This window comes from Nelumbo lutea, chromosome 2 (genome assembly GCF_056320005.1).
Source record: "Nelumbo lutea isolate HS-2025 chromosome 2, American lotus-T2T, whole genome shotgun sequence".
NCBI classification, from domain to species: domain Eukaryota; kingdom Viridiplantae; phylum Streptophyta; class Magnoliopsida; order Proteales; family Nelumbonaceae; genus Nelumbo; species Nelumbo lutea.
In genome coordinates this window covers 73,321,552-73,465,730 of record NC_142685.1, presented here as the reverse complement: position 1 = coordinate 73,465,730, position 144,179 = coordinate 73,321,552, and the positions used below count along the sequence as shown (strand labels likewise).

The 144,179-nt window shown below is 38.7% G+C and overlaps 3 protein-coding genes, 2 long non-coding RNA genes and 1 pseudogene across 11 annotated transcripts in view; 2 read left to right on the top strand and 4 right to left on the bottom strand.

Moving 5' to 3' along the window:
* Positions 1–1,293, top strand: part of LOC148871513 (uncharacterized) — an 8,116-nt gene extending 6,823 nt beyond the window's left edge. Inside the window, exon 2 of the long non-coding RNA XR_016106584.1 lies at positions 660–1,293. This is a non-coding gene — a long non-coding RNA (uncharacterized LOC148871513). The remainder of the gene's footprint in view (positions 1–659) is intronic.
* LOC148871512 (transcription repressor MYB5-like) lies at positions 496–1,956 on the bottom strand. Its single transcript, XM_088967613.1, has 2 exons — positions 1,549–1,956; positions 496–1,236 (listed from the first exon to the last, which is right to left on the bottom strand). The coding sequence occupies exons 1-2, from the start codon at positions 1,812–1,814 to the stop codon at positions 786–788; spliced, it is 717 nt and encodes a 238-aa protein (XP_088823739.1). The 5' UTR covers positions 1,815–1,956; the 3' UTR covers positions 496–785.
* A 19,717-nt stretch (positions 1,957–21,673) lies between these two features.
* On the bottom strand, positions 21,674–25,952 carry LOC148871511 (SAGA-associated factor 11-like). 6 transcript variants are annotated; one of them, XM_088968919.1, is made up of 5 exons: positions 25,769–25,922; positions 24,519–24,683; positions 23,992–24,034; positions 23,283–23,594; positions 21,674–22,178 (listed from the first exon to the last, which is right to left on the bottom strand). In XM_088968919.1, the coding sequence occupies exons 2-5, from the start codon at positions 24,545–24,547 to the stop codon at positions 21,996–21,998; spliced, it is 567 nt and encodes a 188-aa protein (XP_088825045.1). In that variant the 5' UTR covers positions 24,548–24,683; positions 25,769–25,922; the 3' UTR covers positions 21,674–21,995. The 6 variants fall into 6 exon arrangements, with proteins under 6 accessions (XP_088825045.1, XP_088825046.1, XP_088825047.1 ...); XM_088968920.1 differs by having other exon boundaries at positions 24,519–24,592; positions 25,769–25,910; XM_088968921.1 differs by having other exon boundaries at positions 24,519–24,634; positions 25,769–25,904.
* Positions 25,953–48,005: 22,053 nt separating this feature from the next.
* NOL (NYC1-like protein) lies at positions 48,006–120,434 on the top strand. 2 transcript variants are annotated; one of them, XM_088968917.1, is made up of 13 exons: positions 48,006–48,379; positions 62,417–62,485; positions 68,406–68,467; positions 68,566–68,652; positions 79,009–79,076; positions 79,152–79,200; positions 79,276–79,361; positions 88,483–88,540; positions 89,082–89,132; positions 103,348–103,398; positions 103,481–103,522; positions 119,847–119,957; positions 120,077–120,434. In XM_088968917.1, exons 1-13 carry the CDS (start codon positions 48,082–48,084, stop codon positions 120,122–120,124), a joined length of 1,080 nt encoding a protein of 359 aa, XP_088825043.1. In that variant the 5' UTR covers positions 48,006–48,081; the 3' UTR covers positions 120,125–120,434. The 2 variants fall into 2 exon arrangements, with proteins under 2 accessions (XP_088825043.1, XP_088825044.1); XM_088968918.1 differs by lacking the exons at positions 119,847–119,957; positions 120,077–120,434 and adding an exon at positions 110,906–111,165.
* LOC148871510 (cellulose synthase A catalytic subunit 4 [UDP-forming] pseudogene) lies at positions 74,490–76,855 on the bottom strand (annotated as a pseudogene).
* On the bottom strand, positions 101,712–107,945 carry LOC148871509 (uncharacterized). The gene is made up of 2 exons (XR_016107072.1): positions 107,568–107,945; positions 101,712–102,001 (listed from the first exon to the last, which is right to left on the bottom strand). It is a non-coding gene; the product is annotated as an uncharacterized LOC148871509 (long non-coding RNA).
* Positions 120,435–144,179: the final 23,745 nt, after the last annotated feature.

The following is a 144,179-nucleotide window of genomic DNA, read 5'->3' as shown; positions in this document are numbered from 1 at the left end:
TTTTATTCTATCTTTTGATATATTAAAATTGTGCTTCTTTAACTGTCAATATGGAGTAAACCTTAATTCTGTGTAATTGGTAAATGTAGATTCCAGCATCAAAAGTAGTCTTTTTTGTTAACTGTTGAAGGCTCATGCAATCTGGTTTATTTCACACTTGATGATATGCACCCTAGAATCATAGCTGTAAGGATAGCTATTAATTGCTCATTTAACACTGGTGATAGGAAAATGAAGTTATGGAGTAGTAAGTAGATCGAAGTAGCACTTGGGGTCACAGTCAAAACAGTAATATCAACCATTGATGCTGCAAATTCCATGGGGAACTAGGCGAGATCAATTAATCATTTCACGAGATCAATCAATGAACCGGGCGATGTATTTGGATCATAATTTGATGAAGTTGAATACAAATAAATAGCTGTTCAACTTCTTCTTTTAGCTTTATATTTATGGTAACCAAATCTCTGCAACAGAGAATAAATTGTAGTCATCTGTTTCCAAACAAGTAGATTCATGCGTTCATTAAAGCAGTTGTTCAATCTATACAGCTTCTTACAAACAACAATCAAAACAACTGATATAGCAAGAATACATATAAGATAGATGAAATTACAGTCCTCAAACAGTTTGATTTCAACTTTCTATTCCTTGAGCAGGTTCGTCGTGTGAGCACAGGCAACTGATTCGGATTGCACCAAGCCAAAAGCCTGTGCAGAAGAAACCAGAAGATCAGGATATGCAATCAGATGACCAGATTAATTGCAGCTTCTGAAGCTGCTATGTTATTGTTGATTCCCAAGCATGTCCTCGTTTATTAAAGAATTTAAGAAGGAAGAGAAGACTTCATCAGTGGAGCAATCAATATTGTCTTCTTCGTTGTTGTTCCCGTGTCTGCTGCCGATCATGAAGCCATCAGAGTTCGTCCGGTTCTCTTCGCCTTTTCCCACTTTCCGACTTTGGTCCTGATCCAGATTCATCTCTGTGAAATGCATCCTACCCTTGTAAGTCGTAGGTGCACCACCGCAGACTCGTGGTTCTGGATTGGGGTGAGGTCTTGATGCAGGAGGAGGAGGGTTGATATTCTCCTCCGAGGAATTAGGGTTAGGGTTCAGTGGCTTGTGGGTTCTGGGATCTATTCCTTGGCTGATCAACTTCTTACTAAGATGTGTATTCCAGTAGTTCTTGATCTCGTTGTCTGTACGTCCTGGGATCCTCCCAGCAATTAAAGACCATCTGAGAGAAACTCCCAGAAAATTAAAACAGATAGAACGTTAGAAGAATTACTAACTATATGGCATACCTTCACATGAGCCAAAGGAATAAGGTGGAACCGTGGAAGAACATACAAGCCAAAATTGAAAACCCTAGCTAAAACCTAAAAGCTGTAATATCTGCAAAAGCATTGTAATTGAACTGAAGGGGATGCGATGCGATCTAAAAGGATGCATGATGCAAAGTGAAATTCAAACTAAACGCGCAGAGAGAGAGAGAGAGAGAGAGAGAGAGAGAGAGAGAGGTCAGGGTGAGTGGTAAGTCGTCGTAGACCTGTTGCCGAGGAGACGGTGCAGACGAAGAATGAGATCCTCCTCGTCAGGCGCGATCTGGCCTCGCTTAATGGAGGGTCGGAGATAATTCATCCACCGGAGGCGGCAGCTTTTTCCACAACGAAGCAGACCCGCCCTCTTCGGCAGCGTCCGCCACCGTCCCTCCCCTTCTCGCTTTATGTAACTGGACAAAAGCTCGTCCTCCTCCTGCGTCCAGGGCCCTCTCTTCAGACCCGCCGCCGATGACGAAGAATTTCGGTTCCTCATCTCTTGTCTCTGTATTCCTTTCTTTCTCTATGCCTATCTGTTTGTACGGCTGTTACTACTTGCGAGTGGCGATCTGTCTATGGACGTAAATGAGAGTATGAGACGTCGGAGCGGCGGAAGGCGGGAGGAGGAGGAGAAAAACCACAAATCTGGGACCCACCAGGTTGTCAATTCATTGTAACATATGAGTTGGAATATCCTCCCAACAGCATACGTTCCCACACTCTACCAACGTAATCTGACACACCACACTTTGCCAATCCCACACTCTAAAAACTTTTGGGTAGGATTTTAAAAGTTCCCCTTGAAGTTAATGCCAAGGCATACACCTAGGGGGCCCCATTATTAATGGGAAAGTTAAAAAAGAAAAACACCTTGAATCCGAATGAGAAAATTGTAAGCAAACTTGTGGGACCCGATCTTGACCCTCCTCAATTCTAAAACCAATATGATACCCCGATTCATGATGAGATCTTTCAAAAGAAATTGATAAATGTGAAACTTTCTATGGTCCAACTCAGAGGGGAAGAGGCCGATTCATCTCATGAATTGGCAGCGAGTTTGTACTCCAAAAAATAGAGGAGGGATGGGGCTGAAAAACCTCCATTTGATAAATGAAGCCAGCCTAACTAAATTGGGGTGGAAATTTCTCATTGAAGAAGAAAATCTTTGGGTAAAGGTGATCAGGAACAAATACCTCCAAAAGGATTATGATTCTTGGAAAGCCAAAATCAACAAGGGAATTTCATGACCTTAGAGAGGGATTTTAACGGCAAGAGAATTACTTAGCAAAGGAGGAATTGAATGGGAAATTGGAAATGGTAGAAATATTAATTTTTGGAATGATAGATGGGCTAGTGATACCCCGGCCGATTTCTGATGATATGGTGGTTCCCCATGAAACAATTGTTAATGAGGATATTTTGGTGAATGAAATTTTGGATCAAGAGAAAGATTGGAGGGAAGATAAAGTTTGTAATTTAGTTCCAAGCCACCTTTGGATGAAAATTAAGGGAATTTATATACCCACAAACATAAGTACTGATAAAATGATATGGAGGTTAAATCCCTCTAATGGATTCAATGGGGTTAACAAAGTTTGGAACCTGAAATGCCCCCCAAAGTTGTTGAGAGTATTCATGTTCCTCCTCCTCAATAATAAACTTCAAAATCCCATCTTAGGAGAAAGGGTGTAAGTATTGATGGTGGCTGTTGTGTTTGTGGGGAAGAAGATGATTTGAACCACATAAAAAATAAACTTGGTTGACAGTAAATTCTGAAATTAGGGGGCTGTTGTGTTTGTTCTTGTTGATCTTTGTAAGTTTCCTTGGCCTTTAGCTTTTATTTGTTCTAGTGATTTGTGGGGACTTGCTACCCCCTGTCTTGTGTATCCCCACCTGGATTTATCAAAAATAAATAAATAAATAAATAAAGTAGGGCCCCATGCAATGCATAGGAAAATCAGATAATTTGAAAGATATCATGGACTTTTGTTTTTGGCAAAGGTTAAAATATAGGGAACGCTTAAAAATTGTTTCTTCATGGGACTATACAACTGGTGGAATCATCCCAAACCGATAAAGCCTCCCAACCCTAGCACAAGTTTGATTCAATCGTAAGTCTCTACTACAACCAATTGGAGACCTTACCAACCAACCAATTGACACTTTGGCGTAGGATATTAAAACTAAATTAATAAAAATATCTATTTATAAATTATTGTTGTTTGCACAATAGAAAATAAAAAATAAAAAGAAAATTCTGAATAACTTAAAAATCCTTAATACAAATATTGATATAAATAAATTACTTCTCAAAAAGTAATGAATAAATTACTGAATTGATGTGAATAATTTTTTCAAAATTTATTGATATGAATAAATTAATTTTCAAAATATTTTGAATTTATGAACAATTAATTACTAAAATATAAAAAATTTAGCAAATTAGATTTTTTAAATTAACTTTCACTTAATTAAATGACCAAATACATGAAAATTAGTTTATGGAAATCACTAAAGTAAGAATTCCCAATAAATACCAAAAAAAATGCAAATTACTATGATTATAGAAATTATTAATAATTACAAAATATAAATGATCCGTATTAAAATTCCCCAATAATTTTTCAATATAATAATTCCAAAATCCAATGTAAATTACTAATAATTAATTATAGAAATTATTAAAATATTCCAATTTAATAATTTTCAAAAAATATTAAATTTTATAAATAGTTGTGGAAATTATAAATAGAGTTAAAATTTCCCAATAATTTTCCAATTTAATATTTTACAATTTCCAAAAACCAATGTAAATGAAAATAAACAATTCTTATTACCATAATTAAATTTCAAAATCAATATTTTTCTGAAATTACCCGAAAATTTCTGAAAATTAATTTTTTTTGAAATTTTAAAATTTAATAATTATCTTTAAATTACTGAAATTTTCATGTAGTAATTATCAATTTCAGATAATACTAAAATATAATTAGTTTCATATAATAATAATAATTAATATTTAAATATTAAAATTTGATTGTTCAATAATTATTGATATGAAGAACTAATTTTCAAACATTTATGTATTTTATGAATAATTAACTACTAAAATATCAAAATAAATTGATATTTTCACTATTTTAATTATCTTATATGTTTAATGTTTGGGAAGTTTCCAACTTTGTTGCAACATTGAAATGAGAGGCAAGGTGACATGGCTAGAGGCTAAGAGTCGGATGATGTGGCAAAATGAGGGGTCTTGGTAGGGTGAAGGTAAACCTATATTGAACTCGGCTTGTTGTGTTTGTTTTCATTAATAGAGTTTAAATTAATAATTTTTACTTTTTAATTTATTTAGTAAATTGTTATTGATGTGTAATTTAAGTTATGATATTATTCTATGTTTATTACTATTTAAACTTTGTAATCTTGTTAGAATTTTTTATTATAAATTAAGTATAATATTATTGTGATTAATTTGAATGTTTGTTATTGTTAAAATAAAAAAAATAGTAATTTATTTTGAAATTTCTATTATGTTAATCATTTTAAATTAAAATTATTATAATTTTCAATGATGATATGAAAAATATTATGTATAATTATAATAAGTTTTTCATTATTAAATTTTATTACTTTTATTATTTCTCTCGTTGTATTATTTATTTTATTCTTATTATTCTTTTCATTAATTTTTAATCATCTTATTAGTATTTTAGATAGATAAAAAGAGATAGGGAATTGGGAAAGAGGTGTTGGAATTAGGTTGTTAATTGTGATAGGTTAGGAGATGTTTTAGGAGGAAGTTTTAGGTGGGGGAGATAATTAATTAGGAGAACTTTAGGAGAGGAGATAATGATGATGATGATGTGTGTGTGTAAGAAAGAGAGAGAGAGAGAGAGAGAGAGAGAGAGAGAGAGAGAGAGAGAGAGAGAGAGAGAGAGAGAGATTTTAGGAATAAGATAAGGGGATTATTGGTTATGTTGTTTTTCTTATTGGTTTAATGGGCAATTAGGTGGAATTAAAAAAAATTAAATATATAAAAAAACAAGAAATTAGGAAGGGGTTTAGAGCAAGGGAGGCTCTATGTGGACCACCTTGCTTTATATATAGAGTAGATTCGAGTCTAATGAAAAATTATTATTTTATGTATACATGTAGCATAATTATGTATATATAGATATAGAGTTATAGAGATATTTAGATATATAGATATAGATATTTTGTATAATTATACAAAGTTTATAATTGATAAACTTAATCAAGGTTTAAAGTATCGATATGATACTCTAGATACGAGGTGTATCATATATCTATCCACAAACATAGTTATGGTATACAGCACAACTAGGATCTAGGAATATATCCCATGAATTGTGCCTATCGACACAATATGCCACCAAATTGGACCATATCGCGTTGTATTGGTGGATATAGTCCAATATGATACGGAAGTTTATCAGTGCCTAGTTGACAAAATTGTATATTGACTGCTTTTGGATTGTTTTTAATTTTAACAAAAACAATTGAAAATTATAATTAGAAAAACCGAAGTACAACTATAAACAAAAATACATAATTTAACATTTAATTACTCCAAAACATAATAATAACTGAATATTACAATAATAATTTATGTTATCTACCTTAAATATATTTTATTTTATACATAAATTATATGTAAAACTGAAGATATATTTATTATTTGAAAAATACAGTTATTATTTACATAAAATATTAGATAAATAAACTTCCCAAACAAAATAAATAAAAATTGAACATTTTAAAAAATCTTTTAAGATTTAATTTTCCCAAAATTTTAATAAAATAAAAATTAAAAAATAATTTATTTTATCTATCTTAAATGATTTATATGTTTTAGTTATACTTATATGTAAAATAAAACAATTATATGTTAAAAATGAAAACATATTTATTATTTGAAAATTAGAATTATTATTTACTAATATACTAAATAGATAAAATTTTCCAAAATTTTAATATAAATTGAAAATTATAATTATAAAATTTGAAATAGGAAGATAATTATTGTATCATGTATACATGTTTTAGAGTTCTAGTATTATTAATTTTTATGTTTCTTTTCATATAACCTATTAGAATGTGTATTTCTCATGTGTTTATACCTCTAATTCATTGATAATTCAGCTTTATATTTAGTTTTATTAATGTATTTATGTGATTTGTAGATATTTTCCTAGCATATCCAACTATACAAGTGTTTTCATATCTTTCGTCTATATCCATACATTTCTAGGTGTATCCATATCCATATTTGTATGTGAGTTGTTCAATATGACACATGATACTGATACTTTGTTCCTTGAATATAATATTTTATATTTATATACATTTATTATACATACATAAGTTAAAAATAATTTTTCTAAACTTTTTTTTTTAATTTTTTGGTCATTTTAAACACAATAAGATGGTTGTGGATTAAACCCCAATCCAATCTAAAATTCAGCATGTTAATCAAATGTAGATGTGGATCTAGAGGTTTTTTAATTAGATGCAGATGTGGATGTGGATGCAACTAGATCAAATCCATTTTCAGCCCTAAGCCCGAGTTGTCCAACCTGTAAGTACATGTCATTCACCACGATTGCAGTTGCAATGAAGTTACTAAATTGAAACCACAGAAACGCCCATGGTGACACGCAAGCCGACATAAATCCGCAACAAGTCCATAACTTGTCATGAACCTGCGATGAGCTCAAGAACATCGCAGACCTGCAATACACGTCAAGAACAACAAGCCAAAGACTATTCACGATAAAACAACCAACCGATGATAGAGAAAGTAGGACAACATGTTCGACTAAGTCCGACGTCACCCATGCCATGTCAACAGAGGGAAACCACGAAAGGAAATAGCACACATACACTAGGAGAATCCTTGGACGAAAGGAAATTTCATCCTAGAAAGATCTCGTGTGATACGTGGTGAACCCTCACCAATGCCCTCCTGTTAGACGATATTGAATCGAGGATCCCCCTTATAAAAAGAGCATAGACCATAACAAACACATGAGTCAACAGAAGATCCTAGCCTACCTTTATTACCCGAGACTCCTAGCCTTTCTTCGTCCTTTAAGGAGTCCACCATGCTTAGCCTTACTACCTCACTTACATTAGAATCTCTGGTTCCGCCCTTGATTATGGAGAATGGATGCTCAAAGAATCAACATTTCCCTTGTCTTAGAAGAACAGCCCAACAACCTCGAGAACACTAACCTGGAAGTCGAGGACCAAATTAGCCAAGAAACTGCAGACCAGATTGATATTGAAATTTTGGTCAACATGGTATACGACTTCAAAACTCGTTTCGACCATCTGAAGTAGATGCAAGCTGAAATGAGAAATACCATACAACTACTCCTATAGAAAACAACAACGATTGAATACTCCCCATTCACTCCTACTGGCCCTTCTGCACCTGTCTCTACTAGCCATCCTAGAACGACTGAGCACCCTTCCAAAGCCAACCTTACACCCGTGCCAAATGTAGTACATAGGACCTGCTTCTCCACCGTTGAACAACCTCGCATAGCCCCACAGGGGAATGCAACGATGGAGGCACCCATCAGTCGAATCGAGATAAGAGAATATGTCCAAGGCCTAGTGGAAGAAAGCTAGAATAGAACGTAGCCCACACTCATGCTCCAGAAACCTTACTCCAATTGCATCTTATACAAGCCATACCCCTTTGGCTACATTCCCCTGCAGTAATGGCCACAATATGACGAGTAGAGAGGATGCCCGCAAGACCACACCAACAAATTTGAAGATGCACTAGGAGTGTTTTCCTTGTATGGAGACTTGAAGGTTCGGGAGTTCTCTAAATCCTTGACCAGACTAGAATATTCATGGTTTGTTAACTTGACGGCGGGGAATATTGATTCATGGGCAGAGCTAGCAAAGAAGTTCATATCCAAGTGGTTCACTCTCGAGTAGTAGTTGACAATGGTGGACCTACACAACACTGAACAACATGTTGGAGAAGACCTTCTAACATACGTCATGCGATTCCAAAAGTTAACATACTCAGTCTTCAAAGCTCACGTGACAGAAAAAGGATTCATGGAGCAGTGCATCTAGGAGATGCACCCAACATATAGAATTGGGATCAAGAATGTCGAAGTTGAAACCTTCAACCAGCTCTAGAAGTGTGCCGAGAGAACAGTGCGGACTTTTACCACCCTAGCATCGTAGCCAAAGCCAATGAAATGGCCCGCTACTGCCACCCCCTCCTCCTTTCCTCTACAATAAGAGTGAAGTAACCATGATCATGAATAAACTCGTGGAAGACCGTGTAATCAACCTCCCACCACCACCCGCTAGGGTTGACCCCAAGAAAGAAAGACATGGCGGGAGGTGGTGTAACTATCATCAGTCACAAACCATGACTTGATGGACTACTTCACCCTTCGGTGGCTCTTCGTACAGAAGGTGAAGTTAGACGATTTTGTTCAAAGAAAGCCAACGCATGTAGAAACCAACCCCCTCCCCGCGTACTGGCAAGGAGGCAATAAAAACATGGTCAAGTCGTCAGGAGGTGACCATATAGACATGTTGATACAACGGTTTGAGCAAAACCCAGACCTGCAACAATTTCTCAGCAAACAGGGGCCAACACCACAGTGCAATGACTCACTATCAGGGGACTAGAGGAAGCTTTTAGAAGACCACTCAAACCTCATCGTATAGATAGGTCCCATGTGGAGTTCACCCCAGATGGCATGTTGGCTACGGACCCCCATGACAACTGGCCCATGTACATCACAACCAAAATAGGGAGTACGAGATGTGGCATTTTCCAATTGATTAAGGAAGCTCCATGAACCTGATCTCCCTCCACACCCTGAAACTCATGAACATACAAAAATAAACTAGTAGAGGGTTTCCCATGGAGGTTACTAATTTTAATGGGAACACGTTTGTTACGAAGGGGTCGATCGAATTTCCAATAGCCATCGGACACTTCCTCATCAACTAGGAATTCTAGGTGATTTTTGGAAAAACGACATACCATGCCATGTTGGGGCGCCCACTGATACATGGTCTGGCTCTAGTCCCTTCCACCTATCATCAGTTCATAAAGGCCAAGCACAAGGGTCGCATCATCAGGATCACAACGATTCGCGTCCCATTTGACATATCCAAGGCCCACTTGTAGGATGACATATACTACATGGAGCTCGCTGAAGAAAGGGAAACTTAGGAGGAAAAGTAGAAGTTGTGCGATTGCCGGACCTAGCGAACGAGCCTCCGATGACTTCAAAGAGGAGGAAGCAATCCAGGTGTGTGCGAGTGACAGATGAAAACAGAAGGAGTTATTACACCATTGTTCCAAAGGTATGATTTGTCTTACCATATCTTGATTTATTTCCAGAAAGAATTTGTTAATCATTATAATGACCTGCTTTTACAATAAAAAAAAATGAACATACATATGCATTATGGATCTTGTCTCGGTCAGAACTACTATGCTAAAGGCACAACCATGAAATCACCATGCAATGACATCACGATGCTCCCATCGCAAGCAGAACTTGAACATGCACAACAAAACACCACAGTACTGAGCAAGAAAAACCTGAACAAGCACAACAAAACACCATAGTACTGAAAGTACACGAATTAATATCCTCAAGCTTCCATTAATGATAAGAGAAATATTGAGACAATACTAATAACAGTCGCAGATCTCTTAGTCTTCACCTAATCTTTTATGGCAGTAGCACTAATTCCTCTGCGGGAGCCAGAGTTACATTAACTTCACCTACCGGATAGACTTTAGCCTACTCCTTCAAGTTGCAATTCCCCTACTCACACAATATCACAAAATATGAAGCATTGTTGCTAGGTTTAATAGTAGCAAGGGATTCTGGGGAAAATAAGGTAAAGGTCGTAGGGGATTCTAAGCTAGTGATTGGACAAATGGGAGGTAGCACGATGGTGAAAGAATTAACAATCTTGTCGTACAGAGAATTAATCCAAAACTTGATCAAAGACTTGGAAGTAACCTATGAATATCAAAATAGGGACAAAAACAGGTGTGTTGATGCTCTAGCCACCCTGGGATCTAAGATACAACTGAGCAACGAACCAATTACCATAACAATTCAAATATAGTGTGAGTCATCAACAAAGAGATTGGAGCATTGGGTTAAGACGAAGGATGATGTTAAGGAAGGTGACTGGAGGTATGCCATGATAGAAAAATTGAATAATCCAAAAGTGGCGATGCAGGATGACAAAATGCTTATATGATTCCAACTGGTGAAGGTGCCTAGGACCTGTAGAAGCAACAATAGTGTTAAAAGAAACTCATGAGGCTTATTGCGAGGACATAACAACATTGTATTGGAGGTTGCAGAGGTGGAAATATGAAGGAAAATTCAACCAAGGTACAGAATGACTATGAAAAGTGCATGTCGAAGGCTGATAAGAAAGAATGTTTCATGGTGAGTGACGTTGATTAGAGAGACATGTATATAGATTACATAAAAAATGGTATTACACCAGTCGACCCCACATTACGAAGGAAACTCCAGACCAAAGTTAAGAGATTTTACTTACAAGATGGGGTGCTTTATAGGAAATTCTACAGGGTAAACCTCTATTCTTCCTAACCGAAAACAAAATGGAAGAAGCGCTGGACAGAGCCCATAGCTTCCAACCAGTCTCACACCAAGGACAAATGGCCTTACATAACCATATTTTGAACTTAGGCTTCTACTAGCCAACTGTGCTAGAAGATACTCAAAAACACGTACACAGGTGTCACACATGCCATATACATGGTCAACGAATACACTAGCCAGCCAATGACCTCCACCCCATTATGACACCATGGCCTTTCCATGCTTCGGGGGTAAACCTAATAGGTAAAATATATACACCCTCTATGGGATATTGTTTCATCATTGTATCCACGGAATATTTCACGAAATGGGTGGAGGCCATACCACTGAGGAGGATCTGCGCAGAAAATATAACAAATTTCTTAGGGCAGCCCATAGTCCACTGGTTTGGGGTCCCGATAAGGATACTTATGGACAATAGATTATCCATCAAGAATCAAGAAGTACAAGATTTATTGGGCAGTACAGAGCACGATTAGGGACATCGACGACTTACTACCCGTAAGGGAATGGGAAGGTCAAGGCGATTAACAAAACTTTGTTGAAGATGTAAGCAAGATGGTGGTCGAGAATCAAAGGGACTGGGTTGAGAAGATATTTGAGACACTCTGGACCTATCTCATGACGATTATAAAGAGTACACAAGCAACTCCATATTCCTTAGTCTATGACCAAGACGTAGTCTTACCAACAAAAATAAAAACAGTGTCCATTAGAGTAGCTTACACGATGGGAAAGCATTTCCAGATAGAGGACATGAACCAGCTACCTACTGACAAATTAGAATGTATAGAAGAAGCCGGGGAGAAATCATTGCAAAAATAAATAAAATACAAACAACTCATGGCCTCTAACTTCAATAAACTGGTAAAGCCTTGCAAATTTAAAGAAGGGGACAAGGTACAAAAGACAACGCTACATGTGCGACAAGGGAAATTAGTTGGCAAATTCGCTCCTAACTGGGTCGGACTGTACATTATTAAAGAAGAACACCCGACCAGATATTCTGTGTTATGGGATACAAACACAAATGAACAAGATGAGACAATGAATGGGCATTGGATGAAATTGTACAACGAATATTTTTTGTATTTGATATGTATATGTTAATAAGATCTCCTTTTAGTTTCAAACCCATGTGTCTATTATGTTTCCTTTAGCAACTATATAATTCTTGTCTACTACTCGTGTGATTTCACTATGAATTATTATGATTTACTAGTCGTGCTTTGCGATTGAACAAATAGTGTGATTACATATTTCCTGGAAACCCCAAGAAGGCCCTAGCAACCCTATGAAGGCCCTGATAACCCTTGGGACGATTTCATATTCCCTAGATACCCCAGCCACGATCACATATTCCCTGGCAACCCCAAGATGGCTCTAGCAACCCCAACCACGATTACATATAACCTGACAACCCCAGGTGCAATTACATATTCCCTAGCAACCCCTGGCATGATCACATATTTCTTGGAAATCCTAGGAAGGCCCTAGCAACTCTAGGCGTGATCTCATATTCTCTGACAACCCCAAACACGACTACATATTCCCTAGCAACCCCAAGAAGGCCCTGGCAACCTCAGGCGTTATCACATATTCCCTGACAACCCCATGAAGGCCATAGCAACCCCATGCACGATTTCAGATTCCCTAGAAACCATAGAAAGTCCTTGGTAACCCCAACTATAATATCATTTTCCCTAGCAAACTCAAGAAGGCCTTAGCAACCCCAAGCGCAACCTCTTATATTCCTTGGCAACCCTAAGTGGCCTTGGCAACCCCAACTATAATATCATTTTCCCTAGCAAATTCAAGAAGGCCTTAGCAACCCCAAGCACAACCTCTTATATTCCTTGGCAACCCTAAATGCAATCTCATGTTCCTTGGCAACCCCAAGAAAGGCTTGACAACTCCAAGCATGACCTTTCATATTCCCCGGCAACCCCCAAGTGCAATCTCATGTTTACTGGCAACCCCATGAAGGGCTTGGCGATCCCAAGCATGACCTCTCATATCCCCTGGCAATTCTAGGAAGGCCTTGGCAATTCCAAGTGCAACCCCTTACTACCCCGGTAACTCTATAAGTGATCTCCTGAAACCCCCAGCAGCCCTAAGCATGGTGCCCTACTTACGAAGCCTATGTAATTAGTTCTAGACACTAGTAAGCTACCCCTTCTATGTCATGAACAGGTAATCAAATGAAAGCAATGATAGCAAACATGTCACAACCTGACCAATGGGGGGCTAAGTCATAGTCCGAGATTGAGACCACTCTTTCACTCATTAAACATCACCCAAATGTATTGATATCACCCCAGGGTCATAACAAAGTAAACCTGGTCAATGGGATAGCGAAATATACACGACACAAAATGACAAAAACGGAATGTAGTGTACATAAATTCCTATTCACTAAACCACTCGTTGCGCATTTCAGTTATCTTTAAACTTGCCCTTTGTTCCTGAATGGTGACAATTTCTTGGCGCTCTTCTCGCAACTGTGATAGCACCTTCTATTGGCGAGTGGCTTCGTCGAGAAGAGTCACTATCTTCTCTTCTAACTTCAAAATACAAGCATTTACAACTTTCAATTGCCTGCGAAGTTCATCCAGGTCCTTGGAAGAAATTGGGTTTGATTCCTTATAATCGGTCTTCTAGAACATGTAAGCCATACGAATCACTCACTCTTTCATTTGCTCCATCTTAAAGCCCATTGCAACAAACAAGACGCACATCTTCAACCAGCAGGCAAACAGAGACCATGATAGTTCGTCCACTGACTGTGACATAATGGAATTCATCAAACCGGCCACCGTGTTTAAGGAGGTACTCATAACCACAAGTGGAAATTCAATAGAAGACAACCACCCCTTCTGAATTACCAATGACACCCTGTCAGCAACGCTGCGGGATATGACAAATTGCTCCTGTCTACAAACTCCTTGAACCATGATGAGATTAGACACCGCGAACCAAATAGGCATCATATCTTCCCTCTTGTAACAATCTTTCAACTCTTGGCGCACTATCTTAAGTTCAGTAGAAGGTCCAAGTCACCAGCTTGCAAGTCCAGCTCATCGATTTCTACTTGTGTTGGCTCAGGTATAACTTTGGGATGATCAGGGCACTTTACTTGAACATCCAATGATGAAAATTGAACCCCTGAGATATCCTCGTTGATGGTTGCTGTCACAAGTCCAGCGGAGAATGCTCCCGCTCATACTTGAGTCACCTACAATAGGCGCATCCGCGCTATTCACCTGCCACAAGGCCCATGGAGGACTACCCTGACGTTGTGACAGGAGCCTCAGCGATTACATCAACATTGGTAGGCACACAATCCCCATCATGAGCATTATTCCCTTGATGACCATCCGAACCAACGATCGAAATGCCCACACCACTGGCCGCCTCCATTGGCGATTCTTCCTTTCCGACCATTGGGCAAAGAGACTTTAAATCTTCCATCAAACACTTGATGATAGGCGTCACAGGCACACTAGGCACTCCCTATGGCAGCAAATAAATGAGCATAGCATCACGAACACAAACAAAGTAATAGTATAAGAAAATATCGACCACTCGATACAACTATACATACCTCTTCATTCACAACTTTTCAGTCGATTCTCGCGAAGTGGCAAGCTCAGGCTGACCTCTTACCCCTACCTATTTCAAAACAAACGACTGAAAATATACATTTAGTCCCGACAAAAAAGAAAATGAAATTCGAATAATAAACCAGGTCAATTGATAGTACGCTTACTGATGTAGATGACCTCGTCCCCTTTTCACAAACACGAGGGGCTATCTTCTTCACACGGTCACCCGTGACTAGGACTGCTACACCTACAACAGGTGGCAAAGAATCCCCTATTGACTGACCAGACCCCACTTCAGCTTTGGGCAGAACGTCATCCTTGCAAGGTGCGTCAACCGGAGCTTGGACCGAAACACTCCCAATGCTGGCTACACGAACAGGGCCATGTTCCCCAAGTCGAGGGACCGCCACTGGAACATTCATATCTGTCACCCCTAGTAGCAAAGTAGGACAGGTCTACCTAACTGAACAAGGCTTCTTGATGATGGGAGGCTGGCTACTCTCCCCTTCCTCAACCATGACCCACTTCCTTTTGTGCAATCGCATTTCCATGTCAAACAGGGCAACTAGAGAAGGTGTACCCTACACACCAGACAAACCCACCCCAACCTGTTCCATAGCATGACCAAATGGGGTATCCATTACATGCCTCAGACGAGGCTCCACCACCATGAATAGTTGGAAGCCACCGAGCAATGCGCAAAGATATCTGCAGAGGAGTGAGGTACAAACTTTAGTGCCCTTATACTTGGCCAGTGGAAAACAAGAAACAAGGTCATTGTACCACTGCCAAAATACGTCCTCGCTCCCGTAAATGAGGAATTGCAAACCCAAACTGTCATAACCAAATTGTTGCAGAAGGTGGGTCGGGCGGTAAACACTGGTCTAGGCCTTCCCTGAATTTTCCAAATAATAGAGGACCCCAGGCCATAGCACTAGATGAGTGGCCCTAACTACAAGATTATTAGCACCGATGACACACTGTTGATCACCCCCTTCGGCAATGTCCATTCCCACATAGAATGGCATGGAATGGGGTGAGCTACGAAGTCGGGCTTCTATCCTGTTAACACCAAAACCCCTGCTCTTCGCATTCAACCACCGCTTCCCTCGATAGACGTTAAAGAAAACCTGCCAGGACTCTTCTTCATCTAGTGTGACCACATGCACATGGAAGGGAGATAGCTCACAAGGCACGACGTCCAAACCAAAGCGCTCGCAGGGGACATGAACAAGAACAGGCAAAACAGATAAGAAGACCGGCGTGGACATCCAGAATCCATAATCTAATGGACCGTGTTGTCCATCTGCTCATGCAAATAGCCAAGAAACATCGATTCCAACGGCAGTTGGTGTCCCTGGCAACCAAAATGACCAATGTCACGAGCCAAGTGCGTAGCCCATAGTCAGGAGTATCGGGGAAGAGGAACCTAACAGCCACATAAAGAACGAAAGTAGCCAAGTGACACTGATTGTTCATCTTCCGCACCATGAAGTTACAACCACCATGATACTCGAACCAATACTTCATCCACCCGTCAAGCATTATCTTGCCTTGAGCAGAAGTAGAGTCCATCTTCAACTTAAATTGATCTATCTCGGCCACCAATTCTTCGTGCTGGAGATGATGCGTTGATATAGTACCGACCAATGGCAATGATAGTAAAGCCACGACATCCTCTACCGTAACACCAAATTCTCTGGATGCACCAACAAAGGTGTGGGTATGGCAACACCAATGTGCCACCAACAGTTCCATGAAATTTACACTGTCACCCCCTCGAAGACCAATGAAGCATTCCACAAACATCAGCAAACTTGCATCATGTAGTAGCTTGCAATACATAGGGTTCTCCAAGATAAACAATGCCCATGAAGTATAATTGCTGGAGCCTTCAGAGCCCACAATCCTAGGCTCTGTGTAGCGATAGACAACTTTGCACACCTGTCTCCCATACAAACAAAGAAGCTCTTTACCTTCAACAATGTCGAAGGTGTTGCCCTTACCCATCGCCACAGGCACCGGAGGCTAAAACCCCTTCCCTGAGTCAGCCACCCTTGTAGACTCATAGTTAAAGAGCAACTCCATTGTATCTACGTCCTGGCTGAAGTCCAGGAACGAACAAATTTCCTTAGCCACTTCTTCTCATGCACGGGACTTCCCACCTTTGCAAGAACCCTTAGACTTCTTGCTTGGTGCCATCGAATACCAGAAAAAAAAAAAAAAAAAAAAAAAAGCAACAACCCCAAAGAAAAAACACAAGAAGAAGAAGAGGAATGGAGTGACAAAGCAGTCGCAACAATGAAGACCATCCCTCATCCCGCTTTTAAAGATGATTTGGAAACTATCTGGCAATTGAAACGGCATCGTAGAAAAGTGATGGCTGCCCGGATCACCCGTCACCTTTCCATTGGGAGACGTACTGTCATGTCAACATCCCAAATAAAATGGAAGCGACTTAAAATCGCTCTGATTCAAATGTAACTACCGAACGTTCGTACCCATAGCTTAAACGATGACTAGACACTACATCATCCAACGCACCCTACCAGCCAATCAGCGTTTTATTATCAGAACTCAGTCTAACAGTAGAATTCAACACCAAACACAACAAAATACTTACATACATACACAATGTAAACAAAACATGGGAGATACCTTACACTATGCAGAACTCCACTAAGAATAATATTGACATAGACATCCCACTACCAAAACATTAGGGGGCTATCGCGTCGCCAAAGAAAAATGTATCACCACAATGTACCATCTTTAAAACTGAAAGACTCCCGCAGCACAGAAGTAAATACGTGTTTCTTGCTAGGCAGTCCTTTGTCCAAAGTCATGGGGTGCTGCAAAACAAGAAGTAACGACAGTTATAACTTTCGACAAAAGACTTTCGGCCAAGAAACAGGGGGGCTAATAATGAAAGAGCCGAGTCAGACCTCAAAGCGAAAACAAACCAATCGTATCAATGCTAAAAAACAATTGCATTATACCAAAACCCCCTTCATGAAGCCAATAATGGTCCCACCAATAGATGAGTCACAGAATCTATTCACTCCCTCAGGTTTGATTAGATGGCTCAAATCGGGTTCAACTTGTGGTGAGAGTCGAGCTACAGTGCCGAGCTATGAGGCCAAGCTGGGGGTCTGAGCTGATAGCTGAAAAGGAAGAGAGGTTAGAGTGCTTGGGTATATTTTTATCCTGGGGACACTCTGATGCTTAAGTAAGTGAATGATCCTTTGTGAGAGAGGATATGAGAGAGTGAGAGTTTATGTGCGCATACCTTTTGGAGTGGTCCTAAGGTCTTTTCATAGCTACCCGAGGTTCAGGTACTGTCTGGTAATGTCTCTGAGCCTTGTACTGAGCTGTTTCCGAAATACTGTGGTGTACTAGTCAGTTGTTTGCTATATCCATGCGGCGGTTATAAGTCGCCTGCTGGTCTAGGGGCGGTCAATTCGATGGACCATTTTTTGTGCTATGGTTATAGTGCTTGCATGGGCGTTGTTTGCGGGGCTGTTTCAGGCAAGCCAGGGGCTAACGGAGGTTCGAGCTTTCCCTAACTTGGTTGCATATCTGATGCTGATTGCCATGTATTACTCTAGCAAGCTGTTTTGCTATGTCGGACATTGTGGGCCGAGCTTGCTCTAACTCGGCTTCATACCTGATATTGACTGCTACATGTCGAGTCGGTGAGCTGTCTTGCTGAGTGGAACGTTGAATCACAGGCAACGTCCACGTGTCCATCATCAAGTGAATTGACCAAAATGCCTATCATCACCCCTAAATTCAACTTGTGGTGTGAGTCAAGCTACAGTGTCGAGCTATGACGCCAAGTTGGGGGTCCGAGCGAGATTTGAAAAGAAAGAGAGGTTAGAGTGCTTGGGTATATTTTTACCTAGGGGGACACTCCGATGCTTAAGTTAGTGAATGATCCTTTGTAAGAGAGGATATGAGAGAGTGAGAGTTTATATGCGCATACCTTTTGGAGTGGTCCTAAGGTCTTTTTATAGCTACCCAAGGTTCAGGTGTTGTCTGGTAATGTCTTTAAGCCTTGTACTGAGCTGTTTTCGAAATCTTAGGGTGTATTGGTCAGTTGTTTGCTAGATCCATGCAACGGTTATAGGTCGCCTGCTGGTCTAGGGGCAGTAAACTCGATGGATCTTTTTCTGTGCTGCAGTTATAGCGCTTGCATGGGCGTTGTTTGCAGGGTTGTTTTGAGCGAGTTGGGGGCTGACGGAGGATTGAGATCTCCCTAACTCGGCTGCATATCTGATGTTGATTGCCACATGTTACTCTAGCAAGTTGTTTTGTTGTGTCAGACGTTGTGGGTCGAACTTGCTCTAGCTCGGCTTCGTACCTAATATTGACTGCTAAATGTCGAGCCGGCGAGCTGTCTTGTTGATGCTGCGTCACAGACAGCGTCCACGTGCCCATTATCAAGTGGGTTAACCAAAATGCCCCTCATCACCCCTAAATTCAAAACAAATTTCTCACTCCATTGTTGCCTTTTAAAATGCATCAACGACACAAATGCTTATTGATAAGCTTACACAATAAGCAAGGGGGCTAATTGTAAGTACATGTTGTTCACTACAACTACAATTGCAATAAAGGTACCAAATTGGAACCACAGAAAGCACACATCGTGACACGCAAGCCAACACCGATCCTCAATGAGTCTATAACTCGTCACGGACCTGCGATGAGCTCAAGAACATCATGGACCTATGATACACTTAAGAATCGATGTGCATTTACAACAAGCCAAAGACTATTCACAATAGAACAACCAACTAATGACAGAGCAAGCAGGCCAACATGTTAGACTAAGTCTGATGTCATCCATGCCACATCAATAGAGGGGACTCGCGGAAGGAAGTAGCACACACGCACTAGGAGAATCCTTGGACAAAAGGAAATTTTGTCCTGGAAAGATCTCATGTGACATGTGGCAAACCCCCAACAACACCCTCCTATCGAATGATATTGAATCGAGGATCCCCTTTCCAAATGGGATTCAAATCCCTTTTGGCTCATTCCCTTCAAGGCCTTGGGATCTCCCCTTATAAAAGGGAACATAGACCATAACAAACACACGATTCTGTCAACAGAAGATCCTGGCCTACCCTTATTACTCGAGACTCCTAGCCTTTCTTCATCCTTCAAGGAAACTACCACGCTTAGCCTTACCAACTCACTTACACTACCCACATGACACTATAATCGTACATTGAGAACATCTCCCCATGAATGGTAACATGAAAATATTGGAGATTCTCTCAATGTACAGCTATAGTGAAACATGGGTGGGTGTAGGTAGGGTTCTTATGGGTAGGAGATCCGAACTAATAGAACCCTAATGGAAGATACCTTTAGGGTAACATGAAAATTAATTAATTAAATTAATTAAGAGAGGGGCGGGGAACTTGTCTAATGGAAGATACCTTCTTTCAATATTTTTAAGAGTTAATTTTAGAGCCATGACCAATTAATAAATTATTAATTATTTCATATTAACAAAAATAATTTAATTAAAGTTAATTGATAACTAAATGAAAAGAAGTAATTAATAAAAAGATTAATCAATTAAGAATAACTTAATTAATTATTAATTATTAATAAAATATAGATTTTTATTGATTCATAAGTATTAATAAAATGTAAACTAATAAAAATTAAAAATTATATTGTCATTAATTTAATTAAAAATAAATAAACAATGTGTTAACTAATTAGTAATACAAAATAAAAATATTTTATTATTGAAATAATTAATAATACAAAATAAAAAGTATTAATTAATCCATAATAAATATTAAATAATGAATTAGAACATTAAATAATAAATATTAACAATTAATAATTAACAATAAACTATAAAATAATAAAAATATTAGTAATTACTTAATTAATTAATAATTGTACATATATGGTTGCATTTGTACATGTGGTCTTACCCTATTACTTAGAGCAGCACACTAATCCCATACATCTTTCCTGGAAGAGAATTTCCTACCAGTTACAGAACCAATTTGGTTCAATGCCAAGATAAAGAGCAAAAGCCAGGGAAAAGATGATTCACCAATTCCTTATCAAAAAGATTCATCTCTTTTCTTTTCTTTCTTTTCCTCCGTTTGTTCTTTTTTCTGAGATGTAGGTAACAAGAAAATAAAGTAATAAGTAAAGCTTCAAAAAATACTACAGAGACTAGAAATGAATATCCACTCGCTTAAAAGTAAAAAGTAAATTTATAGACTTTATTTTTTACGAGGAAGAGGGACCATTCTCCCTACTGCATTACATCTTGAGAGAGAGAGAGAGAGAGAGAGAGAGAGAGAGAGAGGAGTGGGGCGGGGGGACGAAATCATTTATTCACATTCTACATTTCTAGAATCTCTCTTAAAAACCAGGTAGCTATTAAGGCCAAACTCATAAATTTTAAGAAAAAAAATATATAAAGTCATGCAAGGATGATTGGAAGAAAGAGACTTCCCCTTCCATAGGTCTTTCTGCTTGGTGCAATAGTAAAATCTCAGCTGACATGGATTAGAAAAGGAACCAACATTGGGTAATGACCCTCTGCGAGAGAGAAAATTATCCAATATTCATTAGAAAGTATGAAAATAAGTGCAAAAAGGCCCCATGTACAAACAGGAGAATCAAGCTGAAGGATTTTATTTGGGTCATATTGTAAAACAATAGAATGGCCTAAGCTTTTTAATCAAAACTTGATTCAAAAAAGCAAAAACATAAATTAAAAGAATTAAGCTCAAAAGGCCAGGATGGCTTGGTGCTACTAAGAGAGAAAGAATGAAAAACCCTACAAGCTTACAGATTATATAATCCTCTAAACAATTGTCTAAGACTCAATTAAACTGAACCGAGTGAACAACTAATGGATGGTAGAAATTATCACCATGTGGTTATCCACTTAAGCTGATAGAAAAGGCACCTGTGATGTCTGGTTTAAATTAGGTCTTGACGTGTTACTCATATTACAAAACACTCAATCAATTAATCTATATAGCAAATAAACAAAAACATATCTTCTTGAAATGTAAGATGAAAGGTTGCATCAACTACCATAATATGCCCATAATTGATTCCATGAATTAGGAAAGTATTATTCATCACATTTCAATGCTAAGGTTGATGGAAGGGATGTCGTGCTATTTATCAGGTTGAGAATATTATCGGGGGAATAGATTATGGATCTCCAATACTTAGATATGAAGTCAAGAACACACTGATCTAGTTACTTCTCCATTTCCCACAAGTGCACAGCATAAGTCATCATAAAAATGTAGTCGGTGACTCGGTGTTCCCTCACGACTAAGCAATTCTGTTGACCATTTTTCATGGAAGCCCAGAGAAGACCAATTGCTTAGGATGTCACTTCTCTTCTAAGGTGCCATCAGCATACTCTTCACCTGTAGGACCGGATGTTCCATTTGCAATCCGATACATATTAGTGGAATTGGAGTAGGAAGAGTAGGTAGAAATTGGGCTGCCCCGTGAACACCGGTTCTGTGCAGCTTTGCTACTTCTTGTTGACTTGAGGCGAGCCTTTCGACCCTGGAAAACAAATATGACCAACATAGTAATCAACTGGCTTCAAAACACCTAGAAAATGAAAGAAATCATGTCTTGTACAATCAATCATGCTTGGTTCATTCATTCTGTGAACACTTGAACATACTAGAACCATATTGATTAGAATCAGTGTTTTAAAAGGCCTGGAGCCGCATGCCTCATGCACCTCATGCAGAACTTATATAAAAAGACCAAAAAAAAAAAGAAAAAAAATAAAAAATGAATGGAAAGGAAAGGAAAGGAAAAGAAAAGAAATGGAAGGGGAAGAAAAAGAAAGAGAAGAAAAAAAAAAGAGAAAAGGAAAGAAAAGAAAAGGAAAGGGAAGGGAAGGGAAGAAAAGATAAGGAGAAAAAAAGTGGCTTACCCCCCTTTCAACTAATGTTTTTATTCTTCTTAAAAGATTTTTATTAAAAATAAAGGAAAAATGAGATCCCCCCCTTCCCCCTAACCCCTCCTCCTCTTAAGGAGGCTTACACCTCCTTGTGTTCGGGAGGCTTACGCCTCTTGCATCCTGAATTACGCCTCATGCCTCTAGTTAGTGGAACGCCTCGCATCACACCTCCACGTTTTAAAACATTGACCAGAATAGATACGTAACAGAGAGCTCCAGCTTCTTAGAAAAGAATGTTTGTAAATGCTAAGCATTTCATTGTTTTCTTGTGAAACTGTGAACACGTTCTTCATAGGATGGAAACCTCATTTATCGTTCCACACAAGAATATGGCACATCCCATTTGCATAAAAGAGATCCTCAATTACCATTTTGTGCTTATGATGTGTATATGTGGTTTAATCTGGAACATCAAATTTATGTCTTACATCTAGAATCATGTCTGAAGAGATCACAACGGTTAAAGATCCCAGCCATCTTATAAATAGCTGATTTTCTAATTATCAGTAAAGCCACAGAAAGGAAAAGGAAAAAAAAAAACAAAAGAAAAGCTTATTTATTGAATTCACATTGGATCTGATGCAAGTGGTTTTCAACAACTTGATTAGTTTGACGTATTATTGAACAGTCCATCATATTTAACATGGTGATCAATACAACAATATCAGCAAGGAATAAGATATCTAAAAACCAACCTTCCCCATGCACTTCTCCAAATGTGGAGCAAATCTTCCAGCCATGATTGACCGCCCACAGTTCATGCATTCAAATATTTCATTGGCAATAGCAGGGTGAGTTTGTCCAAATATGTCAACCACATGCTTATTGTTTGCTTCACCACTATTACTAGGATCAGATACTGTCACCCTAGCCTGTGCTGACAGCCTGAGTTCTTCCTCCTCTTCTTCCAAATTACGATCAAGGCCTAGTCTAGCTATTCGGTGGCATTCAGATGCAACATCTACAATTATGGAGTCAAGAAGGCCCGCAAAAAAATGAGATGACAACTGCATACACAGACAAGAACAAAAAAAAAAAAAAAAAAACATGAAGATGTGAACTTAGTAATACCATCTTCTGTAAGCTTTAAGACTATGCATCCAGGTGTATCTTACAAAGAGTGAGCAATGGTTCAGGAAGGAACTAAGTAGTTAGTCATATATCAATAAGGCTCAAACTATCCATGTACAAAACATTATAAGAAAGAATGACAAAATAAGTAGATATATGCACATATAGGTCATAATTTCTTTTTTTTTTTTATAAGTATAAGACATAATAATTAAACCGTATACAATTTCACATTTAGATCTACTGAATGAAGAAGAATTTAAACAGGAAAAAAATATTAAATTAAGAATGAAAAGATTGAAAAGATTGAAAAGATTGAAGCAATCCATCCACCCTGTTAGTAGAATCCTCATGAAATGTCACGTGAACTGGAAACCTGCAATGCAATTTCATGGGTTAGCTACAGCTTAGGAGATCTATTCAACCATCCAACTCATTATCATAGGTGTCCAGGAAGTGAAGATGGAGTGAGATCCAGAAAGAGGGGTGGGGAAAACAATCTAAAGAATGGATTCTTATAATATATATGAGTAGAAGTTTCTCTCCTTCCATCTTCTCTTTCTTTATTGTGTTTCAAAAAAGATCTCCTCGGTGTAACTTAGAGAACGGTGGCTCTTCATCTGCATGTTTTCCATGTGTATAGCCAGCCACTGAGCAGAGTTTCACTCCTGACCTATTGTTCTAAACTAGGTATCATCAAACTAAAACCAGGATTTGGGAGGCTATCACCCTAAATTCCCAATTCTCATGCAAAATCTATCCCAAAAAAAAAAGAAAAAAAAAAAAAACATAAAACTCAGAAAAATGTCAGCTTATCTTGAATGAGATTTGTATTCTCAAGTAGAAGAAAGAAAAGTTACCTGAGAATGAGCAGATGCATTATCATCATTTGGTGCTGACATGGGTGTGAAAGTTCAGCTCACAACTCACAAGCCTACCATAAATCATATACCATATATTGCCTACTCATCAGAAGCTTCAGATGGAAACTGCCTTAGTATGTTTGCAGTACAATATTATCACACCTAAACCACAATTCAATCATAGCAAAGAGACCACCAAATTTAATTAAGACCAAGAAACCATAGAAGGAACTTAAGAAAAAAGAATCAATAATTAGAGTGGAAAAACTGGTTTAGTAGGGGTTTCTTTCCCTCTTCTATTTTTTACTGCTTCCTCATTGCTTTACTACTTGTTTTCTACTCATCCTTTCTATTTGTTATCCCTCCCATAAAATAATCACTCCATTCAATTCTAAACAAATCATTCATTATAAAAAGAAGAAATAACCAAGAAACCATAGAAGGAACTTAAGAAAAAAGAATCAATAATTAGAGTGGAAAAACTGGTTTAGTAGGGGTTTCTTTCCCTCTTCTATTTTTTACTGCTTCCCCATTGCTTTACTACTTGTTTTCTACTCATCCTTTCTATTTGTTATCCCTCCCATAAAATAATCACTCCATTCAATTCTAAACAAATCATTCATTATAAAAAGAAGAAATAAAAAGAAACCCAAAATTCATTGATTTAAAAAGGAAGTACTACAATAATATGATCACCAAATGATCTACGACTTTACGCATTCTTTTATGGGTCAAAACCAAAGCCAAAACCTAGTCCATCAAAACCCTATGCCAAATTTCCCAAACCCAATCGCTTAAAACCCAGAAAAACGACATGAATGTTATTCCAGATAAAGAAGGCAAGCCTAACCCACAACCTTTCTGCGTGAAATGCTCTAAACTCTGAAAGGTGAAAATCCACCGACAAATATCAGGCCAAAACCACCCATAAATAACGATAGGTTCAAAACAAACCCACAAAAAAATCTGAATTCATAACAGACCTTCCTACTAGTTCAATATGAATCCACCTAAAAGAACACCAAGAAAAGCAGATCAACTATGAAACAAATAAGCACAGGCATTCAGAAAATCAAAATAAAACCAAAGAATTATGGACTGCATGCTTTGCTATGCTACATAATTTGGGCAACTCAAATCTCTGTTTCAAAAAGTGCTACAACAGGATCCTTCGCAACTCAAGTAATTCAAATCTCATATACCATTCAAAGTCTTAAAACTAGAGGGTGGAGAAAATAGATTCTTACTTGAACGTGCTTTCAACTGCTGTAACGCGTAAAACAGAGACCAGAGCCCCAGAGAACATTAACAATTAACCAACTGGGAACATATCGATCAGAGAGTTCGTGAGCGAGTGGATCCACGGTTAGCGGAGAGAGAGAGAGAGAGAGAGAGAGAGAGAGAGAGAGAGAGAGAGAGAGAATACGCTATATTGGGTTTGGGCTTGGGCTAGGCCCATTTAGATTTAGATTCGAACAAAAAAAAGCCTAGCCCAATCTTTCGGTCCATGTCAGAAGCCAAACCATTTGGGGAATACTTGGGGTGTTCTCCAACCTGCAGATGGATTTGGATCCAATGTGTAAATGAAAATAAAAGGTAATAAAAATTAAAAAAAAAATGAGCTAGTCTACATCTAAGGCTCAAAACAACTAGAAGAATTTCAACTATATAAGGCATGGTTTTCAAAATCGGATCAGACGGGATGGGCAGACCAAAATCGGACCGGACCGGATGGCAAGAATGAGAAGAAATCTAACATTGAAAAGCATGGAGATTTTGGTAATATTATGTTGCTATACTGAGTGATGCATAGAACAGAGCAAGATCCTTCTATTGTTTGTTAGATCCGCCTTAGACCAAACAACCATCAATGAGAGAAACAAGGTAAGTCAAAGCCACATGCCACTAGCCAGTAAAAGACCTATGGAATTGTTGCTGGTATAGGTGTTTTATATGGTTGGTTTTTTTGTTGCATAAAGAAAGTCATTGGTTAAAAAACAAAAGTAGAACATCAAGGGGTGTACATTGCAACAATGATGGGACCCATGGGTCCCCCATATATTCAGAGAAGATCCTGTTTCAATCCCTTTAAGCTATGTTTGGTTTGAAGGAAAAAGTAGGGAAAGGAAAGAAAAGTAAGGAAAAGCTTCACAAATCTTATATACGCTTCCCTACCTTTTCCTTCAAACCAAACATAGCCTTACAGAACCCCATCAAAAAAACATATCAAATGTTGCAGATACACTTCCATAGCCAACAATCATTACTCTTGGGAATAGCACCCCAAAAGGATTCATGAGAGAACTGTTTGGATTTCAAAATAGACACTCAAAATGAGTTTTTGCTAGTCAAGAGATGCCAGCCCACCTTTGCTAAAAGTGCATCATTGAACAAAGTATAGCACGTCCAAGAAGAGAGCCACTCTTTGATACATTGAATGACATTGTTAACTACTAGTTGTTGTCTTGGATTTAACAATGAAAAGGGTGCCCCCAAATATTTTTCATGCTAAGGTAACAATTTAACCTTCATAAATTTGAGTATGATGGTGCACATTGCTACTAACATAGATGCATGATTTGTGAAATCTAACTAATTGTTGCCTGAGTTAGCACCAAATAACTCAAGAGTGTTTTTCACAGTAGCCAATTCATTGATTGAAGCCTTCCCAAATATTACAAGATCATCTATAAACATAATGTGAGAAGTATTAAGGCAACCCCTTGCAATTTTAATGCCAGATAATTTACCATCTGTTACTAACTTATTTGGTAGCAAAGAGAGGACATTCATACAAAGAATGGATAAATACGGAGATAGGGGATCGCCTTGTCTTAAACCCCTACTAGGTAAGAAGGTATCAGTATTATCCCGATTCACAAGAATAGTAAACATAAGAGAACTAACACACTTCATTACAAGGGTGGTCCATTACCCATTAAAACCCAAAGAAAGAATATTTTTTTAAGGAAACACCACTCCATCTTGTTATATGCTTTTCTCCACATCCATTTTAAGAGTAAAGAAGTCTTTGGGTCTCTTTTTTTTTTATAAAACCAAAAAGCTCATGGGCTAACCCTACATTATCAAGAAACTGTCTACTTGGGACAAATGCAGCTTGCCATGGGGAGATGATTTTTTGTAAAAGAGGCTCTAGTCTATTAGCAAATATTTTGTAAACCACATTGCAAAGACTAATGGGCCTAAAATGAGTGGCAAATTGTGAATGAACTACTTTAGGTATTAAAACAATATTGGTTTTGCATATATCGACATTGATATTTTCACCCACAAAAAGTCACTGTATCCATGTGGTAATATCATCACAAATAATTGGCCAAATATGTGCTGCTAAAAAACAACTGACATACCATCCAGCTCAAGGCTTTATATGGGCTCAACAGTCCAACTATTTCACAATAGCTTGCAAAGTGCATTGTTGTCATCCATCGTGGCTGCTAGGTTAATTAAGTGAAATAACTCCTCTAAAACAACATGACTTGAACATTGAAACAAATCTTTTCAATACTCTACAAACATAGATTGAATCTCATTAACATCCATTGTCCATGAACCATCTTCTTTCCTTAGTCCATCAATGGCTTTTCTGTGGTAGTGTTGAATAGTAGATAGATGGAAAAATCTATTGGATGACCCTCACATAGCCATACCTCTCCCTTGATCTCTACAACCAAAATAACTCTTAATGTGCCTATATCTCCTTCAATTTTAAGTGAAGAGTTTTCTCTTGTAAGTAATCAATCTTTGTGAGAAATTGTTGCATCTGTTGGAAAATGTTCTCATAGACCTCCCTATTCCATTTTCTAAGTTGTCTTCATACATTCTCAACCTTTAAACCTACCCTTCCCTCTACCTCCTCCCAAAATCCATACATCTCGTACCAGAGTTTTACACCCACTATGGCATAGCCACATAGCCTCAAAGTTGGAGTGGGACCAACATGGTCTAATATCACCATGAGTATCTAGTAATAATGGACAATAATCCAATTCAATGGCTGGAAGATGTTGTAACGAGGAAGTGAGGAAGTAATTCATGCCAATGAGTAGTGACCAAGGCATAGTCTTGCCTTTCCCTTACATTAGCTCCACCAACTCTACCATATATTGGACCAAGTGTATGGATTACCAACAAAACCAATATCAATAAGTCCACAATTCTAAGCAAGTTGCTTCATGGATCAAAGTGGGGTTGTTTTTGGGACAAACCCTGAAGCCCTTTTAGAAACACCAATAGGACTTAGTGGCACTATAGGCCCATCTAAATCCATACCAACATAATGCACTGCTTTTCTTTTCTTTGAAGACTTTTTCAAATGGGCCAGACTAGAAGGCTATGTATAAACATATGTTGAGCCCTTGTTATTGTTAGAACTAGCATCCATTCCCCCACACCGCATAGATTTAGTTACACAAGTTATGATGGACCCAGTTTGACTTGGACCACTATCTAGTTCCCATCACACTAACACCAAGTTTGCTACCTAAACTTCAAACTCTGCATCTCGAGAAACCTAGAAAGATCAAGGACTAGGTTTATTAGCATCAACATGAAGCTATGACCCAAGAGGATACCTTGAATCACCACCCTCATCCACACTACTTGTATTATCGCTTTGAAATTTCACAACACAAATCTTCTCATCATGACCAGTGTGGCCACAAAAGTAGCAAAGGATGGGCAGCCTTTTGTACTTCAAATTAACCCACATAGCACTTTGATCCCGTCTATTCATAGGCACCCTTTGCACCAATGGATTGGTAAGATCAATCTCAACCCATACAAGGAGATGATTCATCTAACACTTCTGAAGTTCTAATGATATATTATTAGATTTTAGAGAAGGCTTGAAAGAATGCATTGATTAACTATGAAGATTATATGAAATTTATAGACTGAGAATTCTATCTCAATTGAAACTCTACTTAATCTTTAATTTCTCTCTTATATTTATCTTAACATAACAACCCAAAATTATCTCAATTCCCTTACACACCCCCTCAAACACACGGGGATCAAAGATCTACATGCGTTTAATGATGATGATGCCTCCTCAATCACATTGACCTATCTTCAAAACTTTCTTTTAGACCCCAAAATTTACTCCTCGTGGAGGGGTGGCCATCGAAATTTTATTAATTGAGAAGAAAAAAGCCTATGAGGGGGGATGTAAATACCTTATCCCTCTGAAAAGCTATATACAAAATAGGCCCAACTCATAAAACCTACAAAATTAACCTGTCCTGGACCTGTACTCATTAGAATACTAAGAAAAACAAATATAAAGGAAGACAAATATTATCAACATTCAAGATAGGAGGAATGTGATTGAGTAAATTATTCATTGTATCAAAAAAGGATGCACGTAAGGAGTGACATGCAAAATTTTGCAAAGCATCAGTAGGTTGATTACCTTCTATGTAATTATGAAAGAATCCAACATCTGTATAGTGTAAAAAGTCGGAAATGTTGATTTGCCAGTACCAAAGATAATGAGGAGGTTCCAATTCACCTTTTAAGATCCTGATGAGGGATTGAGAATTTGAATAGGTGTGAAGCTTTGTTATATTCAAAGAGCGAGCCAAGGCAAGACCATGTTTATGAGTCACTGCCTCAGCTTACAGATTGCTCATCTCACCAAAGAAGGCAGAAAAGCTAGCAACAAATTTACCACTATCATCTTTGATGACACTGTCTCCTCCACTAAAACTCGGATTTCCATGGGAAGCTCCACCCACATTCAGCTTAAAATAGTCACAAGAATGATGCAAAAAATAGACAAGGTGAGACTTCCTAGATCTGATGTCCCAAATTTGAATACCTAAGCAATTCAAGAACATATGTTGAGCATTAGTATTATTTTTTTTTTCAAAATCTTTCGGGCTTGGAATCTCACTTAACCATTGTTGAACTCTACCTATAACAAATTGCGAGCAAACAAATTTTGAATCCCATCTCTGTCTATTTTGTTCTTTTTAGCTTTTCTAAACAATGAGAAGATGGTAGATAGCAAGAACAAAAAAGTAATGATTCTTACCACCTTATTTGGAACTTGGTATTGATAGTGTCATAATAAAAAAATTTTTTACTCAAAATAGCAAAAAATGATTCCAAACCTTTCTAGCAAGGGTACCACAAACAAACAAGTGATAAATGGACTCCATAAGTGGATACTTATAACAACTACATTTGGAGCAAAAAACAATTCCAATCCTTTGAATTTTGGTATCCACTAGAACCCTTCTCAATAATTTCCAATCAAAAATGCTTATTTTTGTAGGAAAGGTGTTCCACCATAATTTTTTGAAAATCGGAATGGAATTTCCCAAATGCCTCACAACTTCCCAAGCTGATTTCATGGTAAAGTAGCTAACTGCAATAGGGAGTCATACCAGTTTATCCTCTCTATTTGACAACCAAATCCCAGAGGCAGTAATCTCATTAACCGCTTCAATAGGGAGCAGATCCAAGACTTCAAACAAGTCCCAAGTACCACCCGTAGATAAAACTTCCTTTAGTTTTAGATATGGGTTAATGTGAGCATCATCATCAATCTGACTAATCAAGGGACCCACTTCTAACCAATTATCAAACCAGAAAAGTACCCCACCTATACCAATTTTCCATTTGGACAATTCTAATAAAGAATTTAACATCTGAATACTAGCAACCAAAGACAAGCTACTTTGCATCGAAATTGAAGCGGAAAGGACGACACCACTACCCATAAATTTATCTCTGAAGAACCTAGCCCATAAACACTGACCTGAAATGCACCTCATAAGCCTTTAAACCTAAAGGCTTTCGAGAGATCCTTCAAACCCCAAATGTTAAGACCTCCCTCTACAATGGGACCAAAAATATCCTTCCAACTCACTTAGTGATGATTACCTTCTTGATTAGGTCCGAACCATAAAAAAATTAGCTGAAATGGATTCAATCCGGTGGATCACCCCTTTTGGAACCTTCATAGCTGATAAAATATGAAAAGGAATATTGGAAAGGATGTGTCATATTAGAATAGGTTTTCCCCCACTTGAAAGAATTTTGCTCTTCCAACCAATGATCATAGAGTTTAATTTATCGATAATTCCAATGAAGTCATGAATTTTCACTCTACCCTTATTGGGGCTCCTCTGCTTCATACTCTCTAATCACCTTTATAACTACTTGGAGAAACTTCTTGTTTCCCCTAGTGAAGATGATGGCATCATCAACATATAGCAAGTGAGTAATAAGAGGGCAGCCTCTTCTGCTAGAATAAAAGTCACACTCCATCATCCTCAAATTTCTATTGAACACCTCTTCAGTAAGAATAAACAAATAAGGAGCTAGAGGGTCACCCTATCGGAGACCATGAATAAATTGAAAAAAAAAAACTACAAATAATCCCATTCACAAGAGCAGAAAACCAACAGTTGGTCATCATCTTTTTAATTAAGGAAATCCAGTTAGAATCAAAGCCACATTTAAGAAGCACATTCTTAATGAAATTCCATTCCATACGATCATAGGCCCTATCCATGTCCAAATTTAGAATAACATTACCTCCTGAGACTTTTTTATCAATATCAAGTGCTAGTTCCTGAACCAAAGCTATGTTATTCATAATGCTTCTTCCTTGAATAAAGGCACCTTGTTCCTTTGAAACCAATAAAGGGAGAAAGCTAGCCATACATCTAAACACATTTCTGCAATAATTTTATAATAGAAATTACCCAGACTAATCGACTGAAAGTCAAAGAACCTTTCGAAAGAGTTACATTTCGAAATTAAGGTAATAAAAAAGGCAATGAAGCTTATGGGAAGATTACCCCACTGAAAGAAGTGATGAACTACATTGCAACATCAACCTTAATGGTATCCCAACAACTACAATAAAAGTGACCTATAAAACCATATGGGCTAGGAGCACTATCTTTATCCATTCGCCAAACAATGTTGTGAATCTCTTGATCATTGGGTATTCTGAGAAGGTGAGCATTCATTTCTATGTCAACCAAGAAAAGAATACAATCCAGAATTCCATCATTAAATGAAGTGGGTTTGGGAAGATAAAACTTGTTTGAAGTAATTAACTACTTCAGACTTGATCTAATATGGATCCCCTAACCAATCTCCATTCTCTGTTGGAATTCTCTTAAAAAAACACTGAGATCTTTTGACATCCACAAATAGATGGAAAAAAATGTTTCTATCACCATCGGTAAGCCACTTCACTCTTGATTTTTGTCTCCAAAAAATTTCCTTGCGCCTATAGAATTCACACAAAATTTCCTTACAATTCTGTAAGTTTTGATGAGAGTTTGGAGAATTTTCTTGGATGTGACGAGCTTAAACTTAGAGAATAAGATCTTCAGCTTGCTTTACATTCTGGTGGACATTTCCAAAGATATTAGCATTCCAATTTTTCAAATCTGATCTAAGCCTCTAGAGTTTCAAAAATAAGAACCAAAGAGGAGAAGCAACAATTGGCTGATCCCAAGAATTTGTAATAAAACTGATAAATCTCTCATGCCGAGTCCACATCTGTTGAAATCTGAAAGGCCTAACCCCTTGTAAATTATTCTTAATAAAAGAGAAAATAAGAGGAGCATGATCAGAGCAAGTCATATTTAAATGCCGAGTCCACTTCACTCTTGATTTTTGTTTCCAAAAAATTTCCTTGCGCCTATAGAATTCACACAAAATTTCCTTACAATTCTGTAAGTTTTGATGAGAGTTTGGAGAATTTTCTTGGATGTGACGAGCTTAAACTTGGAGAATAAGATCTTCAGCTTGCTTTACATTCTGGTGGACATTTCCAAAGATATTAGCATTCCAATTTTTCAAATCTGATCTAAGCCTCTAGAGTTTCAAAAATAAGAACCAAAGAGGAGAAGCAACAATTGGCTGATCCCAAGAATTTTTAATAAAACTGATAAATCTCTCATGCCGAGTCCACATCTGTTGAAATCTGAAAGGCCTAACCCCTTGTAAATTATTCTTAATAAAAGAGAAAATAAGAGGAGCATGATCAGAGCAAGTCATATTTAAATGCCGAGTCCACTTCACTCTTGATTTTTGTCTCCAAAAAATTTCCTTGCGCCTATAGAATTCACACAAAATTTCCTTACAATTCTGTAAGTTTTGATGAGTTTGGAGAATTTTCTTGGATGTGACGAGCTTAAACTTGGAGAATAAGATCTTCAGCTTGCTTTACATTCTGGTGGACATTTCCAAAGATATTAGCATTCCAATTTTTCAAATCTGATCTAAGCCTCTAGAGTTTCAAAAATAAGAACCAAAGAGGAGAAGCAACAATTGGCTGATCCCAAGAATTTTTAATAAAACTGATAAATCTCTCATGCCGAGTCCACATCTGTTGAAATCTGAAAGGCCTAACCCCTTGTAAATTATTCTTAATAAAAGAGAAAATAAGAGCAGCATGATCAGAGCAAGTCATATTTAAATGTTGAACCCCTTTGACTGAGAAGGAATGCATCCAAAGAGAATTAACCAAGATTTGATCCAAACGAGCTCAAACACAATCGACACCTTCCTTGTTGTTACTCCAAGTGAATCTACTACTACAAAAAAAGATCCAACATCAAACAAAGCCAAACTGCTAACATCGTTAAAATCAAACATGGATAATAAGTCTGGATCTTTACCACCCACGAGGCATTAATTGATTAAGAAAGAAAATATAATTCTTGCCAACGAGCCCTTCTTTCTACCATATCACATTTTGCATTACAAAAGAAAGCACAAATCTAATCCCCATAATTAAGAGAAACCATCGCTGTCAACATTTACTTAGTTTCACCAAAGCAAGTCACTGAGAAATCCACCCTCCAGTAAATAGCAATTCTACTATTAAAATTTTTGTTGCTGATCCAACCCTGGGCTTGAATCTTTTGGCCAAAAAAGTTTAAAGATTCAATAGCCATAGGTTCAACGAATGCCAAAACCTCTATCAAATGTAAATGAATTAATAGTGGGGTAATTACATACCTTGTCGTGATTGCAATATAGTAATCATTCGATGGGTAGCTTCCATGTTTTGTGTTTTCGCCTTTCTTCTTTCGAATCACAGGTTGAAAACCATCATTCTCTTCAGCAACTGAGTGATCTTCACTTTTCGATAATTCACATGAAGGGAGCATGTTCTGATCATTAGTAGTTACCATGGGGATTTCTTTTATATGTTCCCTATTTGAAAATAGTTTATCAAGCTTTTCTTTTTTCCTTTAATAATTCATCCACAATTATCATTTTCTCATAATTTTTTTTTGCTTTCCTCTCTGAACCACCCAAACCATGACCAACGTTTTTCGAAAGGACAAAGTTACAATCATCTTTAAAACCAGCCTTAATAACCATTGTTTCCTGCTCCAAGGGACCAAGTATGGTTGTGTCATTCAATTCTAGAACCAAACTGTCATATGACAATTCTAGCCCTGTACTTTGATCATTACTATCGTTGGAATTCTCATTTGAACGATTGATAGGCACTAAGGCAAAGTCGAGCTCAATCTGATTTCTAATTTTCCTAAACTCGGATTGAACAATTTTGGTAGGTTTCACAAGAGTTTTCTCCTTCGCACTCTTTGGATGTAAATGTTTTCTTCTTCAATCGACAAACCTCCTCGTCATGCCCTTGTTTGTAATGGAAGTTGCAATATTTTGGAAGTTCTTTGTAAACGATCTTCTACTGGAAACCCTCCTTACCAAGACCTACTCATACACAAGCGGGAAATTCTTTCAACAGATTGATCTTAACTAGAACCCTGCGAATCAAACGTTTGGTTTCATAACCTATCTTCAAAACATGGTCTGTTACTTGGGTGATGGATCTGAGATAGTTCTCACTATAGAGATTAATAGGGAGAAGAGGGAAGTTCACCCAAACAGGAACGATTGAAGGCTCCCAGTCGAGTTCCATGCTTGGGGTCCATTTGAAAATTTTGAAGAGATAGTCCTTGATCTAGAAATTCTCTTTCAATCAAACTTTAAGGAAGTCCTCCTATGAACCAAATTTGATCAACATTTGACCACAACATTTGCTTGTATTTTAAAAGATCGAATAAGAAACTATCTAATATCTACCATGGATGGCCTCCTATAGACACACTTCCCAACAAGATCAAATTGAAGAGGGGAGAGAGACTTTCGATTTCCTCATCTATAAAAATAACTATCAGTTCTCCTTGTTTCAAAGAAGGAGATTTGATAGCGATATCAATAGTAGGGGGATTAAGGGAAGAAGAAGAAGAAGAAGAAGAAGAAGAAGAAGAAGCCATGGTCGAAGCATAGGAAGGTTTTCCTCCAAGAGGATCTCCTGGGTTTTCCACCATTGAGCTCATCTATTAATACACTAGGATCTAACACCTCAGAGAGACTATTCAAAGCTCAAAACCTAGTCTTCAAAACTTGCTATAATGTTGATGTTGCAAGTAGATGATCTTGTTGCTTTTTCAAGAATAAGCCTCCAGGGACTCAAAACTGCAACTTGATGACGTCTCAAAATCCTTCAATCCAGTTGTCATGATGATGTTGCAAGTAAGTGATGAAATGGTAATCTTGATGGTCTTACTTATTCAAGTAGAGAGAAAGAAAGCCTTTATGGGCTGATTACAAAGGCTATTAATGGACTCACACAATAGGCCAACGATAGGCTTCAATGACAATAGACCTCAGTGGGTCAATAAAAAATGCCACAATGGGATAGATTCTTAAGTCAATGGACAAAAATATGCCAATATCAAAATGAGCCAAGAAGGGCCAATAAACACCTTAATAGCTCAACAAATATTGCCATAATAGCCTAGGCATTTATGAGCCAAAAATGCTCAATTGTTTTTATTTTTATTTTTCTTTGTTCCTTGTTTTTTTTTTTTATTTTGCTAAAGTGGGCCTTAACAAGCCGAAACCATGCCTTGAATGGAAACCACGATCACAATGGGCTAAAGATATAAATAGAATAAGCCTTAGTGGGCCGAATAGAGGAGAGTAGCAGATCTTTGTGAATAGTAGGGAACTAATCAGTACAAACAGGGCTTACTAGTCTGAACCAGCTTTCCTGGGTTGAAGCAACCAATCTAAACAAAAACGGTATAAGCTGGTGCAATAAATTTGGACACTTGTCAACAATAAATACAGGTATACAACTAAGGCTAGTGGACACAAGATGGTGTTTGGGAAGGAGTGGGTGTTGTGGCGAGTTTGGTTGGAGACGATGTTGTTGGACCACATAATGAAAAACTCTAATAATCAAAGTTGCTTTCATGAACGCTGCAAACTCGTAAATCAGCAACAATGGTAAACGATATATGCCAATACCCAAGATACAGAAATATGCTGAAGCAAAACAAATGATGGTGGGTTCTTGCTTGGTGGTGGTGAAGAGTTGGTAGGGGGCTTCCGAATAGAGATGCAATGTGATGAGGGCAGATTTGGCCCTCCAGTAAAATTGTGACACCTGGCACCTCGTGACAACTAGGAAAACATCCAGTCAACAAATTTACGAAGTTGGTGACCCACCCAGGCACCAGTCTGGCCGGCCTGGCGTGACCCGCGCGCGGCCTAACGCGTGCCTGCGTGGCTTGAAGCGCGCCTGCGCGCGGCCTGCACGAACTGCGCACGGCGCATGCAAACTACGCGGCGCGCGCGGCCTGCACGAACTGTGCATGGCCTGCGTGACCTGGATGACCTGGACCAGCCTAGCGCATGATCCGGCCAAGGCGCCAGCTTGACGACCTGATCTAGACACTGACCCACCGACTGAGACAGGTGCTAGCTTGATGACTTGATCTAGACACTGACCCGCCGACTGGCACAGGCGCCGACCTGATGACCTGGCCTAGACACTGACCCGCCGACTGACGTAGGCACCCCTCTGACAACCCGGCCCAGGCGCCGACCTGGCCGCCTGACACAAGCGCCAGCCTAACGACCTCGAGGAGTTCACCACCGTACCCCGGTTCTGACAGGATGCGATGAGTCTTACCGTTTGGAGGCTTTTCACCCACCTAACCCGTGAGGACTCCTGTATATAAAGACCTCACCCCCCAAAGGGGAAGGGGATGGAAAAGAAAGGGAAGTAACCCTGCTCTCTAGATCTCTCATATTATCTTCAAAGCTCTCTACAATAAGAGTGCTAACTTAAGCATCGGAGAGCCCCCCATCGGGAAAATACCCCCGGGACCTCTGATTCAGTTCTCGCAGGTCCTTCAGCTCCCACCGTCTATGAAGAGGAGGAAAAGATGTAGTTCTCGAAAGTCCCTCAGCTCCCGCCACCTACAAAGAGGAGGAAAAGATGGAGTTCTCGCAGGCTCTCAGCTCCCGCCACCTACAAAGAGGAGGAAAAGATGAAGTTCTCGCAGGTCCCTCATCTCCCACAACCTACAAAGGAAAGAAGACCACCTCATGCTGAAGGCATTCGGATTGCGCCGCACCAGGGAGCTCCAACATTCTCTAAGGCAGTTTGCCACCAGGGAGTTCGCCACCAGGCAGTTCGCCAACAAGGCAGTTCGCCAACAAGGCAGTTCGCCCCAGGCAGTTCGCCACCAGGGAGTTCGCCACCAGGTAGTTCGCCACCAGGCAGTTTTCCACTAGGCAGTTTGCCCCTAGTCAGTTCGTCACCAAGGCAGTTTGCTACCAGGGAGTTCGCCACCAGGCAGTTCACCACCAGGGAGTTCGCCACCAGGCAGTTCGCCCCCAGGCAGTTCGTCACCAAGGCAGTTCGCCACCAGGAAGTTCGCCACCAGGGAGTTCACCACCAGGCAGTTCGCCCCCAGGCAGTTTGCCACCAAGGCAGTTTGCCCCAGGCAGTTCACCACCAGGGAGTTCGCCCTTAGGCGGTTCGCCACCAAGGCAGTTCGCCCCCAGGCAGTTCGTCACCAGGCAGTTCGCCCCCAGGCAGTTCACCCCCAGGCAGTTCGCCACCAAGGCAATTCACCACCAAGACTGTTCGCCCACAGGCAGTTCGCCACCAAGTAGCTCGTCACTAAGGCACGCCACCACCGGGTCGAATAACGAGGTACTTTGCCAAAAAAATTTTACATCACAAAACATTGGTACGTGGCCGAAAACGGTTACATCAATTGGCGCTGTCTGTGGGAACCCGCTACAAAAAGCTAAGTTCTCATCCTACCAAAGCTAAGTTCTCATCTTGCCAAAACTAAGTCCTCACTTTTTAGAAATTGGAGCTATCGCTTTATAGTTTACGTTTTTTATGAACTTAGAGACTATGCAGGGAGCTAACGGACTAAGTAGCTCTACCAACCTTACTTTCAATTCAGATAATGCCACATCAGTCATTTCCGCAAGGTCCCCCCTACAAAGATGAGCTCTTCGTGGCTTCCGCGGTAGTTGGCGGCCAACTGACTACATAGGCGCCCTTACTGGTCGAGCCTTCCAAGGCTCCCGTGTGAGCTGGCAACCTAAAGTTAGTGGTGTTGCCCCCGAAGGTCGAGCCCCTAATAGCTTCTTGTAGGAGTAGGTGACCGACATTACGAAGCTGATGCAGGCCAAGCCTACGGGCCACCTCACTGCTTAAGACCCGGCCGCCTCTCCGGCACGGGCAAAAGTCAAAAAAGAGTAGACTACGAGTCGCTCCCAAAAGCCTATGGGCCACATTACTGCTTAAGACCCGGTCGCCTCTCCGGCACGGGCAAAAGTAAAAAAAGAGTAGACTACGAGTTGCTCTCAAAAGCCTACGGGCCACATTACTACTTAAGACCCGATCGCCTCTCCGGCACGGGCAAAAGTCAAAAAAGAGTAGACTACGAGTCACTCCCAAAAGCCTACGGGCCACATTACTGCTTAAGACCCGATCGCCTCTCTGGCACGGGAAAAAGTCAAAAAAGAGTAGACTACGAGTCACTCCCAAAATCCTATGGGCCACATTACTGCTTAAGACCCGGTCGCCTCTCCGGCACGGCAAAAGTCAAAAAAAAAGAGTAGACTACGAGTCACTCCCAAAAGCCTACGGGCCACATTACTGCTTAAGACCCGGTCGCCTCTCCGGCACGGGCAAAAGTAAAAAAAGAGTAGACTATGAGTCACTCCCAAAAGCCTACGGGCCACATTATTGCTTAAGACCCGGTCGCCTCTCCGGCACGGGCAAAAGTCAAAAAAAGAGTAGACTATGAGTCGCTCCCAAAAGCCTACGGGCCACATTACTGCTCAAGACCCGATCGCCTCTCTGGCACGGGCAAAGTCAAAAAAGAATAGACTATGAGTCGCTCCCAAAGCCTACGGGCCATACTAGTAATTGGATCAGCACTTACTAGCTCATCGACTTACGGGCCAAAAGAAATCTACTCCCTTCGCTGAGTTACTATTAGCTCGGGAGTGGGGGCTATTGATGAGGGCAGATTTGGCACTCTAGTAAAATTGTGACACGTGGCACCTCGTGACAACTAGGAAAACACCCAGCCAACAAACTTACGAAGTTGGTGACCCACCCGGGCACTAGTCTGGTCGGCCTGGCGCGACCTGCGCGCGGCCTGAAGCGCGCCTGCGCGACCTGCGCGCGGCACATGCAACCTGCGTGAACTGCGCAAGGCGCGCGCGCGGCCTGCGTGAACTACGTGCGGCCTAGCGCGCAGCCTGCGTGAACTGCGCACGGCCTGCACAACCTGGCCGACCTGGACCAGCCTAGCGCATGATCCGACCAAGGCGCCAGCTTGATGACCTGATCTAGACACTGACCCGCCGACTGACATAGGCACCAGCTTGACGACCTGATCTAGATACTGACCCGCTGGCTGACACAGGCGCCAGCTTGACGACCTGATCTAGACACTGACCCGCCGGTTGACACAGGCGTTGACTTGACGACCTGGCCTAGACACTGACCCGCCGACTGACGCAAGCACCCCTTTGACAACCCGGCCCAGGCGCCGACCTGGCCGCCTGACACAAGCGCCAGCCTGACGACCTCGAGGAGTTCACCACCGTACCCCGGTTCTGAGAGGATGCGATGAGTCTTACCGTTTGGAGGCTTTTCACCCACCTAACCCACGAGGACTCCGGTATATAAAGACCTCACCCCCTAAAGGGGAAGGGGATGGAAAAGAAAGGGAAGTAACCTTGTTCTCTAGCTCTCTCATATTATCTTCAAAGTTCTCTACAATAAGAGTGCTAACTTAAGCATTAGAGAGCCCCCCACCGGGAAAATACCCCCGAGACCTCTAATTCAATTCTCGCAGGTCCTTCAGCTCCCGCCGCCTACGAAGAGGAGGAAAAGATGCAGTTCTCGAAAGTCCCTCAGCTACCGCCGCCTACAAGGAGGAGGAAGAGATGGAGTTCTCGGAGGTCCCCTAGTTCCCGCCACCTACAAAGAGGAGGAAAAGATGGAGTTCTCGTAGGTCTCTCAGCTCCCGCCACCTACAAAGAGGAGGAAAAGATGGAGTTCTCGCAGGTCTCTCAGCTCCCGCCACCTACAAAGAGGAGGAAAAGATGAAGTTCTCATAGGTACAAAGAGGAGGAAAAGATGGAGTTCTCGCAGGTCTCTCAGCTCCCGCCACCTACAAAGAGGAGGAAAAGATGAAGTTCTCGTAGGTCCCTCATCTCCCGCAACCTACAAAGGAAAGAAGACCACCTCATGCTGAGGGCAATCAGATTGTGCCGCACCAGGGAGCTCCAACATTCTCTAAGGCAGTTCGCCACCAGGGAGTTCGCCACCAGGCAGTTCGCCCCCAGGCAGTTTGCCACCAAGGCAGTTCGCCCCAGGCAATTCGCCACCAGGGAGTTCGCCACCAAGCAGTTCACCACCAAGGCAGTTCACCCCCAGGCAGTTCACCCTTAGGCGGTTCTCCACCAAGGCAGTTCACCCCCAGGCAGTTCGTCACCAAGGCAGTTCGCCACCAGGGAGTTTGCCACCAGGGAGTTCGCCACCAGGCAGTTCGCCCCCAGGCAGTTCGCCACCAAGGTAGTTCACCACCAGGGAGTTCGCCACCAGGCAGTTCGCCCCCAGGCAGTTCGCCCTTAGGTGGTTCGCCACCAAGGCAGTTCGCTCCCAGGCAGTTCGTCACCAGGCAGCTCGCCACCAAGGCAGTTCGCCCCAGGTAGTTCGCCACCAGGCAGTTCGCCACCAGGCAGTTCACCACCAGGCAGTTTGCCACCAGGGCAGTTCGCCCCCAGGCAGTTCGCCCTTAGGCGGTTCGCCACCAAGGCAGTTCGCCCCCAGGTAGTTTGTCACCAAGGCAATTCGCCACCAGGGAGTTCGCCACCAGGCAGTTCGCCACCAAGGCAGTTCGCCCCCAGGCAGTTCGCCACCAAGGCAGTTCGCCCCCAGGCAGTTTGCCACCAAGTAGCTTGTCACTAAGCCACGCCACCACCGGGTCGAATAACGAGGTACTTTGCCAAAAAAATTTTACATCACAAAATATTAGTACGTGGCCGAAAATGGTTACATCACAATGCATAGAATTCGTACTATATGTTGTAGAAGACAATTGTAGGTGATCACAAAGTAACTTGAGATCAATGTTGTTGTTGGCTACAATAGATTTGATAAGAGAACAAATAAAACCATAAGAGAAAACTATGGGATGAATTTGGATAGAGGAAAAAGTTTAAACCAATAAAAAGAAGGCCTGAGAAAGATAAATGAAAAGAAGGCGTGAAAAAAAAGTTTCCCATGATCTCCAATCTAGTATTGATGTAATGTCCACTTTATGTTGAAAAAAGAAGAAATACAAACCTTCTGAGGAATTTTCTACCGTCACTGTCCTTTTGATACCCCAAGTTTTAGGATAAATATTCTTCACTACCACAGGATTCAACACCTTCTCCCCAAAGATTTTTCCCACCAAACATTTAACCAACCTTTTGCATCCTCTGTGTCGACCCCATCCTCCCTAAACTCCACCTTTTGCATATCACAAATGAGAAAATTGTCCTCCATGATCACCAACCATGAAGAAAACCTCTAAAAACGAAAGTAATACAATTTAGCCTTTACTTAATTGACAAGAATATAGTTGAGACAATGATTCTCAAGGAGAATACTTGAATATATATGTAGTCAGGTTTTGAGCATCCCATTTTTTATTTACGAGTAAAGGAGACAAGCTAACTTGACTTTTAAACCATGTTCAGTTCATGTCGAATAAATGTGTAAGAATTCAGTTCTGATGCATCATAAAGAGGTAATTTCCGGTCTTCCAGAAAATTTGCCACGTTGCTTTCTCTTTTGGATTTCACCATCAAACAAAATAAAATAATATAAAATCTTGAATATCACCATACTAGACATGGCTTTCTCTCACTCTTTCCCTCTTTCCCATGTTTTCTTTTAATCCCACTTTCCTCCCATCTTCATAGCTACTTTTTACTCTCTCTCTCTCTCTCATATAACCGTGAGAGCTGGTGTTGCTTGTGAATATCTCTCTTATAGGCTTCCTTTGTATGTAAATCTTGCAGACGAATTGAAGGGGAGAATAGTGTAAATCAAAATTTATTGGAATCAAATAATGAATAGAGAAGAGCAATGCATATGTCAAATGAAAACAAATTTATATATATGGAAGAAAGGGGAATCCCCATCTATTTTTCAAAACATAAGATTGATCTAAACCATTCAAAGTTTTTAACTGAACCTGATTTTGAAAAGCTTCTCCATTCGAGAGAAAGGGAAATATAGAAACAGGAACAGGAGAAAGAAAAGGTCCGGAAAGAAAGAGAAGAACCATATTATGAATTTGTTTCTTCAAATACTTTTTGATAAATTAATATAAGAGAAAAAGACAACCAGTAAAACAATTTGGATCCCATCAATATGCTAAGTAGTTAAATGATGCGACATACAAAAAAGGGCCAAGCAATTTGGCCCTTTATTAGTGCATCCTCATCAAACTTTCTTCCAAATAAATTGGATAGAGACCTGTTTGTTGTTTTCCTTTTTTTTTAAGGTATTGGTTCCATGTTGTAGATGGGACCCGTACATGGGCCCAGTTTTGATTTCACCCTCTATACACATGTCCTAGTTTTCATTTCACCCAATTTTTAAAAATTATTATTATTATGCTTTAAATCACCATCTAATTTAGTAGTTAAAAAATTCATTTAATTAATAAATTTATAATATTTTTAATTAAACAATTATTAAATAAGTAATTAAGTAGTTAATTAATTGATGTTATTAATTTATATAATATTATGACTTAATTACTCTAATAATATTATAATAAATTAGAGTTAGGGACTATAAAAAATTCTATTAGTACTAACCTTGTTATTATTCTTGCAACATAAAAATCTTAAAAATAATTGCTAAAAATTTTACAATTTTAAAATCAAATCTTATCAAATTGTATTGATATAAATAACTACAATAATTTTAAATTTTGATAAATATTTCAAATAAATTAATAAAATTATTATAGTTTAAAATTGCATTTAATTTCTATGATGACAAAGACATGATATTGGAAGAAACCAATCAAATTCCATGTGAATTTTGGTGAATATATGCTTGATTGGTAATCATTTTTAAGATACTAATAGATTGATTATATATATATATATATATATATATATATATATATATATATATATATATATATATATTTTTTTTTTTTTTTGTATCACCATATCATAGTAGAGTCCAATAAACTTATAATAATTTTAAATAATTGAATAGGAATGTCATATGGCCAGCTAAACATGATCAAATATTAATGTTTGGGTTGACTTAGACCAGCTTGGCTCAAATGATGATGCCATAGGGCTCTTGTTAGAGATTTCTACAGGTCATGTTTGATACTAGTTTACATCAACCCTAACCCGACCTGACCCGATTAAAAAACAAGCATTTTCTTTCAAACGACCTAACTCTATAGGGTTAACCCGACTTATAGCCTTTCAATTGTATTTTTTATAATATATTTTTAAAGTCCAATAGTCATTAATTTAAGTTGAAATTTGGTTTATGTATTTCAAGATGTCATTTAAAAGAAGAAAAATAAGATACATGAAAAAAAAAGCTTAAATTTTAAGGTCATGGTGTTAGAAAGCATGCAAAATTGTATGAATATGTGGGGGCATCATGACCATCAGGTTTGGGCAGTTGAATCCAAACCCCTCCTGAACTTAGCTTGGTTAGAATAGTTGAAACCCTAAACCCCAATAAGCCCAACCCCATCTCCTGCTTCAATTTTCACTCAATAAAGTTGGACCTTATAGGGTTGGATTTATCATATAACCCAATCCACTGATATCCCTAACTCCTATTTTCAATTTTCATTCAACAAAGTTAAGGTTCTAAGTATCAGTATCGTGTATCATATCGATAAGCTTAGATATAGATATGTATCACGATATGTTTTGGATATGCATATATACAATGGAAAGAAATTGATACACTTTAATATATTGGGGAAACTCTTAAAAATCCCATACATACATCAATAATAATAAATCTAAACTTTTGACATTAAGAAGCTAATTCTCATTAATAGTAACACATAGGAAGCAATGAAAGCTTAACATTTGATCTAACCACATTAGACTAACTAAAAAGTTATGGCAATAACAAAATAATAATAAGGTTTTATAAAGTTGTTAGCTTATTTAGGTTGTTTTTGGTAATGGCCTCTCAAAAATGCATTTTTAAGGTATGCATATTTCAATCATAAATAGATTCAATTGATAATTTTTTTTTCCAATTTATATTGATAAACCCAAAATTTTTGCAATAATATCAAACACAACATTATATGCTTTGAAATTTACAATATAGGTAGAATGTAAAAAATAAAACAAATATTAGCATGGGATCATTTGGTTAGGTTTAAGGGTTTTTTTAATCTTAGATTGGGATAGGGTTAAAAACAAGAAGACCCAAGAGGGAGAGTTGTAATAAGTATCATTGGAGAAAGGAGGCCTACTAATGGAGTGCCTTTTTGGATAGGGAGAGTTATTTTGGGTGGCTATTTTTAATCCACCTAGCGGTTAGGCTATGGAGGGTGGATAACCTACTTTGATACCACTTGTCAATCCAATCCAGTGAATGTTTTGGACCAATTTGGATCGGTCCAGTTCAATGTCTGGACTGTCCAATCTGTTTAAATTCATTTTGATTTAGATTGGTTTCAACCTAAATCCGGTCCACTGACACATATATTCTTATATTATATCAATGGATTAGATATTGACTTAATCCAATCCAATCTGATATAAATTTGTTATAGACGAACCAGATCCAATCCAATCTAATAAATATTTTAGATCAGATTGGTCCAATCCAATATGTCTTATTGTTCCGTCTAATCCGTCCAAATTGATTTTGGACTAGACGGGGCCCAATCCAAAACCAGTCCATTGACACCCTTGAGTGTGTGAGAAAATGTAATTGTTGTATTGCAAGATAAATAATGAAATATAACAAATAAGCACAAATTAAATGCACACAAGAACACCAATTATTTATAATGGTTTTTTTCTCCCGGCCCATGTCCTCTCTTTAGGCAATTCAAGGATTTATCCATAAGTTTTACACTACATCCACACTTTTATAGCTACTATATAGGGTAAAAAGACTTAAACCTCCCTTGGTATACTGAAACTTCCCTTCACTTTTTAATTTGGACTAAAACCTCCCCTCCATTAATAATCTGTTAAGATACTAATTATCATATCCAGAAAACAAATATCTGAACTGATAATAGGGAGATTTTTTTCTTTTCAAGAAATTTATCTATTAAACCTTGGTTAACACACCATACTTGCAAAGGTTACCTAACTGCTACTGGAACACACTAAAACCCCATTCAATATATCACAAAAACCTAAATGAGTAATTCCATACACCAATCTCAAGTCTCCACCTTGGAAAATCAGGAAATACTAGAAACTGAGCAATGAACGACACAAAGACGTGTAATTAAAGCCCCTTCACGACCTTTAAACTTTAAGGATAAACCAAATCGTTATTGTTGTTGTTGATTCTGTTGTTGCTGAGGATTTAGTGGTGGTGGCATATCAAGGCAAGGTGCCACCAAAGACAGGAATGCCACCTGATGGAGGAGGTATCCCGGGATGAGGTGGCGGCGGTGGTGTGGGCATGCATGGTGGAGGCATCCCATTATTTTGAAAATTTGAAGATTTAACAAGGGTAAAAGAGACTTTTTAATAATTTCATTAGACATAAATTTGATAGGGGAGGACTTGGTCCAATTTAAGAAAAGAGGAGAAATTCTAATGTTTATAAGAAACATTAGGGGAGGTTTAAGTCTTTTACCCTACTATATATTAACTATTATCAAATGACTCTTTAATAACTAAACTAATGGTCTAATGAGTTAGAACCAACATTCATGGGTTTAGGATCAACATTATTTATAATTGGATTAGAATAAATGACCCAATTACTATCTATTGTTCTATAGGGTTGTAAATGGGTTGAGATTCGTTTTAAATTCATATCTACATTTAACAATAATAGGATTAGATAGGTCTATAAGAATGAATTTAGGTAAGTATATACTTCTATTATACCCTCTTTTTTACTTTAACAAAAGCTTAACCCAACCCCCACCCAAACTACGGTGTGAGGTCCCAAATATGCCACCTGCTCACCTATTCAATATTTTAAGAATAAGGACCTACCACTTAAAAATTATTTGAATTTTAAACCCATTTCCTTGACGTGTAAAAGAAAGTTTTATCCATAATTAAATTAAACCTGGTTTTGGTCCAAGTGACCTAGTGCTTGCAACTCATGCAATGGTTAGCCTTCATGCTTGAAACATGGACCCAGTGGCTATAGCGTTTGGACTCATCTATTGTTTAGTTAATAATTCTGTTAGTCCGATTTAAAATGGATGGTGTATGAATAAATAAATTAAGCTAAAAATGTTTAAAATATTATATACTATTTATAAAATAACTAGAAATGACTTGATATCACATATAAATCACTTAAAATAATGTTTATGAGACTTGAATCTATGATTCTTGAACAGGGGTGCATGTCGGGTAGGCTGGGCCTTTAAGTTCAATCAAGCCCAATTCTAAGAATTGGGGCCTAAGGCCTAAGCCCAAGGTCAAGCTTAAATTGTCCAATCCAAGTGCACTAAGATTTGATGCCCTCAAGTAGGGTTTGGGGCCTTTGGGCTTTAGTCAAGTTCATATATAAATGAATGTGTGTATATATGCATGCATTCATGCAAGATATGAGTCTCTAAATGCATATTTGTGTGTATAGTATAGTTAGGTTGGGCTTGGGCCAGATTTGAGCTATCTAAGAGGTAAGCTTGAAAAATAAAAGAAGCCTAAACTTTTGAACCCCAACACAATGAAAGGATCCAAGATCTAAGGTCAGCCCGCATAAAATTAAAATTTGGATCGGGTTGGATCCGTCCAACTTGCACACCGGGGGTGGATCCATAATTGACCCAACTGGAAACTGGGTCCGATGCGTTGTACAGATCTTTTCTATGAGGCCCAGAGGGAGGACTAGGCTATTCTTCAGTATTCACGTAATGACGCAAGTACTGTAGTAGTATGTATGATAGTATCACACTCGCTAGCATGACAGCATCGAATGGCCTCCAGCATTTTATCCGTTGGTGGATTCTCCTCCATGGTTCTACTTCTACCAATGGCTTCCCTTCAGCTTCCCGCCATCTCCATCTCCCCTCTTCCCGCTAATAATCAAGCCCTTCTCATCTCTCCCTTCACCGGACAACTCGCTTCATATCGCCGCTCCGACCTGTGTCTTTTCTCGACGGTAACTTCTCGCCGCAAATTCCTGAAAGTTCCAGGAATTAGAGCGGAGTCTTCGGTGAAGAGAGAACCCATGGTCCCTCCTTACAATGTCTTGATCACTGGTTCGACTAAAGGTCAGTGCATGGAGCTAATCTCATTTACTACTGTTTTTGAATGCTGGTAATTTGTTCTTAATTTGATTTCCTGGTTTGATTTCTAATTCCATAACACTTTATGTTCCTTGAGTTCTGAATAATGTTCAATCAACATAGTTTTGAATTGGGGTCATGTTGGTTCTGTTGGGGAAATGGCGCATAGAAATTTGGTGGTCAGTGAAGTAGGTGTAGTCATTGGATTATAGGATGGTTTTCTTCATCCGTTCTGTATATTTTGAACCTGTAGGTCCTCTAAGCGGAAGCCAGTCATGAGCCATGTATTATGAAGAGTCGGACATAGAAGTGTCTAGTAAAACAGTTTGTTATGGAGCTAACTTAGCTTTAGAGACATAATTTGATCTTTTATTTAAATGACTCAATCTGATCATAATGCTATTGCCACTGCAAACCAATCATTAAGGCACCTTCTCCCATAGTGGGAACTCTGTTTGAGCAACTGTGATGCCAGGATCCCCTGTTGTGGATAGAATCCACCTTTGCTTCTGTATTGACATGATACTGGTTTGAGGGGTTTGCATAGTGCAGTTGATCCCAAATGCAATAAAGCTACATTGCCTACTAAAAAAAAAGAAAGTGAAGACAATGCGGGATAGGTAGAAATTTACTGTAATTACAGGACCCAAGGGATTGGGAATTTATAGTGAAAAAAATCTCTTTTTGATAGGATGAAGTGTTTAGGGTTAGGTGTTGCAAACAGGGCTATCTCAAGTCTCCTAACTAATTTGGTTTTATGCTAGGAAGATCAACCATGGAAGTTATCTTCCTTTTTCTTGAGGCAATTGATAGAAAAGTTTAGGGAGGAAAAGAGAGATTTTCATAGAGTATAGTATTCTATAGCTGGTGTTGACCTCGGAAAAACACTTCTGTTTGGAGAAGATTTTATCCCTGAGCCTGCAAACTCTTTGGAGCTGTCGAAGAGCTTGGGAATGGGGGGTGGTACCTCGAGGGAGGTGAATGTCTTCGCCAAATTCAGAGAAGAACCTGTTCAGCACCTAGATCAAGGTCAAGGTGTCAACAGTTCGAGTATGTTCTCTCCCAAGTCAAATGACATAGAAATAGGCAATCCCTGCTCCCCTGTTAGTGCAACACAAGTTGATCCTGAGGAGACTTCTCCCAGCAAACTCCCTCAGAACATAGGCAGAACTGGTGACATATCAGGTTTTGATGTTTATAGTTTTTGTCTTGATTCTTGTATTCCTCAAGTTTTTGATACTAATCTGCCCCCTTCCCCAGTTGTTGTTTTATCTCAGCCCGTAGGTGAAGCTGACACTCATCCAAAAGTTGTCTACCCTAGCGACTCTCTTCCAAAAGTTGACTGTCCTAGTGATTCACTTAAGGTAACAGAGTTGTTAGAGGATGTAGAGGCTCTGAATGACACTGTGGATGAATGGGAAAGGATTTGGGGATTAATCTTGCAGACCTTTAGATTCTTGGTAGAGGAGGAGATAGGGGAGAATTTTGAATAGGAACAAGAGGGTGACATTCCTGTTCCTAGTTCCCAGGTAAGGGGAAGGGAGGTAGAAAGGGTAAAAATGGGCAAGAAAACAACAAAGAGAAGAAATGGGAAGAAAAGTCAAAAAAAAAAAAAAACAGAAAAGAGAGGAAGAACAAGATAAATCAAAGAAAAAGCTTGAAGGAGGGACACCTAAAAGGAGGAAGAAGAAATTGAGTGAAGTTGAGAGATTGAGGTGTGAAGTAGACTATGACAAGGGGTGTTATGGGAGAAAAGGAAGGTAGTCAGGTTAGCAAAAGGTGGTCTCTATGGTTGCTCATAAGTTAGGTTCTCAATGAAGATTATTAGTTGGAATGTAAGGGGATTTGGGAGTTCCAAGAAGAGAAGAGTGATAAGGGAAATGCTCAGAAAAGAAAAGCCAGATATAGTGTTGATTTAGGAATCAAAACTGTCAGAGGTGGATAGGAGATGGGTGAGAAGTATTTGGTCGGCTAGAGGACTAAGTTGGGCTTTTGCGCAGTCTTGGGGGGCCATAGGGGGTATTCTGACGATCTGGTAAAATGAGGATTTGGAATGTACAGAAGAATTAATTGGTAACTATACAGTTACAGTGAAATTCAGAAGAAGAATTGATGGATTGGAATGGGCTTTAACAAATGTTTATGGGCCAAATTCGTACAGAGAAAGGGAGGAGTTTTGGGAGGAATTAGTAGCTATAAGGGGACTGTGGGAGGGTCCATGGTGCTTGGGAGGGGATTTTAATGTCATCAGGTTTATAATGGAAACAAATAACCCTAACCATAGGATCACCTCAAGTATGAGAAAGTTCAACTGCTTTGTGGATTCTTTTGAATCAAGGGAGCTACCGTTGGTGCAAGCTGATTTTACCTGGTTTAATTTTCAGGAAAAACCACTTTGTTGCAAACTAGACAGATTTTTATTCTCTTCAAATTGGGAGGAAGTATGGGGTGGTTTGGTGATGAGGGCACTACTTAGACCTACGTCGGATCATTGTCCAGTTAGGCTATCTCAAGAAAGACTAGGAGGTGGACCTTGCCCCTTCAGATTTGAAAACATGTGGCTGTGACATCCAGACTTTCAAAAGAAAATGAAAGAGTGGTGGAAAGAGGATCAGGTGGAGTTTAGATGGAAGGGATATAGATTTTTTAAGAAGCTACAAAAGCTAAAAGCTAGGATCAAAGCTTAGAACAAAGAAGAGTTTGGTAGAATTGAAGACAGAAAGGAGGCTATTAGTAAAAGGATTCAAAAACTTGATGTTGTTGAGGCAGAGAGAGGATTGAGGCGTGAAGAAAGGGAAGAGAGATGGAAGTTGAAACAAGATTTGGAGGAAATTCTTTGAAAAGAAGAGATAATCTGTAGACAAAAATTAAGATGCAAGTGGTTGAAGGAAGGAGATGGTAATACAAGATTTTTCCATAGCTTGGCAAGTGGAAGAAAGAGGAAGAACATAGTGGAAAGTTTGGAATGGAATGGGGCAATGCTGACAAGAGAGGAAGAGATTGCAAAAGCTTTTGTGGTTTTAAATCCATTTATGACAGTTCCAGTAGAGTAAGAGAGACTCTAACTGACTTTGAGTGGCACGTTGGAGAAAATGAATTGTTGGAACCCCTGGAAAGACCATTTGAGGTTCAAGAAATAAAGAAGGCAGTTTTCTCTATGGAAAGATCAAAAACCTCGGGCCTGGATGGATTCACTATGGCTTTTTATCAAGACTGTTGGGACATCTTAGGTGATGACCTAGTAGAGGTCTTCTTGGAATTCTTTGAAAGAGGAAAAATAAATGCGGGTGCAAATGCTACTTTCATAGCTTTTATCCCTACGAGGGTGCCTACAGTTCAGCCCAAGGACTTTAGACTGATCAGTTTGATTGGGAGTCTATATAAAATCATTTCTAAAGTTCTTGCACTAAGGCTCAAGAAAGTCCTTCATTCCTTAATCTCATCGAATCAAGGGGCCTTTGTGAAAGGGAGACAAATTATTGATCAGATTTTAATAGCCAATGAATGTGTGGATTACAAAAAAAGAAAAGGGTATGATCTGTAAACTTGACTTAGAAAAGACTTATGATTTGGTGGATTGGGATTTCTTGCTAAAAGTGTTGAAGAATAGAGGCTTTGGGGAGAGATGGTGTAAGTGGATGAAGGGTTGTATTACCTCTTGTCACTTCTCAATCTTAGTGAATGGAGTAGCTAGGGACTTTTTTCCTGCAAAGAGGGGCCTTAGACAAGGAGACCCTTTGCCATCTTTCCTCTTCACCTTAGTAGTGGATGTCCTAAGTGTTTTGATTTCTAGGGCTGATTCAAGAAATCTACTGAAAGGTTGGAGTGTTGGGAGGCAACAAGTGATTGTCACTCACCTACAATTTGTGGATGATATCATTCTCTTTTGTGAAGGGGAAATTGAGGAGATGGATAATTTGAGATTGGTGGTAATGCATTTTGAGAGAGTCTCCAATTTGAAAATCAATTGGAACAAGAGTTGTGTAGCGGGGGTGAATTTACAGGATGATGAAATGCAGTTGGTGGCTAGAGCTTTAGGTTGTGAGGTAAGTGGTTGGCCTTTGGTATATTTAGGTCTACCTCTGGGGGGAAATCCTAAAATAGAAAACTTTTGGTACCCAATTTTAGAAAGATTCACTAAGAAGCTAGCAGGGAGGAAGAGAAATTATATCTCACTAGGGGGTAGAATCACTTTAATCAAGTCAACTCTGGCCAACCTTCTGGTGTATTTTCTATCTACCTTTAATTTTCCTGCCAAGGTTGCCAATAAGTTAGAAAAGCTCATGAGAGATTTTCTGTGGGAACCGGGTGACTCAAAAAAGGAGCATTTAGTGAAATGGGAAGTAGTTTCTAGGAAAAAGGAAACATGGGGTTCAGGCATTGGCAATATCAGATTAAGAAATATAGCTTTGTTAGGAAAGTGGTTGTGGAGATTTCCTTTAGAGCAAGACAGTTTGTGGCACTTGGTGGTGCAAAGTATTCATGGGATGGCAGCTAATGGATGGTGTTGAGTTGGGCCTAGTTGTTTTTTATTCTTATTTTAAGCTATTTAGTTAGGAAGTTGTTGGGCTTTAAGCCCATTAGTTTATGTTTTTAAGTTGTGATTGTTCAACTACATTAGTAGCCGCCCTACTAAGGGCATCCTTCTAATACCTCATCCTTTAAGTTAAGTATAAATATAATGAGGGGTTGGCGGCTAGGGTTAATTCAAGAATCTTGGTTGACTTCCTATTCTTTTCTCCCTCTCTTTTCTTCTCTACTACTGAAATCTTTATCTTCCTCCCCTTTCCTTTCACAAAAAATTCAACTAAATCTACAATTAGTGGTTTCTACTTGGTATTAGAGCCAGCCAAAGGTTCCTTGAGTTGTTTCCTCATGCAGCCCTAGATCGGCCGATTGCATGGTGATTTAAGAGGTTGATCGAAGTTCTCAGGTAAGCCCAGTTTTTTGGATTTTTGGTGGATCTGTGTGCCCTGTAGCTGGTCTAGGGTTTCTTATCAAAATCAGGAAAAACTGGAGAAAGGGGAAAAGTCCTGTTTCTGTTGGACTCTTCAATTTTGACCTAGGAAGTGGCACCCTAATTTTTTAGGATTCCTTTGAGTTTTCTATAAGGGGCGGTTCAAGTTCTACCTAATTTGGAGGCTTCTAGAGAAAGTGACTTCCTCTTCTCTCTCTTCTCCCGTCCCACAGAAAAGGAATCTTTTGTGGAAAGACAGTCTAGGACACTAGAAAGGTGTTGTTGGTTCCAGAAGTGTTTCGTTTGATCTTGTTACATATTTCGGTTATTTTCTTTACATTTTTTGAGAAGCATGGAGGGTCACGGAGTTGAAAATAAGCCTAGGAGTGAAATGAGACCAGTGGGAGGAGGTGCTGGAGACCTTTTTGGGACTGAGACCATTACTACAGTTAGGTTGGATGGTGCAAATTACTTGGAATGGTCACAATCTGCAAAGATGGCCATTGGTGCTCGTGGGGAATTAGGGTATATCACTGGTGAGGATGTGAAACCCGAAACTAGCAACTCCCGGTGGGTACAGGAGAATTATATGGTGATGACTTGGTTGTGTAATTCCATGTTGCCCCATACAAGTAAAAAATTTTTATGGGCAAATGCAACTAAGGAAATATGGGATGGGGTTGCAGAAATCTATTCACAGAGGGAGAATGTTGTTAGGGCTTATCAGTTGAGAAATCAGATTATTTCTACAAGGCAGGGAGATAGACCCGTTGCAGCCTATTTTTCAGCCCTTAAAACCCTGTGGCAGGAGATTGACCATTTAGAGACATTTGCTTGGGAAACCACTAAGGATGCAACTACCTATCAGAAACATCTAGAGAAGTATAGGGTGTTTGAATTTTTTGCTGGCCTTAATCTTGAGTATGATATTGCAAGACAACATCTTCTTTCCAGGGACAGTGTTACCCTCTCCCAGGCATATGCCTCTGTGTCAGGGGAGGAGAGCAGGAGAGATGTCATGATGACAAATCCTGTTTCTGGTCAGTCTGCCATGGTGAGTACTATGAAACCTAAACAAAGTGGAGATCGGGGTGGTAGTGAAATCAAGAAGGAAGATAAAAGAGATTTGATTTGTAACTACTGTAAGAAGCCTAAACACACAAGAGATACTTGCTGGAAGCTTCACCCACATCTTGTGCCGACTAGAGTAAAAAATAAGAAGGGAAATGCACACATGGCAGTTACTGGTGACATTCTGGCCCCTCCTACTATAGTTGCTCTGGAGTCTGTTGCAGCTGTTGCAGTAAGGGCCAAACTTGAGAGGTATGGGCAACTTTTGAACCAGCGGGATACAGCCAGTTCTAGTTCAGCAGCAAGCGGACAACAAGGTACAGGTGGCACTGGTGGTGTCCACTCTACTTCCTTTGCTCACACAGGTAGTTCACACGTAACTGCAAATTATAATTGCAAATTATGTTTCTACTTCAGGTAAAGAGGGACCTCCTTGGATTATAGATTCAGGAGCCTTAGAGCACATGACTCATAGCTCTACTATTTTTTCTTCTTACCAGCTATGTTCTAGCAGAGATAGGGTCTCCACAACTGATGGATCCCATGTTCCTATTGCTGGGAAGGGATCTATCAAGATTAGTGATTCTATTTCTTTACCCTCAATCCTTCATGTTCCTAGATTGAGCACTAATTTGTTATTTGTTAGTAGTTTGATTAAGAACCTGAACTACTCACTAATTTTTTTCTCCTGGTCATTGTATTTTGTTGGATTTAGATTCAAAGAGGACGGACGATTGGGAGTGGTCGTGAAGTGAATGGGATCTACCTCCTGGATGTTCTTCCTCCTCATCAGAATCATCATGTCAGCAGGGATAGTGAGTCAGGGTCTGTGGGTCAAATTATGCTTTGGCATAATCGTTTGGGCCGTTTACCTTTTTCTTCTTTGAGTCTTTTGTTTCCAAAACATTTTGAGTCTATTAGTTTGTCAAGTCTGGAGTGTGAAGGTTGTCAACTTGGAAAGCATTGTATACATTCATTTAAACCTAGTAATAAAATGTGTTCTTCTTCTTTTGATGTTATTCATTTGGATGTGTGGGGACCTTACCATGTTCCTTCTATGGGAGGCTATCGATATTTTCTCTTATTTGTGGATGATTTCTCACGATACTCTTGGATTTACCTGATGAGATCCCGCGATGAAGTACCATCCTTGGTGAGGCAATTTCATTAGATGGTGCTAACACAGTTTGGAACAAGAATAAAGGTGTTCAGATTAGACAATGCCAGGGAATATTTTGAAAAACATCTTACCTCATATGTGTTAGAATATGGTGTTGTCCATCAGAGCAGTTGTCCCTACAACCCACAGCAGAATGGTGTTGCAGAAAGGAAGAACAGACACATTGTTGAGATTGCAAGAAGCATGATGGGCACATCTATAGTTCCAGTTCGGTTTTGGGGTGATGCAATTCTCATAGCAGTATATCTGATTAACAGGGTGCCCTCTCGTATACTTGGATTCAACACCCCATTCAGTCTCCTTTTCCCTGACGGGAAGATGTTTCATATTCCTCTCAAGGTGTTTGGGTGTGTCTGCTTTGCACATATCCTTGGTCCTCACCGCTCAATGCTTGATCCCAAGGCAAAGAAGTGTCTTTCTTGGATATGCAGAAAATCAGAAAGGGTACTGCTGCTATGATCCAATCTCTAGGAGCCGGTATGTTAGCATGAATGCCACTTTTTTTTGAATCCACATACTTCTTTTCAAAGTATCATTCTCAGGGGGAGTGTTTTGGGGAAGTGATCAGTAGTTTATTCCTCTCCTAGTTCCAGTCCCTGTGTCTACTCCTGTACTTGACCATCCTACCTTACCACCTCCTTTGCGTCCTACTTCTCAGCATTACTTTCGACAGAGACTTCACAAGGAGGTTGATTCCACTGTAGCAGAACTCACATCACTTCCTATCGATTCCTTGGAGACTCCAGGCAGCAATTAACATTGCCCATAACCCAGTCCAGCATCACCGAACTAAGCACATTGAAGTGGATAGACATTTTATCAGAGAAAGAGTAACTTCTGGAGAAGTTTGTCTTCCATACATTGCTTCTGATCTGTAGCTCGCGGATGTTCTCACAAAAGGTGTTGCAAAGAACAAGTTGGAGCATGATCTACGCAAGTTGGGAATGTGTGACATTTACTCCCAACTTGAGGGGGAGTGTTGAGTTAGGCCTAGTTGTTTTTTATTCTTATTTTAAGCTATTTAGTTAGGATGTTGTTGGGCTTTAGGCCCATTAGTTTATGTTTTTAAGTTGTGACTGTTCAGTTACATTAGTAGCCACCCTACTAAGGGCATCCTTGTAATACCTCATCCTTTAAGTTAAGTATAAATATAATGAGGGGTTGCGACTAGGGTTAATTCAAGAATCCTGGTTGACTTCCTACTCTTTTCTCCCTCTCTTTTCTTCTCTACTACTGAAATCTTTATCTTCCTCCCCTTTCCTTTCACAAGAAATTCAACTAAATCTACAATCAGTGATTTCTACTGATGGGATGATGGCGTCGACCCTAGGGCTTCTCATTTCTCCCCTTGGAAAGCAATTGCTGGAGCCTTGTCTTCCTTTGAGCCTTTCATCAGATTTGATGTGTGCTCAATAAAATTTTGTTTTGGGAGGACCTTTGGATTGGGAACACTCCCCATAAGGATAGTTTCCCGGTAATGTATTCTCTTTCCCTAAATAAATTCAAAACTATCTCCTCACTTCGTGTGTCTGAGGGGACTTGGGATTTGGGTTTGAGAAGAGGGTTGAGGGATTCAGAATTGGCTTTTGCAGATGAGTTATTCACTGTGTTGAATTCAATTTTCCTAGATCTTTCCTGCCCAGATAGTAGAATTTGGAAAGAGCCCTCTTCAGGGACTTTCTCTTGTTCATCTTTTTTCAATGCCTTAGTTCAGTCTTCTTCTGGGTCTGTCTCTTTTCTTACTAAAGAAATCCGGTATTCTCCTGTGCCGCCAAAGGTTAGGGCTTTTTGCTGGGAAGTGACTCTTCAAAAGATCAATACTATAGATGTACTTCAAAGAAAAAGGCCATGCTGGAGCCTTTTCCCACATGTCTGTTTTCTTTGCTTAAGAAATGGTGAGACGACGACTCATCTTTTGATTTCTTGTCCTTTTGCTTATTATTTGTGGGATTGGTTCTCTTCTTTGTTTAGTTTCAAATGGAACCCCACCTTGGGTGTGCTGAACCTTTTTGACTCTAGCTTCTTCTGACAACCAAGGAAAAGGGGTAGGGTAATGTGGAGAATGTTAGTGTTGAATATGTAGGGTTAGTTTTGTCTTTATACTTATGTTTATGTGCTGATGTGTAAGATTATGTTAAATTTAGTGTCCCTTACTTAAGTAGGGGCACATGTGTCTTTTCCACAATATAAGTAATATAAGTCAATTCTGGCTGAATGGGAGAGTGATCTTTTTCTCTCATTCGAACCAGTTCTTTCTCTCCCTTTCTTCTCTTCTCTTCTTCTTCTTTCTCTCTCTCTCTCTCTCTTTCTCTTCCTTCTTGACTGTTATCAGCTTAAAAGGATTCAAGGGCAGGCCGAATCCTAATATGGTATCAGAGCAAAACTGAGCAAATCAGACCTGCCTAGAATTCTGTTCTCTACACACCTAGTCTAGGGTTTTCTCTTGGTTTCTTCGCCATTTGTTGGAGATAAGGGAAAGGTCTGAAAAGGAGTGGTCGCCCTTTTCCCTTGGAGGTCTCTATGCCTCCAGTTGTGCTGTTTGTGGTTGGTTGCCATGGTTTCTAAGAAGCCCTCTCCTAATCGATGAAGAGAATAGGGCTGGTTCGTGTGGTGCAGTGGATGTCTTGTGTGGTCTTTTTGGGTGATTAGGTAAGAGATTTCTATGCAATTTCGTATTGTGAATCAAATGATAAGTCTGTTTCAGATTGTAGTGTGCTAGGGTTTATGTTTTCTTTCAATATGATTCGAAAGGGGAGTGGTCCTCAAACAGTGTAGTGAGTGTTCAGGTAGTTGTGGGGTAGGGTTTGTAGTGTAAAGAGTGCAATTTTCAACAGTACTAAGTGCTGAAACCAGTGTGTTCAGTGTGTGGTGTGGTCTACTGTGCAGTGTGCTGTGTGCTGTGTGCCGTGTGCCGAATTCAGCAATATCAGAATTCAGCTATGGGAGACAGCAATGATAGCAAGACTAATGTGATGGTTCCTACTGACTACCTAAACGTTCAAATGACCTCCATTAAACTGAATGGAGAAAGTTATGTACCCTGGGCTAAATCTGTAGAAGTTTTTCTGAAGGCAAAGAAGAAGGTGAAACACATGAGAGAAGAAAAACCCTCCACCGATTCTCATGAGTATGATGACTGGAAACAAGATGCACAGATTATCACATGGTTATGGAACAGTATGGAACACAAGATTAGTGTAAACTTCATGTTTCTTGGCACTGCCAAAGAAGTGTGGGATCATGCTAAGAAGTTGTATTTGGGTCAAGACAATACAACCAGAGTATATCAGCTGTATCAGGAATACTTTAATATACAACAGGGTAATCAGAGTCTTGAGGAGTACTATGCCAGTATGAGAAACATCCATAATGAGCTGAATGTTTATCACCCCCTTACTTCTGATGTCAAAATTCAGCAACAACAGAGATAACAACTTGATGTAACTTTATTTTTGGTGGGGCTGAAGTCTGAGTATGAACCAGTGCGGGCCTAGATACTAGGAGGATCAACTCTCCCTTCCTTAGAAGAAGTGTTTGTTCGACTTAGGAGGATTTCCATTGGATCTACCGAGAACACTAGTGTTTACGATAGATCAGCCTTTGCAGTATCAAGGGACCGTGGTGTTAGAGGTGGAGCTCAGGGAGGTCGATCTGGCCGTAGTGGTAGCAGTGGATTGGTATATGGCTGGAGTGGTGGTGGTGGACCTACCTATTACCGTGGTGGTGGTTGTAATGGTGGTAGAAATTCAGGGGGAGCCCGTGGCCAAGGACGTAGTTCAAGTCCGAGGAGGTGTACACTGTGGAATGGATGAACATACCATTAATTATTGCTATGACTTGCATGATCCACCTTCAACTTGGACCAATCATGCTATGACTAGTGACAGTAGCTTTAGACAGGAGAGTCATTAAGCTAATCAGATGCTTCCTACATCACAGATGTTCCCAGGAATGAGATGATGAGTGTTCCCCGTGATGAGTATGAGAGGTTTGTTCAGGCCACATCTCAATAGAATACGACCACTCTCGCACACTCAGGTATGGCTTGTCTGGCATCTACACCCAATCCCTGGATTATTGACTTTGGAGCCTCCGATCACATGACTGAAACTCCATGTGTGTTTTTTCCCTCTCTCATTGCTCAACATCACAATCTGTTACCCTTGCTAATGGTTCCACATCCTCCATTTGTGGTGTTGGCAGTGTTAACATGACACCTTACCTTTATCCTCAGTTTTGTATGTCCCAAAATTTCCGCTTAACCTTATGTCTATTAGTAAGTTGACCAAGTTACTTAATTGCTCTATTACTTTTTACCCTTCTTCGTGTGTTTTTCAGGATCTCGAGACGGGGATGAAGCTGGTGGATTGTATTATCTTGATGGTGGTGGAAGAACATCAACAACTCTCCAATCATCTCTCTCTCCTCTCCAGTGGCATTGTCGATTTGGTCATCCTTCGCTGAAAGTTTTGAAGTCTTTGCTTCCTTCGTTGATTCAACTTTTTGTTTTAGATTGTGAGTCATGTTAGTTGGGGAAACATTATCGTGTTCCCTTTAGTCGTAGGGTTGATAACCGTGTGTCGAATCCATTTCTTTGGTTCATTCAGATGTTTGGGGTCCTTATAAAGTGATGTCATACAATGGATATAGATATTTTGTCATTTTTGTTGATGATTATTCAAGGATGACGTGGCTCTATTTAATGAAAGAAATGAGTGAATTGTTTACTATTTTCCAAAAATTTTATGCTGAGATTCGCAACCAATTTGGTGTTCACATTCAAATTTTTCGTTCCAATAATGGCCGTGAATATTTTTCTTCATCATTTCAAGAATACATAGACCAACATGGCATTATCCATCAGACTTCATGTACCTACATCCCACAACAAAATGGAGTGGCTGAGAGAAAGAATCGTCATCTTTTGGAAACAGCTCGATCTCTCATGCATCACATGAATGTCCCTAAACCCTTTTGGAGTGATGCAGTGCTTACTTCTTGCTTCTTGATTAACCGGATGCCCATGTCTATCCTTGATGGTCATTCTCCATTCACCACTTTGTTTCCTCTATCTCCTCGGGTTTTTGGGTGTGTCTACTTTCTCCATAATTTGGGGCTAGGAAGGGACAAGTTAGATGCACGATCTATTAAGTGCATATTCCTTGGCTATTCCCGGACTCAGAAAGGGTATAAATGTTATCATCCTAGCTCTTGACGTTCCTTTGTGTGTGCTAATGTTACCTTTTTTGAGTCTACTCCGTTTTTCTTGGGGTCTGGTGATGTTTCTTGTTACATCACCTTAGGGTATTGTACCTTATTGGGGGAATCTTGTTACATGAAGGGGTAAAAAGCAATCAATTGTTATACATCAATAAAAAAAATCAAGCAGTTGTTGCAAGGTCAATGCAAAACTAGAGTATAGGGCAATGGTACATGGGCCATGTGAATTACTTTGGTTGAAGACTTTACTCCAAGAGTTGGGATATCTAGTTGAAGGAGCAGTAAATCTTTATTGTGACAACAAGGCTGTGGTTAGTATTGTCCATAATCGAGTGCAATATGATTATACTAATCATATTGAAATTGATAGGGATTTCGTTCAGGAAAAAGTAGCTTCCATAGAGATTTTTCTACTAAGAACAAAGGTCCAACTGGTTGATGATCTTACCAAGGCTGTTGGAAAGTCACCATTTTCTAATGTACTTACTGAGCTTGGTGTGTGATAGCTATATGCCATCTTGAGGGGGAGTGTTGGTAGAATTAGCAAAAATACTGCGTTAACATAGTGAGGGATATTATAGTCACTGTACTCTTCTTAATTGTATAAGATTAGAAATAGATAGATGTCTAGGTCTATTCCCTTATTCTTCCAAATCTTCTATCTTATTTTTTTTCTCATTTCTTCTCTTTAGTTGACCCTAAACCTATTACTGTTAAATATTTACAACTGTCATTTCACAAGCAACTTTTTTTTGGAAAAAATGATTCAACAAAAAGGAGAGGAGGCGGTTTTAGAATGCATCATGGCTAGAGTGATTCACTGGGACAAAACTTTGGACATTTTCCCACCTTACCCATGTCATATGATGATATTCAGAGAAGGTGGAGGGAAGTGGTTGCAACTTCTTCAAAAAAGAGTATAGTTTGAAAGGTGTGGGAACTGGCAACCACCTATGGATAGCTTAATAAAGCTAAACATTGAAGAGAGCAGCTATAGTAACCTTGGCCCCTCAGGAATGGGAAGGGTTTTTAGGGATAAAGAAGGCTATATCATAGCTATATTTTTCAGCTCCTATTTGCTTTGGGGATTCAACAAGGTCTGAACTTTATGCTGTTTTTTGTGGAGTACAAAGAGCACAAGAACTGAATTTTGGATAGGCTAATCATTGAAGGATATTCCATGATGGTGGTTGGCTGGCTAGAGGATGATGAGTAAAAGGTATGGTCTCATAGAGATGTGTTAAAAGAGATTTAATGGATAACAAGGAATATGCAGATGGGTTTGCTGATACACTAGCCAAGCAAGGGGTCAATAGGGATCAGTTGTAACTAATGTTTTGTGGGAGGGGTAGTTATATAAACCTGTCCTTGGGATGCTTGACTGGTACATATTTTCTGTTCATAATTAATAAATTCTGTCACTTATAAAAATAAAGAAAAAGATTAAGTAAATGTATTCTTATGTTGATAACTTCTGTTAACAACTGAATGGAGTCTACATGTCACCTATACTTGGCCTATTGGCATGAACCTTTTTGTTTAAATCTGAAGGTTTATAATCTCCTAACTTGGTTATATTCTTTATTGCCTGCAGGGATTGGATATGCTCTAGCTAAAGAATTTCTAAAAGCAGGTGACAATGTTATAATTTGCTCGAGATCAAGTAAGGGCTTAACTTATTAAGATGCTATTGTTTATTTCTCTTGATACATTCTTATTATTTTCTCATTGTCAGAGATTATTTGGTCTTAGCAAGTTGTAAAGGCTACCAACTATATAGATGGTGGTTCACAATGTTATAATTTGACTAGATGACATTTAAGACTAGCCTGAAAAAATGAGATTTAGCTTCCATTGGTTCGTTTACTCTCCTACCAAACATTGCAAGAGGTTTCCCAAACTCCTATTTGCCATTTTTGTTGGACAATCAGTTTGGGGATGGTGACCAGTGTGAACCATATTGCTATTCAGTTCCATTTTTTTCCATAAGTATGCTAGAAATGGGAAAGAAATTTGGAATCTCTATCGGAAGTAATAGACTTGGGAACCCATGCAAACAGACCACTTTGTGGAAGTATATATATATATTAATTTTTTTGAAGGTAAAAATAAAATTTCATTAAAAGAAAGAAAAAATTACAACCTGATAGGTGATAAGGTATGACTGCATACATCATCAAGAAACTACAAAAAGCATTCAACATAAATTTTCCACATTACACATTTGAAACTCCAGAACTTTCCCAAGCTTATACCCAAGATCCTCCATTGTGATTTGTCTAAATTCTGGTAATATTAACACCCAATCTGCGGCAGATTTTCTGACAGGTTCCACAATTTTATCCGAACTCCATGATTTGTCTTAAAAAACTCTTCTGTTTCTTTCCTTCCATATATTCCAGCAGATTACAAATGGAATGCAGCTCCAGATCACCTTTGCTTTCTTGCTTCCTCTTATCTTTGGCCATGAAGAAAAGATCTCAGCAGTAGAAGCTGGAAGAAAGTCTCTTACTCCAAACATGGCAGCAAACAACCTCCACAAAAGCAAGAGATCTTGCACGAGAAAAATCAATGTCTAACATTTTCCTCCTGCTCTTTGCACAGGAATCACATATTAGCCATATTGAATCCCCTAGATTTCAGATGATCCACAATCAAGATACTATCCATGGCCACAAGCCATGCAAATGCTTCAACCCTGGGAGGGATTAGATTTCCCCACACACCAACAGTGTGACTTGAATCTGAAAGATCCCTACAAAGAGAAAAATAGTAAGACTTATACAGAAAATTCCCATTTGAGCTTGCACCATAGTTCATCCCTTGACTGGGCTGAAACTTTCATCTCCTCCAATTTATCCAGTAATGTAATACATTCTTCAACCTCTCTATTCAACAAAGGTCTTCTAAAATTTGGGCACCAAACCAGTTGATCCTCCCTCCTTTCATAATAGTGACTGATAGATACTTCAGGTTCATCCAGAAGCCTATACAGCCTTGGACACAGCTCACTCAATTTGCCTACCCCACTCCAATCATCCTCCCAAAACCTGATTCTGGCTCCATCTCCTACTAAAATGCTTGTCATATTTTTGAATTCCTGATTGAACTTCATGATCTCTTTCCCTACACTCACCCCATAAGAATCCCTTACCTCCCTTGACTCCCACCCAAACCTCACCACCCTATGTTTCCCCACCACCATCCTTCTCCAAAGTGAATTTTCCTCCCTCTCCAAATCAAACCTCCATAACCACTGCCCCACCAAATCCTTATTGAAAACCTTCATTCTTCTAAACTCCAAACCTCCCCTCTTCTTCGGCCTGCATACTTTTGCCCAATTTACCAGCTGAAACTTCTTACCCCCTCCTTAATCCTTCCCTTTCCACACCCTTCCATAAGAAATCCCTCTATAGCTTCTCCACTCTTTCAGCCACCCGTGATGGAACCTTCAGTAAGGACATGTAGTAAGTTTGTAAGTTTGAGAGAACACTTCTAATTAAAGTTATTCTCCCCCCTAAAGAAGGATATTTAGCTTTCCAACCATCCAATCTTTTTTCAATCCTCTTCACAATTAGATTCCAAACCACACTTGAGTTCAAAGGTTTTTTTTTTTTTTTCTTGAAGAGTAAAGAAGAACATTTTATTAAAAAGATAAAAAAAGAAAGAAACAAACTTATTGAGTGTCAAGGTAACACCTAAACATCAGATCACTAGGAAAACAAGTTACATTATAGACTGGGACTTCAAGAAACTCCAGAAATTTTCTAATAGATCTACACTGATAAACTGCTCAAATTCTGTGGGAGAGTCGAGACCTAGCTTGAATCAAACTTTCCAACTGAGGCCACCACCATGTCAAAAGCTTCTAAATTGTTTTCCTGTAATAAAGCCACCTCTGGATTGTGTTCCTAATCAAATTCCTAACCAGCTTTCTCCTTCTCTCCTCCTTCAGGCCTTGGACATCCCAGGATAACAGCTTCATTCTACTCCCCCTTCTACCTGACTCCCCCACTTCCTTCCCCTTACTCTTCCTCTGCATAGAAAATTTCCTCACCCCTTCCTCATCCCAGATTTTTTGCGGTCTGTTTATCAGCAGCCCCAGGTAAGTAAATGGAAGCACCCCCATTCTGCATTCAAAGGCTTCAGCACATTCTACTAATACTTCCCTCCCAACTTCCCCAACCCCAATCATCACACTCTTGGACAGATTCACTTTTAGACCTGTTAACAGTTAAAAGTTGGCCAGAATTGCTCTCAAATTTAAAACCTGCTGGACCAAGGCTAGTAAAATCAAAGTATCATCTGCATACTACAGATGAGAGATACAAGGACCATCTCTACCCACCTTGGAACCTTCTAACAGACCCAACTGAACACTCAACAGCATATTCAGCATCTTTGTAACCAATACAAAAAGCATGGGAGAAGTTGGATCCCCCTGTCTCAACCCCCTTGAAGCTTGGTAAAACTGAAGATACACAAGCAAATATCCAACTTTTCCACTTCTCTCCAAACCCCATTAACCTTTGATAATACCTTGGCCTAGAATCAATACATTTACAAACCTCATTAACCACCCGTAGATATCCCATTTACAAACCAACCACTCTTCCACTCCTCAGCCTAGAATCAATACATTCACTTGCCACTATAACTCCATCCAAAATCTGTCTAACTTCCACAAAAGCCATTTGGGTTTCTCCACTACCTCATGCAACACTTTTCTGAGCCTCTGATAATACCTTGGCTAATAATTTGTAAGGACTACTGATTAAGCTTACTGGTAGGGGTGGATTCGAGTTGAGTGGAGCCAAATATCTAGCTATTCAAGCTCGACTCACCAATAAACCATTAGACTCAAGCTAGAGACTTGAGCTTGAATTCGGCTTGAGTCAAAAGCTTGCAAGTTCAAGCTTGGCTTGGCTTGAGCTCGACTGTGAGCCAAGCATTTTATAAAAATAAAATATATACATATAAAAAATTATTTTTTATTTGATATATAAGAAATTAAGAATTATAAAAATTAGTTATTATTATATATATAAAATAAAATTATTATATATAATATTTTTATATTTATTATTTTTTATATGTATTATATATGTTTGTATGTATGTACATATATACTATATATGTAAAAGCTCGATTAGGCTTGCGAGCCTCACGAGCCAAGATTTGTTGGGCTCGAGCTTGACTCGATTAGCAAAGGAGCCTATATATTAAGTTCAAGCTCAGCTAGAAGCTTGGTTTAAACTGAGCCAAATCGAGCTTCTCACGAGCCAAGCTCGAATAGCTTGTGGCCACCCCTACTTATTGGTCTGAAATCCTTCAACTCCGTAGCACCCTCCTTCTATGGAATTCAGAGATATAAAAGTGGCATTGGCCATTTTCTCCAACCTTCTCTACCTATGGAACTCCATAAACATCAGGTCAAACTCTCCTTCCAATATATTCCAGCAAGCCTTAATAAAAGAAAAATTAAAGCCATCTGGACGTGGGGCAATTTCCTCCATCTCAAACTCCCTTTCAGTCCAATTTGCTGAAAATTCGCTTATCTTCTTAGGCACCAGCTCCCCAAGGGACATCCAATTCCATACTCTTGAGGTATATAAGTTCTTGTAGTATCCTACCACCCTCTCCTGAATTTCATTCCATGTCTCCACCACTTCCTCACCCACCTGAATTTTTGAAATCAGATTCCTCCTAACATTTGTGTAGGCCTGAAAGAAATCTGTGCTTTTGTTGCCTGCTTTCATCCATGACACTCTTGACTTTTGTCCCCAACTCTCCTCTTCTCTACGAATTAACCTCTTCAATTCAGATTCTAGATCTTCTCTTTCCATCTTTTCCTCCCTAGTAACTGCTCCTTCCTCCTCCAATCTGTCCAGAAAAGTAATCTTTTCCAGAATCTCCTTCTACCTGTTCCCCACATCCCCCTAAACGTTTTTGCTCCACACCTTGATCTCCCCCTTCAACAGTTACAACTTCCTGACCAGCCTGAATCCTGTAGACCCTTCTACTTGCAATCCACCCCACTTCTCTTCCACCCACTATGGAAAATTTGGATGATCAAGCCACATGTTTTCAAACTTAAAAGGTTTTGGGCCAACCATCACCAAAAATTGCCTAAGCACAATTGGCTTATGGTCTGACATAAAGAATGGAAAAGTTTCTTGCACCATGCTGCCTAGGCGCCTACATGCTCTTCCCAGTCTCTTGAATAAGAAAACCTATCCAATCTTCTTAAGATAGGAGGGAATTATTGCCCATTTGACCAGGTAAATCTATAGCCACTCAAAGGGGGATCAATTAGATCATTCCTCGGAATTTGCTGAACCTTCTCATCCCTAGACTTTCTCTCCCATCCCTTCCTCCCTTCATCTCCCCCAGCCTTCTCACCAAGTTGAAGTCTCTCCCCAAACACCAAGGACCCCCCAATCCTGCCTAATCCCCTCTACTTCCTCCCAGAATTCCACCCTTGCCCCTTCTTCATTTGGCCCATACACATTTGTAAGTCCCTGCTTCCACTCCCCTTCCACCATCTGAAAGCAGATCGAGATTGAAAACACCCCCTTCCTTCCCCTTCCTTTCTCCAATTTTCTCAAGGGAGAAGTATATGTTAGCAATGCTGCAAACTGCTTGGAAGATTTCAAAGATGTGATGGTAGATGATATTCTGTTGAGAATGCTTGGACAATGGTGTTTTAGTCTTTTCATCATCTTTTGTATTTGAGAGTCCATGTATGCGCTTCCTTGTAATTTTTCTTCAAAGTATAAATAACATTTTTGAGGGTGTGAACAGTAACACTCCTCTCTCCGATACATTCTTCTTTCTGTTCTTCTTCTACAAACCCTAGAACTACAACTTAGTATCAGAGTGAGGTAGAGGCTCTTAGGAACACATCTACTGATTCTCTCCTGAAAGATGACCTGCTGATGTCAGACCACCGCCGGATGATGTCAGCAATCTGTACAGGTGACGGTGACAGTTCGTACCGATCCTCTCCTGTGAGACGGCATCGTATGCTTGGACGTGATCTTTCCTTGTGGTTTACAACTTTGTGTGTTAACAAATTCTTAATTTGGAATTAGTATGTGGCATTGTTTACAAGGAACCCAAACTTAAAAGACATTCCAGAAATTGTAGGGATATGCTATTTTAGAGGTAAACTTACTCAGAAATACACTTAATATTGAAAAATAAATTTACTATCTTATTCTGGATAGGTTTATCTTGGATGATGCGTGTAAAGAATTTATCAAGGATTTCCTATTAAATGATGGTTGCTCTGGGAACTTTTGGTCTGATACCTTGTTGCATTTCCTTGAAGATGTGGTTGCACCAAATGATCATGCTCCCAATTAAACAAAACCAGAGATATGGAGATTCAGTTTGTACTGGATAAGAGTAAATCCTATGAATATTATGAAATCTTTAGACATTTCTCTTCTCAAAGCTACTTATAGAGATTTCACCCGAAGTTGAAAAAATTGATTGTCAAAAAAGAAGGAAATGTTAGGAGAATTTGTCTCTTGAAATATATTTGTTTAATGCTTAATGTGTCAGCTAATTCTCTGCAGCTGAACGGGTGGAATCTGCAGTTCGCAACTTGAAAGGAGAATTTGGGGAGCAGCATGTGTGGGTACCCACTACATGGCTTTACCCCTACTTCTTTTTGGTTGGGTTGGAGAATTGTATGTAGTTACATTTTTCCAACTCTAAAGCATTTTATTCTTGCAGGGTACCATTTGTGATGTCAGAGAGGGTAAGGATGTCAGGGATTTAGTTGCATTTGCCCAAGACAAGCTCAAATACATTGATATATGGGTATGTATGTGAGCATGTCACTACCATCCGACTTTCTTTCCAAGTGTCTGTGGATTGAGTTGCAAAAAACAGTATGAAATTCTGTTACTGATTTAAAAAAAAAAAAAAAAAAAACAGTATGAGATCCATAAATAAAACAGATTGCTTGTGCAGGAACCAACTGGTCTGATATTGAATTTTCTGACTTTCCATGTATTTTTGAATTTCTGGCAGGAGGGCCATTTTGGTCATTTTGCATATTCTGTGGAATGAAGTCTAATAATTTTATTTGTCAAGTCATATTTTAGTTGTCTTTAAAACTTCAGTCATACAGACATATATATACAAATGTGTGTGTGTGCGTGCACGCGTGGGAGTGTGGGAGTAGCTCCAAAAAATGAATATATCAGAAATTATGCTGAGATGGGGTAAGGCTTAGATGATGATGATTTATTATTGCTGTGCCTAACCTCTACGGATGAAAACGGATTGGATCGGATTCGAATCAGGGTATATCCAAATCCGATCTGATGAATTGTAGATTCGATCCAAAGATCCGATCCGATCCGATCTCATAAATATTGATTCGAATTTGAATCCGATAAGGATGTTGGATATCCAAATCTGATCCGATCCGATTTAGTTTTTAAAAATATTAATAAACTATTAAAAGGTAAAGAAAATATAATTCTTTAAATGAATAAACAAAAAATACAAGTATTTTTCCAACTATTTTCATCATATATATACATGTTTTTTATAAAAATAAATAAACAATATAAAAAATTTACAAAAATGCAATATAAATAGCACATTTATAAATAAATAGATAACATATATTGGATCTGATAGGGGTGATCCGAATCCGATCCAATCTGATCTGAAAATCTGAAATGGGGATATCCAAACCTAACAAAATAGGATCAGGCTTCGGATCGGATTGTATCATGATCCAATCCATTTTCACCCTTACTAACCCCTTCCCTTTCCCATCTGAGTCTTCTTACCTGGATTGGTTCATCCGGTGCCTTAGGTTTGGAATCACAATAAATCAAAAGATGATTTTTGATACAATTCTTGGAGGTTCCATCACCTCTGCTTCACTTGGCCTATGGGTGGCAACTTTGAATTAGCCCCAAGTGAGTAGTTTTCCCACTCTCACATAAAGGGAGAAAAAACCTTGGGCTGTATGGTTTCCCAATGGCCTTTGACTTATTTGGGGTTGCCTTTGGGGGATAATCCGATAGGTAGTAATTTTTGGAACCCTGTGATTGAAAGATTTACAAAAAGATTAGCGTCTTGGATGAAGAGTAATTTATCTTTGGGAGATAGGATTACCTTGATTAGGTCCATACTAGCCCATTAGCCCATGCATTTTATATATGTGTTTAGGATTCCGGTGGGGGTAAGTAGAAGGCTTGAGAAGTTGATGAGGGATGTCTTATGCAAGCTAGGAGAGGAGACGAAGGATCATAGTGTTAGACCATTAGATGGGAAGTGGTGTGTAGAAGTAAGAAGTTTGAGGGATTAGATCTTGGGAACATTTAGGAGAGGAACATTGCCTTGTTAGGGAAGTGGCTGTGGAGACTGTTGTTGAACAAGGATAAATTGTGGAAAAAAGTAGTCATTAGTATTTATGGGATTACGTCTGATGAGTGGGACAGTGGGATCTGGAATTTTGGTAAGGTTTACAAGAACTTCTCCATTGGAAATCCATTCATGCCATCCTACCTTCCTTGTCATTCATCCAGTATAATTCCTGCTCTAGAAATTTGGTCAAAGTTTGGAACATATTTGGTTGGGAAATTCACCTTTAAGTGAACAATTTCATTCTCTTTATGCCCTTTCTATCCGTAGGGAGGAGCCCATTTCCTCCTTCATGGCTCCTAATTTTAGATTTGGTTTTGATTGGGATTTGATCTTTAGAAGAAGCCTTCATGAGAGTGAAATAAATAGTTTATCGGCCTTGCTTCAAGATCTTGATAGATTGGTACTAGATCCCTCAAAAGGGGGTAGTTGAATTTAGACTGTTTCATTCGTTGGTTTCTTTACTTGTGCCTCATTCTCTCTCCATCTAATACAATCAAGTGTCAGTTTGGAAGTGCCTTTTCCTGTAAATGAGGTTTGGAGCAAACCTATTCCACCTAGGATTGGTGTCTTTCGTTGGAAAGTGTATCTGGAAAGAATTAACACTATGATTTACAGCAAAGAAAAAGACCTTATTGGTGTCTTTCCCCTCACTGATGTCCTCTCTGTAAGGTCAACAGTGACGATTAGAAGGATCTTTATTGGAGGTGTACGAGGGCGGCTCTTTGTTGAACACTTTGGGAAGAAAGAAATCAAATATTTTTTTTTTTCAGTGAAGGAATATGGAGGCACTAATTGAAGCTGTTCGAGGACATTCCAATTGGTGATTTAATGAGAAAGTGGGGGTAAGTAGTTGATTCTGCTCCTCTCAAGGAGAATCTTAGGCCAGATTGGTCCCTACACATCAGTGGCTTCATAAAGCTTAATTTTGATGGTAGTAGTGAAGGAAATCTAGGTCCTTTAGGTATTGAAAGTATTCAGAAACGAGGAAGGAAGAATTATTGCTCTATTCTCCAATCCAATTGGGGTGGGTGATGCTTTGAGGGCTAAATATTGACTATCATGGAAGGAATTCAAAAAGGAAAAGGGTTTGTGATAGATCCCAGGCAGGTAGCCCAACTTCAGGTTATCAGGCCCATGCAGGTCAGGAAGCCCATGCAGCACTAAAAGTGGCCAACCCAAAGCTTACAAACCTCCCCTGCATTTTTTCTACACCCGTAGTCCACGTCAAGACACCCCACATGCATAGTTCATTGGTAATGATGAATTGATACGTAAGAAAGCCTATATAAGGCCAATGGGCAATGAAGAATGTGTGAAGAATCATAACTAACTCTCTTTTTCTCCCTCTTCTCTAGGTTTGTTTCATTTTTATGGAGGAAGGAGCTCCCTTAAAGAAGCTTTGTTGATGGAGAGTCCATCAATTGGTATCAGAGCCCCTCGATCCACCATGCCTACCACTAGCAACCAATTGTAGGAGGAAAGAGTCAATCAGATGGAGGGTGAACTAAGGGGTATCAAGGACGCCCTAGTGCCACTTGTTCCAACATGACCACCTATCCATCAAGTGTATATGCATCGACATGCACTGGCCCCTCTAGCTTCTTCACCGTCAACGGATCCAACAAGAGTTTCCGCAGCACCTTCACACCCAGTGTCTGATCTTGACCTTCCCATTGCCCTTTGGAAAGGGTAAACGCAGTTGTACCCTTCATCCTATCTCCAATTATGTTTCTGTTTCTCACCTCTCTCCTTCCCATCGACAGTTCATTTCGTTGTTATTTTCTAGCTTTGTTTCTAAGGATGTCCAGGAAGCCCTTATCTCTCCAGGGTGGTGCCAGGCAATGGAAGACGAACTCTCTGCTCTGGCTCATAATCATATGTATCTCACTACTCTTCCCCTTGGTAAGCATGTTGTAGGATGTAAGTGGGTTTACACAATCAAGTATTTGCCTGATGGTGTTGAGAGATTGAAAGCTCGGTTGGTTGCCAAGGGTTATTCATAGTTATATGGTATTGACTACACAGAGACCTTCTCTCCTGTTGCCAAGATTGAGTTCTGTTTGCGTTTTGATCTCCCTTGCTGCTATGTATGATTGGTCGTGGTTTCAGCTTGATATCAAGAATGCTTTCTTGCATGGTGATCTTCTTGAGGAGGTATATATGGAGAAACCACCCTGGTTTGTTGCTCAAGGGGAGGATGGTAAAGTCTGTAAGCTCAAGAAAGCTATTTATGGACTTAAACAGTCTCCTTATGCATGGTTTGGATGGTTCAGTGAAGTGGTGAAAAAGTTTGGCATGAAGCAGTGTCAAGTCGACCATTCTGTATTTAGTTATGATTTTGATGCTGGGAAGATTTCGTTGGTGGTATATGTGAATGATATTGTTATTACTAGCAGTGACAGGTTGGGATTGATAGGTTGAAGATCCTTTTGCATGATCACTTTCAGACAAAGGGTCTTGGAAAACTAAAATATTTCTTAGGGATAGAGGTTGCAAGGTCCAAACATGGTATTAATTTGTTCTAGAGGAAGTATGTCCTTGATCTACTGGAGGAAACAGGGTTATTGGGTGCCAAACCAGTTGAAGAACCTATGGAATTGAATGTTAAGTTGAGTAGTGATACAGGTGAGGAGTTTGAAGATCCAGGAAGGTACAGTAGGTTAGTGGGTAAGATAAACTACCTAACTATCACTCGACCAAATATTTCATTTGCAGTTGGTGTGGTGAGTCAGTTTATGCGGAATCCTCGGATCCCTCATTGGGATGCAATTCTAAGGATTGTAAGGTACTTGAAAAGTGCTCCGGATCATGGTTTGCTATACAAGAGTGGAGGAAAACTTGAGATAGAAGGGTACACCAATGCTGATTGGGCTGGTTTTGTATCTGACAGGAGGTCGACTACAGGTTATTGTACCTTTCTTGGGGGCAACTTGGTGACATGGAAGAGTAAGAAACAAACAATGGTGGCAAGAAGCAGTGCAGAAGCTGAATACAGAGCTATGGCACATACAACTTGTGAACTGGTGTGGTTGAAGAACCTTCTACAGGAGATGGGGTACTCAATTGGTACACTGATGAACCTTTATTGTGACAACCAAGCTGCTGTCCACATTTCCTCCAGTCCAGTATTTCATGAGAGAACAAAACATATAGAAGTTGATTGTCACTTTTTGAGAGAGAAGGTTCTTAGTGGAGTAATAAGTACAGCTTATGTTAACACAAGAAGCCAATGGGCAGATCTATTCACCAAAGGGTTGAGTTGGACAAGAGTGGATTACATATGTAACAAGCTAGGACTATATGATATATACTCTCCAGCTTGAGGGGGAGTGTTAGTGTCGACTAAATAAGGGTAGAATGGTCATTTGTATGTAAATTAGAAAGGCTAATACATTCTGGTCGAATGAAGAGAACAGTTTTTCTCTCTTCAGTTCGAACCAGGTTTTCTCCCCTCATTCTTCCTCTTTCTTTTCTCTCTTTTCTCATCTTCCTTCTTTTTCTTTTTCTTCCTTGATTAATCTGAAAGCTACAGGTTTACAGATCTGAACTTTATCAACCCTCTACATTGGAACAAGCAATTACTGTCCTTGCATGGAAGACTGGGTTACTGTTATGGGCCCGGAAATAGGATCTCGTCACGGGTCGGTCCACAGGGGAAAACCTCATGTTTTCCCTTGTCCCTTCTTGATGAACCTATCTTGGTGTCTTTGGTGATTTGTTCAAGAGATCACCAACTCTCCTAATTCACTTCTTTTAACTGAATATTCGATATCTTTATTGACTGATAGCAGCTCCTTAAATAGGAGATTACAAGAGTCCTAATCTTAGGGAGTCTCCTTGCTGAATAGGGAGACTTCCAATTCTTTCTTGCTAAGGATAAGATAAGCTAATCCTAATCTGATAATAAGATAACTAATCCTAATATGATAACAAGATAAACTAATCCAATCTGATAACCTACTAACAAGATAAGATAAGAACAATAGAATAAGATAAGAACAAGCAAAATAAGCTAATCTAATCTAGATAAGGCTGTTGTTGCCAAACTGGGTAGGATGAGCATCACTGAATCCTTGCTACTGCTGGCGGTGGGCCCGGGGCCTGTTGCTGCCGGCGGCGATGGTACATCTTCTCGAGGAAGGCGTCCATAACATTACTCCCCTCCTAGACTACGAGCTTGTCCTCAAGCTCGAAAGCTGGATATGTGTGGCCTGGGAACTCTGCCAATGGGAGCCATGTGGCTTCGGCCGAAGCTAAATTACACCATTCTACCAAGACTTTAACAGCAGCACCAACGAAGAGCTTAGCTGACTGATGGGGAGCTCAGTACCAGTATCATCAGGAAACAAGTTGCATAAGATGTTGTTCTGAGGTCCTTCTTGAGAGCCATCAATCCCAAATAGGGGGCCCCATGAGCCATAACCATTGTTAATGGCATCCGATATTCCAGTAACAACTCCAACCATTAGATAATCAGTGTCGTAGGAGGAATGAGAAGTGTAGTCCATTTGAAGAGGTGCAGTTCCCCAAACTCTGTATCATCTGCAGCCTTTGAAGTTACAGTGAAGTTGGTGTCAACTCCTGCAAGAACTTTAAGAAGGCCTTGGAAGACGGCAAAAAGATGAGCTGAGACACCTCCTATCACTCAGAATTGTTTATTGCACCACCAATCCTAAATGCTAACACCGCTCCATTGAAGCTCAAGCACACCAGTGGCTATGATGGACAGGAAGAGGGCAATGAACCATATGCTAGCAAGATTATTCAGAGTGGGAATGATGAACTTTCCAGTGAGAGGACAGACAGCAGGAATGATGCAGTAGGCAAGCAAAGGAATGGAAGTTAAAGGGTAAACAATGGTGTTAGTATAGGCCAACCTCTCTAACCATTTTAGTTTTCCTCCATAGCCATACCATAGAGGGCAATGCCGACTAAGGAATATCTCAACTGATCCAAGAGCCCACCTGAGAACTTGGTGCAGACGATCTGAAAGATTTATAGGAGCTGAACCTTTAAATGCAGCTAGTTTAGGAACACAATACACCGACTTCCATCCTTTGCAGTGCATCTTGAACCCTGTCAATATGTCTTCTGTGACTAAGCCATAAATCCATCCAAGCTCTTTTCCCCATTCAGTTTTCTCTTCATAGCCACAGCTAATAACATGAATAGCCTCCTTAATGAGGGTTGTGTTGTTGGTACCCTCAGGAAGACCACCTTCTTCCATAAGTGTGGAAGCAATGAAGGCAGGTGACTGTCCAAACCTCTTCTCAAAGTTTTTCTGAGACATGAGAAATGATTTCTCTAGCTCATCGTATCCTTCAAGCCCTTCTTCAATCTCTTCAAGATCAAAGATAGGGGCAGAGCCTTTCTTGGAATAGTCCTTTGCCATCACTTTCGTCTTCTTGCTGTCAAACCCTCCAAACAAACTTCTTTCTCCCTTCTTTGATTTCAACTTTTTCCTTGATCCACCATAACAACAGCAACACCAAGAAGGCCAGCAATCACAAGTCATCTTTGGTCTCTTTTCAAACACTGGTGGGTCATAGCCATGCAATGCTTGCCTGTTCAAGACACAACCAGTTCCAACGTAGACTGGTCCTTGGATCCCATCCAAGCCTTTCTTGTTGATATCAAGGAACACTATATTGCGATTAGCGTATCTATCGTGGCGATCAATACCTTCAAACCTCTGTGGAAACTGGACATAACTTGGCTTCTTTCCAAGCTGAGGATCCATCAGAAAGCACATGGCTTCCCTTACAGCCTTGCTGTAAATCACATAGAGTGGAGGTGGCAGTAATTCTGCTAAATTATGCTGCCTTAATTTCTTTGTATGCAGAACCCCTAGTTGGTGTTGGACAAGCAATGATGCTTTCTTCAGAGATTTTGGGAGACTTGAAAGGAATTTCTTTCGGTGTGCAATGGTCTCCATAAGGCTTTTCTTGTGTTGCTCCAGTTTCTCATGAAGTTTGCAGAGTTCTTTTCGCCGGAAAAGCTCAAAATTAAGCCGCCTTAGCATCAGGTCATGTGCACTGTCTTTTGATAGTACAGATCCCTTAATATCTTGAGGGGCTGAATTGAAAAACCCTTCCTCAGGCACAAGTTCAATATCCAGATACTTTGACTTGAAATCTTTGCGCACCTTTATGGCTTTCCCAAAATGAATTTTCTCATACATCAAATTGTGAAGCTGCAATGTAGTGAAATCTACTGGTGCCTTGGCACGTTCTGTTTCTGCTTTAACACGATCCTCTTCTAGCAATATAGAACGATTTACCTTATCCCGGTCATCTGTCAGTTGATTCCGAAAAAACTGCTCGCAGCGATACAGCCAGCCTAAGGGGTCTCCGTTGCCGTTGTACGACGGGAATTCCAGCCTGCTGTACTTGGGGATGACTGTGGCTACCAGGGCGACGACCTGCTGTTCGCCGGACGACTCCGTCAAGTCTGGTCGGCGGCTGTTTGTGGTTACAGCCCCTTCTGGATCCCTCTCCTTGTTAGAGAAATACGATTCCAGCAAGCGTCGCAGCTCCCGGACATCGTCTTTGACCTCACGAACCTCCACGCAGGTTTCCACGAGCCTATGCTCCAGTTCGTGGACCTTGGATGATAGCTGCTCCAGATCTCCCATGACGGTAGGCTCTGATACCAAGTTGTTATGGGCCCAGAAATAGGATCTCGTCAAAGTTGTTATGGGCCCGGAAATAGGAACTCGTCACGGGTCTGTCCATAGGGGAAAACCTCATGTTTTCCCTTGTCCCTTCTTGATGAACCTATCTTGGTGCCTTTGGTGATTTGTTCAAGAGATCACCAACTCTCCTAATTCACTTCTTTTAACTGAATATTCGATATCTTTATTGACTGATAGCAGCTCCTTAAATAGGAGATTACAAGAGTCCTAATCTTAGGGAGTCTCCTTGCTGAATAGGGAGACTTCCAATTCTATCTTGCTAAGGATAAGATAAGCTAATCCTACTCTGATTATAAGATAAACTAATCATAATCTGATAACAAGATAAACTAATCCAATCTGATAACCTACTAACAAGATAAGATAAGAACAATAGAATAAGATAAGAACAAGCAAAATAAGCTAATCTAATCTAGATAAGGCTGCTGTTGCCGAACTGGGTAGGATGAGCATCACTGAATCCTTGCTACTGCTGGCGGTGGGCCCGGGGCCTGTTGCTGCCGGCGGCGATGGTACATCTTCCCGAGGAAGGCGTCCATAACAGTTACAAGCAATATGAATAGCCTCCAAGTATGCATTTCAACTACACACCACAAAGTAATTTTTCTTGAACAAAGTGACAATTCAACTCTATATATTTTGCCCTTTTATGGAAGACTGGGTTGGAAGCAACATGAATAGCCACCTAGTTATTGCATTTCAGCTTCATAGGAGTTGGAACACAATACTCAAGCTCTTGAAGAAGATGCTGAATCCAAACTATTTCACATGTAGTATGCACCATAACCTCATACTCTGCATTTGCACTACATTGTGCTACTACACATTGCTTCTTATTCTTCCAAGTAACAAGATTGCCGCCAACAAATGTACAATGCCCAGTAGTAGAACTTTTATCACCGATAGAACCTGCCCATTGGTATTAGTGTAACCCTCAACCTCCAAATGACCATTTTTCCTTGTATAGTAGGTCACGACCAAGAGCTCCCTTCAAATATCTAACTACTCTAATCCTGACCTCCCAATGTAGTACCCGATTTAGCATAAATTGACTAACAACACTCACCGCAAAGGAAATATCAGGTCTAGTGATAGTTGGATAATTTAACTTGCCAACAAGTCTTCTATATTTTCTTGGATCATCATATAGTTCTATAGTTCTCTCTGCTTAGCACTCTATATAGAGATCCATGGGAGTTTCAACAGGTCTTAAACTGAACCCAATTGGGAGAGGAACAGTTCCTTGACTTGCAATGGTGGAGAAAGAACCATCCACCTTGTCCTTACTAGAGAGTAATTGATATAAGGAGAAGAGGCTTGACTTACTGTTCATATGGTTTGATGCTCCTGGATCAATAATCCAATAGGTGTTAGAGGGAGCAGTTGTTGTGTGGAGAGCATTAGCCTGGTTACTTGAGCCAACAACATAAGATCTAGAGGGAATGTGAAAAGAACCATCTAAATGTCCAAGTACATAGCTATACTTTTCAGGCTGCTTATGCATTGAACAAAGTAGATCATCCTTGGATCCAGAACTAGAGAAGTGATCTAGGGGTATAGGAGTTAATTGTTGCTAATTTTCTTCACTAGGCTGGTGAGTAATATTATGTGCTGCATTAAACTTCTTTCTAGATTTGTTTTCTTTTTCTTCGTGGGGATATACAACGGGGGGTAGCCCACCCCCCTCCCTTAACCCTACCAACCCTGGTGGCTGCGGGATTTGATCCCAGATCTCTGCTCCCACGAGTTAGAGATCCTACCAAATGAGCCACCATCAGTTGGTTTCTTTCTAGATTTGGTTGTCTGTTCTGATCCTGTTTTTATTACATTGGTTGTACTGCTATTGCAGGATACAAGCTAGTTTGTTGTTTTTATCCTATACTTGCAGGTTACATAGCTTTTCTTGTCTTTGGTTAGGTAATTTTGGGTGTAAGATTTATCAAAAAAGAAAAACAAAATCTTGAGTTGTATCACATAAAAGCACTCATATTCATCATTTTATCAGCTTTTCTGCATAACCTCTGTATTTGAACTATTAATGTTAGGTCTCAACTTTGCATTTTCATTAGATCCTATTTTGAGAAAGAATGCAGATCAATAATGCGGGGTCAAATGCATACAGCTTCAAACCATTGGCAGAGACATCAGATGATGATCTCATGTAAGATTCCTTCATGCAAATCTATTCTCTATTCTATGCAATCATTCCAACTCATAGGTATTGTTTCTTTGGCAGTGAAGTTGTTACGACAAACACTCTTGGCTTGATGATATGCTGCCGAGAGGTGAAAAAAGATCCCAAATTTCTCTTAAGTGTGTAATTTTGGGTCTACTTCCACTTATGATTATGAGTTTTGTAGGCAATAAAGATGATGTTGAACCAAAGTCGAGGAGGTCATATTTTCAACATTGATGGAGCTGGCTCAGATGGGAGACCAACCCCAAGGTACTGTATTTTTCAGACAGGTTCAGAGTGATGACAATTGCAACTTGTGTGCATCTTTGTATAATTTTTCTTTTTCTTATGAGGAAATTTAAAATACTAGACTGCAGGAGGTTCCACTCATCCCACTGATAAGAGGGATGCAGGATGTAACCCATATTTAGTGTGCTTAATGCTACAATCCCTTAAGAGGAATTTCCTATGCTGCAATTATACTTGACCCAAACTCTTTGTAGAGAACACTGATGTGGGCCCCACAGCTACGGTCCCACTGTGTTCGTAGGGTAGAAGGTGTTCTAGTCTTCCTAGGGTTAGCCATTGGTCATTTAGTTGTTTCAGTTGCTATTTATTTCAGTCTTATTTTCCTCTATTATGTTATGTAAAGACTAAGGGCAGATCTGTCCTTTCCATGTAATGAGCATAACCTATAAATATTAATTAAAGTGGTGGCGGCAGAACATTAAGCTTCTGCTCCTCCTTTCAACTCTTGTATTCTACTGCTTCTCCTCCCTCTTCCTCCTCTCTTCTCTTTACCTTTCTTCTTTTTTCGAACCTGAAATCCATTAGGGTTCAAGACTGATAACAGTCCTGAACTTCTACTTGGTATCAGAGCTAGGGTTTCTCATGTGAGTCTAGTCCAGCCGACCACATGAGAACCATCTAAGGCTGGAAGCTGAGAAAATAGAGTTCGTTGACTGGTTCTTGGAGATCTCCAGAGGGTTTAGCAGCTGTTTGAAGAATTGCGACAGTTGCAGAGTGTTGGTGATCAGGAAGAATCAGAGAAGGCTAGGGTTTGGGTAACCTTGGAAGGCAGCGAACAACATCCTATTGTAAGTTTTTTATTTTCTGATAGAAGTAATATCAGAGAAGATAGGTTGGACCTATCTAGCAAGGGCGGCCGAACCACTCTAGGGTTTTATCTTTCTATTCTCTAGGGTTTTGTCTTAACCCTGCGGCAAACCCTAATACTGGACTGAACCTTGTGATCTAATACTACGGCAAACCCTAATAGTTCTCTCCTCAACATTGATCAGTTTTAGGGTTTCATATTAACCCTACTACAAGCCTTATCCGTACGGTACTGTCTGGATTGTATGGCTGAGAATTTGCTTTTAGGACTGATTAAAACCCCAATTTGGCTTCAGCATATCAGATTGTTCTTCAAACTGTTTTTCAGTTTTCTTTTGGGGTTTTCGAACTCTTCTAAGGGGGTGGAAACAGTTCGGACTGTTGCTGTTGTGTGTGGTTATTGGTTTCAGATCAGTTTTATACCTGTTTCATGCACATCTATTGTGAGTACAAATTGGTTCTATACTGATTTTGTGCTTGTGGTTGATAGTCCAAGTGTTGTTTTTGATTGTAGTAACCCTAATTTTGAGACTTCTGGTTCTTGACCGAAATGGAGTTTAAGAATCAGGCAGAAGGCAGTTTTGGGAACAACAGTTATGGTGGTGGTTCTGAGACAGGTTTTCAGATTACAACCGTAAGATTTGATGGATCAAACTATTTGGAATGGGCCCAATCAGCCATGATGGCTATTGGGGGAAGGGGCAAAGTAGGGTATCTCTTGGGAGATGTGACAGAACCTTCCAAGGGAGACCCTATGTATACCAAGTGGGTCCAAGAAAACTACTTGGTTATGACATGGCTGTGTAATTCTATGCAGCCTCATATCTGCCAAAATTACTTATGGGCAAAGACAACCAAGGAGATATGGGATGTGATGAAAGAAACTTACTCCCAACCACTTAATGTTGCCAGAGCATATGAATTGAAATGTGAGGTGAATACCCTTAAACAAGGAGAGAAACCGGTCTCGATCTACTTCTCTACCTTGAAGTCCCTGTGGCATGAGATTGATCACTTAGAGACTCTTGAGTGGGAGAGTTCCAAAGATGCTCAGACCCATAGAAAGCACATCGAGACAAACAGAGTGTTTGAGTTTCTAGCAGGACTGAATTCAGAATATGATATTGTGAGGCAGCAGATTTTGACCAGAGATAGTGTGACCCTCTCTCAAGCATACTCCTTAGTGCACAGTGAAGAGACCAGGAGGAAAGTCATGATGCAACCTCAGCCGCTTACACCTGCCTTGGTAGCTGCCAAACCCAAAACAGGGGGTGATTCAGAGAGGGACAGAAAGAAGGAAGATAAAAGGGATGTGGTGTGTGAGCATTGTAAGAAACCTAAACACACAAAAGAAACATGTTGGAAGCTGCATCCACATTTGGTCCCGACAAAGTTGAGAAACAAAAAGGGTAATGTTCATGTGACTGTGACTACTGATTCAGCATCCTCATCTGGTACAAGAGGCACACCCTTAGAGACCTTAGCTGCAGTTTGGGCTGCTCTAATACAGTTGGAAAAGGAAGTTGGCAGTTTAGCTCAGTCACCGCAGTCATCATCAGCCTCTGCCACATCGGCTTTTGCACATTCAGGTACTCGAGCGTCAGCCTACCATGCCTCCGCTCCAGGTACTACTGAACCCTGTTGGGTAATAGATTCAGGTGCATCCGACCATATGACTAGCTTGCTCTCATTGTTTACTATTTATCACTTATCTTCTGGTAGGGATAAAGTATCTATTGTTGATGGCTCTCTTGTCCCTACTTCTGGCAAGGGTGACATCAAACTGTCGGATACTATCTCCTTGTCTTCTGTCTTGCATGTTCCTAAACTTGATACTAACCTTCTTTCCATTAGTAGTATTACCAAACATATGAACTGCTCAGTAACTTTCTTCCCTGACCGATGTGTTTTTCAGGACCTGGAGACGAAGAAGGTGACTGGGACTGGCTGTGAGACGAATGAGATCTATCTGCTCGGGGAGAGTTCTCGTCGGGAAGAGTCAGTGGATAAGAAGTTACTTGTTTCTCAGGTTGTGAGTCCGGTTATGCTTTGGCATAACCGATTGGGTCATTTGTCTTTTCGGTTCTTAAAGAGTCTGTTTCCTACTTTGTTTGAATCTGTTGAATCGTCTCAGTTGAAATGTGAAAGTTGTGAGTTTGCTAAACATTGTAGAAACTCTTATTCATTGAGTAATAAAAGGAGTAATAGTTCTTTTGATATTGTGCATACTGATGTTTGGGGGCCATATCACATTCCTTCTATGGGTGGGTACAGATATTTTTTGTTATTTGTTGATGACCACACCCGGTTTTCTTGGGTTTATCTTATGCATTCATGAGATGAGGTTCCTGCCCTGACCCAAAACTTCCACCAAATGATCATAACCCAGTTTGATGCCAGGATCAAAGTTCTTAGATCTGATAATGCAAATGAATACTTTGCTAAGCCATTGGCATCGTACCTTCTTAATCATGGGGTTATCCACCATAGCACTTGCCCTCATACACCTCAGTAGAATGCGGTTGCAGAAAGGAAGAATAGGCACATCTTGGAGATGGCTAGAAGTATTATGTTTACCTCCAATGTCCCTATTCGCTTCTGGGGTGATGCTATCCTTACGGTGGTATATCTTATTAATCGGGTTCCTTCTCGGGTTCTTGATATGAAACCTCCTTTTTTACTTTGATGTGTGGCTCATTGTGACACTAGCAAGTGCACTAGCCGTTCAAGTAATAAAGTAGTGAGTGAAGTATCGTTCCCACGAGGATTTAGGAAACAATTACCAATACTAAATTGAACATTTCTTATCTGATCAACAAATAAATCAAAACTCTAATGAAAGCTAAGAAATCCTAAATTAAAATCTATCTAAATCATTGGTCCAATTGCCTTCAATTCAGGTTAGAAGAGTAAGCAGTAAATGTCAATCTCAGAATTCAGCAATCTATCAATTTGGATCATTTGAATGAATCATGATTGAGCCTTGGTTTGATGAAACCCCAAGGTCATGAACAGCCTCTCTCAAGCGCATGTTCATCCTATGCATGAGTGACGGTTCTTCTATCTCTAGCAAGAATCTAATCCCCATGCATGCATTTCTTCAAACACTTCTAAGGCATCAATTCAAATCTAAATTGATCACCAACTGAATTGTGCAAGTTATCTCTAACCTTGCACTCAATTCAGTTCTTGAATAGTAGATCTGAATTCCTAGAGTCTCTCTCAAGCACTCTAGGAATTCCAAGCTGTAGATTAATTCGCCCAATCTGAAATTTGCAGATCTGAATTCTCTTTCAAGCAATTCAGATCTTGCAATCTCAGATCTGAGAATTCAGATCTGAGTTTTGAAGGTTAGTTGGCCGAATTGATCTGCAATCACACCCTTATTCAAGAAACTTCAAGTACAATGCATGATCATTTGAATGAATCAAAAAGAATTAGATTGCTGAACTGAAATTTTACAAGCTGAAATACATCAAGGAAGAATGGAAACAAGGAGAAAGAAGAAAGAACATATAACTAAGAAACTGAATTCAAATCAAAAGAGAATGAAACTACAAATGATTTATTACAAAAAATCTTTGAATCACAATCCCTCAATTCGAACTCACCTTCTTCTTCTAGCTTGCTTGTCTTGAACTTCCTTCAGCCCTTCTTCTTCTTCTTCCTTGCGCCTAGCCTTCTTCTCTTCTCTTCTCTCAAGGTGGCTGAACCTCTAAGAGTGGGAGAGCCTTTCTCTCAAGCAATTGAACAACTTTCTCCCCTCCTAGAGGCCTCCTTATATAGTTTTTCAAGGGGGCTCTTGCCCCTTCTTGAAGCCTCTAGAATGGGGTGTATTACACCCCTCATGAACCTTCTAGAGTGCTCCCTCCTTCTCTTCAAGAAACTCCTAGAAGTTGCCGCCCCTAGCTCCCTTTGGGCTGCTATTTGGGCTACAACTTAGCTTGCTTTTGAGCTCATGTGGGCTACACTCTAGGCTGTTATTTGGGCTAAAAATGGGCCTTCCTTGCTGGGCCGAATTCTCCTCATAGCTAGGCTTCTTCCCTTGGATTTTCCAAAGAGTTTCACTTGCTCTTCTTGGGCCGAATGAAATTCTCTTGCTCTCATGGCTGGGCCGGGCTGAACTTGATAAATTTTTGGGTTTTCTTTTCTTGCTTTTTCCTTCTTTTTGTTGATTTGGCTCCCCCTGAAATCTTTCTTGCAATCAAGCTAAAATACGGCAAAAATTTAATTAAACCATTATAAAATTTCATGCAAAAACCTCATAAAATATAGATAAATTGTAAGTTCATCATACTTCTATACCCCAATGAGGAGTTGTTTACTATTCCCCTCAAAACATTTGGTTGTACCTGTTTTGTTAAGCTTCTCAGTCCCCATCACTCCAAGTTCGAACCCAAGGCCTCCAAATGCATCTTTCTTGGTTATGCACAAACTCAAAAGGGTTATTGCTGCTATGATCCTGTCTCAGGGAAGAAGTTTGTATCCATGGATGTCACTTTCTTTGAGACACCCTACTATTCTCAGGTCTCTCCTCAGGGGGAGAGTAGTGAGCGTGGAGATTTGGGTCCTTTTCTTCAGGGGGAGTGCAGTGAGGACAGGGTTAATACTTTTTGGGTTGTTCCTTTACCTATTCCATTGGGTGATGAGGGCTACAGTAGCGAGGGTGGTCAGGGGGATTGGGAGTTGAGAGTCTATCACAGGCGATGCAGGCAGGTTGATCCCGGTCATCAGCAGTCCCGGCCAGCTCCAACCTCTTCTGCGGCTCCAAGTCCAGACATTACAGTCCCAGGGCCCATAGAGACTCCTTCCATTGTTGCTACCTCACCCCCTGTAGATGACCTTGACCTTCCCATTGCCATCCGTAAAGGAAAACGACATTGCACCACATCTACAACCCACTGCATCTCCCAGTTTTTGTCCTATAATCGTCTATCTCCCTCCTACAGGTCCTATCTCACTTCCGTTGCTAATGTCCCTATTCCAAGAACAGTGCAAAAAGCCCTATCAGTCCTGGAGTGGAGAGGTGCAATGCAAGTTGAAATGGATGCCCTGTTGAAAAATAATACCTGGGAGCTAGTTGACTTGCCCAAAGGAAAGAAACCAGTTGGATGCAGATGGGTATTTACTGTGAAGCACAATGTGGATGATTTCATTGAGAGGTACAAAGCTCGGCTAGTTGCAAAAGGGTTCACTCAGACTTATGATATAGATTACTTGGAGACATTTGCCTCGGTAGCCAAGATGACCATCATTCGGGTTCTATTATCTCTTGCAGCAAGCCACACTTGGCCTTTGTGCCAAATGGATGTTAAAAATGCCTTCTTGAATGGGGACTTGCAGGAAGAGGTTTACATGTAGTTGCCTCCTGGATTCTATGATACAGAGGCAGGTAAGAAGGACTGCCGGCTCAATAAGGCATTGTATGGTTTGAAGCAGTCACTTAGAGCTTGGTTCGACAGATTCAGACTAGCCCTTGGGAAGTTCGGTTATGTACAGGCCTAGTCAGATCATACACTATTCATCAAGAGAGTGGAGTCCTCTCTGACACTACTTGTAGTATATGTTGATGATATTGTGGTGACAGGAAATGACAACCATGAGATTGAGTCCCTCAAATAGCTCTTTGTCTCTCAGAGGAAATATGTTCTAGATCTATTGACGGAAACTGGAAAGCTGAGTGTCAAACCTACGGATACACCCATTGAACAGAACCACAAGATTAATGCAGAGAGTGGGGAGCTGCTTGAAGACAAGGTTATGTTCCAGCGGTTAGTGGGAAAGCTCCTATATCTATGCCTCACTCGGCTAGATATCAGTTATGTAGTTAGTGTTGTCAGTCGGTACATGCATTCTCTTAGAACCACGCACCTTCTTGCAGTAGAAAGAATACTAGCATACTTGAAGAGATGCCCGGATAGAGGTATACTGTTCAAGAACAATGGCCACATGAAGGTGGAGATCTATACGGATGCCGATTGGGCTGGGAGTGTTGATGACAGAAGGTCTACCTCTAGATATTGTGCTCTTGTGGGAGGTAACCTAGTCTCTTGGAGGAGTAAGAAACAGAGTGTTGTCTCCCGATCTAGTGCTGAAACTGAGTACAGGTAATGGCTAACGGAGTGGCTGAAATTCTTTGGCTGAGATCACTACTTGAGTTGGGTATTGAGTATGAGAAGCCCCTGATGTTGTATTGTGATAATCAAGTGGCTATTAATATAGCACACAACCCGATGCAGCATGACAGAACTAAACATATTGAAGTTGATCGACACTTTGTACGAGAGAGGGTCTCATCACAAGAAGTGTGTCTCCCGTACATCACCTCCAACATGCAGCTGGCAGATATCCTCACCAAAGTTGTACCATAGAAGAAGCTAGAGGCGGATCTATCCAAGTTGGGAATGATAAACATTTATTCCCAACTTGAGGGGGAGTGTAGAGAACACTGATGTGGGCCCCACAGCTATGGCCCCACTGTGTTCGTAGGGTAGAAGGTGTTCTAGTCTTCCTAGGGTTAGCCGTTGGTCATTTAGTTGTTTCAGTTGCTATTTATTTCAGTCTTATTTTGCTCTGTTATGTTATGTAAAGACTAAGGGCAGATCTGTCCTTTCCATATAATGAGCATAACCTATAAATATTAATTAAAGTGGTGGTGGCAGAACATTAAGCTTCTGCTCCTCCTTTCAACTCTTGTGTTCTACTGCTTCTCCTCCCTCTTCCTCCTCTCTTCTCTTTACCTTTCTTCTTATTTTTGAACCTGAAATCCATTAGGGTTCAAGACTGATAACAGTCCTAAACTTCTACTCTCTTCAACCATACCAGCTATCATTTTTTGGCATTGGTTAGGAAAGTGCAACCAGCACCTTCTTTCTTTTCTTTCTTTTTTGTTTTTTGTTTTTTTTTTTTTTTTTTGATATTATGTGGATGTAAGCCCACAACTGAGTGGACGTCTGTGGACTTTGAAGGTTGGGAATTCAGATGCCAAGGGTGCTAAGTGTGTTGAATGTCTCTCTTGGAGAGTTGTGTGGGGAAGATAAGCTCTTAAGTATGACAAACCATTCAGGGGCTTGTTGTTTTGGAGAGCAACCAAATCCCACATTTGTAGGGGAAAAGCTGGCCATGCAGATATTTGCAGTCTTTTGGGGAATTCCTCAGCCATTCCCAGTTAACTTACATGCAGCTTTTTGGGATATTCCTTGGCCATTACTAGTTACCTAGGACACCAGATCCTAGATTGCTTTAATGGGGACATGCGTGGAGTGGGGGACCAGGTAGTAGCCTGTGCTGGCTTTCCTTGACACCCTTCTCCAGGTCTCACCACGTTGCACAACCTTGGGGTTGAGGCCTATTTGAGTATGCATGGTATCTCTCGCTGAGCGAGTTGCAGTGTGACTTTGACAAGGTTGAGGTCGAGAGGGAAGTGAGGCTATGAGGGAGGCTTTTGGCCGAAGCCGGGTCAGTGAGATCAGGCCTTGCATGCTTCTTGCTGGCATGCTGAGACCAGAGGAGTAGCGAGTCCAAGGCTTGTGGCTTTGCAGGTTCCGTAATGGGTTGGCAAAGCCAAGAGCTGGCGGATCCATGGTTTCGAGCCATACAGGTTTCATGACAAGGTGGCTTGATAGGCTGGCTTCGTTTGCGGGTCCTAAGCTATGAGTTCTTAAGTCTTCGTGCAGGGTTTCGAGCCTTACAGGTTTCATTACAGGTAATATGCGGGCCTTGTTCTTTTTTTTTTTTTTTGATCAGCAAAAAAACTTTCATTAATAACTGAGAAATTAAGTTACAATAGATAAAGATTGCAGAGGGACCGACTGCAATCTCCAGTAATTAGTTACAATTCTGCCCAGTACAAGGAAGATCTATTTTCCCCTTGTTTTGCTAGGGTATCCACCATCCTATTTGCATCCCGTTTGACCCAAATGTGGGCCTTGTTCTTGGACTAGTCAGACTCTAATTCCAGTTTAAGAAGATACATGGGACTTACAAGTTGTCCATACTTTCTTTATAGTGTCTATATTCTTTTCATTGATCAATGAAAAGACTACTTGTGGATTGTCTTACACAAAGTTTATTCAGAAATTTCATGATCTAGTTTGTCTTACATTATATTTCCTTTTTAAAAGTAAAAGCTCATTTATAACATTGTCCCATGGATTTATCAGCTGGAATGTATATCCTTTACTCTTTGAAGCTCCTTTAATTTCATGCAGATTTGTTTTTATTTTTTCTTAGGACTATATTTGGAGTGTGATAGTTCTTCCTTTTTGTCCTGTAGATTTGCAGCATATGGAGCGACGAAACGTAGTGTGGTGCATCTAACAAAGTCATTGCAAGTACGTATCCAAAATTGCTATGGGAAGTTGTAAAAGTTGTGTTTTGGTATCTGTATATGTCAATTTAATATGCTGGTTGAATTTGTAGTCTAAATATTGTATATGGTAGTTGCATTCTCTAACTTCTTGCAGTCCATGTGGCAAAGATGTAATGGTTCAGAACTAACTATCGATGTATCTGACCTAGGTGACCAGTTAGGTCAATAATCAATAGGGTGGGGTTTCAGAACCATTCTATCTATCATAGTACTCTGGATGCTAAAGAAATGTCCATGCACCTACCTTCTTGTGTGCTAAGTGTCTTGATAATCCCTTTAATGACAAGAATTTGAGTTTTATTCTAGTACATATTTGGAGTTTGGAATAAGCAATGACTTTTCCAACTTTAGATATATTGTAGAGCGAACATTTTAAATGCCTTCCTTGTCTATTTTTAAACACTAAGCTCTTAAATCTTAATGCAATTTATTTCGAGGATGATGCCAAACCATGAGTCCAAATGAAGTTATAAATTGATACAAGTTCTCCAATATGTTCACAGGCTGAATTACAGATGCAAGATGTAAGAAACGTAATAGTGCATAACCTGTCGGTATGTTTCTTTTCTTTCCCTTTTCTCTGTTTTGTTCTCATTTGTTTATATTGTGATGTCAAAGAATGAAACTTCATGATTATGCATGATTATCAAAATACATCCTTGTTGAAATTGTAGAGATTATCTGTCAAATGGGCCTTAATCTTTTTATTTTGTTTCTGTTGCTAAGAGTGTATTATGTTAAGTTAATGAATCTTAGTTATGGGCCACTTTTATTCCTTTTTACTCTCCTTATCAAGTTAGCTGCCTCACTAAGGGCATCCTTGTAATTGTACCTGAATTATAATCAGTTTTGATAAAATGTGTTTAGGGGAATGAAAGAGGATCGGTTAGTTCTTTTTTTTCTCCCTCTAATTTCCACTTTCTTCTTCTTCCTTATGGACTTCCTTTTCCTTCTCTTTTTTTTTTTCTTTTCTCTTAACATAAACTCAGATTTGTTGCTGGTTTATTTTCAACTTGGTCTCGGAGCAGGTCACCATTTCATGCTTCTTTTAGGCTTATACATAGTGTGTATGGAGAATTAAGTTGCTGATCGACTGGAGGCTTATGTCGCCTAGTTGGGGGATTTTTCTGGAGAGGTTTGCGCATTCATGTTGAGGCCCAAGACAGGTTCTAGGAGTTTTTTCCCCTTGAAAACCCTATCCAACTAGAGAAAACAGGTTAAGGGGTCTAGGGACTCATTCAAGCTGGTGTTTGGGGCTTGAAAGGAAGGCTAGTGATCCTTATTGAGATCATTTGAGGTTTGAAGAGTGTTTGGTGTTCGTAGGAGTGACCACATCTCTCTTTCTCTCAGGTTGTAGGTATTTGTGAAATCCTAGATTAAGGTAATAGAAGATGTGTTTTGGCTCTGAGTTAGTTTCATGGCTAGTAGCACCTTTTTATTTATGTTTGTTTCCATTCAGCCAGTTGGAAAATTTTGAGGGTGAATACTCTGAATGTAGCTAGAGCCTATAAACACAAAAATGCGGTGAATAATCTGAGACAAGGGGAGAAGTCTCTAGTAGTGTATTTATCAATCATGAAATCACTATTCCAGGAGATTGAGTGATGGAAACTGTTGTATGGCAATGCACTAAAGATGGTAAGACTCATTGAAAGTTGGTAGTAGAGAGGAATTGGGTATTTGAGTTCCTTACCGGGCTTAATCCCAAATATGATATTGTTAGGTGGAATATCCTACCAAAAGATAAGGTGACCATATCTCAAGCTTATGCCCTGGTTAGTAGTCAGGAGAGTAGGAGATAGGTTCAGATTGTGGAATCTCCAATTGATAAATTTTTCAATGTTGGTATGAAACCAAAGGTTACTGCTAAAAAGAAGGATGTGTAGGAATATTGTAAGAAACCAAAACACGCAAAGGACACTTGTTAGAATTTGTATCTAGAGTTAGTACCTGCTAGATTCAAGAAAATAACAATGGTAAGAAGAAAATGGGAGTGGAAGAGGCAACAATGTTAACGTAGCCACCTCCTCTTAGAATGAAAAGGAGCCTGGTGGTGAAAAGTTTATAGGGGATCATCTTGAAACTGGTAGAGCAAGAGTATGAGAGGTATGGCTGAATCACCAGCCACTTCGAGTCTACTATCACAACTCCTACTCCTTCAGGCAACAACCCCTCTTCAGCAAATGCCCACTTAGGTATTCGTGCCACTATGAATCATGCTTCTGCCTCAGACAACAACTCCTCTTTAGCATATGTCCCATTTATTTACTACCTATCATTTTTTAGCTGGTCGAGACAAAATTTCCCTTGCTGATGGCTCTCTTGCTCTATCTTAGGCAAGGGAAACATCAAGAGCTCAGACTTCCTTACCTTGTCTTTAGTTTTTCATGTACCTAAGCTTAATACCATCCTTTTCTCAATTAATTTAACAAAATATTTGAATTGTAGTGTAACCTTTTTCCCTTCATATTGTGTTTTTCAAAACATCATATCTCAAAAGGTGATTGGAATGGTGATGAGGCGAATGGGATATACTTGCTGGACATGCTTGAGCAAAGTCAAGTACTTCCTTAGAAAGTTACCTTTAGGTCGCATGTTTTGTAGTCACTTGGTCAAGTCATAATGTGTCATTATCATTTGGGTCATCTTTCTTTTTCTTCATTGAGTCTCTTGTTTCCAACATTATTTAATGGAATAAATTTGTATAGTTTACCTTGTGAGTCTTGTGAGTTGTCAAAGCATTGTAAAAACTCTTATTGAATAAGCAATAAAAGATCCACTTCTCTTTTTCATTTTGTTCACTCTGATGTGTGGGAGCATTACCATTTACCTTGCTTGGGTGGCTATAAATACTTTATTTTGTTTGCTGATGATTTCCCCGTTATACCTAGCTTTATCTTATGTGCTCTTGTGTTGAAGTATCGAATCTTGTAAAGCGTTTCCATAAATTTTTACTCACATAGTTTGACACCTGCACCAAAGATTCAAAATATTCCACTCAGACAATACTAAAGAATATTTTGAGAAAGACCTCACTTCTTACCTTGAGAATTTTGGGGTTGTTCATTAGAGTTCTTGTGCCCATACTCCAAAATAATGGAGTAGCAGAGAGGAAAAACCAACATGTTGTAGAAGTAGCCAAGAGTATGCTTTTTGCGTCTCATGTTCTTATAAAATTTTGGGATGATGTCATTATGACAACTACCTATCTCATTAATTGCATGCCTTAGCTTTTGGGGTTCAAATCTCCCTTTGGTGTTCTCTTCTCAAATGTTGATATCTTTTCCATTCCATTGTGTATCTTTGGCTGTACTTGTTATTTTCACATTTTTAGCTCTTGGAGGCATTAATTTAAACCTAAAGCTTGAAAGGATAGTTTTCTTTGTTATGCCTCCACACAAAAGGGTTATTATTGCTTCGATCCCATTAGTGGAACCTGATGGGTTTCTATGAATGTCAGTTTTACTGGACCAGTTCACTTTTATGGTCATACTTCTAAGGGGGAGCGTTCCATTGAGTTGTGTTCTTCTCTACTTCCTTTGTTCCTCCCAGCTCACCTATTCTTACTCCCCCTCTACTTATTCATTCCCTAGTTTTACTACTCATCCTATTATCCAAAGATGGTACCAAAGGGAAAGGCTAAGGCATGAACAAGTTGTTTCCCCATCCTCAGTTGAGTCCTAGGCATTTCTATCTCCTGAAGAGAGGATAAGTCCTACACCACCTACCCAAGTACTTCCCTTCCTAGACCTTGACCTACCTATTGCTATGAGAAAGGGTAAGAGGAAATGTACAACTCACTGTATTTCTAAACACCTTTCGTACAACCTATTATTCCCTTCCTTTTTTGCTTTTCTAGCGTCTATTTCATCTTAATCCATTACCAAGTTTGTAAAAGAAGCCTTATTGAAACCAGAATGGAGGGACACTATGAGGGGTGAGATAGAGGCACTTCATAAAAACAATACATGGGATATTGTAGACTTGCTTGTTGGGAAGGAACCTATGGGGTATAAGTGGGTGTATATCATTAAGTATCATGTTGATGGGACAAGTGTAAGGTATAAGGCTTGTATAATTGCCAAGGGATATACACAGGTGCATGGAATAAACTATATGGACACTTTTTCACCAGTGGTAAAGATGACTTCTATGTGTATTCTCTTATTTTTTGGCAATGAATTATGATTGGGCCTTATATCAGTTTGATGTCAAAAATGCTTTCTTGAATGGCGATTTAATTGAAGAAGTGAATGTGTCACTTTTTCTAGGAAAATATGGTGAAGAGATGAAAGGCAAGGTGTAAAAATTGAAAAAATCACTCTATGACCTTAAACTGTATCCATGAGTGTGGTTTGATAGATTCCAAGCTGCCCTTGTACAGTTTGGTTATACTTAGACATAGTTAGATCATACCCTCTTTGTTAAGAGGAGAGAGTTTGGGGTCACCTTATTGTGTATGTGTGTATGTCAATGATACTGTTATGACTGGTAGTGACACAAAAGAAGTTCAAGACCTCAAGAGGTTATTTAATTAAAAGTTTGAGATTAAGGATCTAGGGGAGTTGAGATATTTCTTGGGGACACAATTAGACATTTAATATGCAATGAGTGTAATCAGTCAGTTTATGCATACCCCCAAAGGTACACACATGGCATCCGTGGAGAGGGTTTTTTGCTACCTAAAGGAAAGGGCATCCTCTTTGCTATGAGTTAGTATCGAGTATGTAGGGGTATTTCTGTCTTTGTGCTTATGTTTAGGTTGCTGATGTGTAAGATTATGTTAGATCTTAGTAGGGGCACATGTGTCTTTTCCACAGTATTAATAATATAAAACAAATCTGGCTGAATGGGAGAGTGAACTTTTTCTCTCATTCGAACCAGACCTTTCTCTCCCTTTCTTCTCCTCTTCTTCTCCTTTCTCTCTCTCTTTCTCTCTTCCTTTTTCTTTGACTGTTATCAACCTAACAGGATTCAAGGGCAGGCTGAATCCTAATATGGCATCAGAGCCAGGTTGAGCAAATCGGATCTGCCCAGAAATCTGCTCTCTGTGCACCCAATCTAGGGTTTTCTCTTGCTTCCTTCGCCATCAGTTGGAGATAAGGGAAAGGGCTGAAAAGGAGTGATCGCCCTCTTCCCTTGGAGGTTTCTATGCCTCCAATTGTGCTGGTCGTGGCTGGTTGTCGTGGTTTCTAAGAAGCCCTCGCCTAATCAATGAAGAGAAGAGGGCTGATTCGTGTGGTGCAGTGGGTGCCTTGTGTGGTCTGATTTTCGGGTGATTAGGTAAGAGATTTCTATGCAACTTCTTGTTGTGAATCAAATGATAAATCTGTTTCAGATTGTATGGTGGGATTTCAGATTGTAGTGTGCTAGGGTTTATGCATTTTTCAGTGTGATTCGAAGGGGGAGTGGTCCTCAAACAGTGTGGTGAGTTTTCAGGTAGTCGTGGGGTAGGGTTTGTGGTGTAAAGAGTGCAGTTTTCAGCAATAGTAAGTGCTGAAACCAGTGTGTTCAGTGTGTAGTGTGGTCTAGTGTGCAGTGTGCCGAATTTAGCAATAACAGAATTCAGCAATGGGAGACAACAGTGATAGTAAGACTAATGTGATGGTCCCTACTGATTACTTGAATGTTCAAATGACCTATATTAAACCGAATGGAGAAAATTATGTACCCTGGACTAAATCTATAGAACTCTTTCTTAAGGCAAAGAAGAAGGTGAAACACAAGAGAAGAAAAACCCTCCACTGATTCTCATGAGTATGATGATTGGGAACAAGAAGATGCACAGATTATCACATGGTTATGAAACAGTATGGAACCCAAGATTAGTGTAAATTTCATGTTTCTTGATACTGCCAAAGAAGTGTGGGACAATTCTAAGAAGTTGTATTCGGGTCAAGACAATACAACTAGAGTATATCAGTTGTATCAAGAGTACTTTAATCTGCAATAGGGTAATCAGAGCAATGAGTTGAATGTTTGTCACCCCCTCACTTCTGTCAAAATTCAGCAACAGCAGAGAGAATAGCTTGATGTGACTCGATTTGTGGTGGGGTTGAAATCTGAGTATGAACCAATGCGGGCTCAGATACTAGGAGGGTCAGCTCTCCCTTCCTTAGAAGAGTTATTTGCTCGATTTAGGAGGATCTTTCATTGGATCTACCAAGAACCCTAGTGTTTTCGATAGATCAACCTTTGCAGTATTGAGGGGCAGTGGTGTTAGAGGTGGAGCTTGGGGAGCTCAGTCTGGCCGTAGTGGTAGCAGTGGACTGGTATATGGCCGGAGTGGTGGTGGTGGACCTACATATTACCGTGGTGGTGGTTGTATTGGAGGTCAAGATTCAGGGGGAGCCTGTGGCAGAGGATGTAGTTCGAGTTCGAGGAGGTGTACACATTGTGGTATGGATGGACATACCATTAATTATTGCTATGACTTGCATGGTCCACCCTCAACTTGGGCCAATCATGCCATGACTAGTGACAGTAGCTTCAGACAAAAGAGTCGTTCAGCTGATCGGATGCTTCCCACATCCATAGATGTTCCCAGGAAGGAGATGATGAGTGTTCCTCGTGATGAGTATAAGAGGTTTGTCCAAGCCACATCTCAGCAGAACATGGCCACTCTCGCACACTCAGGTATGGCTTGTCTGGCATCCACACACAATCCCTGGATTATTGATTCTGGAGCCTCCGATCACATGACTGGAACTACAGGTGTGTTTTCTTCCCTCATTGCCCAACATCACAATCCGTTACCCTTGCTAATGGTTCCACATCCTCCATTTGTGGTGTTTGTAATGTTAACATGGACCCTGTACCCTTATCCTAAGTTTTTTGTGTCCCTAAATTTCCATTTAACCTTATGTTAGTAAGTAAGTTGACCAAGTCTCTTAATTTCTCTATTACTTTTTACCCTTCTTCGTGTGTTTTTTCAGGATATCAAGACGGGGATGAAGATTGGTGGAGGGCATGAAGCTGGTGGATTGTATTATCTTTACGGTGGTAGAGTACATCTACAACTCTCCAGTCATCTCTTTCTCCTCTCCAGTGGCACTGTCGATTTGGTCATCCTTCGCTGAGAGTTCTGAAGTCTTTGATTCCTTCGTTGAGTCATCCTTCTGTTTTGGATTGTGAGTCGTGTCAGTTGGGGAAACATCATCGTGTTCCCTTTAGTCCTAGGGTTGATAACCGTATGTTGAGTCCTTTTTCTTTGGTTCATTCATATGTTTGGGATCCTTATAAAGTAATGTCATACAAGGGATATAAATATTGTCATTTTTGTTGATGATTATTCAAGGATGACGTGGCTCTATTTAATGAAAGAAATGAGTGAACTGTTTACCATTTTCCAAATATTTTATGCTGAGATTCGCAACCAATTTGGTGTTCACATTAAAATTTTCCGTTCTGATAATGGCCGTGAATATTTCTCTTCGTCATTTCAAGAATACTTGGACCAACATGGCATTTTCCATCAGATTTCATGTACCTACACCCCACAACAAAATGGGGTGGCTAAGAGAAAGAATCGTCATCTTTTGGAAACTGCTCGATCCCTCATGCATCACATGAATGTCCTCAAACCTTTTTGGAGAAATGCGGTGCTTACTTCTTGCTTCTTGATTAACTAGATGCCCACGTCTATCCTTGATGGTCATTCTCCATTCACCACTTTGTTTCCTACCTTGTCTCCATTTCCTCTTTCTTCTCGGGTTTTGGGTGTGTCTGTTTCATTCATAATCTGGGGCCAGGAAGGGACAAGTTAGATGCACGATCCATTAAGTGCATCTTCCTTGGCTATTCCTAGGCTTAGAAAGGGTATAAGTGTTATCATCCTAGCTCTCGACATTCCTTTGTGTGTGCTGATGTTACCTTCTTTTAGTCTACTCCATTTTTCTTGGGGTTCAGTGATGTTTCTTCCTCCTCATCACCTCTTCCCCTTCCTCTTCTAGTTGCAGATTTTGTTCCTCTTGTTCTAGATGTGACCAAGTCCTTGCCTTTGGTGCCACCACCTGTTGAACGATCACCTATCCTTCAAGTGTATACACATCACCCACATGTATCGGCTCCTCCTCCAGCTCCATCATCGATAGATCAGGCAACTGTCCCCACACCGGCCTCAACCCCAAATCTTGGTATTCCCATTGCCTTGCGGAAAGGTAAATGCAGTTGTACCCTTCATCCTATTTCTAATTAAACAGTCTCCTCAAGCATGGTTTGGTAGATTTAGTGAGGTGGTAAAGAAGTTTGGTATGAAACAGTGCCAAGTTGACCATTTAGTCTTTAGTCATGACTCTCAGGTAGGAAAGATCCTATTGGTGGTGTATGTAGATGATATTGTCATTACCGGAAATGATAAAATGGGCATTGATAGGTTGAAGACTTTTCTGTAGGAACATTTTCAAACAAAGGACCTTGGTAAATTGAAATATTTCTTGGGGATAGAAATAGCAAGGTCTAAGCATGGTATTAACTTGTGTCAGAGGAAATATGTCCTTGATTTGCTGGAAGAAACATGTTTGTTAGGTGCTAAACCAATTGAAACACCTATGGAAACAAACACTAATCTTAGTAGTGATATGGGTGAAGTGTTTGAAGACCCTGGCAGATACCAGCGGCTTGTAGGTAAACTGAACTACCTAACCATTACTCGGCCAAACATTTCATTTGCGGTTAGTGTGGTAAGTCAATTCATGCAGAAACTTCTGGTTCCACATTAGGATGTGGTTCTAAGGATTGTGAGGTATTTAAAGGGGGCTTCTAGTCGTGGTTTGATATGCAGAAGTGGTGGAAAACTTGAAATAGAAGGATATACTGATGTTGATTGGGTCGGTTCTATATCTGATAGGAGATCTACCACAGGCTATTGCACTTTTCTTGGGGGTAATCTGGTGACATGGAAAAGTAAGAAGCGGACAGTTGTGGCAAGAAGCAATGCAGAGGCAGAATATAGAGATATAGCACATACTACTTGTGAATTAGTATGGCTAAGGAACCATCTACAGGAGATGGGATACACTGTTGACACTCTGATGAAGCTCTACTGTGACAATCAAGCTGCAGTTCATATTTCCTCTAATCCGGTGTTTCATGAGAGAACCAAGCACAGAGAGGTTGACTGTCACTTTGTGAGAGAGAAGGTGCTGAGTGGAGTGATAGATACTGCATATGTTAACATAGCGAACTAGTGGGCAGACTTATTTACTGAAGGGTTGAGTCGGAGAAGAGTGGACTACATATGTAACAAGTTGGGATTATATGATATATACTCTCTAGCTTGAGGGGGAGTGTTAGTGTCGAGTATGTAGGGGTATTTCTGTCTTTGTGCTTATGTTTAGGTTGCTGATGTGTAAGATTATGTTAGATCTAATGTCCCTAATTTAAGCAGGGGCATATGTGTCTTTTCCACAGTATTAATAATATAAAACAAATATGGCCAAATGGGAGAGTGAACTTTTTCTCTCATTTGAACCAGACCTTTCTCTCCCTTTCTTCTCTTCTTCTCCTTTCTCTCTCTCTTTTTCTCTTCCTTTTTCTTTGACTGTTATCAGCTTAATAGGATTCAAGGGCAGGCCGAATCCTAATACTATGCATGGACATATGAAGTTGGAGGCTTATACAGATGTCGATTGGGCTGGCAGTATAGATGACAGGAGATCTACACTTGGTTATTGTGCTATGGTAGCAGGAAATGTTGTCTCGTGGATATGCATAAATTGCCATGGCCTAGTGTTGGTGTGAAAATTTTAATAAATTCTCATGCAACATAATACACTCAATCAAGTGATTGAGCTTTTATTATTTTGGGTAAGGCCCATTCATGGAACCTTACAGATTGTTCCCCTTAATTACATCTCCACAAGAAAGTAGAGAACCCCTTTTGATTCTGACCTAGAGAAATGGTTGCATAGAACTAAAGAAAAGAACAATAGAGTACTTCTTAAAAAATAACTTTTCATTTGCATTTCTTTTACGTGTACAAGAATGAGAAGAAAAAAAGAAATACAACTGATAAACTCTACAACAATACATTTCTCTCTTTCTTTTCTTTTTGATACAAAGAAGATTTCCTTCTCACTCCTTTCTTCACAATAAGATGTAGTCAATCAGATGAAATTTTGACTATAGACATCCTTAATCCTCTAGATTTTGTATGCAAGAAAGGAACCATAGTCAATCAAGTTGAATATTTTATTGTAGATGGTTTTTATCCCTCTGTTCTTCATTTTCATTTGAAGGGAACCATAATCAATCCTTATGAATTAGACTGTAGATGGTTTAATCCCTAACTAATCTTGATAGAAGGACCATAATCAATCAAGTAAAATCACCTGGTCGTAGATGGTTTATTTTTCTCCATTTCCTTGCTTAAAAGTAAAAATAAAAGAGAGAGGAAGAAGGATACATAGAAAATGACATATGTAGATGGTTTTTATCCCTCTGTTCTTCATTTTCATTTGAAGGGAACCATAATCAGTCCTTATGAATTAGACTGTAGATGGTTTAATCCCTAACTTATCTTGATAGAGGGACCATAATCAATCAAGTAAAAGCACCTGGTCATAGATGGTTTATTTCCCTCCATTTCCTTGCTTAAAAGTAAAAATAAAAGAGAGAGGAAGAAGGATACATAGAAGAAGACATATGTAGGAAGTATTAATAAAGATGACTTTCCTTTTCCTACCTGTATTAGTGAGATTTCTTTTCCTTCTCTATCTTCCCTTGAGAACTTCTCTTTTCTTCTCTCTTTATCTTGGCTTTTCTTAAGAACCTCTTGAGACACAATTTTCTCTGAAGAAGAGAGAGCCTCTAGCTTCCCCTTAAGGAGCTTACATAGGGAGTGGGGTAGTTATGCAACTACCCCTCCCCCTAGGTGAAGGACACCTGCCCCTCCCACTGAAAGAGAGAGAACTCTCATACATGACACCTTTTAGTATTGATGATTTAGTTAACAGACTAGCCAACCCACTTATTTGGGCTATAAATTATTTAAATATTGTTTGGATTTAAAAAAAAAAAAATCCTTCAACAATGCTCCCTTGAGCCCAGGATATGGGCATGCAGGGCTCAAATAAGCAATTAGAGTCAAAACTTATGGAAGTTTTATCATTAAAAAAGAAGTGAGTCTAAGTTGGAAGAGTCCTAGTATGATCAAGACTCTTGTAGTATCTTTCGTCAGACAAAATCTGATATAATCTAACTACTTGATTGATTTGATGAAGCTTCATATGAACTCATCTTGTTAAATCGACAAGTCCTAGTGCAACTAGGACTCTTGATTTCATTATGCTTGACATTATTAATTGTATGATTTGATTTGAATATTTTGAGAGTTAATCACAAATTTTCACAGTAGGAAGAGTCCTAGTTGAAGTAGGACTTCTTGATTTTAAAATATTACCTTTGATTCACCCTTAAATCTTGATCCTGAGTTTTGACCAAGATGGTTAACTTTAAAAATCCAATTAACATTAAAAATCACATGTCAGTTGTTTTGACCAACTGAAATGTGATGGGATTTGCACCCAATTAACATTAAAAATCCAGGCTCACAATTTCCTTGTAGACCTCCACCCGCTGGAATTCAGTGAGGCCAGCATTGTTTTAGGGGTGTGGTGGTTAGAACAGATTGGGCCAATTTTGTGTGATTGGGCCCATTTGACAATGGTAGTCACTGTTGAGGAAGGCATTATTGACTTCAACTTGGTGAAGATCCTAATCAAAATTATCTACTATTGACAAGAGTACCCTTATGAGCTTCATTTTGCAACTGGAGCAAAGCTTTTAGCATAGTCTACTTCATGCACGTAAGAAAATCTTTTGCCATTAATTTGGCCTTGTATCTCTTCATTGAGCCATGAGCCCTATGCTTTGCTATAAATACCCATTTACATCCAATAGCTTTCTTCCCTTCAAGAAGATTCTCTGATTCCCATGTACTGTTTCTGTGCAATGCACACATTTTTTCTCTCATACCATCTGTCCATTCAGGCAAAGCTAGGGCTTCTATAACAATCTTAGGATGACAACATTAGACACAAGTCACAACAGTTAGGAAGGTACGACAAGATGGAGACAAATGTTTACAAGAGGTAAGATGAGCAATAGGATGTTTGGTAGTACATGACCTTACACTTACATTTACCAAAAAAAGGACCTTACATCCTTACGAATAATCATAGGAACATCAAGGTCATCAATAGCAATGGAACATCATTATGAATAGGAGCATCAATAGGAACAATATCAGCGGGGGCATCAATAGGAACAATAGTACCTTGATCTGCCTCTTAAGAGTCTGATGATGTTGGCTTCACAGCTTTAGGGCTCTCCACATCTTATAAGTTTTGATGATCCTTGTGGCGATGAGAATAAACATGAAGAGTAGACACAGGAAATAGACATAGGAAGTTGGACTTGCCTCTCCTCCAGAATATCATTCTCCCCTTGAGGAGAGGCATGAAAAGAAAGGTTGACTCTCGAAAAAGGACACATCCGTGGAAACAAATTCTTCTGAGAATAAGGACCAAAGTATTTATATCCCTTCCAAGAGCAAGGATGGCCAAGGAAGACACAAGTAATAGACTTAGAGTTCAACTTCCCACACAAAGGAGATAAGTTGTGAACAAAACTATGATAACCGAAGATTTGAAGTGAAGAAAGCAACAAGGACTTGGGAAACAACAACTGATGTGGGGCCCAATATTGTAATGCTCAAGAAGGCATCCAATTAATCAAGTATGTTGTAGCAGTTAGTACAACAGTAGCCCAAAACTTCTTAAGAGCATCCATATGTAGTAGTAAATTGTAAGCAACTTCAAGAAGATGGTGATTCTTCATTTCAGAAACACCATTTTGCTATGGTGTTCTAGAACATGAACTTCGATAGAAAGAACTTCTAGAAGAAAATAAAAACTCCTCCTAATCTCTCTTAAAGTATTCTCTTCCATTGTTTCACTGAAATATCTAAATCTCCAGTCTCCACATGGAACGAAGTAAATATCATATGATGAAAATCTTGAATTGTTTTAGGCGCCTCCTCTCTAGAACGAAGAGGATAAGTCCATCTATATAGTGATAGTCATCAATAAAGCTGATAAAATATTGATAACCACACTCAGCAATAATAGAAGTAGGGCCCCAAACATCAAAATAAATAATATGAAAAGGAACAGAAGATCTTTTCTTACTTTAACAAAATTGGTTCTACAATGCTTATTTAATCGGCATGTTTGACAACGTAAAGAAGACACTTAGACAAATGGTTGTGATCTGCTCTTAAATAGCTGTGTTTAATAGCAAATAAGAGGAGAAAATAAATCTGATCTGTCCTGGTTCAAGGAGGTGAAGGAGGGATGAAAGCAGAGAGATCGAGCTAATTGACCTCAACTTCCACCCCACCTTTTATTTTATTATAATAAACCTGCAATTACACAACTACCCTCAATTAAAAATAAAAAAAAAAGAAAGAAATAACAAAAAGACAATAATAGGGAAAAGGACTAAATTGACCTAAAGACAAATGCTGTAATTTAATACTCCCCCTCAAGTTGAACCATATATGTCATAAAGCTCCAAATCCATGCAAGGTTCAAGCCTTTGGTGAAGAGGTCAACTAGTTGATCTTTAGATTTCACATAGGATGCAAACAAATAGAAATATACAATGGATCTTATTCAATTAGCTCATCTCATTGACCCCATGAAACTCAATGTGAAGTTTTCATGTGATGGTACACTCTTTCAATATCCCACAATTAACTAGTTATTTCACAATTATCTTTTGCCTCAAACTCTTGTTTTCTTTCTTGGCTACTTCTCCCTCTTTCTTTCTTATCTCTCCTCCATTTTCAACCACTCTAGGAAATTCTTAAGTGCAGTCATCATAGGTTGATTTATAGCATTCTCTAACATAAGTACGTTACAAATAAATTGTATTTTCTTAATATAAACAATTAGTTTTGGTTTATTTGTATTGCTTCTTCATTTGAATTAAGTAGGCAGGTGCAAGTGATTCAGTTCAGCCACTTCAATTGTTATTAGCCCTTAAGCTTTATTTTTCTCATTTGTTACTAATGAGATATAAGGATGTATGTACCATTAATACAATGCAGCTCATATATATGGATGCCACTAGATGCTCGACATTTCTGACATCAATGATCATAGTTTTTGAGTTTTTCTAGTCCTTGGACCTTCGGAGGTTTTTTCCTTCCAAGGCAACAATCTTCCCTTACTATCATATTGGTTAGAACTTGCTCATTTATGATACTAGTTGGTGTGTTAATCACTAGAATAATGGTCAAATCAACAAGTATATACATGTCATATTTAAAATTAACCCCTATGAAACTTATCGAAAAAAATTAACCCTTATGACCTTAATTTGTTTGTATATCAGTAGCTCATATATATGGGTGATAGCAAATGCTTGACCCGTCTGACTACAATAATAATAGTTGTTGAGTTATTTCCCAAAGCAATAGAACAGTTTTCCTATCATATTGGTGAAAAGTTTCTCATATATGATGCAAGTTTGTGTGTTAATCACTAGAACAATGGTCAAATTAACAAGCATATTCACGTTTAAATTACCTATTACCATCGGCCTTAATTTGTTTGTGTTTATCAAGATATCCTCCTTTCTGAATGAGAATATAGCATTGAAGGTGTTTGCAGGACTGTTGGCTTGTCATTTTAACCTTGTTTAATGTCCTGCATCTTAAGATTTGCCTCCTCATTTAGTTTTGCCTTTTCTTATGGGTTGCAGCCAGGTATGGTCACAACTGATCTTCTAATGTCCGGTGCTAACACCAAGCAGGTCGACTACAAAATTGCATAGCCGTTTTTCATTTTCCCATGGCTTTTCCTAATAGGATACTAACAGATGGCTTCTGATGCAGGCCAAATTTTTCATTAATGTTTTGGCAGAACCAGCAGAAGTGGTAAGATGTTGTACCTGTTTGGTGGTAATAGAGAAGCTACTCATGGGATGCATGCAACCTAGTACCATAGTATTTCATGTTCAATATTCTCAATTCTCATTGCCTTAAAGCTAATTTAGGGGTTGCATGCAACCTAATACCATAGTATTTCATGTTCAATATTTCTCATTGCCTTAAAGCTAATTTATGGGATTAATGATCCAATGATCATTGTGGATAAGGATCTACTATGAGACATAATTGAAAACATCTGCTTCATAGTTCAGAAGCTAGCCTACTTATTTCTCTTCTCTAACTAAACAACATGAAACCTCTACGAGGGATAAAGAAAGAAAAGAGGAACATCAACTGAAATATGAATAATGTTTCAAATCAAGATTGATATCCAGTGAATATACAGAAATTCAATGTATTAGGAATAAGCAACATAAGTGACAAATATAACTTAATAACTATTGATCAAGTGGGATGATTAGGCAAATCCACTTTTCCTCTCCAACCTTCATGTGTTCTGCTCCTCATGTCATATAGGTGACATCGGTAGCCATATGGACAAAGTTGAGCAGACTAAGGGAGCCCTAGATTTTGGTTGTTTTATGTTTTTACTCAATTTTGGTAATGTTTTGAAGATCATCAGAAACCTTCATTTATTTTTTTACAATTTTTTGACTGATTGTATGTGGTTTTATATTTTTTCTGATGCAATTTAAATATTCTTGAATCTTTTATGAATCATTTTTACCACCATGTATGATCTTTGGCCTTTGTGATGTCTTCCTTGTGAATCAGCTGGTGGTACTTGGTAGATGATGATTTGTGGGGTCTTGAAGATATGACCCTTAAAATTTGGTGATTTTAGTTACTTTTTTTTTTCAACTGTGTTTGTTCCACACTTGATTGCCACTGTTTAAACTTTAAAACAAGGAAATTGAAGCTGGTTTTCATATATAAGTTGGCAAATCATGTAAGGGACGTCATGGTAATCCAAAAGATAGAGGATCTTTGAGCAGTCCATGCCAGAATCTCTAGAGCATCTGCTACTCTATTGCCTTCTCTGAAAATATGATTGAAGCTTATTTCCATCTCACATCTAGAACAAGAGAATTAAATTAATATTTGTTCTTCTCTGTAGTTGATTTTCTTATTCTCTTGATATAGTGTTAAAGAAGCACATTAATTCTTCTTTTCTCTCTGTTATTTTCTAGTAATTCTTTGCTACTAGAAATAAACTAACAACTACTCTCTAGATATCCTCTAAATTCAGATCCTATTTCAAGTTTTTGAAGCAAGGCCACCCATCGATCTTGCCTTCAATCTACCAGTCCCGATGTTAGTTGGTATTAGAGTTATGGTGCCTCCTAAAAATGCCTTTAATCCTGGTTCCACTGAAGAAATAAGAATAGTTACTAAGAAGACAACAAACAACAAGAAGAAGAGAGATACAAACAAGACCTGCTATGACATCAACAAGAACTAAAGGTATCATCTCGTAGCTTAGCACTCTCATTAATCAAATTATGCGACCACAAGAACCACAATTTTCTAGCCATCCAGAATTTGTAAGACAAACTAGCTTTGGGAATCAATTTCAATCTTATTACTAGCCCACTAGGCCTCAATTTCAGCCAACAAATTGACAAGACAACTGGTGGGAAGCTGGAATTAAATCAGAGATTCCAGAGTGTTGAAGTTTGACCTGCCCTAGAATTCTGTCTTGTTCGTTGACTGTAAAGTAAAGTAAACAGCAAGAAGTAGGAGAGGAAAAAAGAAGAGAGGAAAGAGAGAAAGGCTGGTTTGAATTAGAGAAAAAGTTATCCCTAGATTCGGCCAGACCTGTTATTATATTATTAACTTATTGGAAAAGACTTAAGTGCCCTTCTTTAAGTAAGAGGCACTCGAACTAACATAACAGTACACATCAACATTCTCAACAAGTACAAAGACCGAAATACCCCTTCACTAACACCACTAACAAAGGAACTGAAATTATTGAATAAAGATATCAAATTTCCAGTCAAGAAAGAGTGTAAAAGGAGAGTTCGGTGATCTCTTGGACAAATCACCATCTAGGATGCCAAGATAGGTTCAGCTAGGAAGGGGAGGAACAACCAACGGACAAGGGACAGCGACAAGGTAAGCTTGGCTGCATTCCACATGATGGAGGAGGCGCAGCTCTGGTTTTATAAATTGGAGTAGGAGGAACCCAGGCTCAGTTGGACCCAATTCAAATCCTACTGCCTCCTCAGGTTTGGGCCCCCATTGACGAGCAACCCGTTAGGTGAACTGATCAACTTCAAACAGACGGGAACGGTGGCTGAATACCAGCGCCAATTCCAGACCCTCCTTGCCAGAGCAGCTTCGGTACGACCGAACCAGCAGGTAGACATGTTCACCGCAGGGTTAGCAGAACCCTTGAGGGTGGATGTGGAGATGCAACACTCCCCCAACCTGGTTACAGCCATGAATCTAGCTCACACCTTCGAACGAAAGATGCAGCTCAGCCGTGGAACCTTCAGTATGGGGCGGCCTCCATCCGCATGGGCATCCCCGGAACCACTCGGAATGGCTCCATCTTTAGCTGCCAGCCAAGAACGGAAACCACAGATGAGCCACAATTCCAGATCAGCATCAAGTGAGGGGAGCAGCGTTGTTGCACCCCCTATTAAGCACTTGTCCAGGGCTGAGATGGCAGAACGCAGGGCAAGGGGACAGTGTTTTAATTGTGATGAACTCTATTCAGCAGGGCACAAGTGCAAGAGACTTTTCTGCCTCCTGGTGAAACAAGAGGACGATGAGGATGAACCCCCTTCATTGGAACCCGATCCAGGAGGGCTAAATCATTCCACCTATCCTGGATTCCCTTGACTGAACTCCAAGACACATATCCAGATTTCGAGCTTGAGGACAAGCTTGTAGTCCAAGAGGGGAGTAATGCTATGGATGCATTCGTGGGGAAGAAGTACCGACGCCGGCAGCAGCAGTAACGTGGGACCCTCATCAGATTATCTAGCTAGCCACAGTTCATCTTACCTTATCCTTATCTTATCTGCTTTCTTTCTCTTGTCTTATCTGTAAGCAGTTTAGTTAGTCTTATCTAGGAGTCTTATCTATCTTATCTATAAGCAGTTTAGTTAGTCTTATCTAGGAGTCTTATCTATCTTATCTGTAAGCAGTTTAGTTATCAAGGAGTCTTCCTACAAGGAGGACTCTTACCTCTTGTAATCTCCTATTTAAGGAGCTGAAATTATTGAATAAAGATATCAAATTTCCAGTCAAGAAAGAGAGTAAAAGGAGAGTTTGGTGATCTCTTGGACAAATCACCCTCTAGGACGCCAAGATAGGTTCAACTAGGAAGGGAAGGAACAAGGGAAAACAGGAGCTTTTCCCCGTGGACCGACCTGTGACGAGATCCTACGCCCAGGCCCATAACAAACTCCTTCACAATTTTTTTTCTATTTCTGTCTTTTGGTAGTAGGGGTAACGGTAGGGGGCATACATTAGTGGGTGTTGCCCCTGGTAGTAAGGGTATCTGGTAGTAAGGGTATACGGTGGTCTTGTGCTCAGGCAGGGGGTAGATGATCAGGTTCCCCAAACACATCCATATAATGGTTCAGAAGGTCTTGCAAGTGGGCCACATCCTGATTGTTGAGTTGCTGATTTGGGTCTAGGCTGAGAGTTGGGCCTAGGGATTCATGACCCATATGCATGAGTGCCGGACACCCCTTCTCGTGGCTCAGCTTTAAGAGGGTTCCGGCATCATCAGATTTAAGGGTCGGGGGTCCCAAGCCTTATAGATGGTAGGGAGTTCCCCCTATCTCAAAATCCATGGTCATTTGGGCCCAGTTACTCCTTACTGAGCCTAATTGGCACAACCACTGAACACCTAGCACAACATCTTCCCCACTAAACTCTAGGGGGTGGAGATCCACGGTAAATTGATGGCCCTGAATGAACAACTTCTCATTTCTACAAATATCATCACATACTATTTTGTTTCCATCCGCAACATGAACAGGAAAGGAAGGATAATAATGGACAGCCATACCTAGTTGATGGGCTAGAATCTGAGCCACAAAGTTGAGGGTGCTGTCGCTGTCTATTAGAACAGTCAACGGATGCCCCCAAAGTTGTCCTGTAACCTTCATAACCCTTGTAGATGCCGAACCATTTAATGCATTGAGAGAGATCTCTGATTCTGTTTCAGGAATCACAGGCTCATCTTCACCAGGGGCGGGAACCTCCATTTCTCCTTCGGAATCTTCCGTTTGCAAGAGGAACACCTACTGGGCTTTGCATCTATGGCCTGGTCCAAATTTTTCCTCGCAATTATAACACAAACTCTTCTCCTATTGGGCCTGCATTTCAGCCCAGGACAGGTGCAAAAAAGGCATTTTGGGCCGTTGGGAGGTGGCTGTGTCTAGCCCGTTATTGGGCAGGGGAAAAAGCCCATCTGACTTGGGGGGCGGAGGCTTAAGAATCGGTCCAGTGGCTCGATTTACTCTCCTGGACCGATCCAGGCATTCTTCCTGAAGACAGGCTAACCCGACCACTACCAATAAGGTCGAAGGTCTCCACACTTTAACTTCCACCCTGATGTCTTCTTTGAGTCCTCCGACGAAGCTCCCAACCAGTGCCTTCTCCGTCCAGCTGTCGACAGGGTCGCGAGCCTCTCAAATTCGACCTGGTACTCCCAAACCGTTCCCATCTGTTTCAGCTTCGAAAGAACCTCATCACAGTCATCGTAGGCTGCCGGTCCGAAGCATACACAGAGAGCATCGGTGAAGTCTTGCCATGAGATTTGTGGGCATGACCTCTGGAACCACTTGAACCAAAGGATGGTGTCGCTGTCGAGATGGAAGGAGGCAACAGTCACCCGCTGATGACCAGGGGTTTCATGATACTCGAAGTATTGTTCTGCCTTGAAAATCCATGGAATGGGATCTCCTCCAAAAAACGCTGAAAAGTCATGCTTAGCATATCTTCCCCCGTAGGTTCTCGGACGTCTTCCTCCGCTGCTGCTGGACTCCTCCAATTCATTATCCCTGCTCGCCGCCACCGACTTCTCCCGTTGCTGGGAAGCTACCACGGACAGCACCTCCTTCAACTCCTTTAGTTCCTCCGTCACCCGGTGCATGTCGATTTCCAGGCGATCCATCCGATTGTCTACAAAGGCTGATTGTGTGTTAGGCATGGTGAACGAAGAGGCTCTAATACCAGATGATAGGTCACTGCCTATCTCAGGGTTCCTTTGAGGGGAACTGTCCTCCAGAGAGAGAGAGAGAGAGAGAGAGAGAGTGAGTGAGTGAGAGAGAGAACTCAGTATTCTTCTTATTTTCGATTGATTGAAGGCACATCTTATATAAGTAGTAGCTGACCGTTACACTGCAGAATAACCCACTCAGTTGGTTATGATAATGGAATTAGTTGAGATTCCATCGAGTGTGGCCTAGAGCTGCTCTGGTACTGGGCAGGGTTTCCTCTTCCGTGTATACACCATTGTGATTGGTGGTCGTGGTCCATTGGCATAGCGGGCTGGACTTGGGTCAGCCTCTGGGTTCTCACCAATTACCGTAATCCCTTGTATGTTTGGCATGCTACATATTCTTTATTTCTTTGTTTTCTTCTTCTTCTCTACGGTGGGGGTCAATTCATTCTTTAGCATCCCTGATTTCTTGTGTTCTCTCTAGTACCAACTGGTTAGGTAACATGGTATCAGAGCAAGTCATGGATATCAGCTTAAATCTCAGGTTATTGTTCCAGTTTGAAGGGTATTCACTAGGCCTTCAACATCTATCTTCAAGCCCTTGGAGGTCATTTGAAGGCTGTTTCAATCAGCACAAAGTAGCACAGTTTTCTTGGAATAATCACCTAACAGGTTGGTGTATCTCTTTTTTTTTCTCAATCGGCTATTTCTTTCCTCTTGCGATCCTAAATTTGGTGTCGCCCTAGGGTCTTCTTGCTCCTCAGTGACTTAGTTGAGATTCTAGATTGGTTCTAGAGGGTTTTGATCCCTTTTCTTAGTTCGACAGTCCCGAAACCCTACTGGTTTAGACTATCAACACTAAGTATCAGTTGGTTGTAGTTGGTTTGATTTTTTTTTTTTCCGGAGGATTTCAATTTCTTTCTACGGTGGAACATATCTATGGCTTCTTGAACTGAAGTTGATTGATTTTATTACTTTTTTGGACTTGATTTCTCTATACTATTTCTCTATATTATCATTTTGGCCTTGCTGTCAAGAGTCCTTTTGAGAAATCCCCTTGTGTGTGGGTGTTGTGATACTGATTTCAGTATTTGGACTGTTTCTTTATCAAGTTGAGTGATTAACAACCTTGAAAAATCAATATCAGTGCTGCCATTTTATTCTCTGGACTGTATCTCTTATTTGGAATGGCTGAAAAGATTGATATTATTCCAATGAAATTTGATTGAACCAACTACAGCATGTGGAAGTTCCATTTTGATTTCTTTGTTGAAGGAAAAGGGCTTGAAGACTATTTGAATGGGACAATTACTAAACCTGATGAGAAGAATGTGTTCAATTGTATCTCACAATGTTGTACCCATGAGAAGAATGTGAATAGCCTATGAGATATACCTAATTGAAGAAGGTTTACTATTAGTCCAATTTATCAAGAAAATATTGATCTGTCACACTCCTCAGAGTGCATTGACTTCAGAACAGCAATCTTTGGAGATTAATCCGTTAGTGGCTGACATCAGATGGTTGAAGGAATGCAAGGATGGGAAATTTACAGTCAATGTACTCCATCCTGATCAGAAATCTAGTGGAAGCCAATTCAATTCGGGGAGTGTGGGGGAAACCAATGCCCCCCAAGGGTGGAAGCCTTCGCCTGGCTAATAAACAATATGGTCATATTATTCCAGATTGCCCTGTTTGACCATCAAAGGGTACTACAAAAAAGAACCAACCACAAGCATATCAAGTTAGTGAGGGATAAATGATTGATGCCTCTACTTCCAAAGGTGAATCTTCTACTTCTATGAATGAGGAAAAGATACGATAGTTGGCTTATCTACATTTTCTGTTATTGGCTTATCTAGTGAGTTCTCTGGTTACTGCACTTCTCCCTCTCAGTGTTTGGATAATTGATTCTGTGCCTACCAGTCATATGATTGGAGCCTACCCTAAACCTTCAAGTAAATTTTCTGATACCCCACCATAAACACATTGTTACTGTCATTGGTAAGAAACTAAATATCATTGGGAGTAATGATTTATGCCTTAAGCTCTCACCCTCGACTTCCTTTTCACTACCAAAATCTTCTTTGTTCCCAACCTTACTACTAACCTTTTCAGTTGCTTAACTGGTTGATGAAAGTCACATTCTAACTTTTACTTCTAATGGTTGTTTGATTCAGGACCAATACACTAGGAAGGTGAAAGGGAAAGGGCATATGCTGGGCCGCTTGTTTGCCCTGGAGTTTGAGAAATCTCAAATAGTAGAATCAAAGAAATAATGTTTGGAATTTATGGCATAAACGTTTGGGTCACTCCAACTATGAAAGTTTTCGTTTGACTTTGGTTTCATTAGAAATAAATTTCCTTTTTCTACAAACTTTTGATACATCTTGTGTTATTTGTTGTTTGAGTAAAAGTTGTACTTTTCCATTTTCTTACACATCTAAACTGCTACCTCTCCTTTTGAAATTATACATAGTGATTTATGAGTAGAAGATCAAGACTGTAATCAGTCTTGAATCCTAAAAGGTTTTAGGTTTGCAAAACAGAAGAAAAAGCGAGAGAAAGGAGAGAGAATAGAAGAGAAGCAAGAGAACACAAGTTGTTGAAAGGAGGGATAGATTCTAACTGATCTGCCGCCGCCACTCTCTTAATATTTATAGGTTATGTTTAGTACATAATGGAAAGGACACATCTGCCCTTGGTACTTACATAATAAATAAAGTAAATAAAAACTGAAATAAATAGCAACTGAATTAACAAACTGACTCAAACTGACACTACTATAACTGAAACAAATAACTACACTGCTGTCCTACGAACACAATGGAGCCCACATCAGTGTTCTCTACACTCCCCCTCAAGTTGGGAGTAGATATCTATCATGCCCAACTTGGATAGGTCTGTCTCTAACTTCTTCCTTGGTACAGCCTTGGTCAGGATATCCGTGAGCTGCATATTAGATGTGATGTACGGAAGACACTTCTTGTGATGTGACCCTTTCTCACACAAATTGTCGATCAACTTCGATATGTTTAGTTCTGTCATGCTGCACTGGGTTGTGGGCTATATTAATAGCTGCCTGATTATCACAATACAACATTAAGGGCTTTTCATAGTCAGTACCCAACTCTTCAAGTAGTGACCTCAGCCACAAGATTTCAGCCACTCCATTAGCCATTGACCTGTATTCCGCTTCAGCGCTGGAGCGGAAAACAACACTCTGCTTCTTATTCCTCCAAGAGACAAGGTTACCTCCCACAAGGGCACAATATCCAGAGGTAGACCTTCTTTCATCAACACTCCCAGCCCAATCGACATCTGTATAGACTTCCACCCTCATGTAATTATTGTTCTTAAACAGTATAACTCTACCCGGGCATCTCTTCAAATATGCTAATATTTTCTCTGCCGCAAGAAAATGAGAAGTTCTAGGGGAGTGCATGTACTGGCCAACAACACTAATTGCATAGTTGATATCCGGCCGAGTGAGGCAGAGATATAGGAGCTTTCCAACCAATCGTTGGAACATAACTTTGTCTTCAAGAGGCTCCCCGCCCTCTGCACTAATCTTGTGATTTTGTTCAATGGGTGTATCAGCCGGCTTAACACCCAACTTTCCAGTTTCCGCCAACAGATCTAGAACATATTTTCTCTAAGAGATAAAAATCCCCTGCTTGGATCTAGCAACCTCAATACCCAAAAAGTACCGTAGTGCACCAAGATCTTTCACCTCAAACTCTTGATGAAGGAGATGTTTGAGGGACTCAATCTCATGACTGTCATTTCCTGTCACCACAATATCATCAACATATATTACAAGTAGTGTCAGAGAGGACTCCACCCTCTTGATGAATAGTGTATGATCTGACTGGGCCTGTACATAACCAAACTTTCCAATGGCTAATCTGAACCTATCAAACCAAGCTCTAGGTGATTGCTTCAAACCATACAATGCCTTGTTCAGTCGGCAAACCTTCTTACCTGTCTCTGTATCATAGAATCCAGGAGGCAACTGCATGTAAACCTCTTACTGTAAGTCTCCATTCAGAAATGCATTTTTAACATCCATCTGAAACAAGGGCCAAGAATGATTTGCTACAAGGGATAACAGAACTCGGATGGTGGTCATCTTGGCTACTGGGGCAAAGGTCTCCAAATAGTCTATACCATAAGTCTGAGTGAACCCCTTTGCAACCAGTCGGGCTTTGTACCTTTCAATAGAGCCATCAGCATTATGCTTCACAGTGAACACCCATCTGCATCCCACCGGTTTCTTTCCTTTTGGTGGGTCAACCATTGCCCAAGTATTATTCTTCAACAGGGCATCCATTTCGACTTGCATTGCATCTTTCCATTCTGGAACCGATAAGGCTTCTTGCACTGTTCTTGGAATAGGGACATCAGCAATGGAAGTGAGATAGGACCAGTAAGATGGAGACAAACGATCATAGGATAAGAACTGTGAGATGCTATGAGTTGTAGAAGTGGTGCAATGTCATTTCCCTTTGCGAATGTCAATAGGGAAATCAAGGTCATCCACAAGAGGGGAAGTGGCAACAGCGAGAGATATCTCAGTAGGCTCTGGATCTGGAGCTGCGGAAGGAACTGGAGCTGGCCGGGACTGCCGATAACTAGGATCAACCTGCCTGCATCGCCTGTGATAGACTCTCAACTCTGGCTCCCTCTGACCACCCTCACCACTACAACCTTCATTACCCAGTGGAATAGGTAAAAGAACAGCCCCACTGCTACCAGCCCCACTTCCACTCTCACTACTCTCCCCCTGAGGAAAGAAACTCAAAACAGCCCCACTCTCACTGCTCTCCCCCTGAGGAGAAACCCTAGGATAATAGGGTGTCTCCTCAAAGAAGGTGACATCCATGGAGACAAACCGTTTCCCTAAAACCGGATCATAGCAGCAATAACCCTTTTGAGTTTGTGCTTAACCAAGGAAAATGCATTTGGAGGCCTTAGGTTCAAATTTGGAATGATGAGGCCCGAAAAGCTGAACAAAACAGGTACAACCAAAGGTTTTAAGAGAAACAATGAACAACTCCTCGTCTGGGTATAGAAGGGAAAAGGGGGTTCTCATATCAAGGACCCGAGAAGGAACTCGATTAATGAGATAAACTGCCGTGAGGATAGCATCACCCCATAAGCGAATAGGTACATTGGAGGTAAACATAATGCTTCTAGCCACCTCCAAGATATGCCTATTCTTCCTTTCGGCAACGCCGTTCTGCTGTGGTGTATAAGGGCAGGTGCTCTGGTGAATAACTCCATGGCTAAGAAGGTAGGAGGTCAATGGCTGAGCAAAGTATTCTTTTGCATTATCAGATCTAAGGACTTTGGTTTTGGTCCCAAATTGAGTGAGGACCATCTGATGGAAGTTTTGGGTCAGAACAGGAACCTCATCCCGAGAACGCATAAGATAGACCCAAGAAAACCGGGTATGGTCATCAACAAACAATAGAAAATATCTGTACCCACCCATAGAAGAGATATGATATGGCCCCCAAATATCAGTATGCACAATATCAAAAGAGGAATTACTCCTTTTATTACTTAAAGAATAAGAGGCTCTACAATGTTTGGCAAACTCACAACTCTCACACCTCAACTTTGATAACTCAACAAACTCAAATAAAGCAGGAAACTGACTCTTCAAAGAATTAAAAGACAAATGACCTAATCGGTTATGCCAAAGCATAACCGAACTCACAGACTGGGAAACAAAAGACTTCTTATCCACTGACTCCTCCCGACGAGAACTCTCTCCAAGCAGATAGATCCCGTTCGTCTAACGGCCAGTCACAATCACCTTCCTCGTCTCCAAATCCTGAAAAACACATCGGTCAGGGAAAAAGGTTACTGAACAGTTCATGTGTTTGGTAATACTACTAACTGAAAGCAGGTTAGTACCAAGCTTAGGAACATGCAAGACAGAAGATAAAAGATAGTATCCGATAGCTTGATGTCTCCCTTGTCCGAAATGGGAACAAGAGAGCCATCAGCAATGGATACTCTATCTCGCGAGAGGACAAGTGATAAGAAGTGAACAAAGATGGCAATCTAGTCATATGGTCAGATGCACCTGAATCTATTACCCAGTAGTGATCAGTATTACTTGGAGCTGAAGCATGGTAAGCTGAGGCTCGAGTACCTGAATGTGCAAATGCAGATGTGGCAGGAGCTGATGGTGACTGAGATGGCTGAGCTGAACTCCCAACTTCCTTTTCCAACTGTATGAGGGCAGCCCGAACAGCAGCTAAAGTCTCCAGGGATGTTCCTGATGAGGATGTTGAATCAGTGTTCGCTGCCATATGAGCATTACCCTTCTTATTTCTTAGTTTTGCTGGGACCAAGTGAGGATGTAGCTTCCAACAAGTAGCTTTTGTGTGCTTGGGTTTCTTGCAATGTTCACATGCCAGATCCCATTTATCTTCCTTCTTCCGGTCCCTTTCTGAGTCACCCCTGGCTTGGGTTTAATAGCTGTCAAGGCTGGGAAAGAGGGCTGAGGCTGCATCATAACTTTCCTCCTGGTCTCTTCACTATGCACCAGGGAGTATGCTTGAGAAAGGGTCACACTATCTCTTGTCAATATTTGTTGTCGCACAATGTCATATTCTGAATTCAAACCAGCCAGAAACTCAAATACCCTATTCGTCTCGACTTGCTTTCTATGAGTTTGTGCATCTTTGGCTCTCCCACTCAAGGGTCTCTAGATGGTCAATGGTCAATCTCATGCCACAAGGATTTCAAGGTAGAGAAGTAGACAGAAACTGGCTTCTCTCCTTGTTTAAGGTTGTTCACCTCACACTTCAGTTTATAGGCTCTGGCAACATTAAGGGGTTGGGAATAGGTTTCTTTCACAACATCCCATATCTCTTTGGCTGTCTTGGCCCACAAGTAATTTCGGCTGATATGTGACTGCATAGAATTACACAGCCATGCCATAACTAAATAGTTCTTTTGAACCCACTTGGTGTATGTTGGGTCCTCCTTGGAAGGTTCTTTCTCATCTCCCAAGAGGTAACCTAGTTTTCCCCTTCCTCCAATAGCCATCATGGCTGATTGCGCCCACTCCAAATAATTTGATCCATCAAATCTCATAGTTGTAATCTGAAACCAGGTTTCAGATACATTACCATAACTATGGTTTCCAAAACTACTTTCTCCCTGACCCTTAAACTCCGTCTTTGATCAAGATTCAGTGGCTACAAATTGTTAGAGCAATTATACCAGAAAACGGAGTCAAGCAAGTAAGTCTGAAATCTGATCCAAAACCAACACAAATCTTATCTAATCTGAAATCTGTTCTGATCCAATCTGAAACCAACCCAAATCTGATCTGAAATCAATCGCCTATCACAGTATATGCAAGAAATCAACTCAAATCTGATATGAAACCAATCGGCATGCACATTATCAGGCAGTCTATCAATCTGAGATGCTATTTTTTGAAATTACTACTATGGGGCCCACTGCTGCGAGAGCAAAAATAGGGTTTCAACTGTAGGTTTGAAGCAAGTGCTCAGCTGCACTCTCCAAGCAGTCTGCACAAGTGGGACTTGTCGTAGGGCAATATGAAAACCTAAAAACTAATCACCTTTGAAGAAGAGGGTTCGGCCCAACAGTCAAACCCTAGAACAAACTTGAACATAGTTCGGCCCCTCTTTCTAGATAGGTCCAACCTATCTCGGCTGGTTGCAGTCTCTGAAACTCAGTAAAAAAAACTTACTTACTGATTACCTGTCTTCGGTTTACTATCTTCTAGGGTTACCTAAACCCTAACCTTCGCTGCCTCTTCCTGATTACCAACTCTCTGCAAGCCGCGGCAAGTCTTCAACTGCTGCGAACCTCTCCTAGTAATCTCCAAGATTCAGCCACCGAAAAACTTCTTCAAAGCTTCCAGCCCTAGCTAGTCCTCATGTGGTTGGCTGGACTAAACACACATGAGAAGCCCTAAATAGGCTCTGATACCAAGTAGAAGATCAAGACTGTAATCAATCTTGAATCCTAAAAGGTTTTAGGTTTGCAAAACAGAAGAGAAAATGAGAGAAAGGAGAGAGAATAGAAGAGAAGCAGGAGAACACAAGTTGTTGAAAGGAGGGACAGATTCTAACTGATCTGCTGCTGCCACTCTCTTAATATTTATAGGTTATGTTTAGTACATAATGGAAAGGGCACATCTGCCCTTGGTACTTACATAATAAATAAAGTAAATAAAACTGAAATAAATAACAACTGAATTAACAAACTGACTTAAACTGACACTACTATAACTGAAACAAATAACTACACTGCTGTCCTACGAACACAGTGGGGACCACTGCAGTGGGGCCCACATCAGTGTTCTCTACATCAAACACAAGTCAAAAGTTTTTCCAACCTTTCTACTGTCTCGTGCTATGATTCAAGTTTGGTTTCAATCAAGCTTATGGATCCTTCACTCAGATTCAGGAGGAGAATACTGTGATGGAGATTTTTTAGCCTATTTGAAGAATCATGGAATACAAGTTCAACGAAGTTGTCCAGACACTCCTCAAAATTTGTCTAATCTTCATGTTTATGGATGCTTATGTTTTGTGCATCTTCCTTCTCGTGAGCGTTCTAAACTTTCTGCTCAATCTATTATGTGAGCCTTTGTGGGGTATTAATCCTAACCACAAAGGATTGACAACTTGTGGGGTCTCTTATCTATCTCACTATGACTCGTCCTAACATTTCTCATGTGGTTTAGGTCGTTAGTTAATTTGTTTTTGCCCCGCACTTTATCACAAGGACTATTCTTCACTTCATTATCTCCTATCCAATTGAAGGCCTATGTTGGTGCAGATTGGGCAGGCTGCCTTGTCACTCGGTATTTTACTACAGGGAGGTATGTCTTCGTGGGTGATTCCCTCATCTCATGGAAATGCAAGAAACAACAAACAGTGTCCAAGTCATCTACAAAGGTATAGGGAAATGTCATCTGTGTGCAATGAGTTTGTTTGGCTTCGATCACTATTTGAGGATCTTGGTCTTCCTCCCTCTACACCTATCCCTCTATATGCAGACAACACTAGTGCTATAAGATTGCTTCTAACCCTGCCTTTCATAAGAGGCTGAAGCATATTCAGGTGGATTACCACTTTATTAGAAACTTTTCTTGCTGGTTCTATTTCTCTCCCTCATGTCACCTTATATGCAAATTGCCAACATTTTTTATGTTGTACTATATTACCGTAGTCCTTCTTTGGGGTGGGGGTTGATTCATTCTTTAGACACCCCTGATTTAGGGTGCACTACCACAGTCCTTGTTTTATTCTTCACATGCTACATATCTTCTTCTTCTTCTTCTATGGGGTGGGGGTTGATTCATTCTTTAGACACCCCTGATTTCTTGTGTTCTCTCTAGTACGAACTGGTTAGGTGACAACAGAGGGTGCACTAGTATTCTTTACTGCTAGAAGAAAACCAGCAACTATTCTCTAGATTTTCCCTAGAGATCCTACTTTGTGAGATTTTAAAGCAAGGTAACTCATTAACCTTGTCTTCTATCTACCAGCCTCTACATTAGGTAGGCCTGTTATGGCTAAGTAAACTATTTAATAACTTAATGAAAACAAAGATGTCAAATGAAGGGAGAAACGACACTATGGTGGTTATTGTTAAAAAAGTAGATGATATAAAAGTTCTAGTAATCATCATGGGATTTAACTCATGAGTCACATTATCAAACTTTGGAAGAGAGTAACTGAGAAAGTGAGAAGAGGTTACAACATGAAACAAGTATACTAGAAAGTAATTTGGTTTCATGTCATGGAGATGAACCATGGAAACTATCTTCTTGTTGATAGAAAGTTCAAAGAGGAGAGATCCTCATATGGTATTTCTTAGAGAGGTAATATGGTGGGTTTTGGAAAAGAAAAGAGTACCAAATAGGTATGTTGACCTATGTAAGGACAGGTAGTAGGGATCAATAACCAATGTTAGAATGCCTATGGGAGACACATGACAGTTTCCAGTCATGATGGGACTTCACCAAGGCTGATTTGCACTAATCATAGGTTATGACTGTATCCACTCTACCCTTCAGAAAGCTAGGAACCTAGAACCAGTACTGGGCAATGACCTTTTTCTGGTCATGGATGAATTGACCGAACAAATTTTAGAGGAGGTCCCATCGTGTATGTTATTTGCTGATGACATAGTATTAATTGATCAAACTAAAGAAGGATTAGTTACAAAATTGGATCTATGGACATATACCTAAGAAACAAGAGGTTTTAAAATAAGGACTAAAAAGAATATATGCAATATAAATTTAATAATAATAGGAGTGGAAATCAAGGTGCACTTAGTATTGGAGACCCAGGGATATTTCAATTTGGCCTCTTCTATGGTTCGATAATCCATTATAACAAAGTGTCACAATGCATGTTATACCTCAATGTTAAAAAAAAACTTTGCCTTGCTCATCAATAGACCTGTTCATGGACTGGGCTTGGGCTGAGTTTTGCCAAATTTCAAATGGGCCCAGCCTGAAGCCCATGTTCCTTGTATTTCCACAATATGCACCTAATTTTCTGTTGGAGACCCTATCTAGAACGACCACAACCAAAATTTCTAACCTGATATTCATGATGTAATAATACAATATATGATGATTGGGAACACATTTTTGTTTATAGTTGTAATAGACTGCCTAGAGGATGGACCTTGACGCAATGGTTGGGTTGCTCCATTGCAACCTGGGTGACTAGAGTTCAAATCTTGGAAACAGCCTCTCTGTATGTGCCAGGGGTAAGGCTGTGTACATCTGTCCCTCCTCAAACCCTGCATTGGCAGGAGCCTCGTGCATTGGGCTGCCTTTTTTTTTTTATATTAGACTGCCTACATGAATAAAATAAATGCTTGGAAGATATAGATTTTATTCTAGTTGTGATTCTTCCTGCGTGGGGCTTTATCATCATGGCTTTTCATGCATCAAAACTATTGTATGTTCAGTACTTGAGTCAAAGATGCAAATATACACACAATTATTGAATGTTAATGGGGAGACTCAAACTAATGAACACACATGTAATTATAACCAAGTGTATGACGTTCTGTTTTTAATTGTTCTTCATATAGGTAGCTGAATATCTTGTTCCAAGCATCAGATCCATCCCAACCAATGGATCCATGAAGCCCACTTACATTCGTTTCCTGACTGGGTTTAAAGCCTACTCCCAGATATTTTCAGTTAAGTTGTTTTCAACTACATGTTTTCGGTATTTTTCTTTCCTTGAATAAATTTACCAAGCTTTATCCTTCTTCTTCTGTAAGTACTGGAAACTTATATTTTTCTTGTTTGTGCCCAGAGACTTGCTTTTGGCGCAAGAAGAAACAGATACCTACTTGAAGATTAAAAGGAATCAAATAATATTTCTTTGTTTGGTTTTTCTTTTAATTTATTTATAGATATTACTCAAATTTTTGTATGATTTATTCATTTTATTGTCAATTAATTGGTGTCCATTCATAATTGTTTCTTTCGCTAATTAGCATTGGCTAGTCTGTAAATATGTCTACAGTTCTTTATTTATTCCTATATTTTTGGCTTGCAATACATAAAGGGAGAAATTGCAGGGTAGTTTTCAGCGAACTTATGTGGAATACTGATAAGATTTCATATGTTTCTTCCATGAAATATGATAGATCCAGGCTTCTTTTACTGTACATGATTGATCAAACCCTGATATGTTATATCTTTTCTCTTGGTATTTGATTTTTTTTTAATCAAAACGATATAATATTACAAGAGAGCATTAATGTCTTACTTATAAGCTTCCCCCAAACTAAATTAAATTTCTGCTATGAGGGAAAGGGATGTTCGTACAGAACAAGTTTTCCTTTGTAGACGAGTAGCTACAGATGCCTGATCTGCTATGGCATTGTCTTAACATGGCACGTACAAAAATATGCAAAATTGAAAAAATTACTTTATGGATAATATATGCTCAAAAGCGCCTGTCCAAATTCAAAATACATGTACCTATATAGTTTATAATTCATATATTTTAGGATTTATTTGAATTTCTTAGCATACTCTTAATTTTTGCACTATGCTTATGCATATCCAAGTCATGGTTTTCAAAACCGGACTGGACTGGGTCGGACCAGAAAAATTGGGAACCGATCACCTGACTGGTCCCATTTTCCTCCAAAACCGTTGATTTTGGTCAGCAAACCACTAAACCGGATGGTTAATTGCTTGAACCGTTCGAATGGTTTTGACCGTTTTTCAAATTTTTTAATTTTTTAATTTTTTTGTTAAAACGGGCCAGCCATTTGGGTGGAATGATCGGACCGTTCGAACCGGTAACTGGACCCCTGACCGGTTCGGTCACCGGTTTGTTTTTAAAAACCATGTCCAAAGTGTATCCAAATATATCTCTTAAAGTGGTTTTCTATTCAACTCTTCGCATTTCCAATATTGTGGACCTTTCTTAAACTCCTGATCGATGCATTATTATTGATACAGGTGTTTGATATCTATTTGTTCTATGTATTTCTTCATATAAACTATTGAAATATGTATATTTTCAAATTATGAATGATTTGACATTTTCTCCCTACTTGAGGGGGAGTATTGACAGTTCATCTGGTTGGCAGACAGCTTTGTGGGCCTAGTTTTCTTTTATGTTCATATGTTCTTTTAGTTAGTTTATGGCTAAAACCCGCCCTATTATGGGCTGCTAAGTCTTTTGCATTGCAAGAATAACATATAAGTAGATTGGAAGAGGCATCTGTCAGACATTTTTGCTTCTCCTTTGTTCCTTATCTCATTCTCTATTCTTCTTCTTCTTCTTCATAAAAATACAGTTCTTTCAATTTCTTTTAGCAATGTTCCTTGATTTACCAATTCCTACTGTATTCAAGCATACCCATATTTTTCCATATGTACCCAAAGCATATTGTGGTCACTTCGGATCTATTACCCACAAATTGTTCCTGCATCTCTATCCACATAACACTACCGCCATGTATTAGAAACATTTTCCTATTGATGACAAGGGAGATATTCCCAATGCACAGCTGTAATGTCCTGTGGGTAGAGATGTGGGAACTCGTGGGCAACAGATCTGAGCCCTATTGTGATGCATATCCATTTCCAAACTTATCATATCAATACAATACATGGTCCTGATATTTTGAACTTAAGCCGTTAGAGGAGGTATGAAAGTCCAAGACAAGATGTGATATATGTGAAGAACAAAGACAAGATGAAATTCCATATTTTAAATGAATGCATTTTCATAAAAACAAATATTTATGGGAATTCATCCCCATTGTCCAAACCCAATTGAGGACGAATCAATTACTTGGTGGAAAAGAATGATTGCACAAAGATTGAAAGACAAATTAAAGTTACTTGGAAAAATATAGTTCACAAGAGTGCATCTCTCTATTGTAAATATTTGTAGAATTGGTTACCAAGTCTTATTTTCTCTTGTTGGTAATAGATACTTGCACTCATGTGTGGTTAGTGGTTACTCAAACTCAAAACTTTTGAATACGCCCGATATGCCAGTAAGGGTGTATCGACTATCAGGCATTTTGATGCCTTTTTTTTTTTCAAAACCGGTTTAGAGGAAGTCGGTTTAGGACTCTACCCACTAAACTGGTCAAACCCCTGATACACCCACTGTAGGTATATATCGGAGGGGTCTTGGAACGATACGTATCAGTTGATATGAGCCGATGCATGTCAATACTTTAAATCTTGTTTAAAGGTTTTCAAAATCAAATTGTTAACCAAGAGACTATTTAGATGTGGTCAGGTGGTTTATTTTCAAGTTGGTTGTGACACTTGGATTGTAAGCATTTTCATGTGTTATCAACTATAGTTTCAATCAAGATTCAAAATATTAATACACCCGATATGCCAATAGGGGCATATTGGGTAAATCGATACACATTTTGGTTTCTTTTTTTTCCACAACCAGTTCAGAGGGTGGTTTAGGATCCTCTACCCCGTGAACTAATTGGACCTCTAATACACCCATTGTAGGGGCATATCGGAGGGGTCTCGGCCCATATCGACCAATACGTATCGTATTAGGAGCACTCTGATATGCCACTACAGAGTGTATCGGGGTTTTGACCGATTCAGGGGGAGTCCGGCTTCTATTAGGGCAAGAGTTAACGCACGCACCGTTCACGTAATATGAGAATGTGCCACACGTCCTTGAAGCATGTGTGTGCTTGAAACATGCAAGGTGGATTAAACACCATTAACTCCATATTTCTTCCATTCTACTTCCTACTCTCTCTCGCCACATGCCCACACCAACCCAAACCCTTTTCACTCCCTCTTCAACCGGCGGCAACCAATAGTCATCACAGGTGATTGTTAACTGCATTTAGCTTCCTAAATTTGCGGTCATCACCCGTAGCAACTCAAACCCTTTACAATGCTTCCTAAATTTGCAGTCTGAATTTTCTAAATTCATGGGAGGATTAAAGAAAAAAAAAAAGACAGAGTAGCACAGTAGCAAATAGAAAAGGTCTCTGGCTAAATGAAATCCTGCTCAAACTCGAGAACAAATTCAATAACTAGAACAATAATAAACCCGAATCAAATGTGCAATAAGAGACTAACAATTTTTAGCATTCCTAATACAAAAAAGTGATTCTTCCTCTCATTTACCTTATCTCAAAAAACAATTGCAAGCCAAAATAGATGGCAGACTCGCTCAGACATTTATTATATGCCTAAAATCCACAAATAGTTTATATACTACATTTCCCAATTTCTACCATCTCTTCATTGATCTGAGAGTGAGAGATTGTAAAAGCCATTAGAATTGAAGGAACAACCAGCCTGCTTGCTTCTTCTCCGTGGAGGTTCCACTTCTCTGAAGGATTTCAAGCTCTACATGACCCAAGGACATCAAACCCTAGCATGAGTCCAGACATGATCCCTCCAAAGAGAACAAGGATGCATGAGATTCCAACGTATGTGAACCACTAGAATGATTTGAAGGTGATACCATTGTTTTCCAGAAGGAAACCTTTCGTCATCATTCGAGCTAGGGCTAAAGTATTTATGAGCAGAATTGATTGCTTCTTCGAGGTATAGAACAGAGAGGAGTGGGAGTTTTGTTAACCTCACCTTCTTATTTCTGAGACGAGATAGGGGGTTCTGTTTATCTCACCTTTGCTGATGCCATTTATTCTTCCGTCGAAGGATGAAGTGAGTCCGGCTTGCCCCAGAGGATTGCAAAGGATGAATCTGTCTATGAAGCGATTCCGGATTCAAACACGATAAAGTGAACGATGTATCACACGTTTCAAGCACGCACACGTTTTAAGAACGCGTGTCGCATTCTCATGCTGCGTGATCGGTGAGCGCATGAAGCTGAACTCATTCAAGGGTGGAGGAACCTTAAACCGGCTCCCCTAACCAGCTTTAAAAAAATAAAAATAAAAATAATTGAAAAGTACCGATACGCCCCTAATGGCATATCACGCATATCTGATTAATAGATGGACAATCTGGATTGCTGATTATATGGTTTGCCCTAGGGTCATCTCTTCTTGACACCAATGCATGTATTCTCATATTGGAAGGGTCCCTATTATCACAATATCAGAGATAAGAGAAATTAAGTGCAGTTTCCATACACAGGAACAGAAATAGGAATCAAATACAAGTTATCAAATTCAACAATTGTTATGACCCGTAGGATGTACTTGCCAACTGAGGGCTTACTCAGTTGGTACCAACAGAGACGAGGATATGAATCCTCTGCTACCAAATTTGGGGATGAGGTTGTAAGTGTGGTGCTGTTCTACTCCAAACGGCCTCCGGATCTCTTGCCCACCTCTACCTACAACACACCACCCCTGTGAATTGGGAACATCTCCCCCTACATAATACTATGCAGAGGATGAGATGTTTTCCATATGTGGCTACGATAAATATGTACAAAGTTTATGTGGATAAGAAATCCGGACTCCTTTTAGGGGAATTCAGACATATCACCAATTAGCAAAAAAATAAAATAAAAATAATTTTGAATCTTCTATTTATGTTAGATTGAACCATAGGATGCCATGCTCAAAAATATCAATTTCTTCACTAATGCCTTTCACCAGGCTTATGGTCATGGTAACAAATCCTCACATAGAAGAATAGGAATGAGTTGATCTTCCTTTATGAATAAAGAGAGCTGAGTGGCTAAAGCAATTCCTAGTTTTGATTAAATGGGCACATCCCTAGCGAAAAGACTAAATCACTAAACCGCATTAACCAGCAACTAAAACTTCATTTAAGGGTAGGGATGCAAGTGGGTCGGGTTTGTTATGGGATTTGTTCAACCCAAACCCAATGAAACCATTCCAACCAATATGAGAAAAAGTGCCATCCCTAACCCTAACCTGATCTGACTAAATAAAATGAGATGTGGAATCCAACCCACTAAATCTCATGAAAAGTATCCCTGTTCTAAGGGAAGGCTATAGGTTGGTATTGGCATAGACCTATCTCAATCTCAACCTGACCCAAAACCCAAAACGCTACGCCTGGCATGCTTCTGCCTTTTCATAGCATGCAATGACCTATTTTGCATTGTATCGATGCATATGGAACCAATAACATAGTGACGATACACAATTGAAATTTCAAACTTTACATTTGAATTTCAAATTGTGTACCATAACTCTATTTAAAAAAAAAACAAATTGAAATAAAATAAAATAAATAATAACATATAACTATGTTCAACTAGTTAGACCAACTTACCCTCTCATGCTAACAATTGAAATAAAATAAATTTAATTTAATTTAGTGTCTAGATGTAACCCAAACAAATAATAATGTATAATTATGTTCAACTAAAAACTAAAAAGAATAATCTTCAAAGCTAGTATTTTACAAATGTTAGTGAAATGAATAATTTATTAAATCCGCATTTATATCAAAAAAAAATATTTCCAAACTCAAAAATTATGGGAATAAAAATAATTATTATAGTAATTAAAATTTATGAACTTTCATATGAAATGTATTTTAGAAATCTTAATAGAATTGATATATTTTAAAGTTAAGATTATATATTTTTATGGATGAATGAATACATAATATTTTAATTTGTGTTAAATAACAACATATTTGTAATTTAAAAAGAAAATAAAAATATTGATTACAAAATAGTTGAAATTTAATGTTTTATTAATAAAACAAAATGTTATATGTTTATCCCGCTATGTTAGTTGTAATGTATTTCTTATATGTATCATTAAAAAATACATTTCTTATGTATTTATACCTTATTTGTTATTATTTCAACCTTAAATTTAGTGTTATTCATGTATTTGTAGGATTTATTGCAATTTCTCTAATGTTTCCAAGTGTATCTATATCTTTCCACCATTTCCATATATTTTCGAAGTGTATCTGCATTTGTATCCAAGCTTACCAATACTATGCTCGATACCAGTACTTTGATAATTAGGTCTAACGGTATTTGAAAATCCGATTTCGAATTCAATATTTGACATAGTCAAATCGAATTCGGATAATTTCATTATCCAATCAGTCAAATTCAAATATGACCTAATTCGATTCTATAAATATCCGAAATCAACCGATTATTTAATTCTTATATAAGATATTTAAATGTTTTAAATAATTTATATATACGCACACTCTTTATATAAGTAAAATATTTATTTTATATATTTATTAATTACCTAAAATAATTAAATAATCAAATATCCGAATATTTAATTGAATTCAAATTCAAATACTATTTTTTAATATCCATCGGATATCAAGTTGAATTTGAATGTTGAATTTTGTAATCAGATTCGAATTCAAATATTGCCTTATTCTATTCGAATTCATAAATTATCTAATTCTATTCGAATTCGATCCATTTACACCCCTACTTGGGTCAAGATGGATTTACCACTTAAACTGACCTACTAACATCACTTTCTACAAAATGTTGAAGTGTATCCATAGTATGGAATTTGCACAATAATAGATTAATAAAAATATCATATAGTATATATATATATATATATATTCACCTATCCTGTCACATTGAACTCTTCTGGCAAGAGAATACACACCTATTATCTTCTCTGCCAATCTAAAAACTATAGAATGAGCTAGATGTCCAAGGATGTGACCAAGAAAATTTTCCTTAATCACATAAACTAATCTCAGTCTCCATCACTACCTTTCACTGGAATCCCGGATAAAAGTATTCCTAGTTTCTAATTATTAGTGATGAACATCTGGCCTCTATTAATTGAAAATCAATGCTGATGTAGAAACAAAGAATCAGAGTTGAGTTTCCATTACTTTTTTGAGAGAGAAAACCAAGATAGTCCTGCTTGGGATGACTCAGAAACCTCCAATCTCTATTCAAAATCACTGCTGATCTGGAAAGCCTCACACGTGAACGCTTATTAATGGAAATAATGCATTAAAAAAAAACCCACTATTATTGATCCATTTCTATATTCTAATTTTATGTTTTATGTATGTGAAGTGGCATCTATCAATGGAAATAATGCATTAAAGTTTATTAAAAAAAAGAGAAGTGACAATATGTTTCCTTGTATCTTTGTGTAACCTGTTGGCTATTTAATAAACAACTGAGTTGGTGGAAATATCCCATGAAGAGTAGAATCTGAAACTATTAGTTTATCTTGTGTCTTGACCCATCTGGCATTGTTGACCCTTATCAGTGTGACTTCATTTTTCTTTGACATTTTATTGTTATAAATCTGATCTATCATCTAAACCATGTGATAAAAAAAGATAAAAATATCAAATGAAAAATATTAAATAAAAAAAGGTGGAAAGCTACTTATTATATTTAGGGCTGCAAGTGGTATTCATTTTTCAAAGTTTGTATTTGAATCTGATTCAACTAAGGCAATTTTATATTTGGAAGTTGGATGTTGTTGGATCATATAAAAAATCAAAAATCAAAAATAAAATCTATACTACTTTAAAAAATACAAATAGCCTCAAGAATATTTCTAGAATTTTTTGAGGACAAAATTTACCCTTTTATATTTAAATTTATTGATAAAAAATGAGGGCAAATAGGGTAATTGGTTATATTGATAAAAAAAATGAGGGCAAATAGGGTATTGGTTATTGATAAAAATAGGGTAATTCAATGCATTCAATTCTCCCACATTAAATCCAACATTTAAGGTATTAATTTGCATTCACCTTCATTAAATCATATATTTAAGATTTTTTTGTTTCTTCTCCTCATTAAATTCTATAATTAAATACATACATAATAAATTAATAATTTCAATAACATAAAAACTTATACTTTTAAAATCTACCTGGAAAAAATAGCGTTTTCATCTAAGTGGTGGTAATAAATTAAACCATTTGGATCAAATGAGCCAATCCATGTTGCCACAATTAAATAATAAAATTCAAAAATATATAAAATGCAAAAAAAATATAGAAATAAAAAAATGGGAATGTTTTTAACATCATGTATTTGACATATTAAACAATGTTTTAAAAACTGACCCGAAGGCTGATCCATTTTTGCCTTCGGGTCATAGGTCATTGGTTTGACTATTAAGGTCAAACGAGTCAAACCGCTCTATGTCAACACTATGTGTGTGTGTGTGTGTGTGTAAAAATACATATTTTATCAATAAATAGTATAATTATGTTTTACATATATTAATGCCAAAAAAAAGGGGATTTTCACAAAAATAGCAAAGCAAGGCACCTAAGGCCTTTGGGACGTATAGATCTTGAAAAGTTACTAAAAAAAGAGTACTGCAATCACTAATTGGAAAGCAAAGTGCAAAGTTCTGGCTTCCAAAAGTTTTCACATAATTAAGTATGCAACTTATGACCTACTTACTAGGTCGAATGGGTCAATGGTTGAATTAGATGGCTTTTAACTGAAAGGGGAAATTTCAACAGAACCAAACCCAGAATCAAGGTCTAGTGACGGTTTGAATGGTTCAATCAGCCAAGTCAACAATAGGTTAAAAAATTTATGATAAATAAGAAATATTTTTGTTAATGAAGGAAATGGATTGAAAATTTAAAACCAATTGGAATTTGGAAGTAGAACTATTTTCCTATTATCTCTCATTAAATCCCATATCTAATGTATATTATCTTATTAAATCCTATATCTAAGATATATTTTTCTCATCATGAAATTCTACTAATTAAATCCACAACATTAGTTTTAATAATATAAAAATAAATATTTTGAAAAATAATTTGAAAACAAAAATATTTTCTTCCTTCTCGGTGATGGGTAAACAATTCAACAATTTGGGGTCAAATGTATTAATAAATAATGTCATAATTAAATAATAAAATTTTAAAATAAATAAAACATATAGTACAAAAAAAACCTGGGCACACCACTAATATTGTATATTCATTATATTGAATAAAAATAAATATGAAATGTAAGAAGTATTTTTATAAATGATGAAAATGGAATGTCAAAATTAAAATCAACCTAGAAATGATAATAAAATTTTTAAAAATAGAAAACATAAAGAATCGCAAAAATGAATGTTATACATAAGATATAATGTAATCAAAAGAATATATAAAAATTATATATTAATTATGTCAAACAAAAATTTAAGTGTGATAAGTAAAAATTATTTATATAATGTTGATGAAATATATAATTTGAAATTGAACTGATCTAAAAGCAAAGCTATTTTGTTATCTAAATAGTGGGTCAATGATCCAACTTTTTCAAAAAAATTCAAGATGTCATAATTGAATAATAAATATTTAAAAAAGATAGAACACAAAAAAATAAAAAAGTACAGAGTTTTGTCAAAGAAATTTTGGGACTTTTCTAATGTTATATAGTCATCATATTAAATAAAAATTATTTTGATTTAAAACAGAAATGGAAAACAAAATTTAGTAGTAGTAGTAGTAGTAATTTTTATTTTAATAATAATAATAATAATAATTGTTATTGTTATTGTTATTTAAAATTTGTGCAAGTGCATTTTTAGTATAAGTATTTAAGTTTATTTTTAATCATATTGTTACTTTTATTAATTTTAAATTTCTATCTTAACTATGATATATGTAAATTTATACTAATAATACAAAAAACCGATAACCTATTGATTGGATCAGGTGAAAATATCAAATGGAAAAAAAATTAAATGAAAAAAGATGAAAAATACTGATAAAAAGTGATATACAGTTGTCCAAATTCGTATTTGAGTCTGATCCACTTAAGGTAATTTTATAATTTGATCATATATGAAAATTCGAAAATAAAACAATACAAAAGAAACGATAACCCATTGAAAGGGTCAGATGAGTCAAGGGTTCAAGTATCCGAACCGACGAGTTGAAAATACTGTCTGAAACAACAAAATGACGGCAGTTAATTGGCAAAGAGGTTAATGGGTCGGACTCATCTAATGAACTTTTCGCCAAGCTCACTTTTTACTTTAGCTCCTGGGCCGAGAAAGTTTGTTATTGGGCTTAATTACAGGACCTTGGCAATAATAATTTTTGGTGGTAAGTACTGGTAAGGAGTGAGCATGAGCCGGGCTGGGCCGGGATTTGCACATGTGATATGGATTATAGCCTAGGGCCTAGTTCTAGGCTTGAAAATATAAGCCCAGCCCTGATTTCATGGCTCCAGGTTTGGTTTTAGACCCCAAAACCGTCCAATCGGGCTTATGGACCGGACAGTCAGACCATTTAATCCAGAAATCAGTGGTCAAAACAGTTTTATTTTTTGTCCAGTTTTTAAAACCATGTATGTGTGTGTTTACAAGGTTTCGGCAGATGTGGGATCTGGGGAGGGACAGATGTATGGCCAAAGCTGGTTGGAATTTCTGGGACAGGCGGATCACTGCTACTATCCCATTCTGCTATTAATACCTGATAGCATGGTTTTGAAAACCAGACCAGATTGGATGGTCGGACTGGAAAATCCGAGAATCAATCAGGTAATCAGTTCCATTTTACTCTAAAACCATTTTTTGGATAAAAAAAAACCGTTGGTTTGGTCAGCAACTCACAGATCTGGGCGATCGAACTGTTGACCCAGATAATGGTTTTTGATCATTTTTTTATTTTTATTTTTTCTTAAATCAAAAAGGACCGTCTGTTCGAACCAAATGGTTGGGCTGTTTGACCCAAAACCGATTTTCAAAACGGTTCCATATCCGGTCCGGTTTTAAAAAGTTTGCTTGATAGGAATGATCCATTGGTTCAGGTTAAGTTTAGTAGAAAAGGACTAGATTGAAGATGTTAAGATGAGTATTTGGAAACAACTTCAAACACTTGCAAGGCTAAAATCGATCTATTTGTTTACATTGATTGGCCGGTTGTTGGGTATCTGCTGAAAATGGGCTCTGTGCCTCCATCCTAACCCAGAACGAGATGGCGCCAATATTGGCCAGGCTGGTGTTTTTGCTAATTTGCTATAATTGGGGAGAAGGGGAATCGTTCTAGTTGTAAATATTTTCTTTTTCTTGTGCATTCTCTCGTTTTCTTTTTCTCATACTTTCTGAGATTTGTAGCAGTTATTAGTTGTTAATCTCCATTTGACATCTTTTTGTCTATTTCCACAGTTCATTGCTTATGCTGCGTTTGGTTGCAGTGTAAGCTTATTTGCACTGATGCAAAACTATGACAGTGCAAATGTTTTTGGTGTAAATTTTGATTTATTTTTGTTTCAATTTTTACCTTATTTTGTTTGGTTGCAGTACAAATGAAGTAAAATAAGACCTAAAACAGAATAAAATAAAATTCAAAACAAAATTAAATCAAATTTTGCATTTTTTTTATTTGTACTCCCATATAAATAAAATTGCATTGCAATCAATCAATAACCCCCCCCCCAAAAAAAAAAAAAAAAGAAGAAGAATTTTGGAGATTTTGGATGGCTTCATCAATCACAACAAACCAATCAGTTAACTGGTTATCTTTATAATATAGCAAGTGAGTATAGACAAGAAACAATTATTTTAGGCGTTTAGGTTACAGATATAACTAGAAGCTTTTAATGGTACAGTTGCTGTTACTAAAACCATTCATTAAGCTGAAACAAGTAGGACCCAAAAAGAGTGTAAATACAAATTTGCACAGTGCAAAACCTTGTATTTGTACTGTGCATATTTGCATTTGCACTCTTCCGAAGCTGAGCTTAGTTTTATATGAATAAAACAAAGTTACCATTGTCAGGAACTCTACTACCTACTTTTTTTCATGGCTATTATGTTGTCAGGATTCCTTCAGAAATTGCAAGAACTGTCAAAAGGAAAAGGCAAAAGAGTACCATCCCCACATTCACGGGCTTTGAACTATGTTGAGGGCTGAGATGACGAATCAACTGTTCATCCATTCAGTGATCCAAATTTGTAGTTTTACATTGTAAGGGTGCAACTTGGCAACCCAAGCCTGGACTGATGCAATCCACAATTTTATATGGGTTGGACTTAAATGTCCGGTCCACGGGTTAGGTTTGGGTCCAAAAGTTTTGGTTTTTAATTTTTTTAGATCGGGTTCATGCCTAACTTTGAGGAAGTCCAACTTAGCCCAACCCTATCCCAATGCAAGTTTGGCTCAATTATATACATGTATATATGCATATATAGACACATATTTGCATATATATATTAAATAAATTATATATAATATGCATACACACACTCATATAGATATACACACACACACACACACACACATATATATATATATATATATATATCAGTTTTTAATGTAAGCTAATTGATCGCCCAACACTATCTTGGCCCAGGCCCGAGCCCAAATCGAGTGCATCAAAGTTTAGTGGGGCTATGTTGGGCTAAATAATTTAGGCTTGACCTCGGGCTCAAGCTTTAGGCTTAATTCTTAGGATTGGACCTGGGTTGAAGTAAAACCTGGCCACCATGCCCAACCTGCACCCTTATTATATTCCCCTTAGGCCTCACCTCTAAATTACACACCAAATAGCTGTTCTTTGTTTATTCATTTGACCTATAAATTATATATCATAAATTTCAGAAAAAAAAACAAAGAATTTGTTCATTGGGCTCAATTTGGAAGGAGTACAAATACAAATATGTACAGTACAAATACATACAAAATAATATAAAATATAAGGTTTTGTACTCTACAAATTTGTATTTGTGTACTCCTTCCATACTGAGCCTTAGGCTTCATTTGTTTGCAAAGCAAATCCGAACTAGATGCAAATCTTGACTCGGTTCAATTATGTTTCACTTACATCTGATGCAAAATTTGCACTTTTTGGCACATTTGCACTCATTGACAATGCAAAGTTTACATTTAAAAACTGATGCAAATTTTTTTCCCTTTATTATAAAAAATGTAAAAAATGCATCATTTTGCTCCTATGTTAATTCTCTCTCATATAATTAAAATGGGGACCACATCAATTTGTTTTCGAATTCATTTCTGCTATGACATAAATTTAGTGTAGGGCTAAAACCATGTATTGATGCATAAGATGATCAAATAGCCTAATGTTAGTGCAACGTATCTAACCGCTAATCCCTAATGAGCCCAGCCTATGAATAAGTCTAATTATAAAAAAAATAGAAGAGTCAAGAGATTCTAACATAACAAGATCTGCTTTTCATACATGAATAACAACTTATAAGTACGGGAGATGTTTTCAATGCATGGTAAAATGTACATGAAAAGTCCGTGTAAAACACCCTGTATGAAGAGCAACTCATCACAAACTCATGCTTCATCTAAAACTTCAAAATAATTCCAACCAATTGCATTCTATAAATTAAGTCATAAAAATTAAATCCAAATATTAGAGATGGCAAATTTTGCGACAATTTTCAAATATCCAACTCATCTTAACTCTAATACTAATAGGGCTCGTTTATCAAAACCTTATAAATTTAATGATTGATTTGGGATTTTAGTTAAATGGAATTGATTAATACTTACTTGCACCCGTGCTCTTACACTAGTCCAACTAGATTAATACAAGAAATGCAGTCATCAATAATTTTGACCATTCCATTCACATCTCCACTCTTTCCTCTCTTCGTGACCTGTCATTTAGCATTTTTACACAAGCGGCCACACAAGTTGAAATTTGTGTTCTGAGTCTTCTGACACTTGTCGGTCTGTAGTTTTACCATTGCACCCCAAGCACTAAGCCTCACCTGTCCCAACATTCAATGCGTACGCCAGAATGACTCGAGAGATCAGGTCAAGCAGATCAGAGCATAACCTGACCCACCAACATCTCTATTCCGCTTCGGACTTGAGAGATGAGTCTCGATATGCTCCTCACACCAATCTTACAATGCGTTTGAGAATATCTTCCATGTTTTGTATTGTTATTTATGGGAAGATTTTATTTGCACCACATGGTGGAATGGGGCTGTGAGATCAGTGTGAGGTACACTCTATGAAAAGCAAATCCCATTCCCATTAGAAACTGTTAAAAAAAAACCAACATCGGGTAATAGCCTTTCAAGGCTGATCACAAAGATGAAAGAAGAAAATCAACCAACATAAATAAGCAAGAAGATAGAACGAAATTAATAATGAAGGTCTAAACTCTGAAGTTCATTATTAAGGGCCCATTTGGTTTGTGGGAATAGGGGTCTGGAATCAGAGTCAGAATCGGAATTGGAATGGGCTATTCCGATTCCAACTGTTTGATTGAGCAGAATCGGAATCCTATTCTCATTCCTGTTGGAATGGCATTCCCCCATTTGAAGGAATAGCCATTCCCTATCCCTCTCTTGGGAATGAAATCTCATTCTTATTTATTCCAATTCTCATTTCCATTTTTGTCTAAATCAAACAGACTATGTGAATAGACCATTTCGATTCTAATTCTAAAAGATTCACATTCCGATTCCGATTCCAATTTTAACTACAAACCAAACAGACTCTAAGGTTCTTGGTCAGTGCATCCGGGCATGCCCAATATTTTTTTTCTTTCATGAAAAATAAAGTATCGGATCACCCTCCCTGTTTTGTCGTGCTATTCCAGCATGACCCGTTACACTGTGGGCAGCATGACAAAACCGTGTCATGTTGGCCCCGACATGGTCCATATTACCCAAGTTGGGTTTGACAAGGCAAAAGATTCTACGGAACCATGTTGTGTATTTGAAAGTAGATTTTTTTTTTTTTTTTCATTTTGTGGGTGGGTGGTGGGGTCTTATGTTGTTTATTTTCTATGGGAAGCTACTTGCTTACCACATGATACAAAATTGATGCTTATATATGAACCTCAGACCTTACAAGATAAGGACAATAAAAATAGTAAATCCTTTTAAACAACTTTTTTCCGCTACCATGTTTTAGTTTTTAGACAACGAAATCATGCAAAAAAAAAGTATTTAAAAGAAAAAGTCCTTATTCTCTTGCGAAAGTACTTAATAATTTGTTTGGTCAGCATTCAGCAATACCAGAGACGTTCAGTGATCATCTAGATACCACAATTTGTTCTAGACAAAGGGTCCCTAAAGTCCAAAATCATTTATGAACCTTGTCCTTTCGTATGAAAGAACTACTGCCCCATATGACTGGGATAATACCTTGCTTTCGAGTTTTTTAGTCCCTCTCCAACCCTTTCCCTTATTATCATTGCCCACGATTAGTTTGCCCACGTCTACCGGGAACATCATTAATATCATATGTTAGAAAATGGGGTCATTGTAAATTTAGAAGAGAAACTCTAAGGCGGGTCTGAAGATACTGTCTTTAAAACGTTATTTGTCCCCACTCAGTTTTACTGAGTTTGCTGTTGGGTTATAGATAAATCCGTTTCCAAGATACAATAAAGCCTTGGGCGAGAATCTACAATCAGCAAAGTTGAAGAATCTCTGGAGAAACCTTTTGTAAGACTGTAATAGACTGGACTGGAGAGAGAGAGAGAGAGAAAGAATTTTGAAAATGTATGTTTTTAAAATCTGATTCATGCTCCTTAAATAGTTTATGAAGAGGTATAAAGAAAAAGTTGGTACTGGTTCAGAGAAGGCACCTTGAACAATCACAAATTCAAACATTATGACTGTTTAAAAAGTAGTTAACAATTAATGACTGTTAACTTTGAATAGTGCATTTTGATCACACCCGATTGAATCATGACCGTTGATCTCACCAAAACTAAAGCCGCCATTCGCAAACCACGCGGGTGCAAGCAAAATGCACCTCCAAAGCACCTCATTACACGCATGCACGCACATTGCGTAGTATCAAACCCCCATATTCTCCTCTACTATTTCTAAGGAGTGTAAATCAGCTCCTATTAAAATACTGAAAACAAAGCTTATAATTTTTCAATGTGGAACAAGTTCAAAACTTTTGCAAGAGAAAAGCTAATTTTTCAATCAAGTGTGTATGTGCAATTTCTCGTATAATTAACCAATCAAACCCATTGGATTTAATCTCTTATGAGATTAAAATCCAACATCATATGTAAGAGGATGAGATGTTTTCCATGTGTGGCTGCGATGTTATGTGGATAGACGTGGGCAGAAGATTCGGACTCGAATGATATATAGCAATAAACCAGTCAACCTATAACGATGGGACCCCTGTTGAACATTTAACACTGTTTTTAAAACCGAACGGAACCAGACTGGACGATTGGATCGGAAAAACTAGGAACCAATCACCTGGCTTGTTCTGTTTTCCTCCAAAACTGTTTTTCCCCTCAAAACCATTGATTTTCGTCAGCAAACAGCTGAATCAACCGGTTAACCATTCGAACGGTTTTAATCATTTTTTTAATTTTTTTAAATTTTTAATTTTTTTTGTCAATCAAACGGTCAGACCATTCAAACCAGTAACCGGACCCCTGACCGCTTCGATCACTTGTTCGTTTTTAAAAACCATGACATTTAGTGTTACAAAGTTGGTTAGTAACTAAATACTAATTCCATGAGTATCAGATAGGGCTACAGTTTGGGCGGGTTCAAAGTAGAGAACAAAAAGACTCTGGGGTAGGTCCACTCACTCTCAATCTATAGTTGTGTGGTTTTGGGTAGGGCATGGGTCACTTTCGTTCGATTCCAAGGCATAAAACTTGAAACGTGTCTTACAGAGCCAATTTCAAGTTTTTAGAACCAGAACTTACCTTATCAAGATTGGATCCAAATTGATTCTGGGCCTTGGTGGTTTGGAGGTCGGTTTTAAAATTTATTTATGAAATTTGTAGTTTAAATAAATAAAATAATATACTGTTTTTTTATTTTTTCCTTTTAAAGTTTGACGTTAGATGACAATCTATTATAAACATTCTATATTTCAATCCATGTAGTCATTCGATTTCAAAAAAAAATAATACACAATCCAACAAAGACCCCCCGTATTATGAGGTCTGTGACAAATACCTCCTATACTTTCTTTTTGTGACAAATATTTTCCTGAACTTTGGTCGTTAGACAAAAACCCCTTCATGTACCAGAAAAATCACCCAGGAATACAGCAATCTCGTCCGTCTTCGAAGGAAATAGTTCGAGTTCGGGAATCTCTGAGGTTTGCTGCTTTAACTCTTTGATATATAAAGTAGGGGTTTTTACCGTTCAATCCACCTCAGAAATTCTAGCTCAACTGTACAATTCAGGATAGGTGCCAACTCGAAATTGATGTCAATTCATGAACGGATATGAGTGTTATAGGTGGGACTGTAATTATTGCAGCTCTAGAATTCAAATCAGATTGTGAGGGAAGTGCAGTTTAAAAATCCATATAAAATAACCTTCGCAGCATAACAATGATTTCTGGGTCTTGCATACAATGAATTGTGCTTTATTGAAAACGTGCAAAACATATGCATATATTACACATTTTATTTCATGGTAAAGGTTTCTTTTAAATTCTGAAGAAATCTTCTTGCCAAGCCTTTAACCCCTGATCAGTAAATGAATTGATCCCAGCTAAGTTTTCTTAATTACATATAAGAGAACTTCTTGCCGAGCCTTTAATCCCTGATCAGTAAATGGATTGATCCCAGCTAAGATTTCTTAATTAAGAAAACACAGCTTTCTATAATTACAGACTGTTTTTCAAAGAAAACCTTTAAATTCTGAAGAAAATTATGTGAAATCTTTAAATTCTGAAGAAATCTTTTATTAATTACAGACTGCTTTCTATTTCTCTTCCTTTCTGTCATACACTATTGCACATCGAATGCTTACAGCGAAGATTCAAAGTATCGAAAATGTTATATGTATCAGAAAGACAAATTTAAGAGACATATCAGGATATGTTTTGGATATTCATGAATACGAACAAAAAAATAAGATATACATGAAAATGCTATAAATATTCCAATAAATCATAAGTAAACATCGGTATCATTAAATATAAAACATAAATGAGCTATTCATGCATAAAAAAACACGTTTTAGTGGGTTTTATGAAAAGAAAACATATTATAATCAATATACGGGAATAGAAACATATTATCTAATAAAATACTTAATTCAATTCCAATCTTCCAAGTTCCATTCTAATTTTCTAAAATTGAATGGATTTATGGACATAATAGATCAAGTGATTATTTTGCATGTTTTATTCTAGTTTTCTAAAAAGATAAAAAATTATTTTTTTCAAATAATTGCTTTGCATGTTTTATTCTAAAAATTAAATTAAAATTAAGAAAAGTAAATATGTAACAGAAAAATTGAATTGATTTATGAACATAATAGGTCAAGTATTATTTTGCATGTTTCATTCTAATTTTCTACAAACTAAATAATTATTTATTTTTATTCAAATAATTATTTTGCATGTTTTATTCTAAAAATTAAACTAAAATAAAAAAAGTAAATATGTAACAAAAAATTTGAATGGGTTTATGGAATATGGACATAATAGATCATCCATATATTTACTGTAAATATTTATTAGTAGAATTTAGATCATAGCAAAAAATTAGAGAAATAAATAAATATATATAATATAAAAATTAAAAATAAAAAAAAACAAATTAAAATTTTCACATGATATTTGAATATATTGATGTATGGAATTATGGACCATGTTAGATCTGCTTCAGCTCTACAACATACTTAGCCTATAGGGTTAGGTCACATAAAACTAAAGAATTATATATATATATATATATATATATATATATATATATAAATAAATAAATTAAAAAATCTAAGGACATGATCACAAGAAAAACCTAAAACTTTCATTGTTTTTTAGATTTTTTACTATTTTGGAATTTCTTCAAATATTCACAAAGATCTACATATAGGGGTATCAACGGTATTCGAAAATCTGATTTCGAATTCGATATTTGACATAATCAAATCGAATTCGGATAGTTCGAATATCTAATAGGTCGAATTCGGATATCCTATTCTTACCGAATAGTTAATCAGATTCGAATTTGGATATGACCTGATTCGATTCGATAAATATCTGAATTCAACTGATTATTTAATTCTTATATATAATATATAAAATATTTTATACAATTTATATATAATAATTAAGTTATATAAATAATTTATATATTTATATACTTTTTATCAATAAAATATTTATTTTTTGTATTTATTAATTATATAAAATAATTAATTAATCGAATTCAAATCGAATCGAATATTTGAATATTTAATCGGATTTGAATTCGGATATTGCCTAATTCGATTCAAACCCCTATCTACATATAGTAGCAAAATAAGTGAGATTTTTTGCACCAAGTATCCAAACTAAAAAAACCCAAAAACATTGGCTGAAAATGTAAAAAATTTTGAAAAAACATACTATTTTTTCTCCTTTTTTCACAACCTTGAAAAACTTGTTGAATCTTTCAATTTTGTAAATGTTTTATGGATTTTTGCTAGATTTGATTCTCTAGGAAGGTTAAAAGTTTTCTATAGGGTTGGGGGAATAAAGAGGGCCTCTAAAATGGGTTTAGAAACCCTCTTTCGAAGTCATTTTTATTTATATTTCAGTAACAATAAAATCAACCGATAAGCTACCGTATCGGTAGCATATCAAACGATACGCATCCAAGACTCATCGAAACATTCCAATACGTGGATGATACGAGGTTGATACATGCCTTCGGCACGACAAAAAGAAATAGTACCATTGATTTAGAACCATTTCCCATGCCGATAACCCAAAAAAAACAATATGTATCAGCTGATACGTGACAAAATTTTGAACCTTGTTCACAAGCATTCAATGGGTAGGACATCTAGCACGGGGGGACCAAATTAAATGGTGGCAGTGGGCAGTGACGCCATTCACAATTTCACACATACTGACTTAAATGGTGGGCACTTCTTACCCAGAAAGCCACTAATCAAGAGGAAGAAGAAGAAGAGTGGAAGGATGAAAAGGAGTGGAGGTAAGAGCTTGAGCTGGATCATGGTGGTTTTGATAGATGAATCAGTTAGGTTTTTCTTTTGCAACGACGATTAAAGGTATTTATGGGTTAGTAAGGTTTTAAGAGAGAATGGCAAAAAAAAAAGTAGAAAATAGAGAAACTTTAGTGGGGTATTTTGATAATTTAACATTTTTCATCTGACTTAACGATCAAGGGGGTATTTATTGCAACATAAATGTTCAAGGGTGTCTTTGTCACAAAAAAAAAGTATAAGGGGTCTTTGTAATTTATCCTATATAATATCACATAATCATTATTAATCCATAATTCAACTTCACATACATTCAACAATTTAGTTAAATGCAATCTTAGTACAAAAAAAAACACAATTCTCAATCAAACCAAACAAGGCCAATCAAAACTAGTTCCACCAAAGCCAATGAAGACCAATTTTTTGGGTGAGTTTGAGTAGGATAAACCCCCAAACCCTAGAACTGGTCTAGATGGAGGTCAATTTCAAGAATTTAGAGCTGAACCCTACCCAAGAACCAATTGAAACCAGTTTTACCAAGGCCGATTTCAATTGGTTCTGGGTAGAATTGACCCATTTGCTCACCCCGGCTAGTTTTGGGTTACATGGGCCGGGGTGTATAGTCACCAAGTTTACATATATAGGCACCTAGGTGGTAAGTATTATATAAAATAAATAAATAAATAAACTATTGCTTGTTATTATTACACAAATGACTCTAAATCTAAGGCTGTTAATGAACTCCAAAAGTCTGATATGTGATTTGGCATTCAATCCAATTACATGGATGTTAGAACTTGCATCTAATTAATAATCAGATTGGATGTGGAATTAACCCCACCCAATTCGATTAAAATCTGATCGAGTGTGCACTGAAAGTTCTCCCAACTTCTATCTCATATTGTTTGTGCTATCTTTTATAAAATATGCATGAATGTGTTTTGTTTTCATTTGTTTTCGAAATTATCATATCAGAAAAAATAAAAAACACAAAACACATTTTTGAGTCTTTTGGGACCATCAAAACAATGATTTACAAAATAAAACACAATTTTGTGATTTACGGAACATGATATTAAATAACCAGAAGAAAACATATTCTATAAACCAGAAATTCAAGAACACGTTTTTTGTTTCCATTTTGAAAGCAAAAGACATGTATATCTAAAAACATGTTTTCTGTGTTTTTGTTTTAAGAACCAATTTGTTTTCAAACTAGTTGGTTACCTGTTTTTTATTCACATTAGAGAACACCCCCTTAACCTATTCAAAAGAGGAGCACTTTACCTTTCTCTTATTTGATAAAATTTTGGAGTGATTTTATTATTCTATTTATAATGAATTTTATGGAAATTTCCACAAATTAATGGGGCGTCCAACCAAATGAATGCTTTTCCTCTCATTTTGATTTTAAAACTGCTGGTAAAAAAATTGAAATGCATTCTTGAATCACAGCGTAAAAATAAGTTGGTTTTGTTTCAAAGAAAAAAACATTTTCATGTTTTTGAATCCAATAATAGTTTTAAAACAAAGACAATTTGTGGAAAATGGATATCATGTGTTATGAAACATGATATAAGATCATAAGATGAAAACATATATATACAATCTACAATCAACGGTATGTTTTCTAATGCTCTCTTTGTTTTCATTTCAATAACCAATTTCTTAAACAAATGGTTTTGATTTATTATTGAATTTCACAACAAGAAAATTCTTGGGCAATTTGTCTAAGGCATCTGTTTTATCATTTTTTTTGGTAAAAAATGATTTATTGAATCTAAGGGCTGTTTACGGTCAGGTTGGGTTGGTTTATTGAGATTTTTCCAACCGACCCGACCTGGTCGGGTTACCTAAAATTGAAACCGAAATCGATCCTGTGTTAAGCAAAATTGACATGGTCGGTCAGATTGAGTCGGTTTTGGCTCTAAGTTCAACATGGTAATAAATTGGTAGATTGGAGAAAGAATACTAAAATTTAATGTAAAAAATGACACCTAATTCTATTAGAGAAAGAAGACTGAAATTGGTAAGGGGCGGACCAAGTTAGAATATAAGTTATCAAGAAAATAGAAAGTCAAAATGTATAAGAGAAAAAAGACTGAATTTTGTATATTTCAAGAAACCTTCTAATCTAAGTAAAAAATGACATAATTCTAATTGTAATTGGTTGCCTATTTGGTGTAAAAGACCATAACAAATAGGATCATTTGATTCTTTTCTTTAAACTTTTCCAAAAAAATTCCTTGTCTAGTCGTCTTACAATACTTGCCATTAATGTCATTCCTAACTAGAAAACTAGAAATTAAGTTATGTTGTAACTACGATAGAGACAACTTAGTTAAGTAGGAACTAAGTAGGTTGTAATTATTAATTAGGAATTAACTACTAACTACTAAGTCGGTTCGATTCGATTTAATTTTGATTTTCATATGTAAAAACCAAAACCAACCCGAACTATCGATTTATAATTTTTTACAACCCAAAACCAACCAGTGCTGAAGAAAACCCAGTTGACTCAGGTTGGATCGGCCCGGATTGATTGGTTTGGTCGAATTGGGTCTTCTTATGAACAACCCTAGCTGAATCAATATTTTAAAAACCGACCCATAAATAGAATCGCTTTTTCCTCTAATACCTAAGTCAAGAATTCAACCATATGAATGGACTAGGTTAAAACATTTAAGTTCAGTTTGCCGTCTAAATTGCATCCTAACCATTAGATTAAAATATAGGGTTAGGTTACCTAGATATATGGGTCATATATATGAATTATTAGAGAAGAGAGACTGAGTTCCCAAAAACTGTATGAGAAAGAAAGTAAAAGAAAAAGAAGTGGGCACCTGATCAGATCTCTCTCCTCCTCTGCCCTCTCTCTTTTTCCCTCCCCAACCAACCGTCAGCGCTTGCCATCAAATCACAAAACAATTAGACCAGATCAATCGTTTTTTTTTTATTAAATGATGGTCAATGCCCAGATGTAACAGTTCAACCATCCGGGTCAATGACACCTTCTTAACGCACCCCTTATGTCTTTTAACTAATTTTTTGAATAACCATTTTGCCCTCAAACCTTTCCCCTATTTCCTTTAGATTACTCCTCATGATATAAAAGGACATTACATTTGGTGGACCCTACCCATCTCCACTTTCAGTGGCTACGCTGCATTGGGCAAAGCAACCTATGGATGTTGACTGGCTGATGAACAAAAGTAGATCTGCATTCTAAGTAGAGATCTGGGCTGGTTTTTCTGCCTCCCTTTGTTCCCCCTAAGTCCAATGCTTTTTCCTGTTTATTTGAAGGTTAATGGCAGACAAAGGTAGAATTTGGGCCATTTTTTACCACATCTTATAGCAATGGATTGAAGGTATGCCTCAGAAACTACAATGGGTTTAAAGTGAAGTATTTGTTTGTTTGTAAATCCCTACAATCAAATCAAACCTTAAAGATTGTCTTCAGTCATTTGGCATCAGGGCTCATAACCACCTCCTCACACATATTATATTATATATGCCAAATGCTTATATAAAAATACAAATATAAACATAATAATTATTAAATTAATGATTAATTACATAAATAACATATGTATATAACATATAACATTTATTTAATAAAGTATACTACTAAAATGTAAGAATAAAAAATAAAAGTGAATGTAAATTGTTAATACAAATTCTAATATTAATTTATTACTATAAAATAAAACTAATAAGTATTAAATAAATAAAATTATAAATATATACACATATAAATAAATGTAAATATAAATACATACAAAAATGTATAATTATATTAATAAATTATAATATAAATATGATATACATGTTAGTTGTTGTTGGTTTGCATATTAGGAATGCCATGTAAAGACTATAGTTGAGCTTGTTGGAGAAACAAAGAAATGTTGATATTCTTTATCAAACAATGTATCAATGAGGTTAATAAGGTAAGGGGGGTAGGTAGTTCCCTATGAAAGGAATCAATAGGCCAGAATTGTAGCTCAAATTAAGAGTAGATTTAAAGAGGATCTGGATCAATCAAGAGTCGATGATTATTTCAAGTGTAAA

Excerpts from the sequence above, each read along its gene's own strand:
- LOC148871512 (XM_088967613.1), bottom strand. The coding sequence starts at position 1,814 with ATGAGGAACCGAAATTCTTCGTCATCGGCGGCGGGTCTGAAGAGAGGG. Across the intron at positions 1,237-1,548 it reads CACCGTCTCCTCGGCAACAG|ATGGTCTTTAATTGCTGGGA; the intron begins GTCTACGACGAC and ends AGTTTCTCTCAG.
- LOC148871511 (XM_088968919.1), bottom strand. The coding sequence starts at position 24,547 with ATGATGATAATGCATCTGCTCATTCTCAG. Across the intron at positions 24,035-24,518 it reads ATGCATCTGCTCATTCTCAG|GTTTCCAGTTCACGTGACAT; the intron begins GTAACTTTTCTT and ends ATTGCATTGCAG. Across the intron at positions 23,595-23,991 it reads ATGAGGATTCTACTAACAGG|TTGTCATCTCATTTTTTTGC; the intron begins GTGGATGGATTG and ends CTGTGTATGCAG.
- NOL (XM_088968917.1), top strand. The coding sequence starts at position 48,082 with ATGGCCTCCAGCATTTTATCCGTTGGTGGATTCTCCTCCATGGTTCTA. Across the intron at positions 62,486-68,405 it reads TATAATTTGCTCGAGATCAA|CTGAACGGGTGGAATCTGCA; the intron begins GTAAGGGCTTAA and ends AATTCTCTGCAG. Across the intron at positions 79,362-88,482 it reads GATGGGAGACCAACCCCAAG|ATTTGCAGCATATGGAGCGA; the intron begins GTACTGTATTTT and ends TTTGTCCTGTAG.